Raw genomic sequence first — 144179 nt, 5'->3', positions numbered from 1 at the left:
CACTCCTATAGCCTGGGGGGTACCATTCAAAGTAGCACAACTGTGGAAAAGGATCTTGGAGTAGTAGTCGACTCCAAAATGAACAAGAGTTACCAGTGTGATAAGGTAATAAGTAAAGCTAACCTCACCTTTTCTTGCATAAGTAGGTGCATCACAAACAGGTTTAGGGAGGTGATACTTCTGCTCTATGATTAGGCTGCAGCTGAACTACTGTGTCCAGTTTTGGTTGCCACACTTTGCGAGGGATGTGGATGGCCTGGAGAGAGTTCAGCAGAGAGCCACTTGTCTGGTTAAAGGCCTACAGAAAAAAAACTCTATGTGGACCGATTGGGAGACCTGAACCTCCCCAGCCTCTGCAAAAGGAGGCTGAGAGGTGATCTCATGGCCGCCTACAAAATTATCAGGGGCGGCTAGCAAGAAATAGGGGATACAATGTTTACCAAGGTGCCTGTTGGGGTAACTACAAATAATGGCCACAAACTAGAAGATGGCAAATTCAGGTTGGACATCAGGAAAAAATTCTTTATGGTGAGGGTTGCCAAAATGTGGAATAAGCTTCTAAGGGAGGTGGTGCTGTCTCCTTCCTTGGAGGTGTTTAAAACGAGATTGGACAGACACCTGGCTGGGGTCATCTGACCCCAATACTCATTCTTGCCCAGGGCAGGGGATCAGACTCGATAATCTAATAGGTCCCTTCTGATCCTAACATCTATGAAACTATGAAGAAGCATTGCAATCTCCTTGAGCTCCTGGGGCAGGTAAGAGATGGGGCAAGGTATGCTGACCATTGTAGACTGGGCAAGAGGGAGCATGGGTGAGCAGAAGGGAAGTCTTATCCCTTTGGGTTACTGCTGCTATAATGGTGTCAACTCCCTTTCTGCAGCAGGACCCCTGTGGCTGGGCTCCCTGGGAGCTTATCCTGGTCCCCCCAAAATCCCTAGGTACATAGTTATTGGGTGCAGAGTGTGCATAGTTTGGCAAATGCTCTCTGGGGGCCAGAGGAGCATATTACATTTGGCCTACTAACTCTCTGGCCCCACAGATATACTGCTTGGTACAGTGCTGTGCTGCCTGGCTCCTATGGCCACAGTGCAGGGCTGCCCCTGCCATGACAAAGTCTCCAAATGGGGGGATTCTGGGGTGCTCTCATACTCTCTGCCCAGGGCTGGTGCCCCACTCACTCCACCCAAGTTAAGCTAACTGTACAGCACCCCATTCTCCACTCCGGTATGCTGGATTTTCCTTTGTAAGACCTGCATTGACTTCAGTTGTATTAAAAGTGAAGCAGGTGCAGAAAAGGAGTATTTAGTTGATGAAGAGAATGAAGAGCTATTTTATGAAAGGAGACGTAAAGAACTTGGTTTGTGTAGCCTGGCAAAATGAAGGCTGAGGGGGACTGCGATTATTTTCTATGAATGTATCACAGAAGTAAATATTCTGGAAGGAGAAGACCTAGTTAAGCTTATGGACACTGCTGGCACAAGAACAGATGAGCATAAACTAGCTGTGAATAAATTTAGGGTGGAAGTTAGAAGGTTTTTAAGCATTAGAAAAACAAATGGCATCTGGAACAGCTTCCAGAAGAGTAGGGAGGGAAAAAATCCTAACAAGTTTCATAATGGCTAGGGATAAATCTGTAAAAATGCAGTTCCTTGCAGTATCGTAGGACTAGACTCTGTGACCCAAAGGTCCTTTTGGATAGTTAGTTTTGTTTTCTTTGTCTAGGACTAGTGTATGGAGTAGAGAATTAAATATTATTATCTACAGTAGAACCTTTTTGCAATATAGAGCAGCTTCAAAACAATTATATGACAAATGGTTTCTGTGTTCTCGAACTCTGATAAAGTGATAATAGATTTGTTTTGTAGGAAGCTAGTGTTTGGGAGCTGAAATACTTAAGTAAATAGAGAATGTTAAGTTATATTCAGCTCAAGCAGAGAGCTTTTCAATTTGTTCACATATCTCAGTTGGTCATTATCTCCGCATTTTAGGCCAAACAATTTTCCATGGACATTTTGCACAAACATTTAAAGTGAAGCAACTTATAAATAGCTTTCATCTCAGCGAGCAGTCTGGGAGAGCAATTTATCATTATGCAACTTTGTTTGTTAAAGATGGTGTGTACAGATTTCTAACCTTATAAATATTTTTTCTTCCTTTCTTACTAAGTTTTTACTCTTCACTAAGAAAATATATTTTATTAAAAGGAAAATTCTTTTTTATTGATTTTTTTTTTTTAAAGCAGTTTTGTGTAGAACTTATAAATATTTGACCAACAACATACATGGGTCATTTTTTAAAAGATCATTAAGTCTTTTGAGACACCATTTTGGATCTATGCCATCTGTGTTTTGATTTGAAAACCTGCTATGTAGCTCTTTAAAGATCTTTTGGCATGGTCTATTGCTTAATTAGATGTATTGATATCTTGTTGCTTGTCTGATATCTTCATACAGAATATCTAAGAAGGGCATTCAAGCATTTTGATTTTTCTGAATGATTTTGTTGTTTCCTTTATTTTCCTCCTACCAAGAGAAACAGAATCACTGCTGTGCTGCTAGCTGAAATCCGCATATGTTGGATAAAGCGTATTTTTGCTGTAGGTTTTAAATTCTAGTTACTTGATTGGTTGATTTTAAAAGTTTGAGGAATACGAACAGGTGAACCTGATGAGACATTTAAATGATGGCAAGGCTAAGCAAAACATCCGGAGACAAATCCTCAGTGGTGCTACGTGACAGCTTCATTGAAACGAATAGAACAAGGTTAGTTATCCAGTTTAACCTGTACCCACACTTATGTTTCTTCTTTGTTGTGTTTTTTGTTTTTATATCAAGAGGGCTACGTATGCACTTTTTTTTACCAAATTGTTCTGTTAGGTGTCAGAACCAGTTCATGGATCAAACAAGATTATGGATAAACCAACAATATGCTCATTACACATGTATTATACCGCTAGCATCTTGCTTCTTTGCAGCCTGTATTCCCCACCTCCTTGAGCCTGCTCAGGGATTACAGTGCTCAGGGATTATAGTACAATACAGTATGTTACAAATGATTATGGTATAACTTAGTATAGGAATATGACTGATTTGGCTGCTCACATTCCTCAGTTTCTGGCATAATATAGCATCTTTTATTCCAGTGCAGTTTTCATTATCTTTTTAAACCCTGTCATATATCTTCCCTCTTGCTGTCTTTTCCTTTTTCTGCAAAACTTCTTCATATTTTAAGTTATACTGGAGTAAAGCCTGACAAATAGCACCCTCGTCATGATGGTTTTCTTTATAATCCAAATCATTTTTTAATATCTGGAAGCTAGTGTACTTTACAGAATTGCACCTTTTAAACTATTTTACTTTTATTTATAATCAGCTAATGAAATGCCAACCATGCTAAAATTATTTGTGCATTTAAGTTATTTTTTCCTATTTCGGTTCAAAAAATTATGCTTGCAGGGTCTAAGCCATCTGGCTAAATACAGACATTCAGGAGCATTAGCGGGGAGGATAAATCAATTCAAAATGGCTGCCTGATAGCTGGTAAGTCAGGATGGGGTGGGGGAGGAGACTAGCAGGGGGTTTAGGGGGTCAGTCAGCTGGAGGGGATTGGGAGTCTGCCAGGGGATTGGGGAAGAGACGCAACTCGTGGGTCAGGTGGGGGGGCAGTTGCAATCTGTGGATGGGGTGAGGAGGCAGGCATGGGGTGGGGAAAGCAGGTGTGACCTGGGGTTGAGGTGGGTTCCCTGCGCAGTGAACCTATACCCCTACACCTCCATCCCTCCTGCCCACTGGGATGTATTTGCTCAGCTCTGGCAGTGGTAAACATCTCAGTCCCTGGAAAAATCATGGAGCAGATCTTCAAGAATCCATTTCTAAGCACTTGGAGGAGAAGAAGGTGATTAGGAACAGTCAGCATGGATTCACCAGGGGAAGTCATGCCTGCCCAACCCAATTGCCTTCTACAATGAGATAACTGGCTCTGGCTGTGGGTAGACTATTGGATGTGGTGTACCTTGATTTTAGCAAGGCTTTAGATATGGTCTCCCATCATGGCACCCTTGCAGGCAAGCTAAGGAAGTATGGGATGGATGAATGGACTGTAAGGTGGATAGAAAACTGGCAGGAGCATTGGGCTCAGAGGGTAGTAATCAATGGCTCAATGTCTAGTTGGCAGCTGGTATCAAGTGGAGTGCCACAGGGGCTGGTCCTGGGGCCAATTTTGTTTGATGTCTTCATCAACGACCTGGAAGATGGCATACAGTGCACCCTCAGCAAGTTTGCAGATGACTCCAAGCTGGGAGGAGTAGTAAATACACTGGAGGGTAGGCCTAGGATTCAGAGTGACCTAGACAAATTGAAGGAATGGGCCAAAAGGAATCTCATGAGGTTCAACAAGATGAAGTGCCAAGTCCTGCACTTAGGACAGAACAATCCCATGCACCACTACAGGCTGGGGGCTGACTGGCTGGGCAGCAGCTCTGCAGAAAAGGACCTGGCAGTCACAGTGGACAATAAGCTAAATGTAAGCCAGCAGCCTGCCCTTGTTGCCAAGAATGCTAATGGCATACTGGGCTGTACTAGTAGGTGTGTTGCCAGTAGATCAAGGGAAGTGATTCTTCCCCTCTTTTCAGCACTGGTGGGCTGCATCTAGAGCACTGTGTTCAGTTTTGAACCCCCCATTACAGAAAGTATGTGGACAAACTGGAGAAAGTCCAGGGGAGGGCAACAAAAATGGTGATGGGGCTGGGGTACGTGACTTGTGAGGAAAGGCTGAGGGAGCTAGGCTTATTTAGTTTGGAGAAGAGAAGACTGAAAGGGGATTTAATAGCAGCCTTCAACTACCTGAAGGGGGGTTTGAAAGTGGATGCAGCTAGACTGTTCTCAGTGGTGGCAGATCACAGAACAAGGAGCAATGGTCTCAAGTTGCAGCAAGGAAAGTAGATATTATGAAGAATTTTATCACTAGGAGACTGAGAAACAACTGGTACAAGTCTGGAGAGGTTGTGGAGTCTCCATCCTTAGAGGTTTTCAAGACCCAGGTAGACAAAGCTTTGGCCGGGATGATCAAGTTAGGGATGGTCCTGCTTTGAGCAGGATGTTGGACTAAATGACCTCCAAAGATTCCTACCAACGCTAATTTTCTATGATTCTGTGAATGCTGATAAAAGCAGCTGCATTGGGAATGGCTTGTGGGATGAAGGTTGAGAACACTGGCTGGAGGGGGAGCAAGGAGCTGGGAGGGCAAACAATAGATCAGTGTGGGAGAGTAAAAAGAGTAGCCCCAGGGCTGGGGCCAGTGGCTGGGTTTTCCCAGTCCCAGGGCTGTGTAGGGGAGGTGGATAGAAGTTCCAGGCACTGGTTTGACCTAAGTCAAATAAGTCTGATACTACATAAATCCAAGTTTATCTTAAATCAGGTTCTGAAATTTTTAGACTAGGTTCCGCAATCTTTAGATTTAAATAAAGCTACATTTAAATTGGGCCACCATTTTGAACCTGATTTAACCTCCCAAATGTCTGTACTTACTCTCTGAGTGTAAAAGAGGATGGGGAGGAAAGACTGCATCTTTGAAGGTCTGACGGTGCAAGGCTAGTCATCAGCCTCACCTGGGAGAGTATCTGAATGCACAGACTCCCATGCCTCACCATAAGTGTATTTTGCATGCAAAGAAAAAAGAGGAGCTTCATTAAGCTGTAGAACGTTTTCTTGTGCCACGCAAGTCTCTAGACAGGGCAGGTATCTAACGCTGGTGGACCCCAGATTCTCTGACCCTGAAGATGGGAGGCCACACTTGTTACACAACTCCCTCCCTAGAACCCTGTCCATCTCCAGGACAGTGTTGCAGTCTGATGGAAATACCTATCTTCTGTTCTTTACAGTCCTGTCTCGGTGCCTCTAGGGTTTGTATACACATACGCTCTTTCTCTGCTTGGTGTGATAATGAAATAGGGCTAGCCCCTTTTCTCAGGACAGATCAACTTATTAGATCAAGTGTTCCAACTCTACTCCATCAGAATATTAATTTGAGTTTTAAATTTTCTGGGTAAATTGGTCCATTGTGTAGCTATATATCTCCATTGTAAACAAACCCTCTCCTGTTGCAGTCATAATGGGAAACTACATTGCATACCAATCAGTTAATGACTGCTAATTGTTTTGTTAACTGAAACTACAGTCAGGGTGTTGTTAAAATATGTGGTGGGAATATTTTCTGAAATAGTAAATTCATAAATTTGCTATGCAATTCCCTCTAATTTTTCCTATAAGTTATATTTAAAATCCCTTTGAGAATTTATTTAAATTGGTAAGGATGAATTACCTAAATGCTAATGTTCAAAATCAGTATTAATGAATTGATACACTGTTAAACAGCACATGATGTAGCCATTCAGAATGCATGAGACCTTCGTTTATTAGGCATTTAGCAAACAAAAATCTGTTTTCCAGTCTGTAATTAGTATAATTATAGTAAATTTTTTACACTGCAACTATTGTGAACATTTAAACAGTAAACTGCTTTTTTTGACTTAAAAAAACAAGCCTTAATGAGATATTTCAATATATTCAATTCTTGTTCTCACTGAATGAAAGAAAGTGAAGATCTAGATAAAAATTGCCTTTCTTTTCTTTTGAAACTTTCAGAAAGTTAATTTCTGCCTTCTGCATTTTAAAAAGTGATTGCTAAGTCACTTTTGTTTAGAATGTGAAAATACTTCCTTAAAAACCTTCAGAGTACTGCTAAAAAAATTGAAAATGACTGCCTCAGAAATGAAACCTTCCCTATATGTGCAGTCTACAGGTATTCCGTATTCATGGATAATCATAATAGTTGTTCTGTATTGCAATCTGCAATTCAAAATCTATCTATATGAGTTCACTCCTTTTGTTTTATGGACATTAACTTCCCACTGAGATCAGTGTGAGTCACGTACACAATAACTGTAAGATCACGCCTGCGGAATAAAGCCATATGACATACCTTCATATTCTGAAGCGAATAGGTAACTTAGTAGTTGAGCAAAAAACAGGGGAATTATACCCTGGATAATTTTGTTCCCCTTCTACAAAAGGGTTACAAAGCTTTCCTGAAAGTCAGTGTGGAACAATAGAGGATAATGGCAAAGTAGGGCTGGGTAGGTGCCTCCTAATGTCATCTAGTCCATCCACCTGCTCAAGGCAGGAACACCGCTGACTAAACTATCCCAGCCAAGTGTCTAACTAACTTGCTTTTGAAAACTTCTGAAGATGAACTTTATCTAGGTAACCTGTTCTAAAGCTTGACCAACCTCAGAAAGTTCCTCCTAGTCTCCAACCTTTGCTGGAGCTTGAGTCCATTTTTCCTAGTCCTGTCACACATGGCCACAGAACAAAGCCTCCACCCTCCCTATAAACATCTTTCAGGTATTTGCTGACTTATCAAATTTCCCCCCTCAGTCTTCACTTTCTCTATTTTTTTCAGCCTTTCCCCATAAGTCTTGCTTCCAAGGCTTCTAATAATGTTTCCAACTCTCTACTGGGATCTTTCCAATCTGCCCACATCCTTCTTGAAGTGTGGGAACAGTGCTCCGGGTAAAGCCTTACTAGTGCAGAATAGAATGGAAGAATCACTTTTCTTTATTTGCAGTTGGCACTTCTTGTAATGCAACCCAGTATTCTGTTGGCTTATTTTACAAGAGCACACTGTTATCTCATGTTCAGTTCATAGTCTACAATAACCTCAAGATCCTTTTCTTCAGTACTGCAATCTAGCCAGTCATTCCCCAGTCTGTGTTTGTGCATGCAATTATTTGGTTCTAAGTGCAGAGCTTTCCACTTGTCCCTCTTAAATCTCATTTGACTGATTGCAGACCATCTTTTCAGTCTATCCAGGTCATTCTTGATCCTAGTCCTATCCGCCAGATTATCTACATCTCCATCAATCATGGTGGTGTTTGCAAAATTTACTAAGCATGCACTCATTCCATCATCCAAATGATTAATGAAAATAGTAAGCAATAGAAGGTGGTTAGTCATGTTAGTCTGAACTCAGCCAGAAAACAAGGCAGATATGCATCTTTACTGGCTGAGTAAATAAGAGAGAAAGAGAGACCACAAGCTTTCATGAACTCAGGTTCACTACATCTGATATATGAACTCGGGTATACAAAAGTTTGTGCTGTCTCTACATATCTTCTTCAGTTAGTTTATAAATTTATAAAATTCCACCACCAGTTTATAAAGGTGCATGTCTACCCTGCCTTCTGATATTAAACAATACCAGAACCAGAATAGACCCAATTGGTACCTCCTCCCCACTAGGCATTGAGCCATTTAGAGCTACTTGCTGAGTAGGATGACCCAACCAGTTGTGTCCACCCTACCATATTTACTTGAGTCTAAGGTAAGGTTTTCCACCACCAGTTAACATGGAGAAAAAGCCCCTTGTCTTAAAATTGAGTATGGGAGGAGGGTTTGGAGAGGAAGGAGGGAGGCAGTTGCTGTTGCTCAGGCTCCATCCCCTACCCAGGGTCAGGGACATAGCTGCAACTGCTGCCTACACCCCGTCCCCACTGTCTCTACACCCCACCATCTCCCCTCTGCATCTGCTTCCCCACATCTGCCCTCCCAAAGCCTCTACTTCTCCACCTTTCCATCTCCTATCTTCCCCCCCTTACCCTTGCTTTGCCTGGGTAAGCTCTGTCCCTGTTGCAACCTGAGGCACTGGGCACAGCTCCAGTCCAGCCCTGCAGCAGTGGTGCACAGCCTACATGGCTGCTACGGGGGATGTGCTGGGGCTGTACTCCATGCCGCAAACTAGAATGTGGATGTAATCTGCCTTCATGGAGCAATGGTAAGGGATGGGGACAGGCAGCTATTGTGGCTCAGGCTTCAGCCCCTACTCAAAACTGGGGCCATAGACATAGCTGGTGCCTGTCCCCTGACTACACCACCTCTCTACCTTGCCAGCTCTCCCCTGCAGCATATGGGAGAAGCCAGGCATAAGGCTGGGGTGGGGGGACGGGGACGGATCAAAGACTGGGGGAGGGGAGGGGAGCAATGATGGGGTGGGGGCTGAGGCTATGGGGGACAGACAGGAGATGGGCACAAGCAGGGCGCAAGCTACTTAACCCCCCTCCCCACTCCTTGTCCCCATCGCAGTGGTGGGGAAGATGAATTACAGATGACCCTATATTAATTAGATTCTATACATGTAGAATTATAACAAATTTATAAATGTTACAGGTATAGAATCTATTTTGGGGTTGTCTTAGATTTGAGTAGACATGGTATTTTCATTTAATCTGTATTTCCTTAGCTTGCTAATGGGAATATGGTGGGAGACAATTTCAAAAGTCTTGCTAAAGTCAAGGTATACTATGTTCACTGCTCTCCCCTCATCCACAGAACCTATTACTTTATCATGGAAGGAAATCAGTTTGGTCAGGCATGACTTGCTCTTTGTGATTCCATGTTGGCTGTTCCTGATGACCTTGTTTTTCTCTAGGTGCTTCATAATACTTTCCTTGAGGAATATATATTAAGGAATATATATATATTTCCTCTCAACTCTGTGTAAGTTGAGAGCAGACCCAAGCTCTTAGATCAGTAGTTGTCAATCTTTTCTATGCTTGTTGCACTTAGGGCACCTGTCAGAAAATCCTGGCTCTCAAATTTCACAAGGTTTTTGACTATTGAAAAATAATTTTGCAGATCTGTGGCAAAGAACTTGGAAACATCACAACAGGTTAGAATGTTTTTGACACGCTGTGTTCCAATTTGAAATCTTTGGATTTGTCTTGTAAATCTTGTGATGGTGTTCACATACCTAATAGTGCTAATATTGAAGAGGGTGCCTCAGGACCATGATTAGAATCACTCTCTTAGGCTGAGGAACAAACATTATGAAGTCTCACATTGCCAGGGTAACTTCATATGATTGTTCCTCCTTTGGATTATGTGAATGGAAAGTGTATCTGGGGATCCTAAAGCTGCTGGCAGCATGAGGATTGAGAACTGAAGCACTTTGGTTGAGATCTGAAGGAACCCAACTTAAGACTTATAAAGCATGTAGACACCAAGGAATAGTCAGCAGATAAATACCTATGAAGTTGTCACTATGTCAATAAGCAAACTTTTAAATAAATAAGGACTTTTATGATACTGTTAAAACATGGAGGTAAATTTCTGTATTTTCAGTTGTGGTGTTTTGTTTTAATCATGGAAAAATGTGGATTTTGGGTTACTTTTTGTAATCTAAAATTGGGAATTTTTTTATCAGAGAAGACCAGGATCCTTGGTTATCATAGTATCCCACCTTAACGTTACCCTAACTATATGTACTATCAAGACAGTGGTGTGACATAGGGTTGATCCTCATTTTGCAGGTAGAGGACTGAGGTACAGAAAAGATATGGCTTTGGTCAGCATTATAAAGATAATCCATGGCAGAACAGACAGTGTCTAAGCATGGGGCCTGCTTTCCTTATGCAAATCCCATGTGATCATCCTCATAACTTCAAAATAGAATGATGTCATTGTACACTCCAAATTCTAGAGCATATGTGTGTTCAACCATTCTCTTAAAATGACATATATCATTCTGATTGCTGCTGCAAATTATACTAGTTCCCCAGTGGATACTTCCATGGCAGTCATCTGTTTGCTGGGCTGTCAGTGGGAGAGATGGCTAGCTTTGTTAGTCTGATCTGAGAACGATGGTGGGGTAGATATGCACCCTAAAGACTGAGATATAAAGCATTTTGTGTACTCAAGCTCGTTTCGGATGAAGTGAGCTTGAGTTCATGAAAGCTTATGTTTATACATGTCTCTTATTTAGTAAGTCTATAAAGTGCATGTCTACCCTGTCTTCAGCCTGTAAGTGGGAGTCAGAAGCAAGGTAGAAGTTGCCATGCAAGCTCTGTGCCACTGGAGGGCTCTCCTGCACTGAGGTAATCCTCCTGTGAATGGCTATGTCAGCTGTTGATCTGTTTTTGCCTACTGTGCAATGCAGAGCTGCTTCACTGCAGCATAGAAAATGGACCATGATATGTTAAGAGTGCATGACAGGATCAAGTCCACTTTTGTACCTAACAGTTGCATCTCTAAAAAGGCCAATTTCTTTCCAGAGTTTTGCTATCAAATCACTAGATATACAAAAAAAATATATAGCCACTAGCTCTCATTATATCCTGAGCTACATGTTAGTTCCTACATGATTTTGGCTAAATATCTTTATTGTGTCTTAAGTGATCACAACTTTAAAATGCAATGGCAATTATATTCAAATTGTTCCCTTTATTGTACTTCATATTTTAATGGATGCATTCACTATAGTCAAACCACTTATAAGTGCTGTAATCTATTTTGCTAAAGGGAAATGGACTTATCCCTAACTCTTACTATGCTCACTTTTAATCTTGTTGCCTTTAATCATATTTAGCATTAATGCAAAACCACTGCTATATTTAATTCATATAAAGTTTAAGTTCCTTTTAAGAGTTCAGATAGTTGTTGAATCTTCAAAAGTCAAGTACTCTAGAAGGACACTGAGTAGTAGAGTGCATAAGTGATTATGCAGAGAATAGTGTGAAGGCAAGTTAGTGATCTGTGCTGTATGTAGCAGAGGAACAGTTTGCTATATTGCTTCATTCCATCAGAAATGTGCTAGATGTTGCATGAAATATTGGAAAGCTCCAGCACTTGTAACATGAACTTCTGTGATTACTCTAACTTTTGAGCTGCTGTTAGGTTAAATCTTGATTTATTTGAGGTTTATATTCAAGAGCTGATACAGTTTTTACCTTCCAATATTGACTTAATAATTGCTCAATATATGTTTTTATTTCTTTACCTATTGTTATCCTTTTGTTCTGTGCCAGTTGTTCTGTGTGACATTTTTAAGTTTGGCAGGAAATATCAGCTTTTCCAAGAAAATGCTCTTATGCCTTATGCCTCTTAGGTTGTCTTTGGCTTTTTATTTAAGACAGCACTAATAACTTTGGTCTGGCACATTTTTCATTGACTATTAGCTGAATGAAAGAGAAATTCTGCTGGGTTCATTAACTCCAAATGTTGGTCAGTTCCAAAGAAATGCACTGTTACTATAATGTTTTACATAAACATCTCCAGAAATAAATCTTTAACAGTATCTTTTTAACTACATGACAGCTTATTTTAATTTTATAGCATCAGCACTGTGCTAAGCATTTGCCCAGGGCTCCAGCTTGACATTGGCTGCCATGGTTTCCCTGTGGCAAGTTAGGGTGGCAGGCCTGTGTTGTGTCTAGGTTGACTGTAGTCTTAGATTATGGATTGTACTGGATTGTTTGGGTAGGGATGATCCTGTCTCAGGCACAGGCTTGGACTAGATGACCCTAGGAAGTCCTTTCCAGGCCTGCTTCTTTATGATTCTGTGAACTTGGGCTGAGAATTTTCATTAACTTGAATGGGTTGAAAATGGTACTGTATGGCAATGCTCAGTGTCATAGCTGCTCAACTAGAAGTTACAGACCTGATTTAGCCGTTTAAATTCTCTACCCAGGGATTCGGGGAAAAGAAGTTCCTAAACATTTGATTCACAACTGCCAGCATGGTGTGGGGACTATTTACACTAGCTAATAGGAAATACTAAAGTATGTCTTGGACCTAGGTGCCTCCCTGAATGTGAGAATAGGGCACCTATGTGAAGTTGGAAATCACACCTGAAAGCTCCACCTGGACTCAGGCATGGATGCCTCACTCACTCTTGCTTTTCAAAGCACAGATTCTAGGATGCATTGTACAACATTGATTAAATGCAGAAGTAGTCTTAGGAACAGGATCCAGAAGCCACATCCCTCCCACTCCTCTCAGATTAAGTACCATCATCCTTGAGTTTACAGAATCATGCTCCATCAAGGAAGCCATGCTTCCTTTTTCGCAGTTTCCTTCTGGTCCCATGACATTTGCATTTTTGCCTACAACTTCAACAGCAGAGTTGTAAAATGCCCATCAGTAGCCTCTAGACTGATGGTTAGGTTACTCTCCTGAAGGCTGAATATAAGGGCTCAAATCCCATCGGGTTGAAGAGAACCTAGACCCGAGGTTTCCCGCTAACTGGGTGAGAGCTCTAACCAGTAGGCTATTTTTAGAAAGATGGGAATCTCCCACCTCCTCCTTTGTCTGTGTTTGTGAATGAATGTGGCTATGGCTGCTATGTTTGTGTTGAACTCTATGCTGTCAGTGTGTGTAGACATGCTGTGACCACAGCTACAGGTTAGGTCCTTCAGGGGACTTTAGATGCAGGGATGCCTAGCCTGTCACATTCGTAAGAATGGTAACTGTAGAAAAAAGGCAATACCACCTGGCTTAGTCATGACAGCGGTGTCTCTGGGCATGTTCACTAACAGAATTTAGGCACCTAAGTTAACCTTACTGCCAAAAAGTTATTTGCCCATGGTTTCTAGGTCAGGATTTAAAACCAAGGTAGCTGTACTGCTATAACTTCCTGTTTCCCTTTTCCTGACACTCCTATTGACTTTCAGGTGTTGTCAGCTGAAAATGGATTCATGTGGTGCCTCCAAAAACCCACTGAATTAACTGGTACTACTTTTTATATAGCTAAGCACTTTGCCTGTAGGTATTATGGGAATTCATTTTTTTGTCCACTCTGTAAATCATAGAAAAATAGGGTTGGAAGGGACCTCTGGAAGTCATCTAGTCCAGCCACGTGAGGTTGAATCACCTCTCTTCAAACATTGTTCAACCAATTACTAAAACTCCACAATCAATCCTGTCACACAACTGCAATAAGTAAAGCAGGGCAATAATGGCAAATAATATCCTTCTGCTGAAGGGTTATTAAATATGCTTGAGAAATCAAAGGGAGAGTTATGCCTCTCTACTGAGGAAGAAGCCCTAGCATCTATACCTGATGTATTTCTACCCCAGTCTGAACCTGGGGTAAAATTCCTTCTTGACCCCATACATGGTGATTTTAGTCTCACCCTGAGTGGAGGGGCAAGACCCTTTAGTCAGAAACTTCTGGGTTTTAGTCCCAGCAGGAACATTGGTGTATTCCAGTCAAAACCCCCAACCTTAGCTGCAGACAACCCCAATGTTTCTGAGGAAGGCAGAATAATAATAATAATAATTAATAATAATAATAATAAAAATCCCTGACATGTATAGTAACAGGAGGGAAAAAATTCCTTCCTGGCCTGATGTGGCAACTAGCAAAGCCCAGAAGTATGGGGAATATCCATAGCATAGAATAGACATCCTAGGTCATTCCTTATCTCACCCCAAATGAAGGAGATATCACAACTTTTCTAGGCAGTCCATTCCACTGCCTCCTTGTTTGAACAGCAAAGATTTTCCTGATACGTAGTCTAAACCCACTTTGCTGCAACATCAAGACATTGGTATGTGTTCTGCTCTCTGAAGTATTGGGGAAAAAAAGTATTTTCTTTCTTCTTTACAGCAGCCCTTCAGATACTTGAAGTCTGCTATCACGTCTCCTCTTAATCAACTTTTTTCAAGCTGAACATGCTTCAAGCTCTCCCCCGTATGTCTTGCCTGCTGAGCCCTTTATCATTTTTGTCACTTGCCTCTGGATTCTCTGTAATTCTCCATGTCCGTTTAAAATGTGGAGCCAAACACTACACGTGATACTCTACTCTAACCAGTGCTGAGTAAAGAGGCACTATCACTTCCTGTGCACATCTACACAAGATGTTTATCATGAAGTTGCCTAATTAGTTCTGCAGTAAACGTTTCAGCATCTACATGTGCAGGGCTATTTGGCTGAAATAAATTAAGAAACTCCACAGCAGGGCAGTACTTGTAAATACAAGTACTATCTTGTTGCAGAATGCAGCACTGCATGTGTAGGCCGTGATGGGGCTGGCTGGGGCCTGAGGGTGCTTCAATGTTGGGGTGGCCTGCTGGGTACCCCACACTGGAGCACTCTTATGCTCCAGCCAGCCCCTCCACAGCATACTAAGCAGGGTTGGAGAAGCCCTGGGCTGGCAGGCTTACCCCCCAGGTCCCTTGCCAACCAGGGCATCTCTGCCCTGGCTCAGCATGCTACGGTCCCAGGCACACTTCTAAATAGCACTCAGGAGCCATAAACTCCTGTACGATATGTGCCACAGTTTATTGCTTCATATTAATATGCACATGTGTAGCAAAACCCCCCGCTTTTCTTTTTTTTTTTTTAATTTAAAAATGCATTCCCTTCCCCAACCATTTCTGACTTTTTCTCTCATTCTCTGTTCCCTATAGATAAGCTAAGTATAAGTAAGATAAGTATAAGTAATATTTTATTTTAGGTAGTAAGTTTTATTTTTCTCTCCCCTCTTTGGAAATAAGTGCCCTGCTATTTTGATATAGATATCCGCTGTTTTATAAGTGATAATTATTATGTTTGTATTGATTTTCCACTGCTTTTATATTGTCTGATTACTGTTTTAGGCCTACATATGTAAGTTATAGATTCATAGAAGTAGGGTCGGAAGGGACCTTGCAGATCATCAGGTCCGATCCCCTGCCTTGGGCAGGACAGGCTCAAATGACCCCAGCCAGGTAGACATCAAGCCTCCTCTTAAAGACCCCCAGGGTAGGAGCCATCATCACTTCCCTTGGAAGTTGGTTCCATCTCCTAGCCGCCCTGACTGTGAAGCAGTGCCTTCAGATGTCTAGTCTAAACCTACTCTCTAACAACTTGTCGCCGTTGTTCCGCCTAGCACCCCCCCGGGGTAACAAGGAATAAGGTCTCTCCCAAACCCTCTGGTCCCCTCTGGTGAGTTTATAGATGGTCACCAGGTCCCTCCTCATCCTTCTTTTGCAAAGGCTGAACAGATTAAGGTCCCATAGGCTCTCTTCATAGGGTCTGTCCTGCTGTCCTTGGATCATGTGGGTGGCCCTCCTCTGGACCCTCTCAATGCTGTTCACATCCCTCCTGAAGTGCAGTGCCCAGAACTGAACACAATACTCCAGCTGTGGCCTGACCAGTGCTGCATAGAGGGGGAGGATCACCTCCTTGACCCTGCTTGTCGTGCATCCACAGATGCATCCCAAGCTACAGTTAGCCCTACTGACCGTGACCTAGCATTGTCAGCCCATGTTCATCTTGGAGTCAACAATGACTCCACGATCTCTTTCTGCCACTGTGCTCTCGAGAAGGGAGTTTCCCAGCTTATAAGTGTTCTGCTGGTTCCTACTGCTCAAGTGTAGCACCCTGCACTTGTCAGGGTTGGATCCCATCCTATTTTCATTAGCCCACCCCTGTAACCTGTCCAGGCCCTGCTGTAATCTCTCCTTCCCTACTAGCACGCCCACATCACCCCAAATCTTGGTATCATCAGCAAATTTAAACAGATTGCTTTTCACCCCATTGTCCAAATTGCTGATAAAGAAATTGAACAGTGCAGGCTCAAGGACTGAGCTCTGGGGGACTCCACTGCCAACTTCCCTCCAGGCTGAAAAAGACCCGTCCACCACTACCCTCTGAGTATGACCCTTCAGCCAATTTGCTATCCATCTGACTGTGTAGGCATCAATGCCACAGTCACCTAGTTTTTTAATGAGAATGGGGTGGGAGACAGTGTCAAAGGCCTTCCTGAATTCCGGAAAGACTATATCCGCCGTGAAAGCTGTGTCCAATGATTTTGTGACCTGATCATAGAAGACAATTGGGTTGGTCTGACAGGACCTGCCCGTTGGTCTGACAGGCCCCTAATGAAACCATGCTGGTTGCCCTTGAGCATCATCCCTGCTGCTGGCCCATCACAGATGTGCTCCTTGATAATCTTCTCAAAGAGCTTCCCCAGGATTGAAGTAAGACTAACGGGCCTATAGTTGCCTGGATCCTCCCTCTTCCCTTTTTTAAAGATGGGGACCACGTTAGCTTTCTTCCAGTCATCTAGCACCTGGCCAGAGCACCACGAGTGCTCGTAAAGCCATGCCAGGGGGCCCGCAATAACCCCAGCTAGCTCCTTCAACACCCTGGGGTGGAGAGCTTCTGGACCTGCTGATTTGAACATGTCCAGCCCCTTCAGAAGTTCTCTAATTTGGTCCTTCCCAACCTTAGGCCTGGTAGCGTTTCTCCCGAGTCCATCTGGAATCTTGGTCGGGGAGTCCTGGTCTTTGCACAAGAAAATGGAGTTGAAAAAATTGTTAAAGAGGTCTGCTTTCTCCTCTGGTGCAACCACCAGATTGCCAAGCAGATCCTGCAGGGGCCCCACATTACCTGGTGCCTTCTTCCTTCTCCCTATATATTTAAAAAAGGATTTTTTATTATCTTTGATCCTAGTTCCATATCTGCCTTAGCTTTTCTAACAGTCCCCCTACAGACCCAAGCCATGGAGGCATACTCCTCTTTGGTGATAGCCCCTCCCTTCCACTGGGTGTACGCCTCCTTTTTGGCAATCAGGCATTTCATAGATTCATAGATTCATAGATGCTAGGGTCAGAAGGGACCTCAATAGATCATCGAGTCCGACCCCCTGCATAAGCAGGAAAGAGTGCTGGGCCTACATTACCCCAGCTAGATACACATCCAACCTTCTCTTGAATACCCCCAGGGTAGGGGAGAGCACCACCTCCCTTGGGAGCCCGTTCCAGACCTTGGCCACTCGAACTGTGAAGAAGTTCCTCCTAATATCCAATCTAAATCTGCTCTCTTCTAGCTTGTGGCCATTATTTCTTGTAACCCCCGGGGGCGCCTTGGTGAATAAATACTCACCAATTCCCTTCTGTGCCCCCCTGACGAACTTATAGGCAGCCACCAGGTCGCCTCTCAACCTTCTCTTGCGGAGGCTGAAAAGGTCCAGTTTCTCTAATCTCTCCTCGTAGGGCTTGGCCTGCAGGCCCTTAACCATACGAGTGGCCCTTCTCTAGACCCTCTCCAGGTTATCCGCATCCTTCGTGAAGTGCGGCGCCCAGAATTGCACGCAGTACTCCAGCTGCGGTCTGACCAGCGCCCGATAGAGGGGAAGTATCACCTCCTTGGACCTATTTGTCATGCATCTGCTGATGCACGATAAAGTGCCATTGGCTTTTCTGATGGTTTCGTCACACTGCCGACTCATGTTCATCTTGGAGTCCACTAGGACTCCAAGATCCCTTTCCACTTCCGTGCCATCCAGCAGGTCATTTCCTAGGCTGTAGGTGTGCTGGACATTTTTCCTCCCTAGATGCAGCACTTTGCATTTCTCCTTGTTGAACTGCATTCTGTTGTTTTCTGCCCACTTGTCTAACCTGTCCAGGTCTGCTTGCAGCTGCTCCCTGCCCTCCGGCGTGTCCACTTCGCCCCATAGCTTAGTGTCATCTGCAAACTTGGACAGAGTACATTTCACCCCCTCGTCCAAGTCGCTGATGAAGACATTAAAGAGTATCGGTCCAAGCACCGAGCCCTGCGGGACCCCACTGCCCACACTCTTCCAGGTCGAAACCGACCCATCCACCACAACTCTCTGGGTGCGACCCTCCAGCCAATTCTCCACCCACCGGACTGTGCAGTAATCCAAGTCACAGCCCCTTAACTTGTTCACCAGTATGGGGTGGGATACCGTATCAAAGGCCTTCCTGAAGTCCAAGTATATGACATCCACCCCTCCTCCTGCGTCGAGGCGTTTTGTGACCTGGTCATAAAAAGAGACTAGATTGGTCAGGCACGATCTACCTGCCACGAACCCGTGCTGGTTTCCCCTCAGCATAATTTGTCCTGCCGGGCTCTCACAAATGTGAGCCTTGATGATTTTCTCAAAGATTTTGCCAAGGATGGAGGTGAGACTGACTGGCCTATAGTTACCCGGGTCCTCCTTCCTCCCCTTCTTGAAAATGGGAACCACATTGGCCCTTTTCCAGTCCTCCGGGACTTGACCCGTGCGCCACGAGCGTTCAAATATTCCCGCCAGTGGCTCTGCAATGATGTCGGCCAGTGCCTTCAGTACCCTCGGATGGAGCTCATCCGGGCCTGCCGACTTAAAGGCATCCAGTTCCTCCAAGTGACCCTGCACCACCTCAGGGTCCACGCATGGAAGTCTGGTGCCTTGCTGCTGCGTCCCTACACTCCCAGTGAGAGACTTGTCATGCCTCTCGCTTAGGAACACTGAGGCGAAGAACTCGTTGAGGAGTTCAGCCTTGTCCCCTCTGTCCGTCACCAATTGTTTCTGCCCATTTAGCAGGGGTCCTATTCCTCCCTGGGCCTTCCTTTTACTCCCTATATATCTAAAAAACAATTTCTTATTGTCTTTTACTTGGGTTGCCATCCTCAGCTCCATGGTAGCTTTGGCCTGTCTAACTGCCTCCCTACAAGCACGAGCAGAAGAGGTATATTCCTCTTTGGTGATCTCTCCCTGTTTCCACTTTTTATGTGCTCCCCTTTTGGCCCTTAGTCTGCCCTGGATTTCTCTGGTCAGCCAGGGAAGCCTCCTGGCCCCTTTCCCTCTTTTACCTCGCACGGGGATCGTCTCGCTTTGTGCTCGAAGGATAGCTTCCTTAAGGCACAGCCACCCTTCTTGGGCTCCCATCATTTCAAAACTACTACTCTGCAGTGCATCCTTTACTAAATCGCCTGAGTTCGCTGAAATCAGCTTTCCTAAAGTCCAGCACGTTCAGCCTACTGGTTACCTTACCCACTCGACGCCTTATGTTGAATTGTACTTTTAGGTGATCACTGTCCCCCAGATGGCTACCGATCTGTAGGTTCCCTACTATGTCATCCCCCGTTGCCAATACCAGATCCAGTAAGGCATTCCCCCTAGTGGGACCATGTACCTCCTGCGTCAGGTGGAGGTCCTGTACACAGGTTAGAAACCTGCGTGAGCGGTGGGACTTTGCTGTCTGTGTCTCCCAGCAGATGTCCGGGTAGTTTAGGTCCCCCATGACCACCGCCTCTTTAGCTTTTATGGTCTCTGAGAGTTGCCTCAGGAGCCCCAAATCTATTTCTTCCCCTTCATGTGGGGGTCTGTAGCGGACCCCTACCACCAAATCCTTTTCTCCTTGCCCCCCATGTAGCCTAACCCACAGTCCTTCTACTTCCTCATCCTTTGATTCTGCCTTGATGAGGGTTGATGTATATTGCTCCTTAACATAGAGCGCAACCCCTCCCCCCCTTTTCCCCACTCTGTCCTTTCTGTACAATCTATAGCCCTCAATATGTACCGCCCAGTCATGGGATGGATCCCACCAGGTTTCCGTCAGCCCCACTAAGTCGTAGTCGTTTAGTGCAACCAGGAGCGCTAGTTCATCCTGCTTGTTCCCCATGCTCCTAGCATTAGTATATAGGCACTTGAGCCCTGTGACTAGTGCTTTTGCTACCCCCTCGCTCCAAGTCCTAAAGGGCTTTTTGTCTCTAACCTTCCCGTTCCTTACCTGTGCCATATTGCTGTCCACCCCCTGTCTTTCACGTTCCCAAAGCTCTCTTTCTTCAGGCTGGGCTGTCCTTGTGGGTGCCACCTGGTTTGGTGGTCCACAGCTTCCCCGACCCTCATCTTCTCCTCCCCCCGACGAGCCTAGTTTAATGCCCTTGGTGAGCCAGGGGGGCTTTTGAGCGCTCTTGACCCCTTTGCTTTTTGTTACGCTTGTCACCCCTTGGGCTCTGAGTATCATCTTCTTAAGGAATGACCACTCATCTTGGGCACCCAGTTCCCCTACTCTCCAGGACCCTAGTGCCTCCCCCACTAATCTCCTCAGCTCACTGAAGTTGGCCCTCTTGAAGTCTAAGGCTACTGCCTTGCTACAGGCCCTTGACACCCTGCACTGGATGGTGAATTCCAGCAAGTGATGACCACTATCGCCCAGGTGGTCGAGGACTTGGAGCCCTCTTACCAGGTCGTTGCCTGTGGCCAGGACCAGGTCCAGCAGGGCATTCCCCCTAGTAGGACTGTGCACCTCCTGGGTTAAGTGGAGGTCCTGTATCTCGGCCAGGAACCTCCATGAGCGGTCTGACCTGGCTGACTGTTCCTCCCAGCAGATGTCCGGGTAATTTAGATCACCCACGACAACTACATCCCTTGCCTTAAGTGCCACCACAAGCTGACCTGAGAATTCACGGTCCAGCTCTTCCCCTTGGTTGGGAAGTCTGTAGTAGGCGCCCACCATTAAATCCCTGTCCCCACAACCCCCCCGTATACTGACCCAGAACACTTCAGCCTGCCCCTCCTCTGACCCCTTCCTGCTTGACATGAGTTAGCATAAGTTATGTCAAGTTTCTATTTTGTTTGTCAAGTCTCCATCTTGTGCCCCATGCCCCATTGTGTAACCTATGACTCACGCCTATCCCTCCCATGTAACTTGGTTTTTGAATGAATGGGGATGAATGAGGGTGCTTGAGAGACAATGGCAGTAGGTCTAAAAATAGCTACCTCTGAATGACCGAACTATCAACACCAATACCTGGACCAGCGACCCTTCCACTGAGTCTCTTTCTCCTGCTGCCATTGTGAATGTTTGTGTGTGTGTGTGAACCAATAACTTCATGGGGCTGCATAGTGTGTTGTCCTTAATAAAACTGTTATTTGGACGCCTGAGTTGGGTTTTGCTTTACTACAGTCCGGCCCTGCTCCAGTCTCTGCTCCTTGCCCCTCTAACTTCTGTCTCATTTCTTCCTCTCCTGCTTCTGGCTTACCACCACATCTAACACCTGTCCTGAGCTGCTCTCTGCTCCTGTTTCTTTGCCACTGTCTTATCCCCATTGCCTTTTCCCCTGAACTCCCAGGTTTCTGCCTCATTTTCTTTCCTGGCTGTCTCCTTCTTGCCACCACTTATCTGCCCCCCACCCCAATATCTCAGCTGTCTGCCTCAGTTTCCAGCCCCAAGCTCCCAGGTTTCTGTCTCTTTCCTGGCTGACTCCTCTCTGCCACTAGGCTTTTTTCCCTTGCACCAGTGACTTCAAGTAACCCTGGGGCCACTTGATCTTAAGTAAACCCAAGCCTCAGTTCCTAGGCCAGCTTCTCTCTAGTCCACCAGTTCTAATCCCGGTTCTGGAAACTTTCACTCCCTACACTTTAACTCTCTCTCTCATCTTAACCTTCCCCAAGTATCCCAGGTACCCCAAGCACACGCATACATACCGTACCATCCAAATTAGGAACTTTCTTGTGTGTATGTGTAGGTGGGTTGTGTGTGTATGTATGTGTCATTGTGTGCATGATATACAAAATAGTGATCTGTGTATGTGTACTGAGTGTGTGGGTATGGACAATTGATTTTTCATAGTTTCTAGGGTCGGAAGGGACCTGAGCAGATCATCTAGTCCGACCCCCTGCCATGGCGGGAAAGAATACTGGGGTCAAATGACCCCAGCAAGATGTTCATCTAACCTCCTCTTAAACACCCCCAGGTGTTCTCTTGGAAGCTGGTTCCAGACCCTAGCCACCCTGACTGTGAAATAGCGCCTCCTGATATCTAACCTAAACCTACCCTCTGCCAGCTTGTGACTGTTATTCCTGGTCACTCCTGGCGGTGCTCGGGGGAACAGTGACTCCCCCAGTGCCTGCTGATCCCCCCTGACTAGTTTATAACAGGCCACAAGATCCCCCCTCAGCCTTCTCTTTTGGAGACTGAACAGGTTCAGGTCCCGTAGCCTCTCCTCATAGGGCCTGCCCTGTTGTCCCTGATCATACGAGTGGGACATATTTTTGTCTAACTTTTGGGGTGTATAGTGTATGTGCTTGAATTGGTGATAGGTATGCATGTGCCTAGGATGTGTATGTGCCTGAGTTGGTAGCATGTGTGTGTGTGTGTGCACCTAATTGATTTGTGTATTTGTATATGTGCAATTGTGTCAAACCCTCCTGTCTAGCAGTGCAATATTGAGAACCTGAGAGTTGGCCTGACCCCACAAGGCAACACATGTAGACACACCCCCTGTGTCTTATACATAATGCTCTGTCATGCAGCCTAAAATCATCACTTGCCTTTTGTGCAGTTGCTTCACATCTTTAATTCGTATTGTGTCTGTAATCTACCAAAACCTCCAGTTCCTTCTCCATACTGCTGCCATCCAACCAGTTGTCATCTATTTTATATTGTGTTTTTGATTATTCTTCCAAAGGTGTAGCACCTTGCATTTATCAAAATTGAACTTCGTCCTGTTAGCTCTAGCTCAATTTTCCAATCTGTTGAGAGCCTTTTGGATTGTGCTCCTGTTGTCCAGTGTGTTTGAAATCCTTTCCAGTTTTGTGTCATCTGCTAATTGCTCACAAAGCTCTCCCTTTCAGCATCCACAGCATTAAACATATTGAACAGTACCAGGCCCAGACAAAACCTTCTGCCATTCTGACAAGGATCCATTTTTAATTATCCTTTGCTTTGGCTATTGAGCTAGTTGCTTACCTACCTTGTAGTAGTTTTTGTCTAGCTTATATTTTTCCAATTTGCTTTTGGTTCTGTGTTCTGCTGGTGCCATAGTGCAGGGGATTTCAAGTTTTTTTGGTCACTGTATCCCTGGCAGTTGATAGACAAGCGGGGGTGGGGGGAAGTGGAGGGGTGATGGTGAAACTGGAAGCACCAGTGGCAGCAAAAACAAAATCGCTGGCGGAGGGTGGCATGTGGCAGTGCAAAATGCTGGTGGCCCCACCTCCTGCTTCTCTGTGCTGCTGCTGCATATCCCTTGGGGCCTTCCCAAGTACTCCCAGGGGTAGGCATACCCCCGGTTGGCAACCCCTGCTATAGTGCAAGTCTTTGATGTCAGTGACATCAAAATGACAGTAAAGGAGGGTGGATATTTGTAGAGTAATCTGTGGTAAACCTTTTTAAAATGTGCAATTTTCTTCACTTAGAAAGTGAGAACATTGTAATTAATTGAATTACATTTTCTATTTACTCTGATAATGGGGATATTAGTATTGCCTGTTACACTGAAAGAAATATAACATGTTGGCTTGTCTGATGTGTTGCCATGTTCTGTGTCTTGTATTCAGTTGTTGGCATATTTGTTTTGATTTTTATGCCAGCATGCACTTAATTATTTCTGTTTCTTCTTGACAGCCTGCTAGAAATGTGGTAGCTCACCTTGTTCCTTTCCTAAGTGAATAAAAAGCACCTGTGTAGTCTGGACATTTTGTAAAAATTTGCAAGACAATAGAAGTACCAGGATTCCTTCCCTTATGTAAATTCTAGTGTTAGTGAAGTATAAGCCACTAAACAATAATGAGCATGCAGTTCAGTTTGTGATTCTTTACTATATGGTACATTGGTTTTATAAATATATTTTAAAAGACCCACAAACAGATATAAAAATAATTGCAAGGGCCTCAGTGGCTCGTCATTGCTTCCTGCTGCTGTGCCAGAATACTGGTATGATGTTTAATAGACATGGAATAGAGATTTATGGGCATTAGACCTGAAAACAGTGCAAAAGTTAAAAGTATCAAAGGATAACTGTTCATCCCATGCTACTGTTCTTTTTCAAGCTAAACTCTCATTCATTCTTAATGATTTATGAGGTAAACCTCAAAGTCTGCAGGGTAAAATGGCAGAATGTCATACTGTGGCATGAGAACATGTGAGTTTGAAGCTTTACTCCTCCCAGGTGACCCTGTTACATGGTCAGTATGGTCACTCAAAGGTGGTTGTATGCAATGCATTACTCCCTTACATGACATTATTGATAGAAATTGGAGTTCTTTAACACTGGCCCCATACAGATGTTCAGTTTCTTCCAGGAGAGTTAGTGTTTTACCAGTAGAAACCACAAGTGTGCAGATAATTGAGATTTTTCTCACGGAGCTAAAATGGTGCTCACAGAGAAAAGTAAGATGAACCCAACCTAGTAGAAGTCCTTCCTGGAAATGTTTTTCACGGGAGACCAAATATCTGTATACTTAGCCTTCTAACAGAAGCTGCAGCATATTTCTCCAGTATCCCAGCTTGCTTTTGCTTACAATCCACAGATCCAGAAAGACAGTGTGTCACTGGGGCTGGACCAGCTGTTCCAACTAAGCAAGGAGCTACTCTGAGTGCTTCAGGGGGAAAGCCCAGTCCCTTCACCATCTTGGTGCTATGCTTCAGGACATCAGGGAGACCCAAGGTGCTGAGGCAATGTGTTCCCACACACAACCCTGAGCAACCTGGGTTCAAGACCTATAGCCAGCCTTGCATACCCAAATGGCTCCAGGCCCACACTTGCCACTCTTTCCACTGTACCCAGACCCATAAAACCCAGCCTGGACTGTTCTTGGGCCTGCAAGATGCTGTCCCCCTGGACCTGGATCCCTGCACACCTGCCCCCAACATTTCCAAACCTGCCAGAACCAGATGAACCCACTCCCTCCCCTGCTATTCCCCGATCCACCAGCCTATCCCTGCTCCCCAGTACCCAAAGTGCCCTGGGCCCCTCCTACCCTGTACCTGGACTTTACCTGAAAAGCTAATTTGGTTTGGAGGTAGGCTGGGTGTATCTATGCAGTGGGAGGGGGCAGGGTTTAGAAGATCTGAGTCCAACCAGACAAGACCCAAAGTCCCTAGACCCTGTCACACCAGACCTGGATCACCCCACTCCCACCTGTAATGTGATTTGAATGTGGGAGGCTCCTGGTATGGAGGTGGCATGGTAGGGCAGATCTAGGTTCAGCAAGGGAGCTGAGTCAAGGTACTCAGCTTATGTGGAGAAGGGGAGTCTGGAGTGGCTTGAATAAAGGCACTCTGGGTTTGGCAGGGGGAGGGGAATGGTGGGCCTGTTCAGACATGGTTGGGGTGAGGGCTTGCAGGTAAAAGAGTGTTGGGAGGTGTGGGCAGGTGTAGTCTGAGTCCAGAGGTGGCAAGGTCTGGTTGCTTGGTTCTGGCAAGGGGGAAACCCACCTGAAGAGACCCTTATTTGCCCAAAGGGACTCTTGCCCACCCAACTGGATGTATACCCACTATATCAAACCTTTACCCAACCAAACAGACCCATGGCTACCCAACCAGGGCCTCATTCACCGTTGGTGTGCATCCAGTCAGAGGTTCCTCCATTGGGATCTCCTCACAAAGCCCTAGAGATGGAGAATTTGGAAATGGAAAAAACCCAACATGGAGAAGCTGAAGCATGGTTCCATTCTGCACACACCTCCCATCTCTGTAGATACCCCCTCCAACATGGTTGGTATGCAGTCAGCCAGGACTTTCCCTACTGGGATCCCCTCATGAAGCCCCAAGGAAAACACTGTAAGCACAGCAACAGTCTGCCAGCTTGTGTAGGCATTGTAGTCAGCTGGAGTAGGATTTGGCATGCATGACAAAACTGCAGACATGCTCTGTTCCTCTCTCAAATCCTGAAAGAGAGAAAGGATGGACTGTAAGCAAGAGTTCTCTGGGGCAGGAGGCCATCCCTTGGGACAGCCAGAACATTGGTGCTGCTTGGTTCAATTTGGAGCAGTGTTTCAGGAGCTCTTTTGGGAGCCTGCTGTGATAGGAGGTTTTCTTGTCCACCCCTCTGTTCCCAGCAGGATTATTTCTGCCTAAACTATCTCATCCATATGTTGGTCTAACGTGCGCTTAAGGATTTATAAGGATGGAGACTTCATGGTTTCCATCCTTATAGACTGGTTGGGAAGTATGAAGCAAAGCGTTGAATGTTCCTAAAATTTCTGGGTGTTTGACATGCATTCCATTTGGGCTCATGGGTAGGCCCATGTTTTGTCTGTAGACATTAATGACTTGAAAAGCCAGCAAGTTTTTAAAAGGTGGTCAAATTTTTATGCATGCAATGTGCTCCCTGCCTCTTTCCCTTAATTATCTATTGCATACATGCCTTCAAATGGACTCACTTGACTTTTAAAATCTTGTCCATGAGATTTAACTTAATTAGCCTTTAAACATTTAGTAGTTTTTGAATTGAGTAAACAAAATGCCATGGATCAATGTCTTCCAATATTTTATTTTAAAATCAAATTCGTTCCTCAATTTGTTTTTCACATTGCTGAAGCGAAGAATTGGTCCAGCTGTGATTATATCGACTGTAAATAATGCTTTACCTCTTGATATAATTTAAAGTTTCCTGCAGTTCTTACTCTGCCTGTAGTGAATCTCTATGACCAAGAAATCCCTGAAAATAAGAACATGTAATGGAAAAGCTGACATGAACCTTAACAGCAGCAATACCATAGGCTCTTCTATAGCCATAATAATAGAGTGAGTGGATTTGAATTTCACTGTAAACCTTCACCTTTGTCGCTCTTCTAATCCAATTATTTGTCTGACTTGCTGGGGCATCCTCTAAAATCTCCAGTTCTTTCATTGCAGACAACTGTGTGCATCAAAACATCACTCAGTAAAAATAGTATAGTGGAACCTGAACTGCTTTTCCTTCCATAAGCAGTGAAAGCAAGTCTGATTACAGGATGTAGCTACAGGATTAGATAGCGGTTAAACTAAATTGAAATAGGTACTAGTGTATGCCATAATATTGAGTCTTGTCAGTGTATGATAATATGGCTTTGCCTTGCTGTGCACTGATATGAGATGGAAGAAAAAGGATAACCCTCCTCTCCCCTGTCCCCTACCCCCACAAATTCTATTTGAAAGGATCTTGAGGTATGTCCACTAAAAGATTTAATTCATGTACCTGGCTGCTTAAGTAATGAACAGCCTGAGCTGGGAGCCTTTTTTCTCTCCAGTGAATGGAGAAAGATATGCCTAAGAATGGTGGTTCAAACACTAACTCAGGATGTAAAACATCTGGTTCCCTCTTTTGATGCAGTGCATTTGAATTCACATCTCCCCTTCCCCAGGACACTGCCTTGAGTACCAGCTGTCAGATATTTGGAGGGGTTTTATGGTCCTGGAATCATCTTTTGTTGTTGTTGTTGTTGACACTGTGCCACTTTGTATGAAGTAATTAAATGTTCATATGGTCAGAGGGGGAGAGAATGCATGCATGCCTCAGTGTCACCTATATTTGGGTCTTATTACATGTTGCACTTTTTGCTGCTCAAATGGTGATTGCTGTTAGTGCTAACTCGAGTTTGGAGCAATCACACATTTGATCCAGCAGGAGCCTTAAGGACTGAAAGGTAAGATTCCTTCTCTTCCCCTCCCTCCCACTCTGGCTTTCCTCACTAATCCCTGCTCCATGGAGTTCACTCTGTTCTCCTCCCCTGAGTTTTTCCCCTGTGCTTGCTTGTGACTGCCCACCCAGCCTAGGGAGAAACAGCAGTGGTGGTGGCTTGCAGGGGCATCACTAGGGGAGAGCCTGGGGGGGCTACTGGCACCTCAAAATTCACCTTACCTTCCCCATAGCCACCCCTCCCAGCGCTGTCCCTGTCCAAGCCCCCTGCCTTTCCCATGGGCTGCTGCAACCTGCCACTTGCACCTGAGCCCGCCCTGCTCCCACCCACTTAGGTATGATGCTCCCGGCCCAGCCCGGCCCAATCTGTTTGCATACAATATCTATTCTAGTCTCCTTTTGTGGATAATATAGATAACACATTTAAATGGGTATTGGTAAAAAAAAGAAAAGAAAAAAAAAAGGTATGTTTGGCTAGAACATGTATAGTGTAGCCGTCCCCAGTTTTCTGTCTAGCCTACCTCAGCGCCACCACCTCCTCCCCCCCACCAGGAAGAGACTGACACCAGCCCTGGTGGCCTGGACAGCAGGTTTCCTTTTCTTGCCTGCTCCACCCCATCTGTGTCAGCAGGGGAGGGGGGCAAGGTGGGGTGTTCACACTAATATGTAACTTACAGTGGCTACACATTCATGTTACACAAACGGGGTAACACTGTTCAGAGATAGTCCAAGGCTGGAGTGGCTTAACTTTAAGCTGCCTAAAGAGTGGTTCAGACTAGTTTCATGTGTTAATGTGTGAGCAATCCAGGGATTAAGAGCTCTAGGAGCCCCCTAAGTTTAATGTGTAACAAGACCCTTAGAAGGGACAGACATGGGTTCTAGTCCTTGCTCCACTGTTCAGGAGACTGCTTTAACCACTGAGCTACTGAATAAAAAAGAAGGGTTCTCCTACTCCCTTACATCATTGATACAGCCCAGTCCATTAGTCATTTTTTTGAGAAAATTTCGGCTAAAGTTCATTATATTGTTTAAATTATGAGCCAAGCAAACTCAGAAAGGAGATAAATATGTGTGTGCACCTTATGCAATATAGGTATATTCTGTTCAAAGCAATGCTGGTAGTTTGTATTATGTATATAAAGGTAGCAGGAATTGATTTTGTTGCGCTGAGGGGTCAGGCAATGCTCAGGATCTCAATATTGCACTGTTAGACATGAGGGTGGGGTGTACAATTGCACATGCACACATAAAAATCAATTAAATACACATACACTCACTAGGTGCATACACCCCTACTAGGTATACTCACACTACCAGCTTAGGCACATATGCATCCAGAACAGACTAGGCACATGCATACCTATTACCAATTTAAGCCCATAGACACTACACACACCAAATTTATACAGAATCAGTTACCAACACCTGCACATTCATTACACATATGTGGATTACTAATTCATAGTTTCATAGTTTCTAGGGTCGGAAGGGACCTGAGTAGATCATCTAGTCTGACCCCCTGCCATGGCAGGAAAGAGTACTGGGGTCAAATGAACCCAGCAAGGTGTACATCTAGCCTCCTCTTAAAGACCCCCAGGATAGGAGCAAGTACCACTTCCATGAGAAGTGGTGCTCGCTTGGAAGTTGGTTCCAGATCCTAGCCCTGACCATGAAGTAGCACCTTCTGATATCTAGCTTAAATTTACCCTCTGCCAACTTGTGACCATTATTTCTGGTCACTCCTGGCAGTGCTCGGGGGAACAGGGACTTCCCCAGTGCCTGCTGGTCCCCCCTGACTAGTTTGTAACAGGCCACTAGATCCCCCCTCAGCCTTCTCTTATGGAGGCTGAACAGGTTCAGGTCCCGTAGCCTTTCCTCATAAGGCCTACCCTGCTGCCCCCTGATCATGCAAGTTGCCCTCCTGTGGACCCTCTCCATGTTGTCCACATCCCTCTTGAAGTGTGGCACCCAGAACTGGACACAGTACTCCAGCTGCGGCCTGACCAGTGCCACATAGAGGGGGAGTATCACCTCCTTGGACCTGCTTGAGATGCATCTGTGGATGCATGACAAGGTATGGTTGGCCTTCCCGACTGCATCCCCACACTGCCAGCCCATGTTCATCTTGGAGACAGTGATGACTCCAAGATCCTTTTCCACCTCTGTACTGACAAGAATGGAGTTCCCCAGCGTGTAGGTATGGTGCCGGTTGTTCCTCCCCAGGTGCATCACTTTGCACTTGTAGGTGTTGAATCCCATCCTATTATCATCCACCCACCCTTGTAACCTGTCTAGGTTCATATACTACACACACACACAATGATATCTATATAGGTATATATATATCTATTCGCTAATTTACACACATACCATCCACCTACACATACACACAAGTGAGTTCCTAAGTTGGGTATTGTGATATGTATGTATGTATGTATGTGCTTGGTGTACTTGGGATACCTGGGGAAAGGTTAAAGCAAGAAAGTAGAAGTGTAGGGAGTTAAAGTTAGCAAGACTGGGATTAGAACCAGTAGCCTATAGGGGCCTGGGCTGAAGAACTGAGACTTGGGGGTAACTTCAGGTTAATTGATCTTAATTGATTAAAAGACAATGCCCAAAGCCTGCAGAACAGGGAAGCAATGCCAGCACGGCTATGGGGGAGCTGAAAAGGTAGGTAGAGAGAGGGAAAAATAGGTCTAAGGGAAAGTGTGGGTGTTAAAGAGGGGCTGTGGGTGTGGGGAGCCAGAGGATGGCTCTGGGGCAGCTAGAGAAGTTGCAGAGAGTGGCAGTAGGTGCTGGAAGCTGGAGAGAACTGCAGGACAGCTAATAGAAGCTGGGAAGCTGCAGGAGGGTGGTGGGGGAGATTACACAATGTGCAGGGCGGTGGGAGAAAAGGGGAGATGGAATTGGGAGGAGATCAGGAAACTAGCATAGAGGGTGGGAACTGGAGCTGAAAGAGAGAGAGAGAATAAGGCTGGAATTTAATATAGGGAAGGGACTGGGATTCAGTAAAACATGACCCAACTTGGAGTTGCAAATGACAGTGGTTTTATTGAACAGGGGAGATGGTGACATGATGTCAAATTGGTTCCCTTGCACCCACACCCACACACTTGCACATACACACAATGGCAGAAGGGGATAGAGAGGCTTGGTGCAGGGGCTGAAGTCCACCGAAGTCCGGAAGGAGAGAGAGAGACAGAGAGAGTTCAAATTGTAGGAGGAGGTGTGCAGGTAATATCTACCTATCCAGGCTGGAAAGGGGTCCTTGTCCAGTAGGTGTTGTCCAGAGGGGGGGTCGCCAGTAGGGCCTCTGGGTGGATAGGTGGTGTGGCATGGTGCTGGCCCAGATGGACAGGGTGTCCCACTGGGTCTGTCTTCACTGCCCCTTTTTATAGGGGCAGACCTTGTGTGACCCTAGTGACAGGAGGCATGCCTCCTGGCGTACTGAGCATGTGTACTCCATGCATGGATGTGCAGTTTTGGGTGTCTGTAATGGTGAGAATTGCTGGTTCTGCAGGGTCTTGTCTCTGTTCCTGGGTGAGGTCCATGGTTCCTGGATGAATCAATACGAGGTGATGGCCTGGTCATTACAGGCCATTCAGTAGAGGCCTGCTACCATTGTATTTCAATCATTCGCAATCACACTCATTCATTGGGGAGCCAATGAACATGGGAGGGGTACAATGAATTACATTGTTGCAACATGGGATGCTTGGACAAAGGACACAAGTTGGAGATTTGACATATAAAACGGAAACTTGACATGACTTTGGTTCACTTACAAACACAGGCCTAAACCATACAATATCCATATGAAACAATAAAAATCAATACAAAAATGATAATAAAACGATATTCAACAGTAAAAATCAATACAAACTTAATAATAGTACAGTAATAGTGGCTATCCAAAACCAAAAACTTGCTACCAAAATAAAAATGTTTAAAGCTTATCCTACAACTTAGCTTACTTATACTCATCTATAGGGAATAGAGAGGGAGAGAAAAAGTCAGAACTGGTTGGGGAAGGGGAGTGAATGCAATAAAAAAAAACAAAACCAAAAAAACCTGGGGGTTTTGCTACAATTTTGCTATCTAATAATAAAGGAGTTTTTAAGTTATTGGAAGAATTGATAAGAATACCTCTTGTTTTATTTGGCAAAACTAATTCAGCTGAGGGGGACCAAGAAGGCAGGCTGAAAAGTGATTGTTGCTAGAGGAAAATATATTGTGAGTCTACCCAAAAAAGAAAAAAAACCAGAACATTTTTTAATAATTTGCGAAGATGAAATGCAGATGCAGGATTCAGAAAAAGTGTGGCTCTTATTATTCCTGAGTATCTGTAGTATCTCAATAACATATTTTCATATCTTATACCTCAAACTGAATGAAAAGGAGTATCTAAAGGCGTTCTGGGAAGAGGAAAATATCCCGGCGACTAACCTTATATAGATACAAATCGTAGTATTTTACAGTGATATTTTTGGAATTTTATGGAAATGCTCTTCCAAAAGAGAGGGTCAAGAATGATTTATATTCAAAGTGTATGTTCTCTTGGGTCTAAATCAAGGTTACATATCCAAAAGCCTATTGATTCTTCTCAGTGCCAGCACTGTCATGGCAGCAAAATGGCAATGCGCTGATCAACTGCCACTGAGCTGATGGATTGCTCTATGGCAGTCTTACTGTGGAAAAGTGTCTGCAACTACTCTCAGAGGAGACTCAAATGCTGAATATATGATCATCTGGAGCCCTGTCATTGATTCCTTATAAAGCCATCACTAAAAATGCCAAGAATGTGATCAGCTTTTCTTCAAGCTAGAGCCCTAATAATGCAAATGCATATTTGAGTGAGTAGTGCCAAGGAACTAAGTAAAACTACTTATGTGAGAAAGTGGCAAAAGGCAGATCTTAAGGACTTAAAATAAGACTCAGGTGGAATTAATCCAAAGTTGCAGTCCTGAACACTGTCACATAGTTGCTGTCTAACCCTGTAGGGATCTAAACTCCGTAGTTATCTCAGTTTGACATTCAAGTGCTGTAGGTACTTAATGTTCCCCTTTTGAGTGTGCCCAGAAGTGCCTCAGTCTTGACAGGTCTGAGTAGCTCAGTGTCTGCTGTGTTTAAGCCTTACTAAGGTCCAAAGTCAGGCATTACTCAGCCTATCTCTCTTGAGAAGCTCAGTCAACAGACTCAACACAAAATTCAAGCACAGCTACTGCTTCCTGCTAGAAGATGGCCACCAGAACAGTAAGAGATGATAACGAGTCCTCCATGTGATAGACGTCAGCAGTGATAGCATTCACCTATAATAAGGAGGTCCAGGCTAATTTGTCCATTCTGCATGGCGGGAAGGGAGAGGGGTCTAAACTATGCATCCTACAAGAATTCCCTGGGCATTAGACTAGTGTCAGTGGGAGCACTCTCCACTCCTCTTGAAGCTGTACAGCTCTGCAAAAAGAATTCAAGTTTCCAGACCCTGTGCCAAGCCCTGATTATGCATTTCCTAATAATAAAATTGATGGATGTTCCTTGAAGATGAGATGGAAGACAGAGGCTCACGTTCCAGCTGAGTTCCCTCCCCATTAAGCTAGAGTTACACTCCTCCTTTTCTCCTCTATTGCTGGCTCATTCTTTTCATCACAGTTCCAACAGGAGATTGTAGTGCATGTGCTCTATTCTCCATCTTCCTTCCTTTCATTCTCTATCCTGTTTCTTCTCTTTTCTTCACCAGATTATATGAGCATATTTTAATGTAACAAATCCTGTACTATTGCAGTGGTCAAAGTATTGGCAATGCCCTTCCCCCCCGCTCTTTACCTGTGGCACCTGATATGTGCCCTTTTGTATAGGGCACTTTGTGGCTGTGATGTGTGAAAGGGGCCAGCATAGATGTTCTTATGGACTGCTCATTTCAGTTTTTCAGTCTTATGTTCCTCTGTTATTTTCTCTCATCCCCTCCTATTCTGTTCTAGTCCCTTGCATCCTCTTATCTGTTTCACTATCATGCCTTATTTTGCCTTTCACCTTAGGGTTCATCTCTTCCCTTGGAAGTCAAACAAGTCAAACACTACTTTACTTGACCCCTAAATTTTGCTCTGACCACTAGATGCAATGCGTTACAAAGGAAGCAGAAAGGAAGAGGGAAGAAATGTGACTAAAAGCTGTCATTGATGGACTATAACTTGAGAATCGCAAGGGATCCCTTGAGTTCTCCCTGGTGTTTCAAGTGTACTGCGTCTTAAGAACCAAATGGTATTAGGTAGGTGATTGAAGGTCCAGGGAGAGAAGTCTGCAACAGCCTATTTTTCTTATAAAGTGGTCCACAGAATGAAAAATTTGGAGAACTACTGGCCCAGAGAAAGAGTTATGTATTCCCTTATACATTACATTCTGAAGTTAAAGACATAGTATATTTTACTAGAAGCTAACCATGGTGTATCCTGACAATTATTCCTGTGACAGTGAAGATTAATTATTCATAGGTTCCCTCCTTTTTTTTTCTTTTTTTGCACATTGTTTCAAGAAATGCCCTTAATAAAAGAATTAAAAAAAACAAAGCTGTGTTGGATGCGATTGGAGAAAGAAAATGCAATTTGGCTGTGAATATGTAGGAAGGCAAACATGTGATGTGTTGGTCACAAAGCTCAGTGTACTACTAGAATGTGCAGACACCATGGTGATGAGCTTGATGTAAGATCCTATATAGAATAACATAGCAAATTCATTTTTTCAGGAGTAAAGTTTATGTTTATTTGCATAAACTGGCCCCAGGATTCATCCATTCGTCATGGAATTTGAGTTGGATTTTTTTCAGGGAAAAACAAAATTATAAGAGGTGTTCTCTCCAGGATTCACTATGTAGGTATTTAAAAGACATGGTTAATTTCTTTCATAGTCTATTTGATATGGATATTTTGAGTTTTAACATGTACATCTTTAATGAAATGAAATTAATGTTATGAAAAAAATCTGTAGGAAAAATAGAATTCAGTATGCTGGAAATGATGGTACTAATAAGGTTCTTCGGTGGTGTGAAATTAATTGTAAATGAACAGAGGTAGGCAGTATTAAATACAGTATTAAATGTTCCTCCAATTTTTCCAGTTTGCTTTAAATATGCAACATTACCTTCCTTATGTGTAAGGGCAGGTACTGTTCTGTATTATAGGCAGTATTAGGCTTTTATTATAAAACTGTGTGCAAAATAGTATGCTGTAATATACTGTACTGAAATTCCAGAATCAAAAGATTTACAAATATCTTGTAGGATCTCTGTGTGTGGTTTGTTTTGTTCTGCATTAGCCTGTTGTGATCTAACCTGCCACAATTCTCAGGAAAGCCCTTAGAATTGTAAAAGCCATCCTCTGTTTGATATGCTTAATCTTAAAACACTGTGGGAGGATCAACAGAAAATTCAGTGCCTGATCCTGAACATTTGGTCTCTTGCTCTTATAAAGAATCTCATTGATTTCATTCAGGTCCTGCAGGGAAGAAGTCTGGCATTGGGCCTTGTCGCATTGGGCCTTGGAGTCCTTATTTTAAATAATGTATTTCTTATTGCTGTTGCTCATTGATATAGCAATGTAGAGTGTGTGTGTGTGTGTGTGTGGGTATGTGTGGATTATTGATATAGCAATATTGAGTGTGTGTATGTGTGGCTTACTGATATAGCAATGTAGTATGTGCTTATTGATATAGCAATGTAGAGTGAGTGAGTGAGTGTGTGTGTGTGTGTGTGTGTGTGTGTGTGTGTGTGTTACTGTGATTGTATTGTTTGATTTGAAGTCTTTGTTGAAAGTGTTCTTTTTGGATCCGTTTTATTCTGGTGGGAAAGGGTTAATGGCCGGATTGCAGAGGGGCTGTGTGTGGCCTGGCTAATTGCCCTCTGCCCCATTGACTGGGGAACTATGGCTCTTTTTAGAAGTGTGAGGAAGGTGATATAAGGAGGGGAGAGTGCACGTGCCTGTCAGAGTCCGCCAGCCCCAAGCTTGCTGGAATTCACTGAAGCCGGCCTGTGCGAAGCCCCAGAGAGGGGAGATGGAAGGAATCTGCTTCTTGGGGGCTGCAGCTGGAAAGTCTGGAGCAGTGGGGAAGAGGCAACTTGCTGAAGGCCAGCAGAGAAACTGAGACCTCTGGGGAGGTGGGGGGAATTCACTGCAGAGATGGGAACGATTCTTGCCTGCTACGGGAACCAGTCAGGGACTGGGAAGTAAGCAATGGCCAGGTTGTGAGAGTGAAGTGTTAGGAATTAGGATGTTTAAAACTTTTATTTTATGTTCTGTCTTGCTCAGCTATAGGGCGGTGTCTTTTTTTTTTTTTTTTTACCTAATTATTAATTGGGTTGTTTTTATCCCTGAAATGTAGCTGTCCTGTAATTGGGTATCTCACATCTCAGAAAATTTGAACCCATTTATGACTACCTTGACTGATTTGGGTTCCCATCACATTTACATGAGAAACACATTTTGCTGCCTCCTTCTATTCTCAGTTGCACCATTGTCATCACTGGGACTCCTTGCAGGAGATCATTTGGCTTGGGTAAGAGTGGTAGAAACAGCCCCACCTTTCCTCCTCCCTTTATCTCCTCCTCCTCCAAAAAAAGGCGTTGTAAAAACATATCACATATGTAGAGCTTTTACCATGGGACAGTGTCCCAGAATGAGGGATATTGGTGATGCCCGGTCTTTTCTAATGCAATTTATTAACAAAATGGATACATGCCCTATTTTTATGGCTGCAGGCCATAAAAATAGCTTCCTCTGACCTCCTTTTTTCCTGCGTGTCTTCCTGTCTACTTCTCTCTCTAACAAAGGAATCGCTCAGCCCAAAGTCATATGGCCCTCCTGACACCTAAAAACCCAAGAATGGACTGTTTCCATTGAGCTTGAATGCTTACCCATCCCTTTGTCTTGCTGGTTGTTTTTCTGTCCGGATAGCTTCGCACTGTTAAGATAACAAACAATATAATAGTATCTGTCCATAAGATGTTCCTCCAATTCTTCCAGTTGTTTTCCCAGGCCAGTCTAATTACAAACATTACCCAGTGCAGACAGCTTCTCTGCTAGTCTATACAGGCAAACTTAGTCTTTCCTTCTTATGACTATTAATATGAGGCTGCTTCAGTCAGCACTAACCTGGGGTGGTGTGGATGTTGCTCCTTATGTTTAACTCTTTGTTGTATTTTACATGTGTTGCCTATTTAGTAGTAATTCACAGCATGTCCCTCTTACCCCTACAACATGGCTTAGTAAGGAACTACTGATTTTAATGAGATTGATTTCCTTGCAACCATATCATTAATAACTTCTTGTTGTTGTTTTTCTGTCATTGTTAAATACAATATTCTACTATGCTGCAGGTTTTTAAAAATCATATTGATTATGTGTCAATCACCGGAGGAAAGACAAACAACTTTTTCTTGCTGTTTAGCTAATTATGTGTCAAATATTGCTTAAAACTTATAAAAATTCATGTTAAAAGGCAGAGTTGACAGCAGGTTAATACAAAACAAGTATTTTATTCCCATAATCCCTCCAGAGAATTCTAGTTTGAATGAGTAGGGCCATATATAAATGGCCCATGCATGTACATGCTTGCAAGTGTGTACATGCTTGCATGTATGCATGCACACACACACGTATATCTCATACCACATGTTTTGCCAAGGTAATGTATTGCCCGGGTATAGGGAGAAAAAATCCTATGGAGTAGACTTGCTTCAAAGACTGTAAGCAGAGGGAAAAAAAAAAATCAGTAAGTTACAGGACACAGAGTCACAGAAGTTTAGGCCTGGAAAGGATCTTGTGAGATCATCAGGTCCAGCCCCCCTGAACACCATGGTATCTGAATGTTGTTGATTGCCAGCTCTCTCTGTTGGAACCAATACCATTGCTTTTGAAATAAGAGAATAGTTTTAAAAGATCTAATAACTCACATTCATTAAAACAAATAAAACCTGCCCATAGAATCACTGATGAATGTGGAGGTTGAGTACGCATGAAGTAGGGAAGGTGGGTTAAGGTGTAAATATGCACTTGTGTTTTCACTGGGTGTAGAGATAATTGACAAGGCTACTGTCAAAATGATTTTGGCTATGTTTTGAATAGATCTGAGCAGGTAACTGCCTCATCAGTTATGGCAGTGAATAAAGATCTTAAATGTTTAGTGTGTGTGTACGTGAGTGTGTATTCTATTATAATAAAAGCCTTAGTCTGTCTGTCTGTCTGCAATGCTCTATTCTCACTCTGATTGGGTCTCAGCAGCCAATGACAATGCTGACAAACAACCAATCAGAGACCTCCTTCTGGACAGGAGGTGGAGTGAGGGCATGGGGTGGGGTTGAGACCAGAGGCATTGGCCTTGCCCCACGCTGGCCTTGTTCCTTGGAGGTGGTGGCAGCACAGGGTGCTGGCTGAGGGAGACAGAGGGGACATCGGGACAAGTTTCACCTCCTCTCTGGCTCCTGGGAGGCAGCAGTGACGCAGGGTTGTGGGTGGTGGCACTCGGTCCCTGCCCATCATTCCTGACAGGCAATTGGCTAGTATATATGTGTATGGGTGTGGATGGTGGATGGATGGATGGATAGAATAATAGAAAATTCCTGCAAAAGCATGACATGCAAATTTGTGAAGCATTCCATATTTTTTTAAGGAAGTGTGGTAAAGTGGGTATTCACACTAGCTGCAGCTAGCCCCCCACCTGCCTCCAGGCATGCTGACCACCTGTCTCACCCACCATGCCTCGTTGAAATAATAATATGCTGTTAAATAAGGTGGGAGGCTGCCCATTACTGCACCCCCATATTTGTCCGCAGCTCTGTACCTTCCCTACACTGCAGCCCAAGCCTCACAGATGACATCCAGCTGTTACTCCCTCTGGCCCTACACTGGGCCCCAGAATCCTCCTATCAGGACCCCTCCATTCAGGTGGCCTACCCTGCCCTCATTCACACTACCTCACTCCCTGAAACTCTTTCCCCTCTTGGGCGTGGTCCTCTCCCAGGACCCTTGGCCACACAGGCCCTGGCCTCACCTCCAAGGCCAGTTGGGAACCCTTGCTGTGGGCCCTCTAGCCCCATTCTCGCTCCTGGGGTCTGCCCTCTGGACCCTACCAGTGGGTACCCCACCCAGTTGTGGGCTCTGGGGTTAAGGCATCTTGGCCCACCTTTCAATTACCTTGGTGGTAATTGGCCTGGCATTTCCTGGAGGCTCCCATGCCACTGAGGGCTGCACCAGGCCACCCTCTCCTGGCAGAGCGCAGTTTTAGGTCATGCCCAGGACCAGGAGCCTATTGAGCATCCCCTACAGCTCTCCCCTTACCTCCAGATGATACCAGCAGCCTTGCAGCCAGGCGATGTTGTTGCCTGGCCTTCCAGCAGCAAAATGTCCTGTTTATATAGGCAGCCCCTGGCTCTAAAATGGCTGCTTTAATCAGGCACCTGCTGGCTGCTGGGTTCAGGCCCTTAAAGTGGCAGGCACAAAGAGTGCCCTACCACAGAAAGCAATCAAGAAAATTCCAGTATGTCTTTGGAGGTAGATAGGAATACACATGCCAAAACCTCCTGCTGTAAAAACCACAGTTCATTCATAAAGCCATTGACATTTCTCTGTAATCTTTTGGAGATTGTACTTTTTTAACCTTGTGTCACAAATTATTTTCTTAGAATAGGAAACTCCAAGATGAACTAACAAGCAGAAGAATTGTGAGTTGTAAAATAAAGACTAGGGAAACATTTCTTTATAAAACTGTCTTTCTGTGAATAAAAGAGCAAGCCAAAGTTCTGCTCTTTGACATGTGGCATTATGTGACGTTATAATAATGAGCACTTTACTTGCAAGTTACTAGTATAGTTGGAAAAACCTGCCTTTTTGTAGCTGTTTTTGAGCCCTAAATCATGGAAACTGGTTTGCTTATTTCACACATTCTTTTCTCAGGGCAAAAGGCATACTTGTTAATATTCCAGTAAAACAACAAAATAGTTAATTGATTTTTTTTTGAGAGGAATTACAGTAATGCAGATTTTCACATTAAGGCCGAACTAATACACAAGCCTATACTTAGATACCTAGGGAAGTTGTACAGCAGGGCTGCTAAGATTTTGATTTAAAAAGTTGTCCAATTTACTGTCTCTCTGACTTCACTGGTGCATGATAGGTCTGGCCCTAAGAGAAGAAAATAATACTGTAATCAGAATATGAGGAACACTGCTAGCTGTGCATGTTAACACAATAAACTAGACTTGCTATCTATGCTATCTATGCACAGGCATGCTAAAAACATATCATGTAAATCTGTCCTTATACTGTTTTTCCCAGGGTCTGCTCTATAAAATATTTCTTAGAAGAAATATAACAATCAGGGGGCATCTCTAAACAAAAACAAAAATACAGCAACTAGGGACAGTAGTCAAATGAGGTATATAGATTCTCCTTGTCACAGCGGGGAAGCCCGGGGCTGAGTCTTGAGTTGGCCCACCCACCTGTTTATGGGGCAGTCCACCCAGCTTCACCTGCCATGACTTTGTTGTTCCCATAACTGGTGGAAAAAGCAGGAGACTACCCATTACATGCCCCGATGCCAGGGGGCACTATTCACTGCTCCGAACCTCCCCTACACAGTGGCCCATGCCTCGCAAATGACTTCCAGGATTACATTATGCTTCTGCCCTAAAGCTAGCCCAACTTAGTCCTTCATCAGGCCTCATCCATACGTGCACTCGTACTGCCCTCCTCTCACTAGGGCCTTTCGCACTCCACCTCCTCTCACAGGGTCTCTTTCTCACATTGACAACTTCTTCTGCCCTGCTCCCTCTTGAAGTGGCTCCCATAGACCTTGGGGCTTTAGCCGGATCACATCTTGGGTGGTGACATGCAGTTTATTGGGTCTCGCCCATGACCCTCACCTGGTTAGTGGCCAGCTGATTCACAACACACAGGGCTAACTCTGACCTAGCCCCTCACCGTGCTTCTTGTATCCAACAACTTGTTCCTCAGGGGGTTGGCTCATGTGCTGCCCTTCAGGCTGTCCCACAGCTCTAGTCAGCACACCCCCTTGGGCTGCCCTGGAGGCTGACCCTCAGCCCTACTCAACCCTGCTCAAGGCCCTCAATACCACCCCCTCTCTGGGACTACACAACTGTCTTCTCCCTAGGGCTGCCAGGGTCTCATTCCCCTGTGGAGGCTCAGGTAGTCGCAGCTGTGCCTGGCCCCACATGGGGTCTTATACCCCCTGGACTCAGGTGTCTGTAGCCATGCTTGGTCCCCTTATACCCACAGAGTTGTTGGGGCTAGGGGTTGTTGAGGCACCCCGACTAAGGTGGCCATCATAGTGGACATTCCAGTTGTCCTCTGTCCTCTAGTGATACAAAACCAGATGCCTTTATGTCCTATTTTTCTCTTGAAGAGAAAAATAGAGGACATAAATGTGTGGGGTTTTCTATCAATAGAGGACAGAGTAGCAGAAAATGATGGCCACCCTAGCCCTGACCCTCCTTCCACCGGGGAAGTGAATGGTCCTTGTATTCGAGTGGGGCTGCCACGCCACCAGCAGTCCCACCAGGCCTCCCTATCCTGGTGGAGTGAAGTCTTAGGTCATTCCCAGGGCCAAGAACCTCCTGCTTTTGCCTGCCAGATATTTCATACTGCAGTTCAGCCAAGCAATGTCTCTACCTGGCTGCCAGAAGCAAACTACTGTGTTTATATAGCTGGCCTGTGTTCTAAAATGGCCACTGCAATCAGGCACCTGCTGGCTGCCTGACTCAGCCTTTAAGGTGGCAGGCACTACAAGTGCACTGCCACACTCCTCTTAGTCTCTGAGCTCCTGAACCTATTCTTTCTTTAGAGATGCTTCTTCCTACAGAGATGCATCAATCATTGGAGCCAGTTCTGGCTCCTTTTCATAATGCTTCACCTAGTCAGGAGACATCTTCTTTTGTCTAAGACCCTAACTATTAATTAAAACATTTGTGCATGTATATGTATGGTCTTTATATGTGGTATGTGTACATGAGTACCCAGAGTAGAATATACATATATGTGTGTATGTTCTATAAAATATATGTGTGTGTATATATATATATATATATTCTACTTTTGGTACTCATGTTTCTCACATACTCAAGATTAGAGTCTTTTTGCCAGAAGCATGTTGTGGCCAAGCATGTGCCATGAATACCCTCTGGTTCAGTGCTAAGCACTTAGGACATTTATACACCTGCTCCAGGTTGGTGGGGGGGGGCACTTTAATTAGAGTGGCTCCAAGATCCTCTTTAATTAAAGTGCCTGGAGCATCTTGTGTATTAGTAAACTTTAAGATGGCACTGGGGAAGCTTGTCAAACAAGTTTTAGATGAGCCACCCCCACCACCATTTTTAAGTATGGGGATGCTGATGCATGAGACACTGGAGGCTGCTGGAGTGTGGTAATTACTCAATTAGTTGAGTCTGCTCTGATATGCTATAATGCTGGAGCATCCTTCCTGTTCGTGTATAGGTGCCCTTAAAGGGGCAGGGCTGTCCCAACCATTATTTCCACCCCTGACAAAAGGGAATAGCACCAATTACATTTTACCATTAATAGGTTTCAGAGCTGCCAGGAAGAGAGGCATTGCTAGAGACGCATCATTCATACTTTGCATGTACTACTGTTTGAAATGGAAATAAGGTCTCCATATTTATGTGGTGTTGGCATGAACAATTTGGCTCTCCAGTTTGGTCAGAGACCTTACTGATGAGTACTAAGCACTGTATTAAGATGTCCACATTTCTTCTGTTTTCAGGAGGTAGGATGTGCCGTCAGACATAATGTACCTCCACTGTGGCACTCCCTAGTACTGTACTGATGCAGGGGTAATAAGTCCTGTCTGCTGCTGTTGCACAGCTAAAAGTTGCCTTCTCCATTCTTCCCAGATCAACAGGGACCCTGATTTTCTCTGACTTAACCCCCCCCAATTTTTCATTTTAAAAAAAGTAACCCCAAATCCACATTTTTCCATGATTAAAATGAAACATCTCTCTCTCTCTTTCAAGTGGTATTTCATTTAAATCATGGAAAAATGTAGATTTGGGGTTAATTTTTTAACTGAAAATTGTGGATTTTTTAAATCCGAGAACACCAGGGTTCCTGTAGATCAGAATCACATTAGGCAGTGTTGTTACTGGTACTTCCATCTTTAGAAGCATCAAAAGCTCCAGCAGAATGGTTTATACTTTAATTGCTTCTGGATTCTAAAGGAAGAAAGGAGTGCGACATCACAATCTAGACCAAATAAACTCATGTTGCTTCAAGCTGAGAATGGGCACACTAAACATCAGTGATACTCTCTCTAGATTCATGGGATTGATGTGCAAAATGCAGACTTTTGAAAATGCAGACTCTGTATGAAAATAAGCCAAACTTACAAGAAGTATTAAAGACGCCTGATAAATCAGAACCATTATCAGTAACTACTACTCTTTTTTTAGACTCCCTATAGTACCAAGTACTTATTATCAAAGTTTTTGCAATGGGAGCAGCTTGTTTACTTAAAAAAAATTACAGATTATACACACTTGGAGAGTTGGTTAATCCAATGAGGAATCCCCTTAACCAGGCAAAGAGGCAATGTGATCTTTATCTCTTTATTGCTCTTGTGGTGGACAGCGGCTGGGTGGGGCTGCACTGAGCTGGGTGGACGTGGGCACTAAGGTGCAGGGTTGACAGCCCAAGAGGTTGCAAATTCAATGTTATAGCAGGAAGTATTCATTGTACAGCCTGTCAGATTTCAATGTAAACTGCAAATTCTACTAAATTTCTTTTCATAAGGACATGGAAAAGAAAAGGATTGCTTTTGTGGTGACAATCAAGAAAGATTTCAGTATAAAGTCTACCTCAGTCTTATTCAAGGTGGAGCTGAAGTCTAAGATTCCTTTTAGATGCTTCTTTAATGTTTGATTAGTTGGTCTTTTGCTCCATGAGTATACAGAATGCATTGACATGCAGTAGAAGAGATTCTGTTGAAGTGGCAAATGCTGCTAAGTGAAGACATTTCTGATATGCTGTGGACAAAGAAATTCAATGCCTCTCTGATTTCCTAGCCTTACTGTCTGAACCAATAACTACATGGTTTAAGTTAAATCTCTTAGGGTGCCAACAGATGTGGACCCCCACCCCCCAAAAAACAAACAAACATACTTTGCCAGAAGAAGCAGTGTGGTAGCTCCTTAGTGTCTGTATGGGCACTTCAGTGTGGCACTTTTATCTAATAGCTGATCCAAAAAGCACCATAAAAGCCCCGCTAAAGCTGCACTTCATGTCCTAGAGGACAGGAGAGCATTGGCCTTTTTTTCTCAGATAATGAAATCTTTAAATGCTTCAACAAATGTTTTTGTGATATTTGCAGACAGAATGAAGAATCAGACATCTTCAGTCCACAGATAACCTAAATGTAGACTGTATTTTATCCCTGTTCCAAATTGGAGTCCATTTCACTAAGACACAAGTAACTTCCACTAAGGTCCCTCTGCAGATCTCTGTAAATCAACCAGTTAGGGTTTTTTACTAGGAACAAATCTATTGCAGAGGCATCAAATTCATAAGCTGCTTCTAGTAGACCTATGTTTCAATCTGTTTTAGACTCTGAGCTCTCTTTCCCATAGAAGAGATCATTGCTCTGAAATCAGCAAGAGTGGAATATGAATGAGTTATATGTATGCAACATGTACATTATATATAAATAATTTTTATTTTGTTGGTGGTGGCAACAGTCTCTCAATACAAGAATGGTAGTTTTCTAGTACATAGGGAAGTCATTGTGAATCTGGAGATGCCTAAAGATACCACGGTGAGATCTTTATCTTTATATTTGACTGCAGATATGACGTGCAGTTCCAGAAGGAAGGACTGAATTCTGGTGATGTTAGGTCACAGCTCTTTCCCTTTGTCTCTTTTGCCTATGCATTTCCATAATGAGGCAAATTTGATCAAATGGCTGATGCCTTGTTGGACTTCATGGTACCATTGAGGATTATTCAGTGTTTGAGTCTCCTTGCTCAAGTTTCCTGTTAATGCTTCAGTTAATTGCATTTCTTCAGATTGGCCGTCAAGGTGTCTTTGAATTTCTTCTTTGCCCACTTCTGGAACTGAATTGCTGAATTGGGAGTATGGGACCTGTTTCAGGTGTCAATTTTTGGACATCCTAATGACATGTTCCATCCAACGAAGTCGGTCCTGTATAAACAAAACGTCAATGCTGGTGGTGTTTTGCTTGAGCCAGAATGCTGGCATTCAGTCTTCTATCCTTCCAATTGATATGGCGGATTTTCCAGTGACATCATTGATGTCTAAGGCGTCGAGGCTGGTAGTGTTTTGGGTTAACTGGTAAGAGTCACTTTCTTCTCTCCCACCAAAGTTGTTTCACTCAGCTCCCAGCGTCTACATTTCACACATGTAGTCCCAGTCTCACTGCCCCACCAGATGGAAAAAGGGCATGTGGTTGACCCACAAGCCTCCTCCCTCTCTGTTCAATATTAAGTGTGTGCTCCAAAACTTGAAGGTACCTAGAGCATTTCAAAGGAAATAGGTCAAGATTTTTGTTTGACATAGAGAGGAAAAGAAGTATGAAAACCAACACCTCAAAATCCAGTCTCAAGAAAATAACTAGTGTAGAACAATTAGTCCAGAACAGTAAAAGTTTAGAAAATGTATAATCAATTGAGAAACAAGGAAGCACTCAGGATCTTCTTTAAGAGGTGAAGCTACCAGCTCAGTGCAGAATGGAAATCTTAAGCCTGTTTATGACCAACAGAAATCTAGGTTCCTTTTTGTATAATGAGCTAAATCTGTCAAAGCATTATGCTCCTGCAATCCTCCCTTTTCTTTCCCCTTCCTTTCTCCCATAATCTGTAGGGAAGAAGAGTGTTCAGCCGCTTCCTAATGCATTGGCTTTGGTACAAGAAAAATGAGTTGAAACAACTCAATAGCATTAACACAGATTGGGGATGAGGTTGCAAAGGAAATTTGTTTATGAATTTTTAAAAGCTGCTAATTTGAGACCTTGAAATTTACAGTGAGTTTTTGGAGAATTATATTAAATTATGGTTAATTTAAGTAATTGTATTTATTTAATTATCGCATAATTCTGCACATTCTGACTCAGTCATGAGATATGTTTGATGCCTCACCTGTAGAGACTGCATTTTGTACCCATGCAGCTCAGTCTTCCTGTAAAGAATTGAGATACTGAAGCTGTAATGCTGCTTTACCCAGCTGAAAGATGATAGACATGTCTACTGGAGATAGGTTAGTTAGGTGGCTTGACCCATGTTCTTATCACTGAAGACTCGCACCAGAAGGATTTTTTCTAGTTCTGTCTCCAGTCAAGTTTTTAAACTCCTAAGTGGTGGAGGATTTTTCATCACATCTCTTGAGAAATTATTCCACAGACTAATAGATCCCATTGCGAGGACATTTTCCCTAAATTTTCATTTTCTATAATGTAATTATATTTTGTCTAATTACTCTAATTTGTCTCTACTACTCGTCTAATCAGAGAAAGCAGGGAGAAGGATTATTTCTTCCTGTTCTGTGACAAAATGCCTCAATCAAATTGCACTGGCTTTTTGTTTACTGTCACATTACATTATGAACTTCTGTTTAATTGGCTCCCCATTTAAACCTAAGCATCCCTTTTGCTTTCTTTGTTTTTCCCACACACTGGATATTGGCTTAATTATTTTCTCCTGGTGTATTAGGCCCAAGTCCTGCAAAGACTAATACAATATCTGAGTTTTCCATTTTATGACTTGTCCTTTTGAACTCAGTGGCTGTTGAAATCTGTTTGAAGTAAACTGGAGTACCCAAGGTGCACAAAATTGGGCACTTACACAAGTTTTTGCAGGATCAGAGGCTTTGATTGCATTTGTCCACATTAAACTTCATTTTATATTCTCTATATTTTAAATCTCTTAGCCTCCTTTGGATTATCCCTATATCCTCACTGATGTTTGCTGTCTGTGCCAGTTTAGTATGATACATAGATAAACAAGGATTAAAACTATTATGAATAATTTTTAAAATGAATATAGGTTGTTTTGTTCTAAGACTATTTTGTGACTCTTAAGGCATTTTATTTCTGTGAAATGAGTCCATAAAGTTTATAATTCTTATAATGATACTTCTGCTTGTTTCTTTTTTCTTTCTTTTTTTTTTTTTACAGAAGCTTAAATAATCTCGTTCTCTATGCATTATTCACAACAGCCAGATGCTTTGGGGATTCTGGTTGCCTTTGGAAGGAATCTAGCATTTGCAATTTAGTGTTGTAATTTAAACTGAAATATTTAGGTCTAGGAGAGTTAACAGACTTTATTGCTTCCTATCTTGTTGTACACAGAAGAATGAATTCTCTCCCCAATTAGTTAGTTTCAGTATTTAAAATTTTCTAGTGTCCCTTGTTGAGGAGTATAAGTGTCTTCCATGTACACAGGAATTGCCTTCTCCAAGCAATATCCTAGGACCCATTTCCTTTTTACTTATTTCCTGAAAACAGATAAGGACACATCCTGTATGTTTGAGTCCAGGGTGCCCCATGGGCTGTATCAAGCTGACCAGAGGTTAACACGAAGTGTGTGGGCTCCTGCCCAGCTGCCACTCCCTCTGTTGCTAGGGCTGCTGCCATGGGAAGTGGCTTGGCTCTCTTGTGCAGAAGAATAGTTGGAGACTTAGTATGATTTCCTGCCTTTTGAGCAGTGCCAGCTGGTGGGGGGGCGGGGCAGAGGAAGGTGTAAGGTAGTGGTGAGATGTCCCATGTGGTGGTGGCAGTGGGGAAGCATGCAGCCCACATGGTGTATGGACCAGGGCCTGTGGCCTGTGCCGCTTGGGGCCTTGAACCTCTCAGAAGTTGGGCATCCCTCTTCTAGTTCAACTGCAGCTGCTGGACATTCAGCAGACAGGGAACCCCAATACCATTCAGGCAGCAGTACTCCATAGTTTGTGGCAGGTACCCCTGCAGGGCAGAGACAAGTAATGAAGGGATTTTTTGTGAGAAAAAGACATGCAACTGGAACACCATTTTAATGTCGAAATACAGTTTAGAAATTCATAGATGCTTGTATGCTTATTTATAGCAATAGTCGCTTCATCAGAATGTATGGAAATGTAGTCGTTATACAGACAGAAAAAACGTGGAAGACCAAGCCAATACCCGCCCAACTCTCATGCACAGTTTGGTGTGTTACCCCTGCGGAGTAGGAATGAATACACGAAATTCCTGTGCCCTGTGGAATACAGCTGGTTGGAATAGATAACCCTAATGTTCTTTTCTTGCCTTAAAATATGAGAATCTTTGTGGATTGGGTCCTCAGTGTTGAACAACATTGAACAACAACTACATACCTTTAATTCCCTGCAGTTTTTAGGCAGATAATCAGATGCTCAATTAGTGGTCCATAGTAAGAGGATTACTCCTATCTCTTAGTATTTCTATCCAGTTTGGGGCCACCAGTTGGACAGCCCTGAACTAAAACATAAAAAAACTACAGCACTTAGCCTTAACTGTGTTCAGAAACAGAGGCACATGTTTTTTATATTATTATATATCTATTTTAAATTCATAATGCCTTGTTTGCATAATTGACCACATTTTTGACAATTTCTCAGTATTTGTGGAAGTGAACTGAAGCTTCCTCTTCTAAGCTTGACAAAATTCTGGGCAAGGGATTTTTTTTTCCAAGACATTTTCTCTCCTTCTCCATGCCTCAGCCTTGTTTTTGCCTGGAAGGAAGGCTGGAACTTCTTTCCAGAAGGGAGGAATGAAGGCTGTGGAAACTCAGCCAGTTCTGGGGATTGTAGCAGTTGACTGGCCCAAGCATCAATAGTGTACCTGTGTGAGTAGGTGGACTTACCTACTTACCTTTTCATTTATCACAGAAATTTTGCCTTCAGAATGGAGTCTGGGGAAGACTCCATTAGTGTCCAGCCCATGGAAATATGGGAAGATTCTGTTCCTGTAGCCATGGAATAGCTGCTATCTGTTTTGATGCACAATATTTTGGGACACTTCAGGAGGTTCAGGAAGGTGGCTCATCATCATACCTCCACTGTAAACTAGACCTTCACTTCTCTGTCAGATATTCTGAAGTCATCTGGAAGACTAACAACATATTTTGGAACAGTAATATTTTGGAACAGTACTAGCATTTTGCTCCCTCCACTGACATATTCAGCACACTGTGCATGTGCATGCACACCTAGACATACATGCACACATAGGGAACCCATTCACCCAAAAAACGTGGCCATTTGTTGGCCAGCATTCATTTTCAATCAGTTCTGTCTGTCCCATTCCACATGTACATCAGCAGGTCGATGAATTCTCCTGAGCAGTTGTAGGAGAAATGAGCCAGATGCTGGCTTAGCACTGTTGGAATTTAAGTTATTTTGTTGTGATTCAAAGTAAAGGACTGTATCATGCCAAGAGTCTGTGAAAGCAGAATGTGCCACTTGGATTTTTGAAAAGAGGCTAGGAAGAAGCATGTGTGGGGTAAAACGTATAGGGTGCATCTACACGGCTAGATTTACTGTGTATTAAGCTAATGCTAAATAAGTGAATTTGAGTAGGTCTTTAAATGTGCAGGGACCTGACACTAAATTTATTTGAGCACTTAATTTAATGGCAGGTTCCTCCAGGGCACTAAATTTAGTGATAGGTCCCTTCAGCCCTGCCAAGTGCCCCTGTGGGTCAGGGCGAGCAGCAGGCCTGGGCCTAGGCAGGTGGCAGCAGACTTGGGGAAGAGGCCTGGCCAGGGGTTCCTGTGAGAAGGAGGCACTGGAGGACCTTTCCCAGGCTCAGGTAGGGGACTGCTGCAGGGTGGCAGGTGAGTACAAGGGGCTGTGCAGGGCTAGGGCTGGGTGCCAGGCAGTGGGAAGCATTCAGGTGACTACCAGGCCCAGGGCAGTGTCCGGGGTCCAGCGATCATTGTTCATGGGCTCCATTGCCTGGGCTTGGATAACATTTTTCTGCCTGAGGAGCTGGAGGTGCTCCTGCTCTAGGGCCAGGAGCTTGGCCCCCAGAACTCCTGCTCCACCTGGTCCCGTGCATCCTCCTAGCCAGTCTTCCAGGTGATAACCTTTTCCTATCATCTCTCCTGGTGGGTCAGGTCTTCCTTCTGCCAGGCCTGAGCATGGTCCTTCCTTTCCTTGGCCACCACCACCAATCCAGTCTTGTGTGCACCACTGATGCAACCGGCACTTGCGGAGGGCTCCAGCCCTGGGTGAGGGCAACCCTGAGTCAGCATCCTTATTGGGGCTGGTGGCTCTCTCCCATGTCAAGATGTTGCCCCTGAAGAGGCAAGTAGTGACCACAAGATGATAGAGTTCAGGATTCTGAAGAAAGGAATGATGGAGAACAGCAGAGTAAGGACCCTGGACTTCAGAAAAGCAGACTTCAACTTGCTCAGGGAACTCATGGGCAGGAACCCCTGGGAAGCCAGTCTGAGGGGGAGAAGAGTCCAGGATTGCTGACTGTACTTTAAAGAAGCCTTACTAGAGTGCAGGAACATCCCAAAGTTCAGGAAGACTATCAAGTATGGCAGAATATCATCTTGGCTTAGCAGGGAACTCCTCAGTAAACTAAATTACAAAAAGAAAGCTTATAAGAAGTGGAAACTTGGACATAGTCAGCTCTCTGGGCTGCTGAGCAGCTGTCTCTATGTTGCTGACCTAACGCAACTGCCAGCAGCACCCAGCACAGGGGTTCAGCAAGGGACTGGGAGCTGCACAGCAGAGGCTATGCCTCAGTACCTGCAGGTGCAGGGCAGGCTGCTGGGAGTAAGCAGCAGGGAGCTGGTGCTGGCCTTGCTGCCAGAGGCAGCCTGGGGAGCTGACTGGGCTGGACAGGAGAGGCAGCAGCCTGCAGCCCTAAGCAGCACCCACCTGGCCTGAAGGGGGTGCCCTGGCAGCTGTATGGCCCACCAGTGGCCAAACTGCAGCTCTGCATTGCAGGCAGACAGGTACAGGCAACCTGTTGCCTGTTCAGGGGGAAGACAGCCTACAGTTCCCTCAGGCTGCTGTGGTGTGTGTCCCAGGGCACAAAATGGGTAGAAGTTTTTATAGCCTGCAGCTAGGGGCTGCCACAGATGCAGCCCAGTCCTAGGCCAGGAGAACTCCTAGCCAGGAGCCCTGGGTCTGGCCTCTTAATGGCTGGGCTGACCTGGCACTAATTTAGTGCCAGGTTACATCTATACTTATGTTACTGCACATTAACTCTTAGTGACTAAATTTGATACCTGCAAATGCAGGTATCAAATTTAGTCATGATTAGCCATTTTTACTGAACAGTAAGGATGCACACGTATAGACGCATGGCCATACTGCACAGTAAATAAGGCTAATGTGAAGTAAATGTCTCTTGTAGACATACCCATATTGGTTGAAAGAAGTTGAAAGAAAAGCTTATAGACAGCCTCATCACCAGTTATTTGACTGGCAGGCTGAAAAAGCAGGTAGGTTACAGATAAGCATGGATTTGCATTGTTTGGGAAAGTTCATATTACAACTGATCACTGTGCTATTGGTTCATGATATGGGTGTTAGCTTCTGACTTTCCCAAACAATAAGTTCACTTACATACTTAAAAAATGTAAAAGGTAAAAAGGGGCATATTTTTCCCATTTAATATAATTACTATGTATTAAATATATATTGACAAATTCAATAGGGAACTGGCTGAGGCAGCGTGCTCCTGGTGCATGATTGTCATGGGGGACTTCAACCTCCCTGACATCTTGTGGGAAGAACACGTGGCCAAATCTGACCAGTTGTGTAGCTTTCTTGCTTGTATTGATAACCTCTATCTAACACAAGAGGTCTACAGGCCGACTAGGGGAGATGCATGACTGGATCTGGTTCTGGCCAAAGGGGATGATTTGGTGAGCAATCTGAGGATCAAGAGGGAGCTTGGAGACAGCGACCATGAACTGATCACTTTCCCTGTCCAATGCAGGGTAGGCAAATCCCTCAGTAAAACAGAAATCCTCAGCTTTGGAAAGGCTGACTTTCACAAACTCAGGAGATTGGTCAGTCAGGCACTAAGAGACCATGGTCCCTTAGAAATGGGTCCGTGAGGAATGGTTATTTCTTAAGAACGCAATCCTTGAAGTGCAAGAAATGCACTCAGTGGGCAGGGAATCCCCCTTGGCTAAACAGAACTGTTGGACCTTCTGACACTTAAAAGAGAAGCCTATGCCAGATGGAAAATGGGAAGCATCATCAAGGATGACTACTTGGCACTAGGCTGCACATGTAGACAGCAGTCCAGAAAAGCCAAGGCAGAAACCGAACTCAGGCTAGCCATGGGAATCAAGGACAACAAAAAGTGCTTCTTTAGATCAGTAGGACATCAGAGAAAGAACAAAGGCAAAATCAGACTCCTGCAAGATCAAATGGCGCAGCTGACATCTGACACCCAAGAAAAGGCCAATCTCCTAAATGATTACTTTGTGTCAGTCTTCCACCTGCCCATGGGGATCACACTGTGGGAATGGATGCAAAACATCCAGGGAGTGGGAGATGGGTCGACTGTTGATGTAAATCTGGTGAGGGAACACCTAGAAAGGCTAGACATCTATAAGTCCGCGGGCCTGGATGGAATGCGCCCAAGAGTCTTGAAGGAACTGGCTGACATCATAGTGTACCCTATGGCAAAGATATTTGAAAAGTCATGGCATCTGGGTAAAGTTCCAGAAGACTGCAAAAGAGCCAGTGTGGTCCCAATCTCAAGAAAGGAAGGAAGTAGGATCCAGGGAATTAAAGTCTAATCAGTCTGACATCCATACCTAGAAAGATCTTGGAGAAAATCATCAAGGTATCCATCAGCAACAGGCTAACAGAAGGCAACTTTCTGAATACCAGCCAACATGGCTTTGTTATTGGTAGATCTTGCCTAACCAACCTCTTCTTCTTCTATGACCAGGTGATGCATTGCCTGGACAAGGGAGATGAGGTTGATGTCATATATCTGGATTTCAAAAAACCCTTTGACTTAGTCTTCCATGGTGTCTTTATGGGTAAGCTGGGGAGCAGTAGCCTCAACCAACACATGGTCTGATGGTTGGGGAACTGGCTTTGGGGTCGGACCCAAATAGTACTAGTTGATGGGAGCAAATCAGCATGGTGCAAGGTGACCAGTGGTGTTCCTCAGGGCTCAGTACTCAAGCCAGTACTCTTCAACATCTTCATTAATGATCTGGATTTGGGTGTGAGATATAGGCTGGCAAAGTTCACAGATGACACTAAACTATGGGGGAAAGTGGTCACACTGGAAGACAGACTGTGGTTACAGACTGACCTGGACACGCTGACAAAGTTGGTGGATCAAAACCTGATGGCCTTCAATGTAGAGAAATGCAGGGTACTCCACATAGGGAGGAAGAATCAGCAGCATACTTATAGGCTTGGCAGTGCTACACTTGCTAGCACCATGACCAAAAGAGACTTGGGGGTCTTGATTGACCACAAGATGAATATGAGCCACCAATGCAATCCCATAGCTGGCAAAGCAAACCAAACTCTGGCATGCATCCACTGATGCATCTTGAGCAAAACCAGGGACATCATCCTCCCAATTTATTTAGCCTTGGTGAAGCCACAGCTGGAGTACTGCATCCAGTTTTGGCCCCCCCTCTTCAGAAGGGACATGGATAAGCTTGAGAGACTCCAAAGGAGAGCCTACCCATATGATTAAAGGCCAAGAGGGCAAGCTTTATAAGGAGGCTAAGGGACTTGGGACTCTTGGGACTCTTCAGCCTGGAGAAAAGAAGGCTCAGGGGGGACTTGGTGGCAGCCTACAAATATATAAAGGTGGGGGGGAGGTGCATCAGGACCTGGGAGAACAGTTGTTCACCGGTGCTTCCAAGGGATAACAAGATGTAATGGCCACAAACTCCTGGAAGCCCGATTTAGACTGGACATAAGAAACAACTTCTTTACAGTATGAGTGTCCAGGGTCTGGAACAGACTCCCTCAGAGGTGGTGCAGGCGCCTACTCTGGACTCATTCAAAGGGCATCTGGATGTTTATGTTGCTGGGATCATTTGACCCCAGCAGACTTCCTGCCTATGGCAGGGGGCCCAGTCTCGATCTCGCGAGGTCCCTTCCAGCCCCTAATGTCTGTGAATCTCTGAATAAAAAAAAAATACAGTTTCACAGGAGACATAGGAAGAGGTGGTTTCTGGTTCAGAATATGAGTTTACAACACGATCACGCAATTGGCTACAAGTGGGCAGGTTTTTGTGCCTCACGAGAGCTTGTTGATGTTAATGGGACCCGTGTGCAGGAGATTCTCTGAAATGCGGTTTATGGCAGGGTCAGGAGCTGAATTTTAAACATGATGAAGATGTGAAGACAGGACAGTGGAGAAAATGTGAAGTGAGGGGTGACAAAAGTTTTAACTTGTACAATGTGGGTTGCAACAGTGCATTTGTAGTTACTTAGCTGAGGTACATGTACATCTTGGTTTTGTTAATTGCTTTTAAGTGAAAGTTTAATTTTCACTTCCTTATTTTCTTATCAGCTCATTTGTTCTGGCATTGCAGGAAGAAACTGTTTAAAAGGGATTTTTAAACAGGGAAAGGATGGTGTTTTGGTTGAGAGTGCAGCTCCTATGTATGGAAGATATGAAAAAGGTATAAAGACATAAGGGCAAGACAGAGTTGGATAAGATCTTGAAGGCAAAGACACCAAGTTTAAACTGGTTGTGTTATAGGTATTAAAGGAGAGGTATGACATGGTTAAGTGGACTGACAAGGAACATAACCTAAGTGCTTTTGTTTTGATTGGACAGGGAAGGAATCTCTATGGATTTCAGGCAGAGCAGAGAAGAGGAAGCCCTATGATGGAGAGAAACGATTGAAAGTTTTGAGTGTTGGGATGGAGAAAAAGGAGCAACTCTTTTATATTGTTGGCAGGTAGGGAATATACATATTTGACCTTGAATGTAAAGAGAGAAGTTTAAGTTTCTGAACCTTGGCAACAGTTAAAATAATAGTGACAGAAAAAGGGATGTTACTGAGCCCACTATGCACTGGGTATTATGGGTCCCTTCTCTGTCTGATCCACAGAAGATATGAATCTGTTATAGACTCACCTACAGAGGAGATGTAGTAACTCCTTCTGCCTCTTGTAAGTCCTCAGTTCAGTTCCTGGTGGCCAGAATTGAAACCCTCACTCTAGTTTACATTTAAAATACTTTAGCTAGGTACCATTTCCTTCTTCCTTTCCAATATATAACATCATATGCCTTTTTCTACTACACAGGTAAGATAAAAGTTTCTTTGAAGTACAGCATTTCTTATTTGCTGCTACCATACTTTAATATTCTGATATTAATGTTCCCTCTATTATCCTTTTAATAATATATTAGGATATAATTTATAGATGGTACCAGGAAGAAAATGTGATGTCACATTGCAATTACAGTCAGAGGAATTTAACATTTAATTACTATCCATTGAGCATGTATTAAGTCTAAGGAAAGAGGAGCAGGGGGATTGATTATTCACCATTAATCCACAAAGCAGAAGAAGTTTGGGCAAGTGCAGTTAAGCCCTTCCCTGACTTTCAGTACCATGCCATAGACCGTCTGTGCAATCAGTGCTCTAAGTAGATGTGCTATTCCTAATGTCACATTTTTACTCTTTGGCTCTAATTCCCTTATTGACATTTATCCAAAGCAGAGGTAGGCAGGAAGGGTTTTTATGTTGCGATGGAAAGGGGCAGTCAACACTAGGATCAATTGTACAATAGTTGGATTAGAATAGTATGACATGAGGTCCAGATCCACAAAATCTTTGGGGACCCTCCTACAGGAAACCAGGAGCTATCATAAGAAAAATGCCCTTAGTATGCCCTAAAATTTCTCTTAACCCTCCAATTAACTTTTTGATCTACTACATATACAGTAGATCAAAAAGTTTTCATAGATTTCATAGACATTAGGGCTGGAAGGGACTTCGGGAGATCATCGAGTCCAGCCCCCTGCCCAAAGGGCAGGAAGTCAGCTGGGGTCATAGGATCCCAGCAAGATAAGCATCCAATTTGCTCTTGAAGGTGTTCAATGTAGGTGCTTGAACCACCTCCACTGGCAGACTGTTCCAGACCTTGGGAGCTCAGACAGTAAAGAAATTCTTCCTTATGTCCAGCCTGAAACGGTCTTGCAGGAGTTTGTGACCATTCGACCTTGTCATCCCTTGGGGCGCTCTGGTGAACAGACGTTCCCCCAGATCCTGGTGGTCACCCCTGATAAACTTATAGGTGGCCATCAGATCACCCCTGAGCCTATGCTTTTCCAGGCTAAAGAGTCCCATGGCTCTCAGCCTGTCATCGTAAGATCTGTTTTCCTGACCTCTGATCATGTGCGTGGCTCTCCTCTGGACTCTCTCAAGCTTCTCCACATCCTTTTTGAATTGTGGAGCCCAAAACTGGACGCAGTACTCCAGCTGCGGCCTCACCAAGGCCGAGTACAAGGGGAGAATGACATCCCGGGATTTGCTCGAGAAGCATCTATGGATGCACGCCAGCATTTTGGTCGCTTTACTAGCTGCAGCATCGCATTGCAGGCTCATGTGCATCTTGTGGTCAATGATGACCCCCAAGTCTTTTTCTTCTGTAGTGCTAACCAACGTAGCACTGCCGAGCCTATAAGGGTGCTGCAGGTTTTTCCTCCCAAGGTGGAGAACCTTGCATTTTTCGGTGTTAAACACCATGAGGTTCTCGTCTGCCCATTTGCTGAGCTTGTCCAGGTCAGCCTGGATCACCCGCCTATCTTCTGGCGTGGATGCTTTGCCCCAAAGTTTGGTGTCATCGGCGAACTTGGCCAGTCCACTCCTGACTCCAATGTCCACATCGTTAATGAAGATGTTGAACAGGATGGGTCCCAGGACAGAGCCTTGAGGGACCCCACTGGTCACAGGGCACCATGATGAGTGACTGCCATCAATCACAACCCTCTGGGTCCGACCACGAAGCCAATTTCCCAGCCAGCGGATCGTGGTGGAGCCAAGGCCACAACTGGGCAGTTTGGCCAAGAGGTGATCATGGGAAACCAGATCAAAAGCTTTTTTGAAGTCAAGATATATGACATCAATCTCTTCTCCCTTGTTCAGGTGATAGGTGACCTCGTCATAGAAGGAAATGAGATTGGTCAAACAAGACCTACCCGTAACAAACCCGTGCTGGCTGTCCCTTAGAATGTTAGCCTGGGCCAGTCCATCAAGGATGGCCTCCTTAATAAACTTTTCTAAGATCTTCCCCAGGATAGAAGTCAGGCTAATGGGCCTGTAGTTAGCCGGATCCATTCTCCTCCCTTTCTTGAAGATCGGCACCACATTGGCCTTCTTCCAGTCTTCGGGCACTACACCAGAGCGCCAGGAGTTTTCAAAGATCCATGCCAGGGGCTGGGCTATGACGCTCGCCAGCTCCTTGAGTACCCTGGGGTGCAGATTGTCAGGGCCAGCTGACTTGAAGGTATCCAGCTTCTCAGGGTGTTCCTTCACGAGGTCAGCATTGATGGAGGGTAGGGGATCCCCCTCACCCAGATTTCCCTGTCCCATAGCAGGCATGGGCATCCCGTGTGACTGATGAAAGACTGACGCAAAGTACCTATTTAATAGGTTGGCTTTTTCCTGGGTGTCAGTTGTCAGTTGCCCCATCTGGTTTAGCAGGGGTCCAACATTGCCCTTGCTTTTCCTCCGGCTCCCCACATATCTGAAAAAGGACTTTTTGTTGTCCTTGATGCCTGAAGCTAGTTGGAGTTCAGGTGCAGCCTTTCATATATATATGATCAAAATTTCATATATAAACTTTTTGAACTCATATATATGAGTTCATGTATAAATAATATGGATTTGAAAGATCTGCTGCAGCCAGTTTTGATGGAACTTCTCCATCACAACTGCTTGAAAAACATGAACCTGGTTTTAGATCTGATGTTGTGATCTTTGAACACCCATTTCCTAAGTCATCCAAAGGCTTCACTTACACTTTTAAGGCAGTGATGGATTTTTTTGTAGATATCACCCTTCTCTAAGAGATGGCCTCTGAGATATGGAAAATACTCAATGTTCTTCAGTGTCTCACTGTGAATATGAATTTCTGGAGCTGGGGACTGCTCATTAAGAGCTTGTTGATAGAGGACCTTAGCCTTCTGAATGTTGAGCGTCAGTCCCATTTTCTTATATGCCTTGGTAAATATGCTGATTGCTTGAAGATCTGCTTCCAAGGCAGACTAGACTACACCATTGTAAGTGTACTGTAGCTCAATGAATGAAGATGGAGTGGTCTTGTTTTTGTCTCAGAGTTGACTGAGATCAAACAGCTTACTGTCCATTCACTAGTTTAGCTTCACTCCAACTGTAAGCTTGTTGGTGGTCAAATATAGCATTGCAGTAAGGAACATTGAGAAGAGTATTGGAACAATGATGCAGCCTTAGTTAACTCTCATCTTAACTTCAAAGAGACTCGTGATAGATCCATTATTGAGAACTACCGCTTGCATACTGTCATGGAGCAGGAAAGAATGGTGATGAATTTCAGTGGGCATCCATACTTCAGAAGGATTCTCCATGGTGCTGCTTGATTGACAGAGTTGAATGCTTCCATGAGGTCAAAGATGTAGGAGATGTAGGTGTTTTTAATGGTGATGTAGGGAGTTTTATGTTACTCCTGGCATTTTCCTGCAGCTGGCAAACAGTGAAGATCATGTTGTTTGTGCCTCTTGATGCCCTAAACCCACACTGAGATTGCAGGGGGAGCTCTTCAGCAAGTAGAAGGATATGATTCAGGAGGGCTCTTGCAATGATCTCTACTGTGGTGGGAAGCAAGGTGATCTCTCTGTATCACAGTTGGACCTGTGTCCTTTCTTGAAAATTGTCATGAACATGATATCTCTAAGGTCATCTGGTATTTCCTCCTCATTCCAGATCCTGAAGATGAGGGCATGGGGTTTTTATGCGAGCTCCTCTTCCACCTGCTTCAAGATTTCAATGGGGATTCCATTAGCTCCAGATGCCTTGTCATTTTTCATCTGCTTGATGGGATTCCTCACCTTGTCAAGGGTGACATCAGAGCTGTAGTGTTACCCAGTGCATCCATGGGTGATGGACAGTGGAATGACCTTCAGGGAAGGTTATCTGCAAAATAAACAGGGGTAAATAATGAATAAGCAGCTGCAGACCAAATAGCAGCAGCACCACTAGCATATGGTGGGGACAGCAGATGGCAATGCTTTCCCTCCTGAAAAGCCTCATATATCCTTTGACAGTGCTGTCACATGGTGAGTACAGTTTGCCACTATAATAAGCCTGTCCAGCCCCAGCCATGGATTTACAAGTCCTCAGTGGTGGAGCAGGTGGAAGAAGATGTTAGAATCTCAACAGCTGTAAAGGCAGATGAAGGCTGGAGCGGAATGAGATCTCTAGTTGTCTTGGTCTCCTTGCCATTGGATCAAGGTTCTGTTCTGCGAAGAATCATGCGGAAGCTGATGTGCAGCAGCTTCTCCATGATAAAAGAAATCACATACAGACATCTTCCATGAAAACATCCTCTTTTTGATCTGGCCAACTCAAATAATAGTTTCCCAATATATACCATTCTCAACATATAGATTGGATCCAAAGATCCTTCTTAAATAGGTCTAAGGAGCTTTTCAGGTGTATTCTAACAAAACATATAAATGGAAGTAGCAGCAGGAAATGCCACTGTTTTGTTAAAATTTAGGAGAAGCTGACTATAGGTGCACACACAAAATAAAACCTCAGAACAGGACAGGCATTCTGAAATGAGGCAGATGATAATTTATCTGTGGTCTGGTGCACGGAGAGCAGGGTGTGTTATATGCCAAATGCTCTTTCTACAGTGATTTTTTTTTTGTAAATGTCTAGAAGTCCTATCATGTTTGTTCATTTGGGTATGAATGTCCTGTTGAAAAATAAGGGAGGAAGTAGAGTTGAAACAAGGAAAAGGATTGAAAGAACTTGGAGGCAGCAACCTATCTATACCAGAATAACTAAACTTTTGCATGCAGACACATAACAATTGCCAGATATTACTGTTTGGGAACTTGTTCTCACAGCTGTGTAAAGTGAAGTGGCATCCATCCCAGCATACCACATGGTGGACAAGTCGGGGAGAGGGGAAAGTGATTGAACCCATATTTAGGGAGTCCCAGGGGGTGTTTTCACTTTTCTGGTTTTCCTTTCCTCCTAAACATGAGTTCAGTAAACTTCAGTAGCTTGCAAGTGACTGAAGTCTGCGGTGTGCTTGGTGGCAGGGTAGAAAAAGAGTACTTGGACCTACACTTTTTGGTTACCAGAGATTTTTGGGGGGGAGGGGGGAAAGCATGATGAAGGGAAGCTGTTGAATGGGGAGTGAGGACACAGCTGGTTGTTAGACATACAGCTTTCTTTGAACAACCAGTGCAAGGGAGCTCATTGATAGAAAGTGCCAACAAAAGGGAAAAATGGGGATCTGAATGTGTAACAGAGGTGGCAGTTGCAGGATATAGGGATGGCGTATGAGGGGCAATGCAGTGCAGAATGTATGTGGGACTGAAATAGGATTATGTCACAGACCATAAGTCCACATATGAAACTGAAACAGTTTAAAATAATACTTGATTTTCTGGGTACACTTTTGATCCATTCCAGGAGGTTTATAAACCAGTTTATCAGAGTTGTGTGTCTGCTTGCTTCAAGTTTAAACGGCATTTAAACCACTCTTTTACATGTGTCCATGTTACCAAGCTATCTGAATCATTTACTCCTGTGCTATGAAGTACTGAGCTACCCAGTTATCACTGCACTAAGGCTAAGAGACCTGATGAACTTTTAGGGTACTTTTACATGTGCTCCAGTGGTGTGGGGAGTAGCAGTTTAAGTGGAGTGGCTTGGAGAGCTGCTGTAATGAAAGCATTACCATGTCTCATGTATCAGCATCCCTGCACCTAAAAATAGCAACAGGGCACTTGAACTAAAGTTCACTTGACAAGCTTTAGTCCAAGTGCTCCCACCATCATTTTTATGTGCAGGGATACTGATGCACAAGATGCAGGAGGCTGGTGGAGTGTGGCAATTGCCACACTCTGGCAGACTTGATTAATCAAAGTCTGCTCCTATGCACTGGAACTCTGTGCTTATGTATAGGTGCCCATAGTCATTATTATGCTTTTGTTGCTGATTGTTCTGTAATGATTCACATCAGTGATGCTCAGTATATGGCCTTATGGGCTAGATGAATGACATGGGGCCTGCCTGGAGGTAGTATTGGGACCTGTTCACCCACATCAAGCTTTACCCTGTCTCTGAATGCCTGAATCAAGCCTGTGCCACCTCTGCCTGGCCCCGCATACCAGGATTAGGGCCCCAGGGCCCTGCATTGGCTTTGCCTAGCCCCACACTACCTTCAGTCAACCCTGCACCCTAGGCTTAGGGCTCTAGGGCCCTACACCATGTCTGCTGAATCCCACATGCTGGCACTGGAGCCCTGGGGCCCTGTGCTGCCCTGCACCACCTTTGCTTGGCCCTATGCACCTGGATGGGGCCTTGGAGCCCCATGCTGCCCCTGCCTGGCCTCATACTACCCAGGACACATGATTCAGCATATATGACCATGGGGAACCCTGTGGGCCAGATGATCCGTGTGGAAGAAATCAAACTTTGCGTTGTCGTTGCATCAGAACTGACAGAGCCAGCTTTTCTTTATTTAGGGCTAGACTGTGATCACAGGGAGAATTCCATACAGCAAGGGGAATCACCCACTTGTCTGTTTCAAAGGATTTCTCAAACTCTATAAGTTTACAAGCATATTTATACCCAAGACAGAGAAAGAGGAAAAAAATACGACCTTGGAGAAACAAAACAATAGTAAATCACACACAGACATACAGGCAGTTTACTTAAAGAAAACATCCGTGCACAGGGTAATATATCAAGACAAAACAAGGCATGCAGGATTCTTTCTCTCAGAACATTTAACTGAAATAAGCAGTATCAGCACTTCTGGTCTCTGTCTGTTTTCCTAGTCAAGTAGTTATGAGCCCGACCAAATCCACTACCACGTGCAGCATCAGAGGTGGGATCTGGCCTGTGGGGATTAAACACCTCTGATTTAGATAAAAATATACTGGTGCTCTTTTGTATCACTCAATACAACTCAACACATTCCAGCATCACTGTGTTAATACTGTGACCATTTCCAGAGTACTCCACATTCAATATTATATTTTATCAAATATTCAAAAAATAACTCCTTATTTTCCTACCAAATGTGTGCAACCTGCTTAGTTCTAGGTGTTAGTCGTATGGACTCTGATTTCTGTTAGACCACTTGTTAAGACTTATTTATTTATTTTGTAATAATGATGTATTTGGGTGATATTTTATTTCTCTTTGGTCATCTAAGTGGCTTTTTTGGCACTTAGGCACAGGCAGGAATTCTGTTTCTCATATGTGTATCCCTGTGTGCTTAGATGGATATATATGTGTCTACCTGACAGCAATCTTTGGAAACAAAATAATGGAGGAAAGGGAGGCTTTCCTATATTGTAGCCTCAACACCCGAGTGGTTAGAATGCTTACCCAGGAGGCAGGAGACCAGGTTCTAGCTCCCCTGTGTCCAGAGAGGGTTCAATCTGCATTTCTTTGACTTTCCAACATCGTGATTTAACCTCCATGCCATAGGGTCAGGTGTTATCTAGACCTCTTACTGGTGCTCCTTTTGAAGCTGAGCCATTGCCTCTTACATTTAATAGTTACCGGAAAGATGGATGGAGGGTAGTACAGCAGGGAAACTTCTTTTCCATAGGAAGCAAGGCTCCCAGGGCACTAGCCATCTTGCTGAGCCACACACTGACTGGGTTGCTCTCTTCCTCCTACCCTCACACATCCCCTTTTCATGTATGCTCAGGGTCTGGCTTCAAAAGCAGAGCTTAGAGGGGCCTTGTGCAATGTCTGATGTAGGATGGGATGACTGAAATGCTGTGTTGGGAAGTCTTAGCGATGCAGGTTTAAACCTCCTTTGGTTGGAGGGTTTGGTGGGAGCTAGAATCTGGGTGTCAAGCTTGCCAGTACCCTAGTCACTCAGTTACTGGGGCTAAAACAGGAAGGGACTTCCCTTCTCCTGAATCTAACACCTCCTAGTCATGATTTGGGGTCACCTGCATTCCACGCCCTTATACTCTAGTGTGCACAAAGGTGTGCCTATATGGTCCTATATGTACTTGGCTGGTGCACAGCCTACTAGCATGTTCCTTCTACATGCTTGTGTGCATGCCCACATACACAGTTACATTCCTTGGAAATCCCTACCTACACATAAGTGCCAAAAATGCCATTCAGATGACTAAGAAACTGCCATTTAGATGATTAAAGGGAAATAGATTTTCATTCCTTATGTGTACAGTTTGGCCAAAAGACTTTCATGGCATGGTTCCCACATAGTGGGAACTGTTAAGTAATGATTTAAGATCAAAATGGTACCAAATCTATCAAAATTCTTGCTTCTCTTGCCACTTGGGATGCTTAGTACTTTTGATATTTAAGCCAGTATTAGAAACATTTTTCTTCTCATTTACTGTCTAGTATGAAGCTGGAGGAAGTCAAGTGTGTACACCACATTCAACAGAGATTAGACGAGCTGGGCACAGACAGAAGTGACAATTTTACCCAATCTGGCCACAAAGTGGGATATAGCTTTGGCCAAAGTTTACAAGTTTATGGTTGCAGACTGCTTAAAAAATGGCTGATCGGGTGAAAATCTGAACCCTCGTTGCATGAGGGTTCAGATGAAGATGTTTCAAAACAAGAGTGTCTTCTGTGTCTGCCTCCAAGCTGTTTTCAGAATGGGAGGGGGAAAATGGAGCAGATTGAGTTTGGTCTGGGTCTTTTTCAATAGGAGCCTACCCTTAGTGGGTAGGCTCCTATGCAGCCACCCCACCCTTCAGCACTGCCTAGGGAACCCCTAGAATGAGCTCCCTCTTCTCCCTTTCCCCCCTTCTATTCTGAAAACAGCATGACTCTCAGGTATGAGGGGCCATTGTTAGGGGAAACCAGCTCCAGGCTAGCAGCCAGCACTTAGATTCCCCTCCCCCTGGAACTGAGAGTGAACTTCTGTTTGGTCTGGGGGATGGTTGTAACTCAGGACACTTCTTGCAAAGTGTTCTCAATTACACGGGGGAGCTGCACTTCTGTCTGTGCTCTGTGTTCTTAACTGTCTAATAGCAAAATGAAATTTGAAACATGCTGTCATATCACAAAGTCATTGTGAAATGAGTATAACAATACCTGTTTTTTCAGAAATTTGGTTTTGGTGAATTTAAATTTGGTCTCTTTAAACTTTTTTATATGCAGTACCTGGAAATGCTCTGCAGCTGAAATGCTGAAAGAGCTCATTTAGCTTTGACTTTTGTTGATAGGCATTAGGGGATTTTTTTTAGTACTTTATATGTAACAAATAAGATGCCACCTTATAATATAAAACTGTCAGAAGTGAGAGTGCAGATAGCAGAAAGTAATAGTTAGAGGTGTAGTAAATGAATCATCTTTTTGTCAGCCAGTATATTAATCTCCAGGCCTTTTTAAAGGATGTTCTACATGTGTAGGTACATTTCTCTCTTTTTTGCATGATAATTCAAGAGGTATTTTATTCTTCAAAGTAGTGTCTTTAATTCCTGTCTCTTGCAGCACTGTAGAGCATTCTAAGCTGCGGTTTGAAAAGAGAAGTCGGAAAGAAAAGGAAAATAAATACACCTCAAGCAATGTAAACAACTAGGAAGTGTTTGGCTATTTGTCAATGTGAACTGACTGAACTCATCAGAGAGAACCTCAAGAGATGAGAGCACTGACATGTCATACTCTGTGCTACTGAACATCAGACTATATATTAATAGTACAGGAGAAAAACATCCTACACACTTTCCAGTGACCTGTACAATTAAGGAAACAACACATTTTGATAGTCCCCTGTGTTGGCAATGCATGCTGCCTCCGACACTTCATTAGTATGCATTGTTGTATGATTTGATTCCCTATTGTAGCTGCAGACTGTCACGGGCAGCCATAGGAGGTCCAGGAAATTATACAAGCTATGGATCTTGGAATGGTTTCTAATTAAATGTCGGAAATGACAAGGAACCTGGAACTTGCTTTGATTCATTTCTGTCCCTGTTACTGTCAGCACTTAAATTCAAAATCCAAACACAAATTTTTGTATAGTAACTTAGACTGAGATTCTCTTAAAATATGTATCAATTCATTCTGTATTTAATTAGTACTTTCTGTATAATGGATGAGCATTTTTCCTGTGTTAGGAAGGAGCTCTACAATCAAAAAGCCTTCAGTTTGAATTACTTAGCAGTTCCTATAACCCAATGAAATGACCATAAGAATTATAGGTTTGATGTATGCTTAGATTTAGTTATAGAGGGTGACCTTACCTTAGAGGGTGACCATGGTCCATCTATGGTACCTTTTGTTTTATACTCAGAATATTTATTTATAAGTATTGGTTAGCAAAAGACAATTCATGAATGAGGTAGAAAAAGGAAAGTTGCATTACATGTTGAAATGTTTATTAACATTTTTGACTTTTTCAGCAAGCATTGTTCTCAGTATTTTGTACCATCTTGTTAGCCATTAAAAATATTAGCTGTTAATTTCAAGATTTTAAATTGTTTTGTAATATTTTCTAACTATTAGACTAAGCCATGGTTAAGTGTCGTAATATCATTTTCAAGAAGTATGTATGGTGCAGTTCAGATTTGAGCCGACAGTAAAACTTAGGTTTTGCCATTAAATTTCAATACGAGGAACAGTAGGTCTCAGGAGGGACTTTTGTATGATTTAATGGTCATAACATTTTAACTGCTCTTTTTAAGTGCTGAAGTATAATTACTGGAGTATCATCATACAGTGTTCATCCTATTTTTCCAGAAGCAGACTGATATTTAAATTGAGTGCTTCAGGTTATTAGTGCATATCACGATATTTTAAAAAAAAAGAAGAAAACCCAACTGGTAAAGCTAACATTGATGCAGAGGGAAAGAAAACAGTAACAGGAGCATCCTTGATTTTAACTACATAGTTAGCATCACAAACAGTTCATCCCTGCATGTGATGGATCTTTCATATGCAAATCTATAACATGGTGAATATGCATCCTCACTGTATAGTACACAATAACGATGTCACCACAATCATTAAAGTGTAATCCATCATTGTGTTTCTGTCATACTATAAATTAAGACACAAAACATGACTGAATACATTCTGTACTGTGGATCTATAAAACATATTAACAATACTTTGCATTCTGTATTTATAGCATTCCCAGTCATTGCAGTGTGCGCTGTGAATGCATATTAAGAATAACGTATTTTATTCAGTTAAATTTTAACATGTTGATTGACATGTTTCCCCCAACACTTTTTAAAGTACAGCTATAATTTCTCCTTCCATCAAAACAAATGATATAAAACTGCCATGACCTATGTTCACAAAATGTTAAAGGTCTGATTTAAACTCACAAAAGCCATACAGTATATGACTGCATTGCTCAGGGGATTTGTAACAAGAATACTGAGCCTTTAATTCCAAGATAGGAGCAGTAATGACCTTAATTTATTACTATCCCAAGCCTGCATAGTGGTCTGTATGAGATTTATTATAGTCTGTCCAGTTGCTAGTGGGCAAGTAACATCACCATAAACTACCTCCACATTGGTTACCTTTGGGAATAATTACTGGAGTATCCACGGAGGACTCAAGGATTCTGAGGGCATGGAAAGTGAGTTGCTTTATTATCTTACTGGTTGTGATCTGATTAGAAGAGAGGTACCCTGATGGTGCAGCATAGAAAACACACACTCCCGCTCTATTTATTTACTTTACCTGTTTTAATGGAAGATATATAGGTACTTCAACCCACCAGGTTGTCCTTCTGGACACTTTCTTACCCTTGAATCCTGCTTCAACACAAAGTTGTAGGACCAGATGCCAGTCTGTGATGGCAGGGATCTGTGATGGACCAGATTTTCATTTAAGTTTCACAGTCCACTGTAGACATCAGTTGGTGGTTTCTCCATGAGGCTGTGAGTACAGAAGCATGATTGGTCAATACTCCACTGACACATCACCTGTTTCTCCACGGGTAGAGGTGGACCTTGGTGCATGACTTTCTCCTGTGCATCATGCTCCAGTTCCTCTTCAGTCTGATCTAGAACCTCTTATCAAGGTTGTGGCTTCATTTTGCTTGTACATATTTTTCTATGCTCTCTACATTCATAGCTCCACAAAATCCTGAGACCTCGTCCTTATTCTGTTCTGGGTATTTGCCAAGATGATCATGCATGAATCCAGAGGGATGAAGAAGTTGGACAAGGGTTTTCTTTACACTATGGGACTGTTTTCACGGTCTTCCTTCCTTTCCTTTCATGTATCCAGGCATTATTTCTCTGGTTAGTGTTCACTGATCCATCAAACCCCTCACCCTTGGAGCAGTGACTAGTTTGGGACCCTCTGGTTGGTATTCCCCATGAATCCATTGTTTTGACCCCATGACTGGCAGTGTTATACCAGGGATCCTGGTTTTATCTGATTTTAAAAAATCCCCAATTTTCAGTTGAAAAAAAGGGAAAAATGTGGATTTGGGGTTACTTTTATGTAACTGAAAATTGGGGATTTTTTAAAACTGGTTATAGTTTCATAGTTTCTAGGATCGGAAGGGACCTGAGTAGATCATCTAGTCCGACCCCCTGCTGTGGCAGGAAACAATTCTGGGGTCAAACAACCCCAGCAAGATGTTCATCCAACCTCCTCTTAAACACCCCCAGGGTAGGAGCCAGGACCACCTCTCTTGGAAGTTGGTTCCAGATCCTAGGCGCCCTGACTGTGAAGTAGCGCTTCCTGATATCAAGACTAAACCTGCCCTCTGCCAGCTTGTGACCGTTATTCCTGGTCACTCCTGGCAGTGCACGGGGGAACAGTGACTCCCCCAATGCCTGCTGGTCCCCCCTGACTAGTTTATAACAGGCCACTAGATCTCCCCTCAGCCTTCTCTTTCGGAGGCTGAACAGGTTCAGGTCCCGTAGCCTCTCCTCATAGGGCCTGCCCTGCTGCCTCCTGATCATGTGAGTGGCCCTCCTGTGGACCCTCTCCATGCTGTCCACATCCCTCTTGAAATGCGGCTCCCAGAACTGGACGCAGTACTCCAGCTGCGGCCTGACCAGTGCCGCATAGAGGGGAAGGATCACCTCCTTGGACCTGCTTGAGATGCATCTGTGGATGCATGACAAGGTACGGTTGGCCTTCCTGACTGCCTCCCCACACTGCTGGCCCATGTTCATCTTGGAGTCAATGATGACTCCAAGATCCATTTCTGCCTCCCTGCTGACAAGAGGGGAGTTCCCCAACCTGTAGGTATGGTGCTGGTTGTTCCTCCCCAGGTGCATCACCTTGCACTTGTTTGTGTTGAATCCCATCCTATTCACATCCGCCCATCCTTGTAACCTGTCTAGGTCTGATTGAAGCTTGATGCTACCTTCTAGTGTGCCCACATCCCCCCACATCTTAGTGTCATTAGCAGATTTGAACAAGGTGCTTTTTACCCCCTTATCCAAATCACTGATGAAGATGTTGAACAGTGCGGGCCCGAGGACCGAGCCCTGCAGAACCCCACTGCTCACGTCCTTCCAGGCTGAGAAGGACCCATCTACTACCACCCTCTGGGTGTGGCCCTCCAGCCAGTTGGCGACCCAATTGACTGTGTGGGCATCGACACCAGAGTCCCCCAGTTTCTTAATGAGAACAGGGTGAGAGACAGTGTCGAATGCCTTCCGGAAGTTCAGGAAGACTATGTCCACTGCTACCCCTGCATCTAATGATCTAGTAACCTGATCGTAGAAGGCCACCAGGTTGGTCTGACAGGACCTACCACTGATGAACCCATGTTGGTTGCCCCTAAGCATGCACTCCCCAGCTGGCCCCTCATGGATGTGTGCCAGCACAATTTTCTCAAACAGCTTGCCTAGGATCGAGGTAAGACTGACTGGCCTATAGTTTCCTGGGTCCTCCTTCCTCCCCTTTTTGAAGATTGGAACCACATTGGCCCTCTTCCAGTCCTCTGGGACCACACCAGAGCACCACAAGTGCTCATAGAGCCGTGCCAGGGGTCCTGCAATAACCTCAGCCAATTCCTTAAGGACTCTAGGGTGGAGATCATCCGGGCCGGCTGACTTAAACACATCCAACCCCTCCAGAAGCCCCCTAACTAGTTCAACACTAACCTTTGGCCCAGATGTGCCTCCCCTGGGGCCCGAGGGGGGCCCACCAGGGAGGTGGCTGTTCTGGTCCCTACTTAAGAAGACAGAGGCAAAGAAATCGTTAAACATGTTAGCTTTGTGATCTGGTGTGATGACCAAATTTCCCAACGTGTCCTGCAAGGGCCCCACATTACCCGGGACCTTCTTTTTGCCCCCTATGCATTTAAAAAGGACTTCTTATTGTCCTTAATCTGGGAAGCTAGTCCTAATTCCATCTTTGCTTTGGGCTTCCTAACTGCCCCCCTACAACGCCGAGCGACTGCAGAATAGTCATCCCTGGTGATGACCCCTTCCTTCCATTGGGTATATGTCCCCTTTTTAGCAAGGAGGCATTCCCGGATGCTTTTGGTGAGCCATGGAGGCTTGTGTGCTCTCCTGGTCCCTTTGATCCTCATTGGGATTACCTTCCTTTGTGCTTGGAGGATCGTCCCCTTAAGGAGCAACCACTGTCCTTGGACATCTGGCTCCCCTCCCCTCTGGGACCTCAGTGCATCCTCAACTATCCTCCTTAGCTCCTTAGCCCTTCTAAAGTCTAGGGCTGCTGCCTTACTGCATGCCCTTGCCACCTTGCGCTGGATGGTAAATTCCAGCAGGCAATGATCACTGTCGCCAGGCGGTCGAGCACCCGCAGCCCCCTCACCAGGTCATCACCCAGTTATCCATAGTTATAACTATGGATGTTTTTAAAATGTCTGTGTCTATTGTTATCTTTTGATTTCTGGGCTCAGTTTCTACCATGCCTCAACAGAGGGGCCATTAAGGTTGTATTCTTTTAGGTTGGCCTCTACTTGCCCATCTAACTATGGTTAAAGGTAAGGGCCTTTCATTAACATTAAATTAATACAACAATTAGCATTAGATGCTATTATGAGCACAGCATGGTGTAACATGTGTGACAGCTTTGTCATTTGTGACCTGAAAGCCCAGAACAAGTAGCTGTGCTGCAGAGATTATTTATAGAGCACTACAATGCCAGAAAGAGTTTGGGCTCTCTGTCACCATAACTAGCATGGTAAGAAGATCCCTGGAGTGGGGGAGAGGGTAATGAAGAGAAGACGGAACACATCTTGCTAATTTTGCTAATTGCAAATTTTCATAGTCCAATGGCACTAACAGAATTGAAGAAGGCAGATGTAAAATTCAAATTGTGCTATCTGAAAGGAGAGTTAACATTACAAAGTCAGATAATATTTGCCTTTTATATTTTTTGTAATACAGGATTTTTTTTTTCCAGTGAAGTCACTTTAGGTACGATTTTAAAAAAGATGAAAGTCAATGAGATTTGTGCTCCCAAGTCACAATTCAAAAAGGATGTGGAGAAGCTTGAGAGAGTCCAGAGGAGAGCCACGTGCATGATCAGAGGTCAGGAAAACAGATCTTACGATGACAGTCTGAGAGACATGGGACTCTTTAGCCTGGAAAAGCGCAGGGGTGATCTGATGGCCACCTATAAGTTTATCAAGGGTGACCACCAGGATCTGGGGGAACGTTTGTTCACCAGAGCGCCCCAAGGGATGACTAGGTCGGACGGTCACAAACTCCTGCAAGACCGCTGGACGTAAGGAAGAATTTCTTTACTGTCCGAGCCCCCAAGGTCTGGAACAGTCTGCCAGTGGAGGTGGTTCAAGCGCCTGCATTGAGCACCTTCAAGAGTAAATTGGATGCTTATCTTGCTGGGATCCTATGACCCCAGCTGACTTCCTGCCCTTTGGGCAGGGGGCTGGACTCGATGATCTCTCGAGGTCCCTTCCAGCCCTGACGTCGATGAAATCTTAATTTGGAAAACCACAACATCTATGATACTGGACATTTCTTTATCTCTCTGACAGCCTGGTCCCCTATTTATTGGTATTTTATTTATAATAAACCTACAGATTATTGAATTTAAAGTAATCCTTATTATTGTAAAGGTATCATCACAAACCGACAAAGGCAAAACAACAATTGACTTCTACATGTTTCATATGTTTAGATATGTGTACTCTGAGAAATCCTCACCGTTAGTGGAAAAGACCACTCCTCTGAATGAAAAAGGAGATCAGTCTCTGCATTTATTTCCTGACTTCTTTGCTGAGTGTTAGAAAGAACGTTCACTTTATCAACTGTTTCTGTTTTACAAAGTTGTGCCTAAGCAGGGCTCGTCTTACACATGTTGCCAAAGAAATGATTTGTTTTTCCTGAAAAGGAAGAGCAGTTTAGGATGGGGCACAGCTCGGATGGCAGAGCGAGAGCTAATTCTTTGGGGGTTGCATAGGGCCCATCAAATTGGGGTCTTCAGTTTTTATGATAACTTAAAAGAATAAAAATAGAGATTTAACTGTTGAAATTATATTTTTCATTTGTGAGTTAACATTTATGTGTAATATTGCTAAACTATATGAAATATTACAATAATAGAACATACCATCTTAATTTGACCTTAGTTTTATTCTCTTCTCCCAAAACTATGAATAACAAGTAACTTGCACAGAAAAACATTTACCTTAAGTTACATTAGCATAACTTACTTATATCTGGTATAGAATTGCAGGAAAAATGAAAGTTAGTCTGTGCAGGTATAAGTTACACAAGATAAGATACTGTCTGTCTACAGCTCAAGAAATACCTGCTGCCACACTTCCTAATGAAAAGGTGGTGTAATAGAACCTAGTGGCGATCTGCATGTCTGTCTGCTCCAGATCTTAATGTAATTTTCATTAGCATGTGAAGCTGATGCATATTATCCCTGTGCATATGTATTGCCTGTCCAGTCTCTGGCTTTGGAAAATTTTGTTATAAGAGATTTTGCCAAGGCAACAGAGAGTTGTCAGCTCAGTCAAACCAGGAATAAATCCTACAGAGATCTGACAGAAAGATGGCAATATCACTCATCAGGGGTACTTCATGTATTGGGCTATGTGTAAGAATCTCACTTTACGAAAAATAATTTGCTTGAAGTGACTAGTAAACTAGAGAGGCATTCCTTTTTCATCTGACTTAGCTGTGCACATTGAGGAAAAATATCATTCATCATGTTGAGGTTGTTGAATTTTAACTGACCGTGGTTCACATCTAGTGAAAAAATGAATCTACAGTTAACTTGCTAGATACCTATTAAGCTGTAATGTGTTTTGGGTTTATCAATAAACTTATGTAGACTCTATGAAAGTCTACATAAGCTTATTGATAATGGCCTTGGGTCCTTTTGATTCATCTGTAACTGACTATGTAGAAAGATTGTCCATTTAAGCACATGGATTTCCATTCCCTGTGCACTCTAAAAATGACCTCATCATGTGGAAAAGTCTCCAGTGCAGTCAATGTTGGTAAATGGTGTATGAAGTTAGGGGGAGGATAAAAAAACCTCTGAAATTCACATGAAAAATGGCAACAAGGCAACATAAACATGGTTGTGCAACCTTGAAAAGTAAATATGTTAAAGGAAGTTAGCTATAATATTTTTTTATTGGACAGTTTTATGTATGTACAGAAGCTACTGGTATTTAAATTTTATCAAGACAGGGATGAAACTGATATATATAGGTTTGCAAGGTCTTTTATCAGGTTAGTCAAAATATTAATGGAAATGGCTTCACTATGTTAGTAGGCTTCACATGTCTCCTGAATTTTATCTCATGGTCTTTGTATTATCCCCTGATTTCACTATTTTCTTGTTACATTTTCCTGTAATTACCCAGTGTAGGTAACCAACTTGGATCTTACTCCTTTACTACTTGTCTACCTTTTACCTACCATTAAGTTGTTTGCAGGGAGTTCAAAAGATTCTGGTGGGGCCACACGTGGAGTACTGTGTTCAGTTTTGAGGCCCCCACTATAGAAATGATGTGGACAAATTGGAGAGGGTTTAGTGGAGGACAATGAAAATGGTGAGAGGGCTGGGGCGCATGACTTATGAAGAAAGACTGAGGGAACTGGTTTTATTTAGTCTAGAGAAGAGGAGACTGAGGGAACTGAATAGCAGCCTTCAACTCCTTTAAGCAGGGTTAGAAAGAGCATGGAGCTAGACTGTTCTCAGTGGTGGCAGATGACAGAACAGGGAGCAATGGTCTCAAGTAGCAGCAAGGAAAGTTTAGGTTAGCTATTAGGAAGCATTTTCTCACTAGGAGGGTAGTAAAACACTGGAACAGTTTACCCAGAGAGGTTTTGGGAGCTCCATCTTTGAAGGTTTTCAAGACCTGGATAGACAAAGCTTTGGCTGGGATGATCTAGTTGGGGCTGGTCCTGCTTTGAGCAGGGAGTTGGACTAGATGACCTCCTGAGGTCCCTTCCAACCCTCACTTTCTATGATTTTATGCAATTAATATACCACTAGCCTTAAAATAAGATATGCTTATTTTACCTTGTTCGTATGTCCATATACAGTCTCTGAGCCCTGTGTCTCATAGTTGCACAATGAAACAACATGTTAATAGACCACTTTCAAATCAGACCATTTAATGTCTATCCTGGTTGGGGTCATTTCTGTTTCCTCTTCCATTTCTTAATTGTTCTGATTGGGTTCATTATCAGGTGCAAGATAAGCAGGTTTTGTGGCATGATTATGTTGTCTTAGTTTGTAGCTGAGTGTTACAGTGTTAATCTCCAGGGGTGGCCCTGGAGCCCTCTCAGCCCTTGTTAACTTGGTTCTCTTTGGGAAATCTCCCCTTTTCCTTGCCTGCCAAGGCTGCCCCTGGGCTTCCCAAGTAAGATATCCTCATGAGTGCCAGTGTTGCTGCTTATTGCCTTAAGGGCAGTGATATAGCTCTGACCACCCCTTACACCATGCCCATGCTGCACAGATGGTATTCATTCCTCTCTCCTTCTCTGCTGTTCCTAACACCCCTCTTTGTCTATGGGCCCCTGGCCCTACTGACACATGCCTCTCCTTGCCTATAGGCTGTGAGCCCCAGTCTTTGCCCCTCCTGGCCTGTGGGTTCCTTGGCCCCCTCAGTTTCTGGCTGTGACCCTTAATCTTTGGCCCCTTTCTCTGGGCCCTGGCCCTGCACCTAGGCCAGTCAAGATTCATGGGCTTCCCTGGCCCTGCCAGTCTCTGACTGTAGCCCTCCTCAGCCTTTGGCTCATCTTTTTGGCTCTGATCCCACTCCTCGGCCACTGAGACCTTTGGGCTTCCTGGCCCTGCTGAAATTGCCACCTCCTGGGCTACAAACCTCCAGAGTTTCTGGCCCTCTGGCCTTTCTCTCCCTTCTGGGCAAGCTCTCCTCTTCCCCTTAGCCCCTTCCACAAACTGCCAAGTGCTTACCCCCAGCTCAGATATTAAACAGGATCCCTGCTGCCCAGGAGCTCCTCTCCCAATGGCTCTTAGGGCTAGACTGCTTGACCAGCTCAGGTCCGCTTCAAGCCCAGCCCCCTTCTGGTCAAGTGACTCTAATTGGCCCCTGCTACACCTGCAGCTTGCATATCATGTAGCCTCTTCCCCTTGTAAAGTGACAAGCATGCTACATGCCTTGTCACATTGCGTTATATTTTATTCAGTCTCTACTCTTGTAGTATCTCTCCACAAGCTGCTTGAAATGGGTGGTGGCAAGATCATATTTAATGTCTTTTGGTTATGCCATTTTAATTCAACTGTCTGTTTCAAAGTGTTGATTATTTAGTATGGGAGCAACTTTGTGACTTGCCAAGCCAGTGGTTTAGAGATTCTGAGGTATATGTCAAACCCTCCCAATTTCCTAGACTGGACTAGGATAAACCTAGAAGTGAGGGAGGGATTGGTTTAGACCTTACAAAAGAAACTGTGTAAATCATTACATTATAGCCACTACAACATAATTTTTGGCATGTCATCATTTTTAGTTATGTCACGTCCTTATCATTCTTTTATCTTCTCCATCAGTCTCATTTTGATACAAGTTATGAGTTTACTATCAATGAAAGATACCAGTGCATTGAGCCATCACACTAGTCTAAGTCTGGTAATTAAAGAGCTCAGTCAAGAGCTTAGGTAATTATATTGTTATGATCCTATTCAGTATTTAATATTGAACAGCTTTAGGATTTCTGTAGCCGCTCTCATTGAGCTGTGTGTATGGTGTATTTTCCCCTAAATTTTGAATAGTAGAAAATACCTCCCTTTGTAAAAACTTATGCAGGGAAAAATCAGTAATCAATTTACTATTGCACATGCTGCATAGGTGAAGCATGGGTCTATCTGCTTCTTCACATCAGTTGTTTCCTGCATGCACCATTGCCAGTAAATGTGTATGTCAATACTTGAGCTTCATGTTGTAGTACTTTTCATTCCTTCAGAGAAAACTAGGTTGAATATTAGGTCAAACACCATTTTTGAAAACCTCTATTTATACTTCTTGTTTTGAATCTTAGCTACTGTCAAAGGATTTGGTATGGAAAGAATGTGGATTTTGGTGATAGTAGCAAGTCAGTGCATATTTTACTAAAGTGGGCATTTCTTGAAAGATTTTCTCAAATACCACCATTTAACCCAAATAAAAATTTAGATTTTTAAATTTTTACTTGGAATTTCTGTTTATCTTTTTTGGGGGAGTGGGGCACAGGAAGTGGGATTAGCAGTAGGGATGAGGAGATAGGGGAAGTTTGGACATTAGAGATGGATCAATAAAGTCATCCCATGAAAAATCAAGGCTCTGAGCTTGATAAATCAGAAATATGGCAGGTGTTCATTTAAACTGTAGCATTTTCCATTGCAGGGGATTAAAGCCACTGGAACAGGAAATATTGTGGAATTGCAACAAATATAAAATGGCAAATGCTAAAATTTAATGATGCCCTGTACTAGTGAGCTCAGAGTGAGAAATCTGCACTAGAGGACCACTATACCATAGTGATAAGACTTTTGGTTTGCTTGTTCTGATATCAAGTGCTAGGCAGAACTCGTTTTTTCTTGGCTCACTCAGTGTAATATTTCATCAGATGAGTTCTGTTAGCTACAGCATGAACGTAAGATGAGTTTGAACATTTTTCTGAGGCACAGAGAAAGATGGGAACAGAGGGGCACTGTCAAGAAAACACAAGTAATAGTTTCACTCCCGGGCTTACTATGAGATTTATGTTACAATTATTTAAGATAAGGCAAATGCCAGAAAAAAGGGAATTGGAAATTTTGGGCCATTTCCAGTAGCCATTATTTTCAAAGCAAGGATAGAACAATGCCTGCTTCAAGCTGTTCTTTGCTTGGTGGGGAGAAATTTGTATTCGTGAATTTAAATTTGTGAAAACAATAAATGCAATTAAGGTGGATTATAGGACTGCTTATCAACTAATCACTGAAGATTCACTTGTACAGAAAATTGTGTATTGTACATGCAGTTCAATGGGCATAATACAAAAGCACCTACGCCTGCTTTTGCTCTTCAGACTTTTTAAGACTTCTACATTTGAGGCTTGACAAATTGTTTAGAAATGTATCATGGCAAAGAAAAAGAGGCAAGATGAATTTAAAATTAAATCCTATCTAAACAAAGTAAAAATATGGATATTCTTTCTACATTTAATATGCTTGCAAGAAAAGTTGGATGTAGGAGTGGTGATATAGCAGAAGATGCTGATAAGGTTAGATATATTTTCTGGAGCATCGATCTCTAGGGTACATGGGGACTGAGAGTGGTTTGCCAAGTCTGTATATCATTCTCTGTTGGATAAAAACAACCCTAATTTATCTAATATTGAATAGAAGCTTCAAAAATGGTAATCTATAGTCTAACAGCATTTTAGAAAATAAGGATGGAAGGGACCCTAAGAAGTCATTTAGTCCACATGCCCCTAGCAAACATCAGCCCTGTTTTTCTACTTTGTTCCACTGACTGCCTCAAGTGAAAGAGCAGGGAAAAAAGCTGCTCATTCTTCACTCATACTGCAGGAATGGGTTCACAAACCACATTGTTGGGTCTGTCTGCAAAGCCGTCAACCTGCTGCGTTGAACAGTTGTCCTGCTCAGAGATTTAAAACTTCTTTCAGGCAAAATTTTTGCAAGTATTTGTGGACTTGGGCAAACTTCAGGAAGGTAGTATTCAGGTATTGAGCCTTTCCCATTTTTTTCACATCTAACTTCTCATTTTTTCAGATAGAAAAGGTTTTTGAAGAGCTTAATGGCTTACAAAAAGAGATGCTTACCTTTTCTTATGCTGAAACTCCTGTTCAAACTGATCATGGCATAGATATAGTGGTTAGTCTAGAGCCAAATGGCAAAATCAATGCCTACATAGATTAACCTGGTGAAATAAATGATAAACATATTACAATATCCACAGTACCATTAGATTTAAAATCAGAAAAGATTAGGTGACATGGATACAGTATTATTCCAAGTACTTTCTGTTTAAGAACTGTCACACATTCCTTTCAAGACCTTCATCAAAGGAAAAAATTGAATGAAATAAAGTCACAAAAATACAGCCATTTTCTTTCTTTTTTTGGGCAATATTTTAGCTTTGTTTGCAGTATATTTGAAATAGTCAAATCAAACTCAAGTATGTATGTGTGTGCGCATCTGTGTGCACAATTAACCCCAAACAGCACTATTATAACCTTTTCTGACCTCCTGCAGAATACATTCCATAGAATTTCAGAAATAACTCCTGCGTGAAGCCCCAACCCTTGACTTGAGGTAGAGAACATCTTTTAATCTTACTGAAGAATTCATGACCTTCCAAGTCAAATTGTTCCATGTGGTTAGTTACTATTGTTGTTACACACACACACTCTCACACTAGCAACTCAGATACACACACATTCAAAATAACTAGTTTAGGTTAATGCACACCTGTCATCAGTTTAAGCCCATACATGCTACACATACCAAATTTAGACAGAATCAGTTACCGGTTACTAACACCTGCACATTCAATACATATATGTGGATTACTAATTCAGACACCACACACACACACACACACACACACACACACACACACACACTGATATCTATATATGTGTATATGTATATATATGTGTATTCACTAATTTACACACATACCACCCACCTACACATATACACATACACACAGATGAGTTCCTAAGTTGGGTATTGTGATATGTATGTATGTATGTTTGTGCTTGGTGTACTTGGGATACCTGAGGAAAGGTTAAGGTAAGAAAGTAGAAGTGTAGGGAGTTAAAGTTACCAGGACTGGGATTAGAACTGGTAGATTACAGGGGCCTGGGCTGAAGAACTGAGGCTCGGAGGTAACTTTAGGTTAATTGATCTTAATTGATTAAAAGACAATGCTCAAAGCCTGCAGAATGGGGAAGCATGCCAGCACAGAGTCTGGGACTGGAGCCAGAGCTATGGGGGAGCTGAAAAGGTAGATGGGGTGGGGGAAAAATGGATTTCAGTCATTCCCAATTATTCTCATTCATTGGGGAACCAATTTACATGGGAGGGGTACAGTGAATCATTGTTGCAACATGGGATGCCCGGGCAGAGGACACAAGATGGACACATGACACATATAAAATGGAAACTTGACATGACTTTGGTTCACTTACAAGCACAGGCCTAAACCATACATATATATAGAAGCTGGACAGCCCTGGATTAGAGCACTCATTTAGGAAAGGGGATACCTAAGTTTAGGCCTTCCTCAGCTCCAGCGGGTTCAAACCCAAGTCTCCCTACCCACCTTGAGTGTTCCCTAAATACCATACTATTAAATAGTCTAGGTAGAAGCATCCTCTACTATTTCTGTTGAAACTCTGCCAAACAGGCAGGCATGCAGCCATTAGAGGAAGCAAAAAAGAGCCTGACACTGTAGCCTAATGGTTTAGGCATTCACCCAGGAGGGAGGGTCACCTGGTAATATAAAATGTATAAAATATAATGTAAGAGACCTATGAGCAAGGACTAGCTGCTATGATGTGCATTTCTCTGCATGTGCAAAAGCCTTGGTTTAAGTGACTAGAGAACTTTTTGGCCTAAATTTTAGGTGCTGAATGAGTTTGGATGCCTAATGAAATTTTTTGGCTGCCTGAGGCTTTTCTGGATTGCTTGTTGGATGTTAGGTGCTTGAATTCTGCCCAGGTCTCTTTCAGACACTTTTAGGGAATTAATGGCTTTATTCCTAGATATAGGAACTTATATATTAAAAATAGAGCACATTATGTGGCCCATGCAGATATGGCCCTCACAGCATGCAGCCCTCGGCCACTGAGAAGTTGGACAGGCCTGTCCAATGCTAATCTGCTGAAACTGAAACTTTCAAAGAGTGTCCCTGTTTCAATGAACCCTTTGGCGAGACAGGTTTATCAGATCCAGCAAGCAATAGCATTTGGGGAAGAAGACTACTGCAATCAGCAATGGCGAGTACCCAAGTGGTTAGGACCCTCATGTGATGTAGGTAACTCTTAATCTAATGTCTGTTCTGTCTGATTTGCTTTCAGGCTCTATGAATATTTCTTTATACAAGCTGGAACAGCTCCCATGGAAAATTTTGAGAGTGACTGACTCTATGGGCTGGCAGTTCACATGTTCCCATGGTGCCGGAGAGATAGAAGTGTAAGCCCTTGGTCTGAATGGGGTAGAGCAGTGTCCCCTTAACTTTTATTAGATATTCTGGGGTGAGGCTCCCAAACGTCATCTCAAATAGAATAAAAATAAATTTCAAGAAACAAGATTGTTATTTTCTATTGTTTTCTGATTGTAATTAAAATGCAGAGTATTCAAATGAGCCCAGTCTACCAAGCACAAAAGATTGGTTTGGCTTGTTTTCCATTTGTTTTCTCTCCAATGTTTTTTGTGTACTAGCAAACTGCAGTTATTTTATATTCCCTTCCATATCATGAGTAAAGATAGCATTGGGCCAAGAACAGATTCCTTCAGGACTCCTCCAGAAATATAACCAATGGGTATGATCTCAAAAATAATTATAGAGCATTGAGCTAGGGACACTAGCAGCACATGAAGGTAATTTCAGAGTAGTCTGGTGGGTCTGATTGTAATAAACAATTCAATTAAAGGGTTCAGCTACCATGTTTTGGCTTTTGTTATTTTTCTTATGTTTAAAAATATTGGAAGCATAGTTCTGGTTCTCAAATGCTATTATACTTGAGTCAAAATAATTCTTTTATATCATCATATTGTCCCATGGCTTTTTTGCTATTAATTTTGCTTTTGTGCTGAAAATCTCCTGATATGAGGAAATTTCACTGGGAGGACTTTGGAGTTAGCTGTTACATTTCTGAAGCTCAGTATGAAGTATATAATGCTTTTACCAGCTGCCCTGGTGACTGAGGGACAGGTTTAGATCAAATTTAGATTATTCATTGGATTTCTAACTCATAGCTTTCTTCGTAGGAAAGAGTTTTGTAGAACTGAGTTACTACAGAAGGAAGCAGTAGTTCACACCCAGTATTAAGGAGTAGATATAATCACTCTTAATCTAGCATATGACAGACTGCTTTGCTATAGCAGCTGTAAAGTTGTTGTCTTTGCAGTCAGTTTAGCCATGGGTTAGAATGCTTTAAATATGAAAATACTGAACCATTACTTATTTTGTAAGTCTCTTTTTTTCCAGAAAGGTCTCCAAACTTTATAAACCTGCGACAAGGTAATTGACTGTTTTTACATCGGAGACATGCCAGAAGTTGTTGGGTTTCATTAAATCAAGAGTTTATTTTGTAGAATAAATTGGAAGCTGAAAAACAACTTAGAATATACTCCTTCTTCCAGAGCAAATTTTACAAGCCATAGCACAAACAGTTTTACATAATGTTCCAAATTTTTATTCTGACTGTACAACGGTTCCTGGAAGTCTCTTCTTACAGCCTGCCAGCAAACCGAAGCAAATATTACCATTGCTCAGGTCAGAGTTTACACAACTCTAGCGTTTATAAAATAACTTTCTGTGGCCAATATTTTGCCAGATATTTGATTTTTTTTGGAGGGGGGTGTTAAATCTAGTGACAGGCTTTCCTCTACTCTTTCTCCCAGCTGTCCATCCTCACTTCCATTTCAATTTCTACTTGCTGAAGGATATGGCATACTGTCAATAAACTCAGATAATCAGGCACAACAAAGAAACATATCCATCGAGTGCACGTAATGCACACCTGTTTGCCAAAGATTTTTTTATTCTTGTTTATTGTTATGAAGAAAAAAAGACTGATTGATTCACTTTGTCCTTCACTCCTATCTGCCAGGACACTTGCACCTGGGGGACAGGATTTAGCACAGATTGGGAATAAATGCTTGTTGGAACCTCTTGTTGAAATACTGGCAGCACCTCAGTTGAGAAAATAATAAAAGCTTTAAAAACGCACTCAGTTATCAAGACCCAGATTGAACATCTGATTTACAGAGGTCTACTAAGGCTATGTCTCTCATGGGTGCTCTTTGACTCCTGCTTTGACAGCAGGACTCAGGATCACTGCTCTCAGGGCTTGGGCTCTTTCTATTTCTAGGAGGTTGGTTTCAATTTCTGCTTATGTCTCTTTCAACTCCTGTTTCTTAGCCTGCACAACCTTAAACCTACCTCCCATCCCCTTTCTGACGATTGCCTGTTTTTAGCTAACATTCTTTTTTCACTTATGATTACTTAGTGCTTATATAATACCGTAGGAGGTCTATACCACATGCACTGTAAGACAAGGTTGTTGCCCTGAGTTCAGATACCATGGTGATAGGTGCTTTATAAATACATAAGTTAGAGAGCAAGATAGATCTAAATTGCACAGGCACAATGCAAACAAAGGATGAAGCACCAGGATGCTGTGCTGTGATGGAAGGCTGTGCTGCCAGGGTACTCTCACGGCTGCCAAGTCACTTCTTCTCCAAGCATAAATTGGCTGCAGGCCACCCTCATTTCTCCAGAGCTGTCTTTCTACTTCAAGCTGACCTCAAACTAACACCTGCATCTTTTATATTTGGGCAGCTCATTGAAAAACTAAAGTACTGTGTGTTGTTAATTAATTTATAGGCCATCCGATCATAGGGCCTTACGTTATTTGTTAAATTAAAGTTAAAAAAGGAGAGAAAGCACATCAGTATTTGGGAGGACTTTTCTGAAGAAGAAGTTAATTTCTTTTTAAGCTAAAATGCTTGGGTTTTGGGGCAGAGCTTTATGTAAACGTTGCAATCTTTACACTTAAATTGTTCCCTCCCCCCAAAAGAACTGAAAACTTTATAATCCATTTATTACCCAAGTGCAGTGGCATTTATGATTACTTTTCTGTACCTTTGGATTACTTTGTGCAGCTAAATAGACCCTCATTTCTAAATCATATTACAGACTTCAGTGGGTGGGTTGTGGTCTGATACTGGTATCTGTATGAAGATAATTTTGCCATTATGCTAGTAGTAGACACACAATTGCAGAGGTGCAGCAAGCTTGTGCAGCACTCTGGGCAGAGATGGGGGGTGGAGTGATGCTGCTCACTGGAGAATGGAGCATCAGGGGCACAGGGAAGCAGTAGTTGTACCTGCCCTGGCTCTCTGGTGGTAGCCTGCACTTGGGCTACTGCTGCTGGGGAACAGGGTCACCACACACCGACCCCATGGTGTGGATTCTCCAGGGGCTACACCTGGTGCCCTGCTTCCCACCCCCATCCAGATATGCTACTGGGTGTGGGGCTGTGCATGTCTTGCTCCTATGGCTGGGCGATAGAGGGCTGCACCTGTTGTGGCAAAAACTCCCAGGGGGAGGGCACCAGACTGGCACCTGCTTTAAGGTGGTGCTTGGGGCTGGTGCCTTGCTCACTCCCACAAATTATGCTATTGGGCAGTTGAAAAAATAACTTGATTGGGTGATGGGTTTTGGCGGAGCGCCCAGCAAGGGTAACAATCAGCTACACTCAGGCAAGCCTTGAAAACTGTGCAGTTATTTTTTTTCAAACTGAATCTTAATTTTGCAGGAATTAATTAATTTTTTTCCCCATAATTGCTCCCAAGCAGTAATTTATGGTGATCAAAATGATAGTTAGACTTTAGGCACTTACATCCAAACTTGCAGTCTCCAAATCTCCTCCCAGTAGTATAACTAGGAGGTGGGGGTGTGGAGAGGGACTCCAGCTCTAGGCATCAACTTAGAGGGGGTGCTGGTATGATGCCCCTCATCCCCAGAGTCTTTGCCCCATCTGGACCATGACAGCCAAGCTGGAGAAGCACTGCATTGCCCAAATGTAGAAGCTGCGTGCCAGGACACAGTAGGAACAGCCCTACTCTGCCCAGCTGTAGAAGCTGAACTGAAGCAACCCCATATTGCCTGTCCAAAGGAACTGGGTGCAGGTATACGGCAGAAGCAGCATGGGTCTTTGAGTCCCTGGGAACAGAGGTAGGTGCAGGGCAGCTCTTGCTGTATGCTGGCACCCCACTCATACAGAAGGTAGGTCTTCGCCAGCTGGGATCCTATGGCTAGAAGGGCATAGGGCTAGTCCACAGGAGCACTCTCCCAACCTCACTCTTAGATCTTTGCCAGGGTGTCAAAATTTATAGTTAGGTATCTGTATGTATAGGGCATTGCTAAGTATGTCCTAACCACAAAAGTACTGTTAGCTTCCTTCTTGCTTTCTCTCTTTCTGGCTCCCTGCACCTTGCAATTTGTCTGTACAAAACAACATAGCACAGGTGAAGAGTGCCCTGTTCAGCCTAGCCCTTACTTGCTTATGGCATTTTACTCGAAGGGAAAGAAGTGGATTTGAATTCCTTTGGCCTGAGAAGAACTTATGGTCCTGTCCCATAAGAACCCTGAATCTGGATGACCACTCTAATCCCTATCAAAGGCAGGCATTGTTGATGTATTTAAATTTGTGATGCTGTGCTAAAGAAGGATATTGAATGTTTCCTGGACCCAAAAATAGTCAAGAAGCAGGTGCTTGATAGGAGTAAAAATAAATCCTGCATTGATTTCTAAAGGTAGAAAAGAAATAATTGAAGTACTATGGGCACATTTTAAGAACAGAGGAGGAAGCCTAGAAAGGGTAGAACAGAAGATTGTGTGCCAGGCAGGAGAAAGGAGGATCAACCAAAGGAGGCTGGAATGGATTACATACATGTACAATGGCAAGGCTGACAACAGACAGAGAATTTGTCCACTATGTTGCTAAACCTCCTAGTGAGGATGGCATTTGCCTGCTTGATTCACTGACCACTCTTTATTTTTCCAAAGAATACCTGTACGCATATAATCGAAGGAATAAAAACTTGAGGTGATTCCCTTTCAGTCCAGTCAGGTACCTAAACTCCAGAGCAGAGAATTTAAACACATTTCTGTGCTTAGCTTTTTCTAGCTCTAAGTAGGATGTGTTCAGTTTTTGGATCATTTTCTGTGGCAGCTAATATTCCCCCTTCAATATATAGGAAGCCTAGCCACCTACCTTTGGGCTTTGGATTCCACGCCAGGAACTGGGTGCCTAAAAGTTAGGTTTCAGTGCACTGAACAAAGGTGCTCATCTTTCTTTCCATCTGGCTCTAAGCCTTTGTTTTTGTTGTATCTGTATTATCACAGTTTGGAATGCAGCTCTCAGAAACTGTCTCTCCATGTGACCCCAGTGTGGAAGCTGAAATTGGCTATTATTGTTTCCTTGAAAGAAACATCTGTATTATGTTGCTTTTTGCCAAATTATTTTTATTAGCAGAGTGATTAGCTGTCAGCTGGCTGAGTTGTAGTTAAGGCTGGCAATATATATATTGATAGTGTTTATTTTTGGTCACTCTGCCATTCAGAAGAATCGCAATATCAATTATTAAAATATACCATTTATTTACTAAACTTTACCAGAAGGAACACCAGGTTGGCAACATGATTTTTGCCTGCCACTGATTCTTTCTATGATGTGACAAGAGCTGAAATTTCATATGGTGTATTGCACAGTGTTGTTCAAACATTTTAACAAACTAGGCTATTTTTCCAAAACTGAAACCCTTACATTAGCTAGGAATCTTATTATCAAAAATTGTTACCAAAATTATTAGTACAATTCCAACTGCACATAAAATTTTCAACCTATTTTTTTTTGCATAAATTCTATCCTTTGTAAGTGACAAATCTCTTGTGCTTATAAATATTTGACAGCACACTGTCATGCACAGGCTCTCCATTTTCCCCCTAAAAAATACTTAGGAAAGTAGATACTTGAACAGATTTGAGGTCTCTGTTGAAGGGCTAGTTAGGAATGAAAATCTGTGTGGGCCCTAACATAGTAGATGAGCAATACCTAAAAGTCTGACATCAAAGCAAATCGTGTATATAGCAATAATTTTAACCCTCAGGCCTCCAAATAAATTAAACATTATCTCTGAATATTGGTATTTACATACACTTAGATTTGGGTGGAACTGGGTGCTAATTGGATAGGCCACTTTTAATTGTAACAACAGGAACAGACTTGTCTTACAACAGAAAGATGGGCACCTTTGTACAGTGCACCAAAAGCTATGGAGGCTGATAGACAAGAGAGACAAGTGGAAAGAGCTGTAACACAAATTCAGCGGGATCTACTCCTTCCTTATCAAACTATTTGCCCATGTCTGCAACTGAACATGTGGATTTGGATTGGCCTCTTTAGTCATATAGGGACTCACTGATGACTTCCCAATTTACTGAAAGACTGTAATTCTCATATTGAGGGACTGCAGTGATGATGAACCTGTTGGCTAATGTAGACTTTGTAATGGTGGCTACTTGAGGAGTACAGTCACCCATTTAAAATAATGGTCTCTTTGAGTGCACAAACCCTACCAATTTATACAGTATATTTTAAAGAAGACTCATGGCGATGTTTTGATTTACATTTTATGTCCATTGGTAATATTGGAACCTTTTCTTCATAAAGATGTATGTTTGTGTCCAACAGAAGAGCACTTCAGGTATTATACCTAGCCATTGTATCATGTCTTTTATTACTTCTGTAAGTCATGAGAAATGATGGAATATATATCTTTCATAATATTTATTGATCTTTCTGGGAATGAGTTAAACTTTTATTGATTCCTCTCATGTTCTGTACCAAAGATGAAGCAGGGTACGTCCTCTTGGTCTGCAATTCCTACAATGGCATGAAAAGCTCTCACAATTACATTAATTTCCTTCAGCAGTAATTCAGAAATATCTATTTATTTTTACAGTTAATCAATTAAGAGAAAATTACTGCATTGAATTTAAGTTGTTTTTCAGGTGTTAACTTCATTGTTACCTTCCAAGTTCTCTCTTTTGTTCTCCATAATTTCAAAACGGCTTGTTTTCAGATTTTCCACAGTAGGAATCAATCAATCTATCTATTTAGCAGTTAGTCCTATGAAGAGGTCAAGCTGGTAAACTTTACTTTTCTGTGACTGCAAAACATAGTACATTCATTGTTTAACTGGGATCAAGAACTAGAATGGTAGGGCAATCTTCAGGTTTAGTGCAATAGTGAGATTAAATAAGGATTATGTAATTTCCCCACTGAACCTGAACAAAAGCTTTCTTTCCTTGAAATGTAACTGTCAGTTAATGCATTAAATGTCAACTGTTCATTAACTAGATCGTGCCATTCTGTTTTCCTAGCAGAACATTTGATTACCTCCAAATTATATTTGCTATTAATTTGAAAATCATGCCTGGTTGGCTGCCTTTATCACTGCATTATGTAAGCTTTATAATTACCCTCAATAGCAAAGGAGGCCTGACCTTCAGATCTGCCCCAGTAGCTCAGTGGGTACTTAGTTTCCTCCATTGTTCTGTCTATTACATTGTTCACTTGGATATGTTTTCATTCTTCCAGACTTTTTTTTTTAACATAATTGATTAAAGTACCTTCTATATAAATTGAATTTCCCATGTGGAGGTTTTAAAGCCTCTGGAACCTGATAAGCTTTTGTAACAGAAGAAGAAATGTTTCATGCAGCTTGAAATCCCTCTCACATAAAGCAGCATTTCATCAGGTACTGTCTGCTCTGCTGAGCTCTCCTGGCACAATGACATCTGAATCCCAAAGTCTAGCTCTAACTAGCTTTTTTGTCCTTTCCTTAGGGTATGGGATTCAGAAACAAGTTGTTGTGTTGTTCAGGAATTAGAAGTATTGGTGAATGGGTGCATAAAAGAACATAATTGTTCCTTCTTAGTGGAAAGAGTTTTACCTACACATTTGAGGAATACATTCTTTTGTAATCGCACATATAGCCGATGGGTATATGTACGATTTTAGTAAACCCTGGTCTTTTAGAAAACCTTGGTATTTTATGCAACCAGGATTAAGTACAAACTATTAGGATTTAATTTTCAAATGAGAAAAGGGCATTAAACTGCTGTTTAAATTAATTAAAAATCATACTCACAGCAAACTTTTTGCCTGCTCACCAACTTCAGTGTGGTCACCAGTGACATTCGGCTACCAGTAAGGTGAAGGCAAATGGATATGGGAAAACATTATTTTTCACACTTGTCACTTTAAAATATGTTCACTCCTGCTGCTGCTCTGCGGCACTGAAGTGGAAGTTGGGTACTGTATATTTTAAAATACCAGCAAAAAGCTGTAACTAAGTTCTTGCTAGGCTTGTGAACCTGTTGCCTTGTTCTTTTCTAAAAGAAATATGCCTTCCCAAGAGAGAGACTCCTTTAAAAACCCACCGCTGTGGCAAAAGTATTCCTTGTTTTTTTTTTGTCTTTTTCCTTTTAAAATTCTTTGGCAATTAAAGAACATCAGTGTAAAATGTTCAATCATTGGAATATTTTAAATTTCACAGGTTTTTTTTTTTTCTTTCTAAACAGTAGCTCTTATTTTATGGAGAGAAGATGCATGGATTAAGTGATTTCCTAAAAGCGTGTTTGCAATTTTAGATCTCTAAGGGAAGAAGATGCCTTGTGATTATTTTAGTGCAAAGTTTCAGGTATCAGACTAATGGGTGAACTGTGGAACTGAAAGCATTGCACTTGTTATCAGGCTGACTAGTTGCTTTCAGGTCATGGCTTGACATGGAAAATTAAAACTTGTAAATTAACTTAAACCTATGATACTACCCTGTCATGCCTAACAAGCTAAAGAGTGTTGGATCAGACCTGTACTTGGATGGGAGAGCTGTAAGCAAAACTTAGGCTCTGGAGGAAATGCTGTCAGTCATTCAGTAGGTGGCACTCTTCTATCTCAGCTGATATGGTCCAGTAAAACCTGATTATGGTGTAAAAGAAGCGTGGTGGATGGAACCATCCTTTGGATAATTATAACGCTTTTCACTTTCTTGGCATAGATCAGTTTTTGACTAAGGTAAACACACATTTTTATCCCTATTTGTGGATTGTAAAAGTGACTTACAGAAGGTATGGACAAGCATGTGTCTGGAGCAGTTTCCAAAAGGGGGGGACTCTTGCTCCAAACAGCTTAACAGCTGTTATGTTGTAACAGTTAGTGTGTGCACAGGCTGGGAAGCATACAGATGCAGCAAAAAACTCCCAAGTTTAATACTGGTTTATCATCAGCAGCTCTTTTGAAACAGTTTCCCTTTTGAAACAACCCCACCTATACATTTGTTCTTGCCCAAAGAGAAATTAGGGACAAGGTTCTGATCCTCTGACTCAAGCTCTGTAACAACTTATTCTGCAAGTAGTCACTTGGACTTGCTTGTGAAATGAGATCCTGGTCAGTGTAATTTGATGATATCAGCACCTAAGTAAGTATGGCTAGGTACACAAATTCAAAAAGCCTAAAGTGGCATCCATCCAAGTGAGGTGGTTTTCTGTGAGCGGCGCAGTTTACAGAGGCAGTAAATGCATTCGCCCTTTGCTGGGGTGGGCAGGTCTAATCTTAGACTAGGTTCCACCATTTTTAAACCAGTCTATGTGCACTGAAATCTTGTTCTGTTATGGATATAGACCAGATTTGTGTGCTGAACTTCTGCTGTTATGGGTATAGACCTGTTTTCTGCGCCAAACTTCTGTTGTCTTATGGATATACAGACCTGGCCTTAGGGAAAATGTATGGATGAACTTGCATATCTGGTCCCCTTCCCCCCATCCCGTGCTGCCCACCCCAAGTCAGTGGTGTTGTTGCAGACAGAGGCAGGTGGGTGAGGGAGTGAGGTGCAGTCCGGCAGAGAAGCAGAGCAGCATCGTCCACCAGGCAGGTGGGCAGGGCACAGGCTGGGCTGGGCACTGCTCCTATCTGTGGCAGGGATCAGCTGAGGTGCGACAGGGGGAGAGTGCTGCCATGAGTGTGGGATGCTCCCCCGCCTCCCCCCCCAATCATGTTGCCTTGAGAGGTTGCCCACCCCTAAGGCCAGCTCTGCGGGTAAAGACGGGTTTCTGATCACTTATACTGGTAAAAGTAAAATGTTTGTACCTAGCCTAACTGAACAAATCAGATGCAGAGCCAAGAATAATATGTAGTCTTGACTGCAGTTCCATGCCTTTTTTTACCAGCATGTTTTTACTTGCAGTCAGTAAAGTTTCCATTTATTGAGCTATTTTCTCCTAAAGATTCCATTTTTGCTGGGAAATAAGAGTCTTAGCCTCTACCTTTAAATCCTATAAAGGGGTATTTTTTTTGGTTTTGTTTTATTTTTTTAAGCATGTGATAGAAATTGTGTGAAATCATCTAATCCACTGAGGTTTTTCATTCTGCACTCGAGTATGTGAGAGCTTTGTATGAGATTTTTATAAAATCTGAAAGGATGAGTATGATATCATGCATACTGTGGACGTGCCTAAAAAAACAAGTAATATAGAAAAACATGTATAAACAAAAAACAGTGTAGTCTAAAGAGCTGAGAAATTTTACTTGCATTTGACCTTGGCTATTCATTCCAAATACTTTCTGCAACACAAATTGGTATAGAAAGCCCACTCTTTTTGTGCCTTTATGTGTTTATTGGGTAATGCTTTTACTTTTATATATTTTTAATAGTATTGCCTCTGTTCAGTTGGAATTCATTGCTTTTAGCCATTACTGGAAGCCTCCTGCACAGGCATACCTTATTAAAAAAATGGAATCAGTTAAAACATCATACAGAACATTTCACAGTTTTAAAAGTATAGTTGAATCTTGGTAGTCTTAATAAGAAAGGGGTTATGATAATAGCACTGAATTATTTTGGTTCAGTTTTGCAACCTAATGCACCTGTATAACTTTAACTGAATGTATTGGCAATCGTGTCTCTGGTATCCTATCACTAACACTCATAACCTCCGTAACTTTAGATTAAATTTCTACTGAAGTGAAATATTGATGAGACGTAACCAAGAAAATAATTTCTATGTTTTCTTCTCTGATCAAGAGTCAATAGGAGCTTTTCTGGAGAACAGATCCATTTACTTAGATGCCTAAATTTATGTTCAGAGAAGGCTAATTTTATTAACCCATTAAAAAAGCAAACAAATAACTCCCCCTCCAAAAACCAGCCCCTTACCCCACAAAATAGCTCCTCCAAGCAAACACATAAACAGGTAACCCCCTCCACTATCTTAAGAGAGTATGATCTAAAGAAAACAAATCTAAAGAAAGCATGGTTCTTTTTTGTGAACCAAGTGTCAAAGATCATATTCAGTATAAATGAGGCAAAATGGACATAACTGAGGAATGTGGAAAGATTGGGGAGAAAGCAGAAAAGGGCATAAGTAAAGCGGACCATGAAGTTTTGTGGCATATTGTCTTCTCATTCTCCTTGCAAGGGGAAGGAACGATGAGTTACGTTTGTAGAATATTATAATCAGGATTGTCACAGTGGTGAAGTGAAAGAAGAAGAATTTTCAAATAGATGCTCGATGTTGTCTGCTCAAAAAGACATCTTTGTTTGTTAGCAATTGTCACCTGATACACAAATGCTTTGCTTACTTGATATCTTTTTAGTGTCTGTTTCCCCCCCTTTTTTTTTACAGGATTTGCCTAAAGTTGCAGCTATATAATTATTGAACATTTAAATCTTTTAAATAAAAAAAGGAATTTCAAAAAGGTTGTTTTTGAACGATAGCTGGGCTATAAAAAAACCCCCTTTCTAAAATGCTATAAGCTTTCTGTAAGTAAGAACAATTATTTTCAGTGTGGGTTTTGAGTAGCTAAGCATCATTTGAGCTGATTAGCACCACAGGCACTCATTCATTCAACATTCATTCTCCTTTTAATAAAGAATTTTTATTGTATGTTGTTCATGAGACCCTTTCTATATACCTTCATGGCTTATACTACTGATTTAATTATCGTTTATTTCATTTGAAAATGTTAGGTTGATTTTAATTCATGTCCCAAAATGCATCATGAATTTTAATTTACCAATTGATTGAATTGAGTTAAAATAATAACAACAACTACAGAACAACAAAATAACACAATTATCACAATAAGGGAACTTGTAGTAGAGTTAAATCTAGCTCCACTTTCTTTTCAGGGTCACTCTTCAACCAAGTACAGCTACGACTGCTCTCAAAAAGTCAGTCTGAGAGCACTTGAAGATCATTTGAAATGATCTATGAAGAAAGTTCCAGGTCTCCAAAGGTCAGTGATATCATCTGATATCACCGTTCTTACATGTTCATATACCAGAAAACTTTGGATTTTAGTGGGCTTTTTATTTATGGTTGTTCCAATTATTCCTTGCACCTATAATTGTAAATACAGGGCTTAGTCCTGCATTAATGTTGGGTCAGGAATTTTCTGTGACTTGAAAGGCAATGTTGGGTAAGCAGAAAATTCAGGCTTTGGCCCAGAATTTTAGGAATATAAAAGCAAAGGTAATCATTTTCTTTTCCAACCACTAGTTCTTTTTCTACACTGCTATCTCTTTGGGCTGCCAATGTTTGGCTTATTTATTCTCCATAATCCCACTGACGTATGTTAGATGAGGCAACTAAGTACTTCTTGGAAGGGAAATATTTCAAGATATCTTACAGTATTTATATTCCATCACACCTGACATATACTCAGCAAGTTATCAAGTACAGCTGAACCAAATGGTAGCATAGATAGAAAACTTCATGGAAGAAACATTATCTTAAATAATGAAGTATGGAGGAAGAAAGATAAAGGAACTTTTCTCCTGTTATTTTTAATCCTCTAAACTTCAAGATCAAAAATGGAAGATAAATGTTTCTATGGAGGGAATGAGAAAAAAGAGGAAGATCAATGATTATCTTTTTTAAAATGCATTTAAATTTCTTGGCATTTATTTAATCCATCATTTGCAGTAATTTTTTCAACTACTGTACTGTACTGTATTTCTTCTCTAACTAAAAAGTCTCTTGACTTGACAGGTCATGAGGTAATGTCATATGATTAGAAAAAAAGAGGAACATTGTTAAATGGGAAAAAATTATAGGCCTCATCTACAATTATTCCTCACTGCTACTAGAAGTTCTATCAGCAGATATCCATTACTTCCAGGCTGTCATCGTGAGCTGGGGAAATCCTAGCTATTCAAATGATGGTAGCCAGGGCAGAAATCTTAGGAGTATCTATATCTACTTTCTTTTAGCTGTTAGGTGGTGACAGAAGGCTTAAACCACTTGGCATGTTTTTTTAACTCTATCAGCAAACAAAGGAAGAGGAGCAGTTTTGGGTATGGACACACTCAAAGCTTTGCTGGTAAAATTGCAATTTGGTTAGTCTAACTTTGCCATACAGAGAAGAGGCAAAGAGATTGGGTAAAAAAAATCTGATGATCTGCCCCCAGATTCTATTACATATGTTCTCATTTTGATATTAAATGCTAATGTTATGAAGTAGGTTTATTTTGGAAGACATCTGAAAGATTTATTCTATTGCCTCAGTATGGCTGCCACCGCAGAAGTGATAGCATATTTCTGAAGCTTGGACTGGTGATAAACCAGGGGCATCAGGTGAGGATATGAGACTGAGACTCCTAGGAAAAGAATATTATTTTATGTCAATTTGAATAAGGGTTATGTAAAAGTACATGAAATTTAAAGGACCAATGTTTCAAAATCAGACACCTATATTTTGTGTGTAAAATGTGGATGAAAGCTATTAGAAAAAATCCATAACAGTATGCAGAAGCATACATAAATGCATGCAGATAACCATTTTGTAAATGAAAATAGCCATTGGGAAATGAAATTTTCTGATGTAGGTGCATGCACAAATTATTGTGTAATAATGTTACAAACCCCCTTTTTTTTTTTGGTAATAATTTTAATTGCATCAACCAAATAGTGGTGAGAGACAGGCTTTTGAGCACAAAATGCCCATCCTTAAATCTGGGAAAGAAGCAGAGACAGCTAATACCAGATTAAACAATAACATTTAACTCCATTACATAAATGAAAATAGTCACTTAGCAAAGTGGAATAGAATTGTAAAAATGTGTAGCAAAAGAAGTTATCAAAGTAGTTACAAAACAAGTGAAGGGAAGCTGAACTTAGATAACCTAATTATATAGAAGAGAGTTATTATTACCTGTGAAATACAGAGTGGTTAGCAGAAATAGCATGGCAATTGTAATGAGTCATAAAATCATTTTAGTCTATGGCTTTTAGTGTCCAGTAAAGTTATGAATTTTTGTTCTCTGGCCTATCTTCTGAAGGTGTTTTATAGATTTCTCTTGAGTACCAGGAGTGTGAGGTTAGAAATGGAGTGGTGGTTCTGTGAAAAGTATTCTTCTACTGGTGATTGAGTATTTTTGTCCTTTATCATTTTACTGTGAGAGTTTATTCTGGAATGTAGTGGTTTTGTTTCACCCATATAGTTTCTTTGAGGGTTTTTGGTGCTATGGATGAGATGTGTCACATTCTGTGATAGGCTTATGTTGGACCTATGGATTCTGATTGGTTTCATTATAGGTTGTGTGGATTGTGGTTACAAGGAAGGTTGTGTTGACAGGTTTTTCTTGTACTGTTTAGGCAGAGTTGTGTTCTGCTCAGTGTTTGTTGATGAACTGACAGTTTCCTTTTAGTGATTTGTTGGGTGAGGTCTAGAGATAGTTTGAAACCCCAATTTGGGGTTGAGACAGGAGCCACAGCTGCAGCCTACCCCTGTGGTCTCCTTCCCCCACCACCTCAGCCTCCTGCTCTCATCTACTATTTCCCCACTGCATCCTCTCCCCTGTCCTTCCTGCCTCCCACTCCAGCCTGGTTGCTCTAGCCCCAGCCTAGCTCAGTAGTAGCCGTGTTGGTAGCAGCTCTGGCCTGGGCTCCAGGACCTGGCCAGAGCTGATACTACTGCAACAGTTGTTATGGGTCTATGCTGGACTGGAGTGGGGCCAGGCTGGAGTGGGATCAGAGACATGCCAAATGGTAAGCAGTGGCAGGGCAGAAGCTAAGGGGGGTGGTAGTAAATGTTGGGGGCATAGGCAAGAGGGGAGCCAAGCAGGGTGGCAAGGACATGGGGGAGGTCAGGTGCCAGGGCTACAGGCATGGGAGTAGAAAATATCAGATTGGTAGGAGACCAGGTGCCGGGGGTGGGCGGGCTGATATGGGCATGCGCAAATGGTGGAGGGAGACCAGGTGGCAGGGGACATGTAGATTTTATACGGAAAACTAACAAATTTATAAATTTCCATGTATAGAATCTATTTATTGGGTAATCATGTTAAATTCAGAGTTGTCTTGGATTCAGGTAAATACAGTACAAAGACTTCTTTGGAAGAAGAACTGTCAGTTTTATGTTAGGCTGAACCATGTTTACAGAGATCTGATTAAAATATGTCTCAGTGATAATACTATATAATTATGATGATAATATATTGGTTACTTTGTTATCATTATAAAGTCAATGTTGGAGACCAGTATGCCTCAGTACAAAAAATATATAAATTATCAGCATTCTAACAAATGTTCTCTCTGTCTGATTTTCAGCTGATTGCAAACTGATTTTATCAAATTATTGCAACAGGAAATTGTTAGTCACCTTGTGACTAGAGAGAAAAACTAGAGGTCAGGGAGGCACTACTAAGTGTGTGCTACAGCCTGTTGAATTAAAGGGATAACTTAAAAATGTCCCTGTTTAAAAGAAAATGAATGTGTTTGAATGCATAGGTACAATTGCTTTTCTTTCCAGAATACCACAATATCATTAAGTGACTTAACACCAAAAACATCATTATCGGGTGTTTAAATAGTATAGAGATGGGTGCCTCCTTTAATGTAAATAGAAAGCTGTAGAGTTTTTGCTTTCTACTGCTTTACAGAGACACTTAGGCTGTGGACAGAAGTATTCATAATATGGAATAAGTGACTAGAAATCAGTTTAAATCTGTAACAGAACAGAAATTCAGCACATATAAATTAGTTTCAACATGGCAGAACCTGATTTAAAATAAACCTGGATGGGATGTAGTATCAGACTTAATTGATTTGGGTTAAACCAGTCTATGGAACTTCTGTCCCAGATCCCCTCTTGACTCCAATTTTGTCCTAGTCACCCATCTTCCCAGGATGCATTGGGGCTCCACACTTGCAGGGTATATGGGCTAGCCCTGGCTGTGCTGTCTACTCCAGCTGAGCCAGGGCTGGCCCTGCCCCATGACTGCCAGAGTGGAGGCAGCAATGCTTCTGCACCACAGCTTGGCCCTGCTTGTATCTGTCAGCCCCATGGAGAAGTAGGGGCAGGGAGGTAGGGGAACAGAGCCCTTCAGCCCTGGCCCCAAGCCCTGGTCTGTGAGGGTTTCCTCTCTCCCCCTGGACAGGCCAGTACAATCCACTGATCCCCTGTGGGGAATGGGAAAAGAGTCCCCACTCCTGGGGCCATGTGGGGGGAGCCCCAGCCTCTGGGGTTTTTCCAGGATCTCCGTACCCCAGACCTCATCTGCCCAGCTGCAGGGGAGGGGGGTAATTCCCACCCCTGCCCATGTGGCTGGGTCAGCATGAGTCACTGATGTGCAAGGGGAGGGGGGAACAAAGCCCTCCAACCCAGTCTTGCGTACCCAAGGGAGGATTTCCTTCATTGCTGTCTAGCTAGGCTGTCTCCATAGAAAGAAGGATCAGGACCTGCCACCCAGCACAAGTCCCTGTGGCTGCCTGGTGCATATTGTCACTTGCCACTGGTGCCAGGCTCTGGCTGGATGTGCTATGCAGCTCAGGGGATTTGTGCCAGGCAGCAGGGATAGAAGTGCTCCATAGAAGTCAGGGTTAGGCCTTACCACCTGGCACAAGCTTCCTTGCCTGCCTAGTGCATCTTGCCAGCTGCCAGTGGTGCCAGGCTGTGGCAGGCCAGGCTGGGTGGCCTGGGGAGCTTGCAGCAGGTGGCAAGCTCCTTAGAGGGCAGGATCACAATCCTTCTTTCTATGGAGAAGGGCCCAGTACTTCTTTCTATGAAGCCAGCCCTGCCAAGCAAGGATAGAAGAAACCCACCAGAGGCCTGGATACCTCCAGCCAGGAAGACCCCAGGTCAGGGGGCCCAAGATTGGGGTGGGGGCTTTATTTCCCCCTCTTCCCTGCAAGTCAGTGACTCTACTAGTTTGGCTGCATGGAGGGGGAATCACCTTCCCTGCAGCTGGGCAGACCAGGGATCTGGGGGATCCCCTGTGTGGGGATCCTCTGTTGTGGGCAGATGCTGGGCTCAGAGCCAGCCCCAGGAGGGGAGACTCCTTTCCCCATCTCCCATGCATGTCAGGAACTCGCATCTGCCCGGCCCTGTGAGGTAGGGGAATAACTCTCACCCCTCCTCTTCCTGCGGCTGGGCACACCAGGGATGGGGGATCCCAGGCTTGCCTAAGGAGAGGTGTGGGGCTCCCTCCATGGCCAGATGCCCAGCTTGAGGGACCAGCACCCCCTCTGTGGGGGACAGCAGGGAGTTGGAGCCATGTGGTGGGCAGCCAATCAGGGATAGCCTCCACTTGGCTGGGCTGGGCAACATCTGGCAGATGTGCTCTAGCATCTCCTGCTTTTTGGCCTGGGTCAGAGCAGGCCTCAGCCTTCTTTTCCCATTTGAAAATTGAACATCAGTTTAGTACATTACGGATTCAGTTTACACAGCTTATGGAACCTTGTTAAAATTGAATCGATTCCATCTCAGGCTTTTTGACTGTCTGTATTTAGCTTCAAGTATATTTTCCCAGACTTGGGTTGATATCATTGGTATATCTGATGGCAAGTAAAGATGGTTTGGCATGGGAAGGTGCTATATGAAGCTGTTAAATGGAAGTCAGCTGTTTCAGTGTTATTTCTACTCAAATATAAAGAGAAATCAAACATTCCAGAACGTAGGAAGGTAATGGGGAAGGTTAGTGGGAAGACAATATTTTACCCAAGTACAGAAGTTATGAACTGATAGTCCCAGCCTCTCCCTTTGCCATTTTGAACATTTTCTACATACCTTGAAGCTTTGAGGAAAGCTTTTGTATGTCAGCAAGTTAAAGCTGTTAAAAAACAAAGACATGGGAACAAATTCTCTTGTGATATATACTCCAATGCAATTCTATTGCTGTTATTAGGACAGCTATGGAAGCCAATGGAGAATTTTACCTCTAGTCTGACCTGGGTGGACTACTGCAGAAATACTTCTGTTTTATGTAATGATCAGGAATCCTGATAAAAAAAAAATTCCAATTTTCAGATGAAAAATGTAACCCCAAATCCACATTTTCTGTAATTAAACACCGTGCTTGTATATTGTGGTGTTTCATTTTAATCATGGAAAAATGTGGATTTGGGGTTACTTTTTTAAATCTGAAAATTTAGGATTTTTTTTTATCAGAGAAAACCAGAATCCCTGGAATAATTTATGTGCCCCAGGTAGCATGTACAAAAGCAGCTAGGTTCAAATTCTGAACACTGTTCATATAAGCAGCACAGTGGCACAATGCAACTCTTGTCTTACTCTGCCTTGAAAAGGAGTGCACATTTTGAACCTTGTGAGATCAAAAGAACAACTTTAAATAGAGTTGGTAGCAACTGAAATCTTTTTCATTTCAGGAATGATAGGCTCTAATATTTAAGTTTTCCTGTAGAAGGAAACTGCTGTATTTGGAATGACTAGTATCTATGAAGGATAGAATTAGGAAGACAAACTAGAAACTGCCTACTAATCAATATGCAAGATAAAGGCTTCTTTCAAGCCATTGCAATGTCCTGGTTTAGAAAGCTGTGGCAATGGACTAAGGAATAAGGAAACCATTCACGTTTGCTCAGTATCCTGATCATGAGACAAGAGAAATGGAACCCTTCACTTTTATACAAATGGCTGAACTTGAAATGCTAACTCCCTTAGAGAAAAAGACATATAAAAAGAAAGTACATTTTCCAGGGTCACGGCCAGTTAACCAGTAATGATTTTGTTTTTAAAGCATTAAGGTCAACTGCTTTGCATCCATCTATGATAGAATGGGAGAAGAAATCTGCCACTTGGTCATCATGAAAAGAAGAATAAATAAATGTAATACACAAAACTATGCCCTGCCATAGCAACTGTTATAAAGCTTACATGTATTAAGGAAAACTGTATATGCAAGAGATCTGTGACTCTTGGGTTTCCTGAAATTAGAATTCTAGTGCTGGAGTAAGAGGTCTAGCCTTGAAAGCTGTATGGCGAATATGTGAGAGGTAAGGATATTTTTAGAGGGGCTGATATCTTTGTTTCTTTGTACAGTTGGGAAAGATTTAGGCAAGATTTCAAGCACAAAGTACTACTCTTTAGGTAGGGAGGCAGGGCAGGGTGGCACCTTAGAGACTAACTAAGATAAACTGACTTGACCAGTTTAACCTAAATCAATGACCTCTGATATTACATCCATCCAAATTTAGTTTATGCTGGTTTTGGCCACTTTGAAAGTGGTTTATGTGCACTGAACACCTGTTGTGTTACTGATTTGAGCTGGTTTCTGATAATTTATATCAGTTTATGTGAAATGTCTGTCCCTAGCCAAAATGGCTGTCGGTGCATTTTAACTAAGGTTCATCCAATGAGTTTTAGTTAAAGCACCCCAACGTATTGAAATGTGGGACACTAAATACATGTAATGCTGCAGCATGCTGAAGTGTTCTAATTAGAATACTCCTGCAGACTTGGTTAATTGAGTCTTCTCTGATGCATTCTAATTAGAACACGTTGGAGCATGTGCATAGGCACCCCAAGTTGTCACTCTGCCCTGCCTTTTTCCTGACTTTAGACTAACGTAAATAACTACCTCTCTTTACCTTTTTCTTCAGATCTGAGAAAGAAGGAAACACAGCTTGAGCTGAGTAATGAATAGAACAATAGCTTGTAAAACACTCCATAGATAACTAAAAAAAAGCCTGCCTAAAGGAATAGAGAGAGACTGTAAAAAAAAGGAAGGAGACAGTATAGTTTGTATTTACATTTGTATTTTCATATTTCTCAGACCTGGAGAAGAGTACTTTGTTTTCAAAGGCCTGTCTAAATGCTTACCTAGCCATATCGTTGATCCAATAAAAGGTATAACTGGGCAAAATATCCTTGCCTCTTAGACCACCATGGCTGCAACATGACTCCAATATAACTACATGAACAATATAGTATTTGGTACTCTGAATGGTATAACTTTCACAGCACTATTTTCATCACTAGGAATTAGCTGAAGAGAGTGAGAAAAACGTTTTCTTGGGTTCTAGTAAAAATAACAAAAATCTTCAAGATAGCAGAAATGCATCTTGAGGAGAGAGAAACTGTCATCAAATTAAAGTAAACAAGGAGATACTAGGGAGAAAGGGCTGAGTATATATTGCTTAATATTGCTTAATTCTCAGAAAGAGATGAGTATAAATTGCTTAATTCTCCCTTTCAACCAATGAGATGGTTATATAAAACTGTCAAAAGTCATCATTAAGCACATTACTTATGTTCTGCTGAGCTACATTATAATCAAAAAGTGTTAAAGGATTCTTCGTGATAACACTGAAATTAAAACATACCGTCAAACTCCTAGCTGTCAGTGACTTTAGCATCACTAAGTCTAACGTGAGTATAAGTCATACACAGCTCACCACCTAAGAGATTAGTTTAACAAAGTAGTTTTTTTGACTGACAATCAAACTGTTGTAATATTTCATTTCACCATCATAAAGATATAGCTGATAATGGGAAAACTGATTTAAACAGATCAAAGTGGACAGATAACATGGAAATCAGCTGTGGTCTTCCATCTTTCTGATTCTTTGGTGAATACATTTTAAGTGAACAAACTGATTTAGAAATCGTCATGATTCAACTCTCCACTATAATCACAAATTGCCATAGCAAGCTGCCATTAATATTCACTGTGTGTAACATTATATTAAAATACTCTCATTGCTTGAAGTCTATAGAGGAAAGTTTAATATGCTGATAAAATATTAAGACCTTATTGTATTCTTTTGTACTTTGTAAAGCAAATCCACAATAATCAGCAAACCATCATTAACTATATCCAGTATTTTACCCTAAAGAGTTCCAGAGTGCTGCACAATTAGATGCATAGTTATAAACAAACATCATCTCATTTATTCTTGAGGTACGTTCATCCTTTAAACAAACTGTTGCAGTTATAGCAACTGATAAAATAATACAATGTCACATTCAGGAAATATTCAGATTCCTAATTTAGTAGTTCTGTATGATCTTTTGGTTTGGTAGCCTAGCCAAAAAATGAGTACCTTAATCCCTGAGATTGGGAAAAGGGGACACCTTCTCTTTATTAGTACTGAGACTCTATCCTTGAAAAATATTTTATAATCTGGAATGATTCAGCAATTTTGACCCAAATTCCAAATAATTTTTGGATGACCCATATTTTAATGATGATTTTGCCAAAAAAAAAAGGAAAGAAAAGAAAAGAAAAGAAAACAACACAACACAACCCTATTCCTAGTTGGTAAATAGTTCAATTCTAAACCAGAACATTATGATTTGACATTTTCTGTTATTTAGGCTGCTAATAACTACTATTTCTTTTGTCTTTTGCTTTCCCATTTGGCTAGGCATTCTATTGCTGATAACAACTTTAAAGATCCACTGCAGGCTATATTTACCAAGATATAGGATGATGAATTGACTATCCACGATCTACATATTACCCAATGAGGCTTATTGAAGAATATTACTTTACATCTAAGATGTTTGTATACTAAAGCAAGAAACTAAAGGAAGTGTGCTGGGACTGAGAAAGTTGAGGTGGTTGGAATATTGTCATGGATAAGTGTAACTTGTCATGGAAGATGTCTGCTGTGGACCACCAAATCAGGAGGAGGAGGTAGAGAATGATTTTTTTACTAATAATTTTTACTAACAATTTGAATATTTAATTGTAGGACCTGGTGCTTGTGTGGGAACATAAATCCCTGTAATATATCTTGAGAGGATAACACACAAATGCACTGATCATCAATATAGTTTTTGGATTTTGTAAGGGATAGTGTTTTGGTACAGATGGTTAAGTAACTAGAAGAGGAAATTTTGTATAATTCTATTAATAGGGAGGAATGGGCAGAGCATCTGAAACTGGAAGGCAAATTGGGTGACACTTATGCTGGAATGACTGAATTCAGGATCCTTAGAAAAGGAAGGATGGAGAGCAGCACAGTAAAATGACTGGATTTCAGAAAAGCAGACTTTAACAAAATCAGAGAACTGAAGAACTGGGGGATTGGATACCATGAGAGGTGAATGTAAGGGAAAACAGTAGTCTGGAAGAATGGGTTGTACCTTAGAGAAACAATGTTAGGGACACAAGACCAGGCTACCCAGATGCAAATGAAGGATAGGAAGCACATCCTTGGCTAAACAGTGAACTATTCAATGAGTTGAAACTCAGAAAAGGAATCTTATAAGAAGCTGAAATTTGGCCATAATATTATGGATGAATATAAGAATATAGTGTAGGTAGGTAAGAAGAAAATGAGGAAGGCCAAAGCAAAAATTGAGGTACAGCTAACAAGGGACATAAAAAGTAGCTGAAACTAGGAAAACCAAGGAAAGCAGAGGTTCATTATTGAATTCAGAGGGGAATCTAATAATGGATGATGCAGTGAAGGCTGAAATATTCAATGCCTTTTTTTACTGTAATATTCAGAAATAGTCAATGAGAGGCATAGTTAGTGAGAAGGATAGGAGAGGAGATAATGGGTCTACTGAAAGGAAAGAAGAGGCTAGAGTGTATGTAGACAATCTGGATTTTTTTTAAGTCAGTAAGGTCAAAAGAGATGCGCTGTAGTCAAAGAACTGGCTAGGGTAAATGTAGACCCATTACCTGTTATCTTTGAGAATTTGAGGAGGTTGGGTATAAGAGGATCCAAGGAGTTACAGACCTATCAACTTGACTTTTTTCCACCAACAGACAGTGGGCCAAATTATCAGGGATTATCTCTAATCACTTTAAGAATAATGAGGTGATAACGGAAGAGTAAGAGCAGTGGATGTGACTTTAACAAGGCTTTCAGTACTGTTTCCCATGATATTCTCATAATAAGCTAAGGAAATACGGTCCAGATGAAAGGACAGTAAGGTTGTTGGATCATCATGCTCAAATAGTAGTCATCAGTGTCTTCACATATAGTTCACATATAGCAGGGAGAAGGTATCGGGGGGGGGGTCTTACAGGTCTATCCTGGGTATGATGTATTAGTCATTATATATGGTACTGGTTCTTTAAATGTGGTTAGGTTATGTGCCTCCTACTTCTTGAGTAAGTTTGCAGATTGCAAGAAATTGGGAAGGATTGTGAACACGTTGGAGGATGCACACACAATTCACAATGATCTTGAGAGATTGGAAGGTTGGGCTAGTGCTAACAGATTGAAGTTCAGTGAGGACAAATGCAAGATGCTACACCTCAGGAAGGATAATGAAAAGTACAAATACAAAATGGGTGACACCTGGCTGGAGGGAAGTTCTATGGAAAAGGACTTGGGAGCCTTCGTAGACTACAGACTCAATATGAATCTGCAGTATAATGCAGCCATACAACAGGCCAAAGTGGTTTTTGGCTGCATGTATAGATGCATTAGGTATAAGACACAGGACATGATAGTGCCTCTCTATTTAGCACTGGTTGCTGTGTGCAGTTCTGGGCTCCACATTTTAAAAAGGGCATATGAAAGTTGGAGAGGATTCTGGGGTAGGCAACAAAGATGAGGGCTTGGACGCCAAGTCTATGAGGAGAGAATAAAGGAGTAGGTATGTTCAGCTTGTGGAAAAGAGGGGACACGATAGCAGTTTTCAAATATTGATGGGCTGCTATAAAGAAGAAGGAAAGTACCTTTCCTCTCTTGCTGCAGAGAGGAGGATACTTGAATGGCTTGAAGTTTCAGGAAAAGATATTTAGCTAGGATATCCAGAAAAACTTCTTCACTGTGGAAATAGTGAGGCAGTGGAATAGACTCTCCATCACTGGAGATGCTGAAGAAGAGGTTCGACAGCCACTGGTCAGGGATGATCTAGGCATAGCTATGTCTAGTTTCTACCATGGGCATGAAGAAAGCAAGGAAGGAGAGCAGCAGAGTAAGGACCCTGGAATTCAGAAAAGTTTTCATTGACTAACTCATGGAACTAATGAGCAGGATCCCCTGAGAGGCCTGTCTGAGCAGGAGAGGAGTCCAGGAGAGCTGGTTGTGCTTTAAAGAACCTTTACCTTGGGTGCAGGATTGAACCATCCCAATATGCAGGAAGACTAGCAAGTATGGAAGAAGACCAGATTGCCTTAGCAAGGAACTCTTCAATGAGCTGAAATACAAAAAGGAAGCTTATAAGAAGTGGACACTTGGACAAACAACTTACTGAATGGGAGGCAACCTGCTGACAGATGATGCAGAAAAGGCTGAAGTACTTAGTGCCTTTTTACCTTGGTCTTTACAGGCAAGGTCAGATAGTAGACTGTTGCACCTGGCAGCACACTTTGGGGAGGAGGTGACCAACTGAGAGCAGTGAAAGAATATGTTAGGAACTATTTAGAAAAGCTGGGTGTGTGTAAGTTAATGGGGCCAGACACAATGCACCCAAGGGTGCTGAGGGAGTTGACCAATGTGATTGTGGAGCTGGTGGCCATTATTTTTGAAAATTCATGGCAGAGAAAATTCATCCCAGATGATTGGAAAAGGGCAGATGTAGTGCCCATTTTTAAGAAAGGGAAGAGGGAGGATCTGGGGAATGACAGACTAGTCAGCCTCACCTAAGTCCCTGGAAAAATCATGGAGCAGGTCCTCAAGGAATCCATTTCTAAGCACTTGGAGGAGAAGGAGGTGATTAGGAAAAGTAAGCATGGATTCAGCCAGGGCAAGTCATGCCTGACCAATCTGATTGCCTTCTATGATGAGATGACTGGCTCTGTGGATGCAGGATGTGGTTTACCTTGATTTTAGCAAGGTTTTTGATACGGTGTCCCACAACATTTTTCTCAAGCAACCTAAGAAACTATGGTTTGGATGAATAGACTGTAAGCTGGATAGAAAACTGGCTCAATCATCAGGTTCAACATGTACAGTCGATGACCTGATGTCTAGTTAGCAGCTGGTATCAAGTAGAGTGTCCTAGGGGTCAGTTTTGGGACAGGTTTTGTTCAATACATTCATCAGTGACCTGGATGATGAGGTAGAGCGCACCCTCGGCAAGTTTGTGGATGACATCAAGTCGGGGTGACTAGTAAATACACTGAAGGGTAGGGCTAGGATTCAGAAGAACCTAGATAAATTGGATGGTTGAACCAAAAGACATTCCATAAGGTTTAATAAGGACAAGTGCAAAGTCCTGCATTTAAAGTGGAAGAATCCTATGCACCAGTACAGGCTGGGGACTGGCTGGCTAACCACTAGCTCTGAAGAAAAGCCCCTAGGGTTACAGTGGACAATAAGCTGAATGTGATCCAACAGTCTGCCCTTGATACAAAGAAGGCAGGTAACAGCATACTGGGCGGCATCAGTTGGAGCTTTGCCAGCAGATCAGGGGAGGTGATTATTCCCTTCTATTCAGCACTGGTGAGGTCACATCTGGATTACTGTATTCAGGTTTGGGCCCCCCATTATGGAAAGGATACGGACAAACTGGAGAGAGTCCAATGGAGGGCAATGTAACTGGGTAGAGGGCTGGGGAACATGACTTTTAAGTAGAGGCTGAGGCATGGGTTTATTTAGTTTAGAGAAGAGAAGACAGAGAGAGGATTTAATAGCAGCCTTCACCAACTGAAGGGTGGCTCCAAAAAGGATAGAGCTGGACTGTTCTCTGTAATGGCGGGTGACAGAACAAGGAGCACTGGTCTCATGTTGTAACAAAGGAAGTTTAGGTTAGGTGTTAGGAAAAACTTTCTCACTAGGAGGGTAGTAAGGCAGGTTACTTAGAGAGGTTTTGGACTCTCTATCCTTAGAGCTTTTAAAGACCCAGATATACAAAGCCCTGGTTGGGATGATCTAGTTGGGGTTGATCCTGCATTGAGAAAAGGGTTTGACTAGATGACCCTCTGATGTCCGTTCTAGCTCTTATTTTCTATGATTCTGTGATTCTACGATTCTGTTCAGAACAACAGTTACCAATCATATAAGCTGTGTAATGCTTTCTCTGCTAGTCTAATCTCCCCACCACTGTGAAGCCACAAAATTTTGGTGATGAGGATGGTATCTTCATTTGTGCTGATGCTTGTTAGACTCTTTTTGGAGCCACAGCCTAAATGATCCAGAACAGTAAGAAAATACTTTATTATTACTGTATATGTGCTGAAAAGACTTCATATGAGCACCCAGCTAGACCTACAATGGCTGCTGTAGTCAGGGTGGAAGTAGTAGCAAACAGAGTAGCAAACTGATACTAAGCAAAAGTATATTGAGCGTAATCACTGTGAAGTACAGGGGAGGAAGGTGTCGGAGAGGAGAGCAGTCATTTTGTATGCCAGCAGTAACAGTGTACCCTGCATAGAAGGCATACTGTCAGCAGGGGGAGCTCAAGAGAAGATAGATTAAAAATAAATTAACAAAGGGCTGCTCATATGGTCAGTACTGGTGAACTTGAAAACGAAGAGATGTGGAAAGTGTGTATTGAACCTTTTAAACAGTTTATAGCCTGCAATTCCAGAAGTACAACAAGTCCTTTCATTGCTGATAGTGATAGGTTTCAGGTCCTAAAGCCTTCTATGGGCTCTTTTGAGTCCAACCTTCCTAGGACAAGCCACCCATGGAAAAAATCACTTGAGCAATGAAGAAATGTTTTGCACTTGCCCCATCAGTGATTGCAGAATGGTACCAATTCCACCAGGAAATCCAGGGGAGTTGTCACAGCACTGTTAGTTTGGACAAATGTTGAGCAATGTCCTACAAGAACAGTTTGTTGCAGGGTTGCACAATGAACACACCTGGAGGAAATTATTGACTGTTCTACTCTTACATTCACAAAATATGTGGAAAAAGCAATTGCCATGGAAACTGTAGACAAGGACTCTCAAGGATTTGACAAGGACTCTCAATGATTTCCAGTATGGACTGGAAGGTGCATTGCTTGAATCAGTGATACCGAGGGACACACAAGCTGGAGAACTTTTCCTGTGGCTGTTGAACACAACCAAAAGGGATTGCTGGACACATCAGGCCAATTGCAGGAAGTGCCAGAAAAAAGACATGTTGCTGTGGCCTGTTGCCCAGTTCAGCTAAGAGAAACACCTTGGAGACATCGATCCTGAGAATCATCTATCAGGGAGGGAACAACAGAGAACGGAAGTCCAGAATATATCATATGGAAGAAGACCACGGTTCTAGTTAGTGTTTCCTCTAAGCTGCATGGTGTGCATGGCTGAGCAGGTGCACCTGGCAGTGTGGCATGAGTGCGCCTGCATGGCCATGCACACTGCACAGCTTAAAGGGAATCTTCTAGTTCTAGTGACACTGACTAAGACCTGGATTTGCACGTAGTATCAGGAGTGGCTATAAGAGACGGTATCTGGGTCACACCTTGGATTGAAGGCATCCCCATAAGAATGGAGCTAGTTGCAGGGGCTGCTGTTTCCCTAATACCCGCATCTCTATAAAATCAGTGGTTTTGCCAGGTACCTTTTGCAGCAAACCTCCATCCTTCTGAAGACTTACACTGGGGAAAAGGCAGTCCCAAAGGCTAGCAACAGAGATTCAAAAAGCCTGAGCCTGAATTGATTCACTCTTTGCAGGTTAGTCTAAGCTGCACAGCTTAAACTGAGTAGTAACTGGACAGAAAATACAGGCACGTGCCTAAGGTGGCTGAAGCCAGAAACCAGGGGGCACTAAAGCATGCTTGCCAGCCACTGCCACAGGGGAGGGAAGACAGATGTCCTCCAAGGCTCTCACCCCTCCCTGCTGGAGTGGAGCAGTTGTGGCCAGGCACCAGCTGGGGCTAGCAGGACACACAGGATGCCAGCCACCAGCTTGGGGGTGGAGTTGGGGGAGGCGGGGCAGCTGCTGCCAGGCTGAGGAGTAGGGATGGGGAGAAAGTCCATTCCTGAAGCAAACACGTATTGAACACAGCAATTTGCAAAGCATACAACAGGGAACTACCACAAATCTTCACCTAAGCTAAGATACAGCCCAGTAAAACACAGCATATACAACTTAGTTTAATTTAAAACATAAAGCAGGAAGACAAGAGAAAGGACTGGCTAGAGAGCAGAGGGGAGGGGCCAGCCCAGCTCTCTGGAGTGGAGTCCAGCTCAGAGACCATGCCAGGATGCTGGGGCTCTCCGATTGAACTTAAACCAGCAAGGGGTCTGGGACAGATGTTGCATAAACCGGTTTGAGCCAAATCAGTTAAGCCTGATACTATATTCAACCAGGTTTATTTTAAACCAGTTTCGGCCATTCTCAAACAGGTTTATGTGCACTGAACATCTGTTCTGCTACAGGTTTAAACCAGTTTCTAATCACTTAAACTGGTTATGTGTAATGTTTGGCCCTAGCCAAAAGGGGTACTTTGGGTGACTGCTCAGCTAGATAGTCCATTTACTCTTGTATGTGATTGAATGAAATTATCTACTGTTGTTTGGCAGACATGTCTAGAGAAACTGAGAGTGAACTGGAATGAGATTCAGTCAATCAGAAAGGCACCGGAAGGCCTTTAAATAGTACTGGAGAAACACTCCACGATTTCTGAAATGGGCCTGGACAGATGAGCACAATCCTAGTGTAACTCAAAATCAAGCCTGGAAGCCAGCCAAAATACTGTAAGCCCAGAGTTGTACCTTACGCTTTGCAACCCCTGGTGGAAGCTGAATTGGACCTTTTGATAAGCAGCACACTCATTGTTCCAGTAATCACGAAGGATGGCTCAGTTCAAATGTGTGGTGCCTTTAAAGTAACACTGAATCTGGATTTATGTGCTGTCCAGTATCTTTGCCTCAAATTGAAGATTTGTGGCTGTTAGTGGAGAGTAAAGTTTTAGTAAACTGGATTTGAGTAATGCTTATCTCCACACAGAAGTGCATCTCACAAATATCTCACAATAAACACCAAAAAGGACTTGTTATATTTGATTGCCTTTTGGCTTTACATCTGCTCCTGCCCTCTTCCAGAAAGTCATGGATGAAATCTTAAAAGGCCCGAAAGGAATACAGTGGTATTTGGATGATATACCCGTTACAGGAAAAGTTCAGGAATCCCATTGTCAGAAGCTTGATGCTGGTCTGTAATACCTGAAAGACCATGGATTGAGTGTGCAGGGCCAAATGTGAGTTTCTTTCAAGTCCTTTATTGAATACATTGGGCATGTCATTAATGCCACAGGGTTAAAGAAATCACTCAAGGAAGATAAGACAATCCTTCAAGCCCTATCACCTGGGAATGTTCCACAGTTATGTCTTTTCTTAGGATTACTTAAATATGGTAAATCTTGCCTAATCTGGCAACAGTATTGGCATTACTACATAAACTACTGCAAGTAAATAAGAAATTAAAGTGGAATAGAGACTGTGAATGTGCATTTAAGGAAGCCAAAAAATGATGACATCAACTGATATTCTTGCACACTTTGATGCTTCATTTCCATTGCAGTTAGCATGTGATACTTCACCATATGGAGTGGGGGCAGTCCTTTACCACACGTTTTCTGATGGCTCAGAGAAGCCAATTGCTTTTGCTTCATGAACACTAATTGCTTATGAAAGAAATCATGCACACATAGAGAGAGAGGCTCTATTATCTTTGGAGTGTGGAAGTTTCATACTTCTCTGTATGGCAGACATTTTACTTTATTGACTGATCACCAGCCATTACTTTCTGTTTTTGGACCAACACAATATATTCCTTCCCTAGAAGCAGCTTGTATACAACTCTGGGCATTGTTACTTTTTGCCCACTCTTATACTATTCAGTTTAAAAAAAGGGATAAGCACAGCAGTGTTGATGGGCTTTCATACCTGTCTGGTCCAAGTGGCCACCAATAGGAAGACTTAAGTATTTTATTTGAATTTGATGGACCATCTACTTGTTTCCTATACACACATCAAGAAGGAAACTGATAAAGTTACTGTTCTTTCTCTTGTGAAAGGCATGGTTCCACAAGGTACAGTATTAAACTACAATAGCCCTTAGCTGACACTGTTCATGTTGCATTGGTCAAAACTGTCAGAGCACCAAGGTTGCCTTTTGTGGGGGATGCAAACGATCATACTGAGGTCACTCCAAAATTTTGTTTTATTAGCTCTTCATGAAGGGAATTTGAAGTTGTGAGGATGAAAGCCTTAGCCCGGAATTATATGTGGTGGCCAGGGATTGTTCAGGACATTGAAAGGACAGTAAGATACTGCACTACATGTCAATACATTTAGAAAGATCCTGGCCCAGCTTGTCGGAATCCTTGCCCATGGCCTCACGCTCCATGGGCATGTATTTATGTGGATTATGCAGGGCTATTGGAAAAGCCATATGCTTTTGGTAGCAATAGATACACACATTAAATGGTCAAAAATTTCAAAATGTCATCTTCAACAGCTACCCAGACTATCGAACGCCTTATTTAGTCACTTTAGACTAGCATTGGAATTGGTAAGTGATAATGGACCTCAGTTCGTTTTGGAGGAAATTAGCAAGTTCCTTGTTTCCAGTGGAATTCAACATATACATTCTGGTACTTATCCTGAATTGACAAGCTGAACATTTTGTACAAACTCTTAAGCAAGTGTTACAAGCCAATCAGTCTGCCATAAGTCTTCAATACAAATTGGATGATCGCTTACTCATTTATTGCAACATGCCCCTTGCTATTATGTTGGAGTCACCAGCTACTCTTTCACTGAAAAAAACACATTGTGTATTCATTTTTGACCTTTTATATCCTGTTGCCTCATAGGTACTCAGATCCCAAAGTAAAAAAATTGATCAATTGATTGTGTGTGCCACAATCACTCATTCAAAGTAGGGCTTATAATTACTCTGGTAGAGAAAAATGGGTACCTTCACTAAAAATGGGAAATTCACTAGATGTATGGGGCTTGTTTTATTTATGGTGCAACTTTCTCATGGTACTTCATGGAAAAGACATATAGGGTGCCTATACATGTGCTGATTATAACATGTTAGAGCAGACTTGATTAATCTAAGACTAATTAGATTAACCTAAGACTAATTAGAACACTCCAGCATGCTACAGCATCTTATGTATTCAATGTCCCACATTTCAAAATGGTGGTGGGGGTGCTTTAAATAAAGCGCATTCAACAAGTTTTAGTTAAAACGCTCTCACTGCCATTTTGAAAAGGGGACACTGAATACACAAGATGCTGTGGTGTTTTAATTACAGTAGCTCCCAAGAGAGACTGAATTTAAAACACCCCAGCCCCTCACCCCAGAACACATGTATTGGCACCCATAGGGCAGTTACAACTACAATATGTACAGGAGTCTAAAGAAGCTCTATTTGGATGTCAAGTTCCCCCAGTTAAGCCTCCTGCAGTTACAAGTTTTGATTGTGCTGATGTATTGGACGAGACTGAAATGCCAGATACTAATTATTCTTTACCACCAGCTGATCCTGTGGTAGAGGATGATATCATTTTAAGCTACCACCATGTTATCCTAAGAGGGTGTGGAAACCTGCAGTACACATTGACCTCTAAACTGCCTCATTGGTGTGTTGCAAGAAAAAATTGAATATTGTCTTTTGTTGTTACTGGGTTTTTTTGTGTGTGTTATTATTCTGAAAATTTGTATTTGTGGCAGGGCACTGTTGGTGCTTGCCACTTTAAGGGCTGAGTCAAACAGCCAGCAAGTACTTGATTCTGGTAACCATTTTAGAACGAAGGCTGCCTATATAAACAGAGCAGTTTTGTCACTAGCAGTCAGGCAGGAAACATTACCTGGCTGAACTGCTGTATGAGAACATCTACAGGTAGGAGCAGGAGGCTCTTGGTCCTGGGTATGACCTAAAACTGCATCCTGCTGGGAGTGGGTGACCTGGTGGGACTCCCAGTGGCATGGGAGCCTCCACAAAAATATCAGACCAATTACCACCCAGGTGAGGGTCACAAGAGAGGCCCAAAAGACAGTATGTCTACCACTCAAGGTGCACTTAAGATGAAGTCTATGGCTGAATGGGCCTACTCTGAGAGGGAGTCAGGTGGTATAAGTTGTGAGACGGGGTGGAGCATGAGAGGCCTTAGTGAGAGGAGGGCTTCATGAATGCATGTGTATCTGAGGCCTGACAATGAGGGCTAAGCTTGGTCCAGCCATAGGCCAGGAGCACTGTTTACCTGGATGCCATCTGTGAGGCTTGGGCTGCAGTGTAGGGGACGGACATAGCCACAGATAGCACCCTCTGGCATCGGGGCAAGAACTGGCAGCCTCCTACCTAATTAGAACCAATTAAGAAACAACAAGGCATGGCAGATGCATGAGGTGAGTGGTTGGCTTAGAAACAGGTGGACGGGCCAATGGCAGACTGGCCTCAGGAAGGCACCCCATTATACTATTTTTAAAGTTGGGTGGAGGAATGTGAGATATTGTCCATTAGTCATTATATATGTCTCTTTAAACATGATTAAGCTGTGTGCCTTCTTAGGGACCATGTTTAATTTTCAGTTTTGGTTTTTGTTCAGAACAATAAAAATGTCAGCCATGTAAGCTATGCAGTGCTCTCTCAGCTAGTCTAACCTCCCCACAACTGTGGCGGCACAAGATGTAACAGTGGGCTCAGTACTATTGAGTAACTTCATTCGTGATTTGGAGGACAGAGCACAGACTTAGTAAATTTACACAAAGCTTCTTGGGGTAGCAGATTTTTGGAAGATAGGAGTAGGATTCAAAATTACCTTCATATTATGAAGAAATGGTCTGAAAAAATTAGATAAAGTTCAATAAGGACAAATTCAGAGTATTACATTTAGGACAGAACAACAAAATGATGCATTTATATTGTGGAGTGATTGGCTAGGTTGCAGGTAAGGACCTGAGGGTCATATTAGTCCATAAGCTAATAAAAGCCCATAGTACATTTTTGCTGTTGTGGCAGGCACAGAGCCACAAGGAAAGACTTACCTTGACCAGGCAAGGAGCGGAGCCAGTGGGACACCATGCTGGAACAAAAGTATGGTGAATGTGAAACTATGGCAGCAGAAAATGCTGTGGTAAAAGAAAAAAAGGAAAAAGAACGGCAGAGCTGGTAGGAGCCGGGGTTGGCTCCTGTGTCGGCATGGGCATGCTTTATGGCACTGTGCCGGGCCTGATTTGCCAGCCGGCCACCTGAGACCAGGATAAAAGGCCCAGCAGAAGAGCAGCTCAGGGGACCAGAAGTGAGTTCCCTGATGGGCCCAGAGCAGCCTGGAACAGAACAGAACCCCACTGAAGGGATGTGGTGGCTGCCCCAGGAAGGGGTTTTCCAAGATAAACAGAGCCATACAAGGCTCAGTGACTTACCTGAAGAAGCACCGTGGATGTCAGACATCTCCATCCCAGATTGGATCCAGATAGGACCTGAAGGGACAAAAAGAGATGGACATCTGCCTTGTGTCAAGTAGAGAGCTGAGAAAGAGAGCCACCGGGGAACAAGGTAACCCAGGGTCAGGAAGACATTTAGGTGGGACCAAGTACGCTTGGGGAAAACTTGGATGAGATAACATCCCAATCCGACTGTCATAAATTCAGATAACCAGAACACCAGAGTCTATACTGTACCAGCACTAGCAATCCAGAAACAACATCTTTGGTTGGCATTAGGTGGGGTGTAGAGGAGGCAGAGCCCCAAGTACGAAGAACAGTCGGGAAGATGGAAGGAAAGTACCAGGAAGGGTGGGACAAACCATTTTCCTTCCAATTTATTCCAGCAAGACATGGTGGGCAAGACCCCCTGGGGAACCTTCCAAGATCTAACCCAGTAACAAGCCTGTCTCTTCCTTAAGCAATGGCGAAACTGGAAAAGCCCCTACGGACATGACGCACAGGTGAATGGCATGGGAGACTACACTGTCAATAAATAAATAAATAGAGCGTCCAATTGTATATTGGATGCATTAACATGGGTGTCATATTCAAGGCTTGGAAAATGGTTCTTCTACTCCAGCACTGATGAAGGCTCATCTGGAGAACTGTTTCTAGTTGTCTTCACTGTCCTCCAAGAAAGATGCGGACAAATTGGAAAGAGTCCTGAAGAGAGCAACTCAAGTGATTGAAGTTTATAAAACATGACATATGTAGGAATGTTGGAAGAACTGAAGAACTGGGCCTATTTAGTCTACAGTAGAGAAGATTAAGGGGGATTTGATAACAGATAACCAGGGATCCTGGTTTTCTTTGATAAAATAATAATCCCCAGTTTTTGGATTTAAAAAAGTAATCCAAAATCCAGTTTCCTGTGATTAAAATGAAATATCATTAATATATAAATATATAGTGGTGTTTCATTTTGATTGTGGATTTGGGGTTCCTTTTTTTAATCTAAAAATTGGAGATTTTTTTTATCAGAGAAAACCAGAATCCCTGCAGATAACAAATACCAAAAGGATAATTATACAAAGGATAATGATAGATTGTTCTCTATGTCCACAAGGGACAGGACAAGAAGAAATGGTTTTAAATTGCAACACGGGAAATTTAGGCTGGATATGAAGAATAACTTTCAAAATATGAGGGTTGTCTAAGCAGTGGAACATATTGCAGAGATGTGTGGAATCTATCATCACAAATTTTTATGTGCAAGATGGACAACCACTGGGCTAAAATGGCATAGAGCAGGGGGTTGATGCTTAAGAGCAGGCTTCCTGTGGTCCCTCTGAGACTTATTTCCAATAATTTTATGATTCATGCCTTTCAGCAGCTTTAACATTTAGTTCACTGACTCCTAAAGCACAGTACCCTTATGATAAGAAGTGATGAAAAGCAGCATATCTAATTGAAAAGTGGATGGAACGTGTGCAGGCATAACGAAATTACGAAAATTGATAGAGAGGCAAGGATTTTTCATATCTTTTATTGGGCCAACTATGTAGTTGGGATAGCTGTTGGACAAGCTTTTGGGCATCAAGTGCCCTTCCTTGGGCCTGGACCATCACAGCTATAGCACTCCAACCCTACTGCAACGCCAAAATTGCTGGTAAGTTAAGATAGCTGTTATCTGGAAGTGTCCACATCTAAAAGATGGGCTCTTCAGCATCACAGAGCCACCATATATCACTGACATGTTTTTCAGTAATGACTAGGAGAGACAGCAACACATAGGACATGCACAGGCATGCACGTGCACTTCTGACAGGCAGCATTCCCTGCATAGGCAATGGGCAGGGGGGCAGGCAGGAGCACTGGTGCCCCCCCCAAGAGTGCTGGCTGGGGAGTGGGGGCACCAAGAGAAGTGCTGCTGACCCTTCTGGGACCGCCCCCCGCCCAGTCACTGAGTGGCTGCTGGGGTGGTAAGTGCTCCCCTCAACTCAGGAGGCACCAGTCACCCATGAGGAAAGTGATGCCATCTATAAGTAGCAGCCTTAGAGGAAGGCAAACTGGGTGACTGCCTGGGGCCTCACACTTTAGGGGGCCCCAAAAGTTTGAACCTAGAATATAGCTCAATGTTAAAAAAACCCCTCTTTCTTTGTATTATCAATATTGTTTTAAGATACTTTCATTACATTTTCATGGATAGGGCAAAGTGAAATTGAAATTGAAAATGCCCAACTTGCTTATAGGTCATCGAAATTAAGCCTCTAAGGGGCCCCAAATGACTATCTTGCCCAGGGCCTCAACAATCCTAAGGCCACCACTGCATCTAGTGAATCGCTACTGTAGCTACTTCCAACACCAATGTCCTCCTTGTTTTTTGGGCAAGTACCAAACTAATTTGATCCTTCATAACTTGACATTTTGTTAAACCATAAAGTGGGTGCATTCAAAATATATACATAGGAGTATGGACTATAGTGTGTTTCTCTTCTGTTGTTTGTCAGCCTGTTACCTATAGCATTTTCAGGGGAACTGGATATGTTGATTTAACATGAGCCTGCATTTATGGTCTATGTTAAATCTGTGTGCTGAGTTATGTATTTCCCACTCTTTGTTTTGTAGAATCAATAAAACAAGCATCTTATTCAAGCTCTATCTCTGTATGTATAACACAGACAAGTCCCATTAAATAACTGGGAACAAATAGTAATAAAATGAAAGGTTATAAGAGCATCCTTGAGGAAAAAACAGTCAATAATATCAGTATTATGTAAAATAATAAAATACTGTGGAAGTACTCCAGGGAGATTTGCAGTGATAAGAATGATCAGAAGATTCAGAAGTTCCTAAGTTCAAAAGAATTACATGTCAACATATTTATTCTGTCACTCAAATAAAAATGTATAAATACTTTGGATCAAATTCTCTGCAGCTGAACACCTGGTACAGTTGTTTATGTGGTGCAAGGTAGGTATAAAAAGCTTCTAAATTAGATAACAGTGAGTGGTCTTTTATTTTCACCTTGCCCAGCTATAAATTGGTACCCCAATCAGTATTCAGCTCAACAAGGCTGTGCCCTGACTCTTTAACCTAAGTGGGAGTGCCTGTTGAGGCAGGCCAAAAATCAATGCAGAAAAATCAATTGAAAAATTCCAACATATTATTCAAGTGAAAATGCAACTCTATTAGTTTTTTTCTATTTATCATTTCACTTGGGTACAGGATAACATTTTCTAGAAGTGCCCATATGACATAGGATCAGAACTTCCATTTTCATGAGTGACTTAGACACTTAGGCCTATATCATTAAGGGCTGTTAAAGCTTTCAAGAGCCTAAGTGATTTATGCTATATCTGCTCTACAAGCTTTTGCCATCATAGCTATGTCAATCAGGGAGGTGATGAAAAATGATTCCCCAGTGACATAGCTGTACCAACATAAGTCCTTGGTGTAGACAAAGTTATATCAGCAGAATTGTGCTTCATCTTATGTAGCTTGTCTTACTAGAGGGTTGGAAGAATCTGTACTTGGAAAAACTCTGGGGGATTTTTTTGTATTAACTGTAACCATAGCAGGAGTGTGTTGCCAGGTAATACTAGCATAGCTACATTGGCAAAATGCCTTTTTCTGTAGATATAGACTTTGAAGCCTATGTCCCATTTTCAGAAGGGACCTAGACTCCTCAGAACAAGAACCAAAAGGTATTTAGGTATCTAACTCTTATTATTGTGCCTGAACTCCTATTGAGATAATTGAAAAAAAATGGCATTTTAGGCACCTAACTGCTATTTCGGGGCATCTTGACACATGCTCTGGGGTGAGGGGAAGGAGTGCATTTGAATTAGAGTGGTTCTCGGGATCCTCTCTAATTAAAAGACTCACAGTGGTTCATATATTCAGCATGCCATGCTTCAAAATGGTGCTCTCGCTGTCATTTTGAAATGTGGGGATGCTGAATACATGTAATATGAATGCATAGGAACAGGCATTGGGCACATATATAGGTGCCCTAGATGCTTAGGTATCTTTTTTGTAGGGGTCCTATTTCTTTAAATCCCATAGGTTTTTCATCTTTTATTCCTCAATAAAGAATTTAGGAGAATAAAAGTTAGAGACTGAAATGCCCTTTCAGGTCCCAGGTCCTTGGAATATTTTAAGTGTTAGGCTACTCTGGTTTAAGTGTATTTACATAGTGCATGGGGGAAACGTAAAGTGCCTCAGAAAGGGATCCAAAAGAACCAGCATGCTGAACAGGGATCTACCCAACGTTGAGCACATAGGTTCCTAGAAGTCTACCTATTGATAATCTCTGAGGCAAATGGCAAACCCTAAATCCCTAGTGCCCTAGGTATCTTGCTCAGCCATGAAGGGAGGTAACTTTATGTACTTAGGAACTTCAGCCTGTACTCTCTGCAGAAAGTAGGTGCCTGAATTTCTTTCAACCTGAGTAGAGATCACTACATTATTTTGTACAGCAGTAGTATTAGTGGAGCCCTAGTGGTGAGAGCACTTGCTGAGGAAATGGCATATACTGGTTTAATGCCATCAGCTATCCTCCTGGTCAGTGGTCGTGGCCAGCACCACAGCATCTGCATTGGTGAGGTCAATTCATGGCTTCAGAGTTGGTGCCATTGTGTGGGATTCGGCTTCCTAGACCATGATCCGTACTTCCAGGATAGGACCCTGCTGGGACATGATGGTCTACATCTCTCTCCAAAAGGTAAGAGTCTGTTCTCTTACAGGTTGGAAGACCTGCTCTGTAGAGCTTTAAACTAGATTCATCAGGGGACAGGGATGTAGAAGACGGGGTGAAACCAGGAGTGACAGGCCATGAACCGCATGCTGGAATAGACCAGGTAAGTACTAAGGGGCCCACTAAGCATCAGGATATGGGAGTACTAAGGGTACCTATTGTGGGGCTTAGGTGTCTCTATACTAATGCTAGGAGTATGGAGGATAAGCAGGAGGAACTTGAACTCCTGCTTGCAAACAAAGATTTTGACCTGGTTGGGCTAACAGAATCCTGGTGAGGCCCAACCCACAACTGGGCAGTTGACATTGAGGGCTACGGGCTGTATAGGCAGGATAGATTGGGGAAAAAAGGGGGCATGTTGCTCTATATGTTAAGGAACATTATACATCTTCTGTAGTAATGATGGGAACAGAAGAAGGACAGATCAAAGTGCTATGGGTCAGATTACAAGGGGGTAGGAGTGAAAGGGACTTGGTAGTGGGGGTCTACTACAGACCCCCACACCAGGAGGAAGAGTTAGACCTAGAATTCTCGAGACAGCTCTCAAGGGCAGTATGCTCAAAGGACCTGGTTGTCATGGGTGACCTAAAGTACCTGGACATCTGTTGGGAGGAGCAGTCAGCCAGGTCTGCCCGTTCATGTAGGTTCTTAACCTCCATATAGGACTTGCACCTAACAGAGGAGGTATACAGTCTAACTAGGGGAAATGCCTTACTTGACTTGGTGCTGGCCACAGGGGAGGACTTGGTGGGGGATCTGCAGGTACAAGGTAACCTAAGAGATAGTGACCACCTGTTAATAGGATTGACTATCCGGCAAGAGGTGGGAAAGATAACTAGTACAGCAGAAGTGCTAGACTTCCAGAAAGGCAACTTCAATGAGCTCAGGAGATTAGAGTGGGACTGAAGGGTAATAACATCAGTGAGTTGGGAGTCCAGGAAGGGTGGGAGTTCCTCAAGGGATTGTTCCTGCAGGCATACAGCAGTACTATCATGGTACACATAAAGGGAGGCAAAAGAGCCAAGAAACCCTCTTGGCTGAGCAGAGAAACCCAGGAGAGCATAGAGGGGAAAAGAGAGGCTTATAGGCTGTGGAAGCAGGGGGCAGCCATCGAGGAGGAGTATACCTGCTTGGCTCACGCTTGCAGGGAAGCAGTGAGGAAGGCCAAAGCAGAAATGGAACGCAGACTGGCAACAAAGATTTAGGGTAACAAAAAGTTCTTTAAGTGAGCAAGAAGGTGCAAGGTGACATAGGGCTGCTACAGGATGGACTAGGGCAACTCATAACAGATAGAACGGACAAAACCTGAGCTCTTAAACAATTTCTTTGCATTGGTGTTCCTGCACATGCCTACAAAGACACCTCCCAATGAGACTTTAGTTTGGTGCGAGAGAGATACCAATTCACCAATGGATAATGCTGATCTAGTGAAGGGGCACCTGGAGGGGTTGAGCATATTTAAGTCAGCAGGCCCCTTGTATGATCTTTATCCAAGGGTACTTAAGGAATTGGCTAGTGCCATAGTGAAACCACTGGCACAATTGTTCGAGTGCTCCTGGCACTCAGGACAGATCCCAGAGGACTGGAAAAAGGCCAGTGTGGTCCCTATTTTCAAGAAGGGGAGGAAGGAGGACCCAGGTAATTAAAGGATGGTTAGCCTCACCTCTAGTCTTGGTAAGACCTTAGAAAAAATCTTAAAGGATCTCATTTGTAGGGGGCCAGTGGGTAATACAATGCAAAGGGGCAACCAGTATGGGTTTATAGCAGGTAGGCACTGCCTGAATAACTTGGTCTCTCTTTATGACCAGGTCACAAAGTGCTTAGTTGCAGGAGTAGAGGTAGATGTTATTTACTTGGATTTTAAAAAGGCTTTTGACACAGTGTCACACCCAATTCTTACAAATAAATTGTGTAGCTGTGACGTGGATTTCTTCATAGTCAGATGGGTGGAAAACTGGCTTATGGGATGCACCCAGAGAGTGGTGGGTGGGTCAGTTTCTACCTGGAGTGATGTGGGCAGTGGTGTCCCCCAAGGCTCTGTCCTTGGACCAGTGCTGTTCAATATCTTCATCAATGATTTGTATGAGGGTGTAGAAAGCACTCTGTCCAAATTTGAAGATGACACCAAACTATGGGGTATAGTAAACACACTAGAGGGTAGGGAGTGAATTCAGGTGGATTTGGATAGACTGGAGAAGTGGATGGATCAGAATAGGATGCAATTAAACAATGATAAGTGTAAAGTGCTTCACCTGGGGAGGAAGAATCACTAATACACCTATAGACTTGGAAGTACCGTTCTAAGTAGCACAGCGGTGGAAAAGGATCTTGGAGTCATAGTTAACACAAAAATGAACATGAGTTGCCAATGTGATGAGGTAATAAGTAAAGCTTACTGCACTCTCTCTTGCATTAGTAGGTGCAACATGAGCAGGTCTAGGGAGGTGATACTTCCCCTCTATGAGGCAGTGGTGAGGTGACAGCTGGAGTACTGTACCCAGTTTTGGGCACCACATTTCAAGAGGGATATGGATCGCCTGAAAATGGTTCAGAGGAAGGCTACTTGTATGGTTGAGGGCCTGCAGGTAAGATCCTATGAAGACAGACTGAGGGACCTGAATCTCTTCAGACTCCACAAGAGAAGGCTGAGAGGTGATCTTGTGGCTGTCTACAAATTAATCAGGGGGTTCAGCATGGAATAGGGGATACTCTGTTTACCAGGGCACCCCTTGGAGTTACTAGAAACAACAGCCATAAACTGAAGGAGAGCAGATTTAGGTTGGACATCAGGAAGAAATTCTTTATGATGAGGGTTGCGAAAATATGGAATGGATTTCAAGGGAGGTGGTGCTTTCTCCTACCTTGGAGTCATTTAAAAGGAGATTAGATGAACACCTGGCTGGGGTCCCTTGACCCCAGTGCTCTTTCCTGCCCAGAGTAAGGGGTCAGACTCAATGATCTAATAGGTCCCTTCCGACCCTAGAAACCTATGAAATCTACCTGAGAAGGGAATGGTTGGTTTGAATCCTTTCAGGTAGATGATGGCATTAAACCAGGATATCCCATTTCCTCAGCAAATTCTTGTCCTAGCCACCAGCGTACAGGCTAGGCTGCATTGCCATGCTCTCCACCCCTTGTGTTTTAAGCTGTGTAACTGTTCAGAAAAGAATTAAAAATTCATTAGGTTAGTGAAAGGATGGAAGATTTCTGGCTTCTGACCCCTGCTCCAAGGAGTGTAAATGCATTTTTGTATTAGAGAGTCATTGGACAAAATGAGTAACTAGTTATAATACAACAAGTATTTATTATGCAGCTAAAGGATAGGGAATATAATTAATCTCAGTCAGTTTAGTTTCACGGAGAATTGGTTTTGTCTAATAATCTTGATTTTATTCTCTCAAGAGATTACAAATTTGGTTAATAAAATCAACTGGATAGTATAACTACATTACAACAAATAGGGCCCTTTCAATGGAATTACACAGGGATGGTATGAAGGGCAGTGTTATTCAAGATGATCATCAATACTTATATAAAATCAAATATAAAACAAAGGCTTAGTAATGTTTACAGACACCAAAAGATTGGCAGAATGGTAGATAATTAATAGGATGTGGCTGCTAAATAGTATGATCTGGAATGAATGGTAAAATCTAATGAGACAAAATATATTTTAGTACACCAAATGCAAAGCTTTACCTCTGAAAATGAGATATTATGACTATATCTATGGAACTGGGATTTATATCCTGGAAACTAGTTATTCTGATAGTGATTAAAGGGTTATGGTGGATAAATGATTGAACATGAGCAGTCATTGGGCAGGAAGTCAGCTGGGGTCATAGGAACCCAGCCAGATAAGCATCCAAATTTCTCTTGAAGGCGTTCAATGTGGGTGCTTGAACCACCTCTGCTGGCAGGCTGTTCCAGACCTTGGGAGCTCAGACAGTAACAAAATTCTTCCTTATGTCCAGCCTGAAATGGTCTTGTAGGAGTTTATAACTGTTCAACCTTTTCTGCTCTGGTAAATGATCATTCCCCAAGATCCTAGTGAACACGCCTGATAAACTTACAGATGGTCATCAGATTGCCCCTGAGCCTGCACTTTTCCAGGCTAAAGAGCCCCATAGCTCTCAGCCTGTCATCATAAGGTCTGTTTTCCTGACCTCTGATCATGTGCATGGCTCTTCTCTGGACTCTCTCAAGCTTCTCCACATCCTTTTCGAATTGTGGAGCCCAAAACAGGATGCAGTACTCCAGCTGCAGACTCACCAAGGCCAAATTCAAGGGGGAATGATGTCCTGGGATTTATTTGAGAAGCATCTATGGATGCAAGACAGCGTTTTGCTCACTTTATTAGGTGCAGCATCACATTGAAGGCTCATGTTCATTTTGTGGTCAATCATGATTCCCAAGTCCTTTTCATCTGTAGTGCTAGGCAGGGTAGCACTGCTGAGCCTATAAAGATGATACAGGTTTTTCCTCCCAAGGTGGAGAGCCTTGCATTTTTTGGTGTTAAACACCATCAGATTCTCATCCGCCTGTCAAGGTCAGCTTAGATCGCCCTACTGTCCTCAGGTGTGGATGCTTTACCCCAGAGTTTGGTATCATTGGCAAACTTGGCCAGTCCACTTCTGACTCCAATGTCCACATTAATGAAGATGTTGAACAGGACAGAGCCTTGGGGGACCCCACTGATCACAGGGCACCATGATGATTGACTCCCATCCACCACCACCCTCTGGGTCTGACCATGGAGCCTCATGGTGGATCCGAGGCTGCAGTTGGCCAGTTTTGCCAAGAGGTGATTCATGGGATACCAGATCAAAGGCTTTTTTGAAGTCAAGATATACAACATCAATCTCCTCTCCCTTGTCCAGGTGATAGGTCACCTGGTTGTAAAAGGAAATGAGATTGGTCAAGCAAGACCTACCCACAACAAACCCATGCTGGCTATCCCTCAGGATGTTGCCATAGGCCAGTCAGTTGAGGATGGCCTCTTTGATGATTTTTTTCTAAGACCTCCTGGGGATAGAGGTCAGGCTGATGGGCCTGTAGTTTGCCGGATCCACTTCCCTCCCTTTCTTGAAGATAGGCACCACATTGTTCTTCTTCCAGTCTTTGGGCACTTCACCAGAGCACCAGAAGTTCTCAAAGATCCATGCCAGAGGCTGGGCTATGATGCTTACCAGTTCCTTGAGTACCCTGGGGTATAGATTGTCAGGGCCAGCTGACTTGAAAGTGTCCAGCCTTTCAAGGTGTTCTTTCACGAGGTCAGCATTGATGGAGGGCATGGAATCTCCTTTACCCAGGCCTCCCTGTCCCGTAATGGACATGGGTGTCCCATGGGACTGATGAGAGGCTGATGCAAACTACCCATTTAATAGGTTGGCTTTTTCCTGGGCGTTAGTTGTCAATTGTCCCATCTGGTTTAGCAGGGGTCCAATGTTGCCCTTGCTTTTCCTCCTAATATACTCTCTGCATATATTAAATGAGAGTAGTGAGTATAAAAAGGGACTTGATTTTTACCTCTGTGTATGGCATTGATATGAACAATGCTAAAATAATGAGTGTGATTATTTTAATGTTGTATGTTAAGGAAGTAATACTTTTATACTAAGTGATAGTAGATTTGAATCAAACCTTCAGAAATCCATGGTTTAAATAAAGAGAAAAGCAGAGAGAGTAAAAATACTGGTATTGGACAGTGGACAGTGCTAAGTCTGAGACAAAGGAAAGGAACTACTAAAGGTGGTAGAGATAGTAAGAAGATTGGTATACCCAGCACTTGGCTCCAGTTGACCTAAGAATTGACTGAAGGAACACAAGGAATGTAGAAGATTTTGTGTTCTAGGAACAGTAAGAGAGGTATGTCTGGAAGTTACAAGCTAGATCAGCTTTGATAAATGTCTGGAACTCAGAAGAAGATAATGTAATAAGAAATCAAGGGGGATAAAATAGAGCAAGAAAGAGTGGGAGGCTCTTTGCTAGCATGAGCAACCCTGGGTCAGGTCATGGTTTTGAACCTAGGACGTTGACTTGTCCAGATCAGCTACTCACCCTAGTTTGCCACTTCCTCAGCTGATTGTCCTGTCTGGACACAGCTAGTTGGAACCCTCCATCAGGGCCTAGCCATCCACCCACTCCCTGCCACTCGAGTGGTCAGTTGGGATCTGCTGACCTTTCACTTCCTTCCATATAAACCCCTGCACAGGAACAGGAAGTGTCTAGGCAACAAGGTTCAACCTCTACCCAAATTACTTTGCTCTTGGCTCATGCCTCTAGCAGGTCTCTGACTTATCCCTCAGGTACCTGAACTGGCTCACCTTCGGACTGTGTTCTGCCTGACACTTCAGTTCCTTAACCTAACTCTTGGCTTGATCTACCGGGAGGCTGACCTGATTTGCCTTCTGACTCTGTGCTCTGTCTTACACTCTGGATCTCTGACTAAGTTCTTCAGACTGACTTTTGGCTTTCCTAGCTTCCCAGCACTTGGATTCTGCATGCTCCTTCTGATCCCCCAGACCCTGAGTGTCTCCCAGATGTGGCTGCCCAGGACCTGGCATTACACCCTGCTGGAGTCAACTGGCACAGGGCAGCAAGATTCTCTCTGATCAACACAACTGTGAGAATTCTGATCAAAGCTTGCAATGGTAATTACTGTGTGGTTGTGGTCATTTATAAATATTATAACATTGTCCATTAACAATTAGTTGGTATTTTTATTGTAGTTCAGAACATTCATTTGAAGTAACTGGATACTTGCTATGGGCCTTTGGATTTAACAGTGGAATTTGAGTTTAACTACTGATGTGGTCAATTTAATGCCAATAGTTATGATGGAAATATTGTCAAACTGATATAGAAACATTGGAAAGGATACAGAAAAAGCAACACATATTTATTTGGAAACTGGAGATAGTACTTTATGAAGAGATTATTAGGTAAAGCAGATATGATTTTTGAGACCTGTTCTGTGCCATTATAGAAAAAAAACAATTAAAAACAAATTAAACAACTAAAAAAAGTTATTAAGTGACCCAATCCATTGTTTCCAGTGCAGCTATATTCTACTTAGTAACACCAAGTATAAACTCATTTTTTGTGACATTAATATGTCTGGATAGGATTGGATGGGCAATGTTGGGAAATCTTTTTTTTTCCAATGGTAGCAGAACAACCATGGCAGAGACAGTGCAGGATTTATCATTTGTTATTACTGGTGAAATGGTTGGGGTAGCTGGCTAAATACAACTCTGTAATGTTCAGGTGTAAAAGAAAATTTTTACCTCTGCTAGACAGAAAAGATGAGTGACAACACTTTTACATCACCTTGCCCAGTAATGCCTGAGCCAAGATTTTCCTGCGGAACACCAGCTCAAACTTTACAATACAGCCAGTTAAACCTCTGAATCTCCTGGGAAACTGGGAGGTGGGATTAGCAGAAATACAATACCTGCACAGCTAGAAGAGTATCAGTGAAGACACCTCTTTGGAAACATTTTTTTGGGGTAAGAAATAGGGTTACCTTCTGCATCGAGGTATTATTCATCCATCACAGAATTGCTGGATCATATGAACAATATTAATGCCAGCCATCCTGCCCTACCTGAATTAGTTATGATCTATGATTATGTGAATAGAGAAGTGAGACTTACAGCCAGAAAAAGGTCTTATGTTTGTTTTTTTTTAAAAACAATGGCAAGCTAGCCAATATTTTGGGGTTGCTGCCAAGGTTCACCATTAAAAGAACCTCCTTTGCTGATGATATTACTGGAGGATTCAATTTGTTGCATCTCTGCACAGGCATTGTAGAACTTAAGCTTGTGGGGGACTTTTCAGTACTCTTATTATGCTGTGTTCCTGTTCATGGAAGAAACATCAAATTTGTCACCATCATATATGGCAAGTTGCATTATGTACCCATGGACTAGAAGAGATGCTTCATTTTGCTCTGGCAAGGTAATTGTTATGCTTCTCCTGAAACTATGGAAGACTTGGGGTTTTAAAATGAAGTAAAGCACAATGGTGGCCATTAAAACTTATGGAGACCCTGCCTGATACAGAAATTACTACAAACCCCAGGCAGGGAATGGTCTCCCCAGATATCAGTGGGTGCCCATGATGTATGGAGCTGGCATCGGGGGCATATTCCACAGTCTCTTATTAGAAGCTGTACCACTTTTGCAAAGGGGCCTGGAGATGATTAAACCTCAATTAAAAAAAGTAACTCTGAAGTTAGCCAGAGATGTGGTTGGTTATGTCTCCTAATTTGTTCTGGATAAGGTGGGCAAGTTGGCAAAGCAGGAAGGGTCCAGCCTCATGTATACTAAAAAAATAAGCCTTAAAGGAAAGAGAGATGCACAGCCTGATGTACAGGCCCACCCCAGTCCCTTTAAAGAAAGAGAGTAAGGTGACAGGTCATCCATATGTGAAAGACCAAGCAGCAGCAGGCTGGGAGAAAGATGGGGTGCTCTCTTGGAGGAAAAATGAATATATTTTTCCCGCCATGGCTTTTTTTCACCTGGGGGGGGCCGATAAAAAAGCAGACAAATTCCATTTAAAAAACACAGAAATCTGTGTTTTTCCTCAACCTACCAAATGTGCAGCAGCATCTGTCTGGCAGCGAGTGGCACTTCTGCTTTCTTTTATTTTTGCCATGGCTTTTGCCTCTCAGCCAATCAACAAAACACCCTACCCCATGGTGAACAGAAAACTAGGATTCCTGCTGATGCATGTACCAAATACAAACTGGATTTTTTTCAAATAGCTTCTGGGGAGACCAGCATCAAGAGAAGTCTGAACATTGAGATCCCCCCACTATCGGCTATTACAGTCTGCCATTCTTGACTTGTTCATTGCTGGGAATAAGTATAGACTATATGGATTTTAACAACATGCTGCTGTACCTTTGTTGGAAGATTGTAAAACGTGATGAAACCAGTCTTGATGCCAGGATCATTGTGGGCCTGGTGAATTATCCTTTGACCTCTATTTTCAGCCAGCTGGATGTCACTCTGGGGGGATCATCTCATAAACCAGAGCAACAATTGTTGCCCTTACTGGGCGTTCATTGAATCAGTGCTCAACTACAGTGATGACACCACTGACACACAATTATCTGCCATACTGTTTTACAAAGACCCCCCTGGACAACATGAAGCACTTAAGCTGGATGGTGGTAATCATGGGTTTAGGATATGGGCAAACCTGATGGCTTAGAGCAGAAAGATATATCTGCTAGGCCATCTCCACAACACTTAAATTAAACTGACTTGCAGTACAGACGCCTTTTGTTTGATGTCCTGTCCCCCTGCAGCTGGACAGTGTCAACTACAAATCACATTCACTTTCCTTTTTGTACAGAAAATGAGGTCAGCCCCAGCTGTGCAGCTGGGCCATACGCAGGCCTAGCTTACAGACAACGATAATACCCCATAGACTGTGTAAACATGAAAGTGCTTAGCATCCCTGCAGGCAGCCAGGTCAGTAATCAGGTGAATCTGTTTTTGGGACACCTGCCCAAATGCCTTGTCACGGTGTTCATGGATAATGATGCCTTTAGCAGGAACTATTCTAAACACTCCTTCAACTGTAAAAACTGCAATATTAATTTTGTTGTCCTGTATGGTGATGGAGAAACCCCCCCAGCTAAACCACTACAGTCAGATTTTGAGAATGGTAAATTAATGAGAAAGCACATCACCTGGTTCAGACAGCCACTAAGCTTAGGAAAGACTATGCACTGTTAATTGTGAGGAATTTGCCTGGGGGTACAATTTGCTTGCCTTTGACCTTTCTCCTGACTATGGATGTGCTGACCATTATTTACTGATTAAAGCAGGGACTTGAGAGCAGAAATATGCTTTACCCACCACTGTCAACAGGATTATGTATGGGGTATTTGACAGTGTTATAGAGATAAAGCAGGGGAGAAATGTCACGTAGGACTACACATGAAGATGGACACTGAATACCTTTCCCTGGTTTTACCTACAGACCCATATGTAAAAGAGACTCAGATGCGTTTCCCTGTGACTGGCTCCCTAAGACTTGAGTGTCCTGAATACCCCTGACCTTAGCAATTAATATGCACCTGCATAATCAGCCTGGTTAGCAATGGCTGGCAGTTTACGGGATGGACTGGAACCACTGAGTTTTTTGAATTGTACTGTCACCCCTCAAACAGTGCTCTCTTTCTCAAAGTATTATGTTTTTGTTAAACGAAAACACTATCAGCACCGTTTTTCAGATGAAACAGCTACAAGACCCCCACTCTGTTGCCTGCAGGCTTCAGAGTTAAAAAGAGCTTGCTGCTACGCCATCTCTTTTTATTCCTGCCCACTGTTTTTTTTCAAAGTGTAAACAGCTGATGGGGAGGGAGGTAGAAGCCTGGTTCTTAATCTAAAATCCTTTGGGTGAGAAGAGTTTAAATCTACCACTAGATACCCAAAGGTTTTTTTAGCAGCATCCTCCAAAGCTCCTAGAAAGAACTGGGCCTTGCCTGGGTACATCTGCCTCACCAGGGACACTATATGCAGCCTATCTCTGGGTTTTATAAACAGAAACACATAGTTTGTGTTGAGGTTAATGGTGCAACTCTTTTTCTCATGACATAAAACATTTTGCACTATATACATGATGCTTATGGTATATGTACATGATAAAGGATTTCTCAGTTTCACCACATGCACAAGCAGAGTCCATCAAATTATCCACCACAACCATATTTACTTTATTAGGAGGGAGCAAGCAGTCATTAAGACTGTCCAGCAAGCCCTTCACAAATTTGATAAAAGGCAATTTACAAATCAAAGCTTTATACAAAGGTTTCCAACACCTATAGAAGCACATGATATTCTTAGGCTGAACAGACAATATTCCACCAGCATTATCGAAAAGGTTTTTTTATAATGTAACTTTTACCAGAGTTTCCAGGCCCAGTGGGAATCACAGAAAAAGGGTGCTTCCAGCACACGTCCATGCTCAAAAGCCAAAGCAGAGGCTGTTAACATTTTCTGTGAGTAATCTCTTGTTGCAAACAATTTTCTGCATTTTCATAAGGGCTTTGGTCTTTATTATCCATCTTTGTCTTTTCTTGATGATAGAGAGCTGTTGTACCATAATTATTTTAGGAGTGTCCTCGCAGGGTTCACCCCTAAATCTAGAACAAGGTCTCTCAAGGACTCAAAGTTGATTTTTTCAGTTGGCTGTATTCCAGGTAATCCCTCTGATCTTCAAGCAGGTCTTGCTTCCTGACAGTTTACACCCATAAGTTTCAGAACTGCTGACACAAACTCCATGATGGATTAATCGGATGGGATATCACTTGTGAGCTTGCCAGTCTCCCTTACAGCTCACAAATATCACAGAGTTGGTGACATGGTACAGGCACAAGTCTTGCCATCTGTCCAACAGCTCATGCAACTCAAAGCATACATAAGCAGTGGTGAAACAGGCTATAAAATGTTAGTGTTACCCAAGACCATGTAACGCTCTTTGGCATACTCTGAAGATATGCAGAACATTTCGTTATCGATAAAATCACAGGATAAGATCTCATCAGAGGGAGAAGAGACAGCCAATGATTTCATTGGGGTGTCTCATGATCAGGGATCCTGGTTTTCTTTGATAAAAAAAAAATCCCTTTTCCCCATGATTAAAATGAAATGCCATTAATATTATATATAAGTGGAGTTTTATTTTAATCATGGAAAAAGGTGAATTTTGGGTTTTTAAATCCAAAAATTGGGAATTTTTTCTTTTATCAGGGAAAATGAGGATCCCTGCTCATGATGTAAGTGTTGGGGAGGTTTGTTCTCTGGCTGAATTTTCCCCAGAAAAATTTATAAACATTTTTGCCTTTGGGCACCTTGCCAGGTTCTATTTAATTTGCTCTTAGTATAAATGCATGCCTTCTTTCTTGTAGAAATCATTCATGTACTTGTTTTGTTTTTCTTTGTCAGTACACCAGGTGGGATACCCTGAGGCTTCTGCTTCCGTTGTAGGTGTAATTTTATGTACTTTGAAAAAAGCGTGTTAGTTGTCTTGGCAAAATGCCAGACATCATAGATTTTTTAGCCACTGTGTAGCTCTTCATGGTAGTTTTCTTCAACTCCGCTGTGTACCAACTTACCGGGAAGGCTGTCTTGTTAGTGTGGGTGCACTTTTACTGTCTTGTATCCACTCAGGTGCAGCACAGTGAGAACAAGTTTACCATTCATTCTGACAGTCAGCACAGGGAAAAAGAGGTCACATGGGGGGCGGGGTCAATTTCACTATGGCCATTCTAAAATAAGTTGACAGAGGTCCAAAATTGTCATGAATAGTTTTGGGGTGCCCATTAGGGTCTTCCTTAGCTTTATTTATGAAGGGGTAGAGGCTGGTAAAATCATAACAGTGAATTTGCTGACCAGGCTTAATTTTGTAATAGAGATAGCATTAGTCCTCTCCCAAAAGACAGCATCCTTTAGGCACCAGAGGGGAAGGCATTTGGGCTTTGTTTAAGAAATCTACAAGCTCCCCATCTGATTCTAATGGTGTCATCCACTCCTGCTACCAAATTGTCCTGATGGGAGACCCCACTCTCTTCAGATAATTGGCCTTGTACTGTGTCTGGTAATGCAAAAAACCTTAGGTTGTCCCCATCAATACATTCCACATTTTTTCACTTTTGCGGGTGACACAGCCATGGAAAAAACAGTCTATAAATTCAAAGGCTGTGAGTTTTTCATCAAATTTAGCATAGCTGTCTAAAAATAGGGGCCTACCTGAAATTCCTCACCTAATAAAATGAACTGGATTACAATATTTTCTTTCTCTTAGCTGTACATTAGCCACTGAACAGACAGGGTTGAAGCTGTCTTTTTCTGTCTCTGTTATTTGTCTAGGGGCATGTCTACATGTGCAATTATGGCACATGAATAAACAGCAGTTTATTGCTTCTGGGAGTGCAATTAACTTTGAAGCAATGTGCGTCGCAGTTTATTCATACACAGAATGTAGAGTTGGGTCGAGGCAGCCCTGGCTGCCAGGGGGCCCCAAGGGTCAGTCTGGTAGCCCGGGGCTGCTGCCCCTGAATAAATGTGCAGTGGAGGGCCTGGATGGGGCATGAGGGAGTCACTGCACTGAAACACCCTCCTGCCCAAGCCATCTGGGGCAGCATCTACACATGCACTGCTGCAGAGTTGTTTACTTCACAATAAGACGGTGGTTGTATTTACAAATATTATCTGGCTGTGGAGTAAATTAGTTTAATCCAACCTAATAGGGGTGCATGTATAGATTCTGAGACAATTACTACTCAGATTGTCCCAGAAAACACCGTAATAAAGAATACTCACTGGCAGCTTGGAGCACAGCACACGAGGGACGGAAGGAGGAGCTCGCACAGCTCATCAGTCACCTATTTATCCAGCTGTGGCCAGCCAGTGACATCAGCGTTAAATGCCAGCTGCCGAGAATAAAAATGGCGTCGCACACTGCGGAGGGTCAAGGAGGAGAGCTGCTGCTGACACCGGCAGCAGAGAAGTCACTCCGCATGGGACCCAGGGGTCGGAGCCAGCTGGAACGAATACAGGTAGAATGAGGAGGAGCACCTCGACATTGATCTGCATGGGACTGTGAAGGATCGACCGGAGCGCTGTCTGGAGACATCAGCAGGGAGATCTGGAGAGATGGAGCGGACAGCAAGTGGGAGTACGAGGATGACAGGGTCCTGAAGAAGTCACATCAGGAAGAAGAGGACCCTGGGAGAACCCCAGAGGGGTTGCTGTCGGAGCAGATATCGCTGCCGGATCCAGATGGGTCATTGAGCAGGCAAGAGGGCAGATGTAGAAGCGATGGGAGGGAGGACACAACCCGTTGCCCTTAGAGACCTGGGAAGGGTAGTAGGGAAGCCAGAGGGGCAGGCTGCCCAGTGATTTTTGTTAAGGCATTTTTTTTTTTTGGTCATTTTCCCCAGCTAGGGGGCACAGGAGGGGAAGTGGGTCCCTAAGTAGTGGGGCCAAGCTAGAACCCCTTAGGATTGGTCTTGCCTGTAGGTTTTCTCTTTTTTTTTTTCCTTTTCTTCCTCTGAGGGAGGGGTGATGGATAGGCGGGCTAGGGAGACGAGGTTCCTGTCGTGGGTGCCCTCTCCTCAGAAGAAGGAGGCCGTTGGATGGACATCGCTCCACAGGAGGCGTGAGGCCAGGGTGTAGGGGTGGTGGAACCCTGTGAGTAACCACCGAGGAGCCAACGAGTGCACCCAAAGGACAACCCTGCACACTGAGGTCCAATAAGTCGTGGCAGATGAGCGCGGGGTTGGAGACTCAGGTGGAGGACATCGGCTCAGGCAAGAACATGAACCAGTGAGATGCTTGACACCTATCACTCGAGTGAAAGCTGCCCGAGAGCGACTGTTCAAGGCCTGGTGGCTTCACAGATAATTAGCCAACTGCACAGTAAATGTCTCATGTAGGTGTACTGGGGGGGAGAAGTGCAGTGATTTGGGGTTCCAAACACAAATTTGCACATGGCCATACAGATGGATGCCAATATGGTGTATTGGAAAGGGTCTATGCAGACATTTACCAATATGAATTTATCTTTTTTCTTCACCATGTCTACCTGCTATGTCATTTTCATAATCTCATTCCTGTATAGGTGATAGGTCTCCTTCATAATTTTCATGTCTTGCTGGCAGTAATAGGCTGGGTCCTTTTCTTTGTCACAGGTCTTATCAAAACTATCCTGATACCATTCTATAAACTCTTCTTTCTCACTAGGTATCATGCTTTCAACTCTGTGGTACTGTGTCCCAAGGATAGGTCAGTAAGCATTTTCTGGTGTGTTTAAAAAAAAAAAAAATGTGGCAAATACCTTTCACACCCTTCAAACCCCATCACCTGGGAAAGCTTGCTAAGTTTAATGGGCAAAAAATTTAAAGAATCTATGAAATGGATATCCAGGCTATCCACCTCTATACACATGAGTTTACTGCTCTGGGTAATTAGTTCTACACCCATTTTTTTCTTCAATAACTGGCTAACAATGAAGTAGCTCTCATACTTTTTGGTACTGTGAGCTATGACAGTGTAGTCCAGGAACTTTTTATCGATCAAGACCTTAATAAAACCAGCCAGACATTTTTTGTGGCAACAGTAGGGGGCGCTACTATACTGAGCCACCCACCTCACTGTGCAAGGCCCAAAACCATACATCAGAAGTCTCCCCTGGGACACCTATGCCTGGCTGTCTCCTTTCGTGGAGCACACCTACAAGGCTGGGGTAATGTAGTCACCACCTGGGCACTAGTCTCTGTTAGGGCTCTGTGCAGCCCAGAGTACACAGACCCTGCAAGCCTTGGGGGTGCTTTGCCCACTGGTAAAGTTCCTGGGTGCTTCTTTCAGACTGAAGCATCTGAAGATAGCCAAGCCCAATGTAGCTGGCCCAGCAAAAGGGAGCCAAAAGGCCTTTTTGTCCCCTTTCTTCCCACAGACATTCACAGAGAAAAACAGCTAGTCATGCTATAACCTGATACCCTTTATTGTTCAAGGAGAAGAGGTAGTGGGGGTTGGTGGGTAGAAAAAGGAATTTGAGAGAAAAAAACAATTTTGAGAAATTGAAATACTTTGAGTATTACCAATGTGGGTTCGGTGGCCCTTTTAATATGTGACTGAAATACTTAGTTCTAATCTAGTAGTGAGTTTCCTAGCATACTCATTGCTTCATCCATAGAAATTCTTTCTGGAGGCTGGAGACTTCTGTGTTCCCAAATGCTGCCTGAGGAAGAGAGAGTGAGCCCCCTCCCCTCAGGAATTTCAACAGCCCAGTCACCTAGGTGACCAGGTTGAAACCAAATAGCTCACAGTCTAGAAAGGAAGGGTGTGTCAAGGCAGGGAAGAGAGAGAGCAGGATATCTACACACCCTTTACTCTTAAATTTCCAAGTTTTTCTTGTTTTTTGGCCCAGAATTCCCAAGATTTTTCTGAGCTAGCTGCATTACAAAAATGTAATTAGGTACATGTCTTCTTGTCTCCTGCATACATTCAGAATATTAAAAAATGTAACCATCTACTATTTTCAGCTTCCACACCAATTGGCTGAGGGTGGCAGAGAAAGATGTTAGAGGGTTCACAGCTCCCTGGTACCTGATAGGTTGCACCTATGTCTCATGGCCTAGAGGGACTGGATTTCTGGGGCCCTTGTGTTGGGTCATGTGCCATGAAGGTAGGTACCACTGTAGGGAGCAGAGTTTCTCAGTCAAAGGGTGGACTTTCTGATGTCACAGACTATGTGATGGGGCAGAGGCTTCTGGGACCAAGATGGCACTCAAGATGGCAACCAATATGGTGGCTAATATGGCAGCGAACTTGGTGGTGAGATGGCTGGGTTTTGGGGTCATGTGGTCATATTGATAGGTCACAGAACTTCCCTAAAGTAATTACTACTGATTATTGTGGTACCTGCTGCTAAGCTTACTGAAACAAAACAAAATTAGAGATTTTCTTACTGTTTATTCATTTTGCACATTTGGCTGTTTTATATGCTGTTTATTGAATTACTTTCCACATTGCAATAGTTTGGAAGGATAATCCAAAATTTAATATAATAACTCATGTGACTTTTATAATGGAGCCTATTACATGGCAAGGGCTTGCACAAAAAGTTGGGATAAAAGGAGAGGAAGCAGTGGCACAGGCACATTGCTCGAAAGTCCTGCCTTCCCAAGGACTTCCATAAATAAAAATCAGTCTATACATTTTTAGGGAGTATTTCAAAATAACAGTTCAAGGCATTGTTTTTGTAGACTTCTCTGGTAGAATTTTTGTTTTGTTTTTTAAAATAATTTATAGCCCTGTAATTTACAGCATGCCTTTACATTCTGCATAAGTGGCAATAGACTAAGCAGGGACTATAAGCTTTTGGAAACTACTGTGTCATGTAAAACCACAAGCATACATACTATAGAGAAACTATTACATGACATTGACAAGATTTATTTCAGGCAGATGTGACAAGGATTTTTGTGCATAATTATACCCATGCAAAGCCTTATATAAGTCACAATAATTTGTACTGACAGGAGAATGAAATGTTCTTCTAGAGTACATAACTTATCTCAAAAATTTTGGCTGAAGCTTTGTACTATCCAATACATTTTCTCTTTGAATCAGCTAAGGCCAAGTGAATGGTCCTCTGACATTAATGAGCAGTACTAATTTTATTTTCCAATTGCTTTATTTAAAAAAAATTGACATGAAATACCTTGAATTAAAAAAAAATACATTTTTCAGTGCTTTCCACTTGAAATTGTTCACCAGATTTGCACAAATTTGCAAATAGTTTAGATTGACCCACATCTACATTTTTGACAAATATAACTGTTCCCAAAATTTTACTCAGCTTGAATCATATATTTCATAGACATTAGGGCTGGAAGGGACCTCAGAAGATCGTCGAGTCCAGCTCCCCGCCCAAAGGGCAGAAAGTCAGCTGGGGTCATAGGATCCCAGCAAAATAAGCATCCAATTTGCTCTTGAAGGTGTTCAATGTAGGTGCTTGAACAACCTCCGATGGCAGGCTGTTCCAGACCTTGGGGGCTCGGACAGTAAAGTAATTCTTCCTTATGTCCAGCCTGAAACGGTCTTGTAGTAGTTTATGACCATTCAACCTTGTCATCCGTTGGGGCTCTTTGGTGAACAAATGTTCCCCCAGATACTGGTGGTCACCCTGATAAACTTATAGGTGGCCACCAGGTCACCCCTGAGCCTGCGCTTTTCCAGGGTAAAGAGCCCCATGGCTCCCAGCCTGTCGTAAGGTCTGCTTTCCTGACCTCTGATCATGCGCATGGCTCTTGTCTGGACTCTCTCAAGCTTCTCCACATCCTTTTTGAATTGTGGAGCCCAAAACTGGATGCAATACTCCAGCTGTGGCCTCACCAAGGCTGAGTACAAGGGGAGAAGGACATCCCGGAATTTGCTTGAGAAGCATCTATGGATGCAAGCCACCGTTTTGGTTGCTTTACTAGCTGCAGCATCACATTGAAGGCTCATGTTCATCTTGTGGTCAATGATGACTCCCAAGTCTCTTTCTTCTGTAGCGCTAGCCAGAGTGGCACTGCTGAGCCTGTAAGGATGTTGCAGGTTTTTCTTCCCAAGGTGGAGAACCTTGCATTTTTCAGTGTAAAACACCATCAGGTTCTCATCTGCTCATTTGCTAAGCCTGTCCAGGTCAGCCTGGAACATCCGCCTGTCTTCTGGCGTGGATGCTTTGCCCCAAAGTTTGGTGTCAAATCAGTTCAGACGTAATGACTGGATGAATCAAGAGCAAGTTAGGTAGCTATAATGGGAACATTTGGGAAGATATAAATGTCAGTATGGTGACAAACAAATCTCTGGTACATTCATTCTCCTGCATTTTTACAAGATTCAAAATTTAGACTGAAGAGGAGTGGGCCCAGCAGAAGTCACAGGGATCAGACCTTCAATTTACTTCAGACCTTCAATTTATTTGAGATTCTAGAATGAACTGTCAGTGATAAAGTACTTTTACTCTGCTTCTTTCATTCTTTGCATTTCTCAAAAAATAAGTTCTGATTCTTGTTTCATCAGCCTGTTCCTTCTGCTCACCCTAACTGTTCCCTCAACAACCCTCTTGTCAGTAGAGGGAGGACCTACTAAAATCAGTAGGCAAGGAAATAGCACCAGTTCTTTGGCTTTTGACACTATTAACAGAGGCATAACAGCTAGGGTCCAGGCCCATGCAGTTCCTTCCTTTCAGAAACATAAAGGATTATGCAGGGGACTGCATGCTTAGGGGCAACCAACATGGGTTCATCAGTGGCAGGTCCTGTCAGACCAACCTTTTACGATCAGATCACCAGATCATTAGATGCAGGGGTAGCGGTGGATATAATCTTCCTGGATTTCTGGAAGGTTTTTGACACTGTCTCTCACCCTGTTCTCATTAAGAAACTGGGGGGCTGTGGTGTAGACACCCACACAGTCAAATGGGTCGCCAACTGGCTGGAGGGCCGCACCCAGAGGGTGGTAGTGGATGGGTCCTTCTCAACCTGGAAGGACGTGGGCAGTGGGGTTCTGCAGGGCTCGGTCCTCGGGTCCGCACTGTTCAACATCTTCATCAGTGATTTGGATGAGGGGGTAAAAAGCACCCTGTTCAAATTTGCTGATGACACTAAGATGTGGGGGGTTGTGGGCACATTGGAAGGATGCAACAGGCTACAATCAGACCTAGACAGGTTACAAGGGTGGGCGGACGAGAATAGGATGGGTTTCAACACAGACAAGTGCAAGGTGATGCACCTCGGGAGGAACAACCGGCACCATACCTACAGGTTGGGGAACTCCCCTCTTGTCAGCACGGAGGTGGAAAGGGATCTGGGGGTCATCATTGAATCCAAGATGAACATGGGCCAGCAGTGTGGAGAGGCAGTAAGGAAGGCCAACCGCACCTTGGCATGCATCCACAGATGCATCTCGAGCAGATGCAAGGAGGTGATCCTCCCCCTCTATGCGGCACTAGTCAGGCCGCAGCTGGAGTATTGTGTCCAGTTCTAGGCTCCGCACTTCAAGAGGGATGTGGACAGCATGGAGAGGGTCCAGAGGAGGGCCACTCGTATGATCAGGGGACAACAGAGCAGGCCCTATGAGGAGAGGCTACAGGACCTGAATCTGTTCAGCCTCCAAAAGAGAAGGCTGAGGGGGGATCTTGTGGCCTGTTATAAACTAGTCGGGGGGATCAGCAGGCATTGGGGGAGTCACTGTTCCCCTGAGCACCACCAGGAGTGACCAGGAATAACAGTCACAAACTGGTAGAGGGTAGGTTTAGGCTAGATATCAGGAGGCGCTACTTCACCGTCAGGGCGGCTAGGGTCTGGAACCAGCTTCCAAGAGAAGTAGTGCAGGCTCCTACCCTGGGGGTGTTTCAGAGGAGGTTAGATGAACGTCTTGCTGGCGTCATTTGACCCCAGTATTCTTTCCTGGCATGGCAGGGGGTTGGACTAGATGATCTGCTCAGGTCCCTTCCGACCCTAGAAACTATGAAATCATTCACCACAGTATGCCAGCATTGGGTGATTCTGTGGTCAATTCTAGACACTTGGAATTCACAGGCACCCATGTAAAATAACAGGGCAGAATCTCACCTATGTGTACAGTGAATAAAACTTTTAAAAAGCAAGATATATTTATTTTAGTGTTTATTTCTGGCAAACGTTTATACAAAAACACTCTATTCAATTTCCCTTTAATCCAGCCACCCTCCACTATATACATATTTAATTATTGGCAGTTCTCTGCCCTACTCTGTGGATCATTTGTAATCATTTAGGCAGAGATCATCTGAATCTGCATGAAACCCACTTGCTGCCAAAGTAAGTGTCACTGACTTTTCATTCTACCTCCTTGCAGTATTGCAGTGTAGGAGGCCTGTCAGGGAGTGAGAAGGAGTAGCACAAGTGTTCTGCAGTAGGTGCTGGTTCTTTATGACCCTTGCTAATGTGTTGCAAGTACTGCCTCCTGGCTTGCTCTATTTTTGCATTTGGGAATTAGACCAGGTAGAGACAGAATGCTGTAAATATCTCTTTGAGGCCCACCCCTCTCTTTGCCCACTGCAAGCTAGATTGACTAGAGATTTTGGATCAACAGGTTTATTTCCTGACAAACACCTGCAGTGCCATAGCAAGGGAGGGGGTGAGCGGGGTGACTGTCTTGGGCACTGAAGCAAAGGGGTGCCGGGAGGCACGGCCCGGCCCAGCCCAGCCAAGGTGGGGCATGGGATGGAATCATGACCACCTCATTTGCAGGGCGTGGGGATAGGGGGAGGGTGGCTTGAGCCACTGCATGCATTCCTGGGCAAGCATGGGAGGGTATATGCCCCCTGGATCTGTGTGCAGGGTGAGGGCAAGCTGCTACTGTGGGCTTTTTTGCCTTGGCACCAAACTTCATTGCTATGGCACTGAACACCTGCATGGAACCATGCCAGCCCCATGCCTGCAGTCTATTTTGTGTCTTTCTAGGGGACTCTTTGCAACAAGTTCATGTAACAGTCATGGGATGGGAAGCCACATTGCTTTTTGCTTGTATCTTTCCTTAGGACTGGCACACACTTTTATGCTCGGCTCAGCACTGACAAACTGATCCCTTTCACCGAAGAAACTGGGATGAGCTACCAAGAGACTCCAGCATACAACCCTGACTTCACAGTGTTATGCTGGCCATGGAAATTTTGTTGACAGGGAGTTTGCTACCCTTTTCATTCTTTTCGGTTTTATCTTATTTGTGACAGTTTTGCTATTCTTTAGCCAGATTTGTTCTGCAACACTTAGAAGATAAGGGCTTAGCTTCAAAGCATTTAGTTACAGGCTTGAAAGGCTACATTTTAAATTACTGAGCAAGAACATAAAGCATGTAGGACTATGTCTTATTCAACATGGCAGAACACTTTGACTGTCTCCTGGTTCTCTTCTCTTCTCTGTGCTTAATTTCTGGTAGAAAAAAAATGCAGTCTTGCTCCCCTTTTTCTTCTGGGCTAAGTACAGACAGTTTAGGGTGCAGACAGAACTGACAATTTTTTCCTGAACTGGCCACAGAAAGCAGTTTATAGCTGTGACCTCATAGAATTGCATGAGTCATCAGATAAAGATGTTGCAAAATGTAGCATCTTTTGTAACTTGTGTCCACCAAGCTCCCATTCTGTCCCTGTTTTCAGAAAGCGGGTAGGGAAAGGGAGCAGAGGGAGTTTCAGTCTGAGGGGGTTTTCAGCTTCCTCTGAAGTGTGGGTCGGGTTTATTGCACCACCCCAGGTGGGGAGGGCTCCAGTTCAGCCACCGCACCCTTAAGCACCAGCTGGGGAGGCCTAAGAATGAGCTCCTTCTGCTGCCTTCCCCCCCTCCCATTCTGAAAACAGCAAGCACTGCCAGAGAGCCCAGGCCATTGCTGTGGGAACCTAGATGCAGGCTCCCAGCCCCAGCTAGATTCCCCTTCCCCGCTGGAAATAACAGTGAATTTCTGTTTGGTCTGGGGTAACTTTGCAACTTAGAACATTTTGTAAAAATTGTTCTGAGTTACAGCTGGGAGCTGCACTTCTATCTGCACCCAAAAATCCTGAGACTGAATCAATTCAGTCTTTGCATTTAAATTTGAACTGCATAGATTGAACTGATAAGGAAGTGAACAGATATTCACTTTTGATTCTGGAAATGCAGCCATATGCCTGCAGTGGCCCCCATTGGAAGCTGAGAGGCACTAGAGCATGCCTCCCTACTCAGCTGAAACAGACAGCTTGAGCCAAGGCTAGCCTGATCACCCTGAAAGGAGAGGCTTGTGGGGGAGGTGCAAAGCATCCTGCAAATGCTGTGGGATTGTAAGTTAACCATCCAAATTAGAGTTATCCGGGATAGAAGTTGTAGAAACTGATTTAACCTAAATCAGTTAAGTCTGGTACTACATCCATCCAGGTTTCTCTTAAACCAGTTTTGATCATTTTGAAAGCAGTTTATGTGCACTGAACTTCTGTTGTGTTACAGATTTGAACAAGTTTCCAATAACTTATACTGATCTATCCCTAGCCACGGTGTTAACTCCTTAGAGAGCTGAAGAGTAGTTAATTTCTGTTCTGGGACAGAACAAAAAAAAGGGACAGGGTATGAAACTATATTTAATTAAATTTGTGGGATTAAAAAAAAGCACATGGAGCTTTGTTATGGCATGTTTTGCTATTTCCAAGACAAGAAAAAATTCTTATCACTTTTCTTCCTTCTCGTCTATGTGACTGACAGATTGCTACCCTTTAACTTCACAGAACCTTAGCCTCCAGGCTTTACTATTTCTGCATGAAGAATGGTACTTAGAAGGTGATATTTGTGTGTTTGTGCATGTTTGAAAGAATTAAAGGTAGGGTGAGAAGACAATGAATGTGGTTTGAGCAAAATTAATAGAGGCCGAGATGATGTTAACCAGGTTATACCATTTTAGTAGTCGCACCTTGTGCAAGAGTGGTGGGTTAAAGCACCCAATGCCACTTATGTTACATCTTCTTCAAATTTTGCATGTATGTTGGCTCTTCATTACCATGGTGATGAGATATCCATTGGAAGTGAGTAGAAGCTGTTTGGTGGGTGGAAGTGACAGGCTTAGGATCGGGATTTTTGGAGAGAAGCAGGGCTGCACATCACATTATGAAGTCTATGGTAATGTAAGATTGATGTTGTAGTTTGATGATCCAGAACTTGAGGCAAGGATACTCACCCTAAGAGAGCAGGGAATAAGTGTTCCAGTTTAAGCATTTTGCTTGCATTTCCATTTTCTTACTGGAAGTCATAGTAGGGTTTGAAGGTCATAATAAGGTGCCTGAGAGCTACTCTGCACGTTAAGCCCACCCAGAGCTGGGACTATAGGTGGGCTGGAGCCAAGAGGCTAAAGTCAGATTAGGTGGTTGTAGCTGAGAGGCTGAAACTGAATGAGCAGAAGCTGAAACAAGAGCCATGGACCCGAGTGGGTGGAAAGTAATATAAGGTAGAGGTTCAGTGAACAGTGACTAAGTCACACCCATGTTTTGTGGGTCTATGCTGGGTGCTGGAAGCCATGTTTAGTACCCCTAAGGTAAGATTACAGCCAGGAGGCCATGATTAGGCCAACTGGACCACAATCAGTGCCACAGATGTGGGGTCAGGGTTCAGTACAAGAGAGAGGCAGGACCAGGAGCCCAGTGCAGAGGGATTTGGACCCAGAGGCCAGAGTTAGGCAAGCTGCTTCTGGTTAGGACTAAGAATAAGAGGAGGGGTCCCACTCAGGATGGGGATCTGAACCTAATGATGAGCAGGTCCCAACTGTATGTGAAACTCCCATGGCTCAGAGGTCCTAGCAGCTGCATCTCTTTGCCTCAGAGGTGCATTGGGTACCTTTGTGGCTGGGAGACCCTTAGCTGAGGGGGCTCCAAGCCACGCGAGCTTCTCAGTACTGGGCTTCCCCTGCACCAATAGTATGGCACAATGAGATCTAATGAACAGTCCCATATTTGCATGGCATGACAGGAGGCTTGATTGTATGGATCATATATTAGATCCTATCATGCCTTAACCTGCATGTGTAGAGGGGCCGTCAGTGGCATTTATCTAGTTGAAATGAAATCAGAAATAATTATTAAAATGCCTATTGGACAATAGAATTAAAGGCAAACAGTACTACACTACAAGTAATTGTACAGTATTGAGACTTTCACCTGTACCACAGGCACTAATGCTTATGCTTTGAGCCATGTTGCTTTTCCATGTGAACATTTCTGATATTTTGCAAGAGAATTTCAATCCATAATAGAGGAAGGCTGGAGAAGAGCTCAGGGAGCTGGCTAGGGTGGATAACAGGTGCACAGCAACCTGGGAAATTGCTTGGCAAAGGAACCAGGTGAAGACCTGAGAGCTCAGGATCCTGGCTGGCTTAGCTATGTATTGACCAAACTCACGTCAAGTTTCCATTTTATATGTCAAGCCTCCGTCTTCTGTTCTTTGCCTGGGCATCCCATGTTGCAACAATGTAATACATTGTACTCCTCCCATGCAAATTGGTTCCCCAATGAATGAATGTGGTTGGGAATGATTGAAATACAATGGTAGCAGGCCTCTACTGAATGACCTGTAACGACTGGGCCATCACCTTGCATTGATTCATCCAGGAACCACAGACCTCACCCAGGAACTGAGACAAGAACCCAGCATTTGAAAGACAAAAGACCCTGCAGAACCAGCAACTCTCACCATTACAGACACCCGAAACTGCACATCCCTGAATGGAGCACACATGCTCAGTATGCCAGGGGCTGACCCTTGCTTGGGCATGCCTCCTGTCACTAGGGTCACACAAGGTCTGCCCCTATAAAAAGGGACAGTGAAGACAGACCCAGTGGGACGCCCTCTCCGTCTGGACCAGGACCATGCCACACCACCTATCCAACAAGAGGCCCTGCTGGCGACCCCCCCCTCTGGACAACACCGATTGGACAAGGACCCCTTTCCAGCCTGGATAGGTAGATATTACCTGCACACCTCCTCCTACAATTTGGACTCTTTTCTCCTCCTGGACTTCAGTGGACTTCAGTCCCTGCAGCAAGCCTTTCTAACTCCTGCTGCCATTGTGTGTGTGTGTGTGTGTGGGGTGCAAGGGAACCAATCTTCCCTGTTCGATAAAACCACTCTCATTTGCAACCCCGAGTTCAGTCATGTTTTACTGAATCCTAGTCTCTTCCCTGTATTAAATTCCAGCCTTATCCTCTCTCTCTCTCTCAGCTCCAGCCCTCCCCTACTGTTTTCTGATCTCCTCCCAATTCCATCTCCCCTTTTCTGCCACCTCTCAGCCTCTCCTTGCTTTCACGCTGTCCCTGCTGCCTTTCAGCTTCCCGTGCCATCTACTGCCTTTTCCCTGTGACTTTCTGCTGCCTTTCTCTGCTTTCCTGCTGTCCTACTGCCTTTCAGTCTCTCCTGCTGCTTTTCCTGTGATTTTCTGCTGTCCAGCTCTCTGTTTTCAGGCTTTCCCCACACCTTCTGTAGTTCCCCCCTGTCCTGCAGCTTTCTCCAGCTCCCAGCACCTCATGCCATTCCCTGCAATCACTCTAGCTGCCCCAGAGCCATCCTCTGGCTCCCCACACCCAGAGCCCCTCTTTAACACCCACACTTTCCTTTAGTCCCATTTTCCCTCTCCCCAACTACTTTTTCAGCTTCCCTGCAGCTCTGGCTCCAGTCCCAGCCTCTGCTGGCATTGCTTCCTTGATCTGCAGGCTTTGGGCATTGTCTTTTAATTAATTAAGATCACTTAACCTAAAGTTACCCCCAAGCCTCAGTTCTTCAGCCCAGGCCCCTATAGTCTACCAGTTCTAATCCCAGTCCTGGTAACTTTAATTCTCTACACTTCTACTTTCTTACCTTAACCTTTCCCCAAGTATCCCAAGTACACTAAGCACATACATACATATTGCAACACCCAACTTAGAAACTCACCTGTGTGTATGTGTAGGTGGGTGGTATGTGTGTAAATTAGTGAATACACATATATAGATATTCGTGTGTGGGTGGGTGGGTATATAAATTAGTAATCCACATATGTGTACTGAATGTGCAGGTGTTGGTAACTGGTAACTGATTCTGTCTAAATTTGGTGTGTGTAGCATTTAATCGCACTGGTGATAGGTGTGCATGAACCTAGACTAGTTATTTTGAACATGTGTATCTGAGTTGCTAGTGTGAGTGTATATATATCTATCTATCGATATCTATAGATATCTATCTATATATTGCACTGTTAGACAGGAGGGTGTAGTGTACAATTGCACATATACAAAACACACAAATCAATTAGGTGTATACACACGCATACTACCAGCTCAGGCACATACATATTCAAACCAGCCTAGGCACATGCATACCTATTACCAATCCAAGCACATACTATACACCCCCAAAATTAGATACAGATCACTAATTTGTATACCATGTATATATGGCATTGTGTACATGGTATACAAAT

The sequence above is a fragment of the Crocodylus siamensis genome, chromosome 1, assembly GCF_052110815.1.
Source record: "Crocodylus siamensis isolate JL-2025a chromosome 1, ASM5211081v1, whole genome shotgun sequence".
NCBI lineage: Eukaryota > Metazoa > Chordata > Crocodylia > Crocodylidae > Crocodylus > Crocodylus siamensis.
The sequence above is the reverse complement of the archived record's forward strand: the minus strand, read 5'-3'. Positions refer to the sequence as shown.